Here is a 144,179-nt window from a genome sequence, read left to right as displayed (position 1 = left end):
TCAGAGTTGCACTAAACAACATGACGTCTGATGTAAAGTGCACACAGCATGCTCTTTACCAAGCTGGCTGCTCTGTGATTGCTTTATACCAAAGGATACAGAGTAGAGCTTGCAATCTTGGCCATGGTGGAGCAGAACCCTGGGATAACAGAGTTACAAGTATACATGTTTTTTTTCCCCCCCCTTTAATAAATGTACATGATTTCCTCTTTGAAATGTAAGTGTCACTGCCTTGGCTGGCAATGGAAAGTTGAGGATTGAACCTTTGCCATTTGCTGCACATTTTGGACCATTAAGAAACATTAATTGGGTGTTTGCTTTAGTTGGTAGTGAGTTAGCTGCATTAACTTTGACTCAGGAGCACTAAAGAGGGCTCCCTGCTGTCTCTTTACTACAGAGTCTGAGGGTAACACTATTTCATTTGAGCTAGCCTAGGCTGATACCATAGGTTGTGATTGTATTTGAATATTAATTTATTCAAGTGTTTCATTTACATATATTAATCAAACAGTTATACTACATGCTTGTAAGTTGTGCTAATTTTGGGTTGCCTGTCAGCATTTAGGACAGTTAAAGCATCACAGCACCAGACATGACAAAAAAAAAAAAAAAAAAGGGTTCTAATCTAATTGGGTTGTGTTTGTGTGACAAGTTGAGATAATGATATTAATAAGCTGATAAGTTTAAAAAGATTGCAAGTTCATAGTCTGTAATACGATTGAAATGCTGTGATGATGTTTAAAATGATCATATGGTCATGAGAAACAAATTCATAAGATGTGTTTTAAAATGGGTTAAAAACATAAAAATAACTCATGGTAAGTTTACAAAGGGTTAAAAAGGTAAAACGCTAAAAAATCTAACTAATTCATTGTTTATTTCATTGTTAAAAATTCAGATGTAACAGTGTTATCAGTGATTGACAATGTTGTCTTGATCCACTCGTCTAAGATTGATTACTCAGGCGTTCACCTGCTTACCAAGGGGAATCGCGGTATTTTCCTCATTGCAGTAAACCTTGTTACTGAGGAAACACCACTCTGATCACTCTCGTGATTATTTCTCCCCTTATTCAGGGGCGTAACATTTTGGAGGCACCGCTGGGATGGCTTTTCAGATGTCTGGTGTCCACAGCCTGGCGGCCAAAGTCTGGAGCAGCTAAATCCCCCCCACAAATAACCCAGGCAGGTGACAGCGAGGAAGGTGCTGTGCAAGGAGATCTGGAGGCTGGAGGTTGAGTACGTTACCTGAGGCCAGTCAGAGATCATCAGGTACATTAAAAACTGTCCAGTCCAGAGTCAGCCTGTGTACAGAAAGATTTCTCCTGTCCTGTCGACACGATGACGGCCTTGGAAGAGCTACAGGAAGAGGTAGCAGCTGATTTACATAAACTGACTAGAGACAATTTGCTTGAAGTTTGTGATTTTCTTGAAATATCAGGAGGACAAAGAGCAAATGTAAAAGGGAAGTCCCGCATATCACTAGTGACCCATGTACTGAAATATCTGGAAAGAGAAGAAGTGACAGAGTTAGAAGATGGCGGCATGTCTGAATTGTTGCTACTAAAAGACAAAGTTAAAAGTTTGATCAATGACACAGATAACAGAGCGGCACAAACTGAGGAAAATGTGGAAAGCACAGAAACACAGGGAGAAATGGAGGAACAAATATCTGTAAAGCAACATAAAAATGTGGAAATTCAGCAGCTTTCCCCTGTTAATGCTACTGCTAATGACTCTCAGTCGTGGTTTTTACCTACCATAAGCCCAAAAGCCAACATGCAGCCCTCAGTTAGTGCCCCACCACAGCAGCCAAGCCCATGCTGGCGCAAAGACTTTAAAATTTCAGGTCAAATAGGCGAACCAGGCCAGAAAGATAAATTGACGTTTTCCAGCCTTGCTCACCAAATAGAGAATGGATTGAACAGAGGTTATCCTGAAATGGAAATTGTAGATGCTGTCATTAGAGCTATTTCCCCAGGCTCCCAGTTACGCAGCTACTTGGAAGGGAAACCTCACCTGGCTCTCCCCACCCTCAGAAGCATCCTGCGCTCCCACTTCCAAGAGAGGAGTGCCACAGAGCTCTACAAGCAGCTAGCTTCTGAAGCACAGAACAGCAAAGAGACCCCCCAGAGTTTCCTCATGCGAGTTTTGGATTTGAGGCAAAAAGTACTGTTCGCGTCCCAAGAGTCAGAGTCAGGGCTTCAGTATGATCCTGCTTTAGTCCAGCGCATGTGTTTACACACGTTACTTACTGGTCTTCACAATGACAGCATTAGGATAGACATGCAGCCTCTCCTCCTGGATACTGAGACTTCAGATGAGCTTCTGCTGGAGAGAATGAACGTTGCCTGCGCTCATGAGGCTGAGAGAAGGAATAAAAAGAAGCTCAGTACCTCACAATCAACCACAAGTGTGAGTGTAGTGCAGTCAGAAGAGAATTTACCTGCAAAGTGCCCCATAAAGGAAGTCAAAACAAAGGCTTCCACTGAACTGTTAACAGAGATACAAGAACTGAAGGTAGGTGTAGCTTCTTTAAAAGGTCTCAGTGCAGAGGTGGCTCAAATTAAAGAGACTCTACAGCAGGGTAAGTTTCAGTCACAGCCCTACACTCCACCTTCAGGTAGGCTAGATAGAGACTCCCAGCTACCTGTTTTGCCACAGCCGTATTACAGAAGCTACAGTCAGCCCCAAATACCTGCCCCAATGCAGCCTCAGTATGGACCTGATCAGCACCTTAACCGCTCTATCCATGTCCCACGGAGATGTTTTGTCTGTCAGCAGACAGGAACAAATGAACGCTGCATGCACTGCTACCGATGTGGAAGTGGAGAACATTTTCAAGCTGGATGTAAAATCAGAGGAATCAGACCATCGAGAGAAGCTCCTTTAAACAGGGAACGGTTACCACCACGGGACGGGTGTTAGCCGTAAATGGTCAAGAGTCCCAAAAATGTGCGAACTGTGGCAGTGCTGGTCCACCTGACAAATTGAAACAGTGCTCATCCTGTAAAGAGACACTTTATTGCTCTAAAACATGCCAAAAACAGAACTGGACTGAACATAAGAGGAAATGCACTCACCAGTCAAACGCCAGTACAAAGTCTCCCTGTAAAGAGAAAAATGCTGACACTTTACCCCCCCTAGCTCAGGTTAACAGCCCCCACAGAGTTACCTCGCTAGTTGGCCGGCAGTGCCTTGTTGAATGTTACCTTAATGGCCACCAAGTGCAAGCCCTATGGGACACGGGTTCTCAGGTGTCCATAATTGATGAAGGATGGAAAGAGGAATACTTACCAACCACAGAGCTCAGAGATGTCGCAGAGATCCTTGACTCATCTGCTGATCTGACATTGACTGCTGCGAACGGTACTGAAATGCCATATTTGGGATGGATTGAAACCACTTTCCGCCTAGCCTCTGGAACTGACCAATCAACAGAACTGATTATTCCTGTGCTTGTAATGAAAGGTTGGCACCTATCTTGCCCCATCATAGGCTTTAATGTTATTGAGCACATTTTGACACATACTGAAAAGACTAAACAGTATCACACAGTGAGGAAAGCTTTCCCAAGCCTCAAAAGAAACAAGGTGAGAGCTTTTATACAGGCTGTTAGCGCAGAACAAGAAGATGAGTATGCAGTCAAAACAAAAAAAGAGGAGGTTGCAGTTTTAAAACACAGTAGTATTCAGGTTAACTGTCGTGTAGCTGCACAGCCCTTTAAAGAAGACATGACTATGCTATTTCAGCCAGACCTGAACCCACAGTGGCCAGATGGTCTTGAGTTTTATGACACACTAGTCAGAGTCAGGAAAGGTGTATTTCCAGTTATCACTATTGATGTTTCTAACCCAACTGACCATGACATTGTTTTACCAGGGCGCACCTTAATTGGCACAGTACAAACCATTATGTCAGTTCTTCCTGCCCAGGTCTTTGAGAAGGTTGGAACACCAGCTACAGTGAGTCACATTAGCACAAAATCTACAAGTAGTGTCAGTGAACAGTGGGATCCCCCTGTAAATTTAAGTAATCTCAGTGAAGATCAGAGACAAGTAGTGAAGCAGATGCTTCGGGAAGAATGTCATTCTTTCTCAAGGTCAGATAATGATATTGGCTGTATTGAAGAATTGCAGATGACCATTTCTCTTAAAGACACTGAGCCAGTCAAACGTACATACATTTCAGTACCAAGCCCCCTGTACCAGGAAATGAAAAGTTATCTCCATGACCTGATAGCACAGGGATGGGTTAGGAGGTCAAACTCCTCGTATTCCTCGCCTGTTGTGTGTGTTCGAAAAAAAGATGGCACCCTTCGGCTGTGCATAGATTATAGAGACTTGAACAGAAAAACTCATCCTGACCGTCAGCCTATCCCTCGGGTCCAAGACATTATGGATGGCCTGGGTGGTAAGTCCTGGTTTTCTCTTTTAGATCAAGGGAAAGCTTACCACCAGGGATTCATGTCAGAGGAAAGCAGACCACTAACAGCGTTTGTGACACCGTGGGGACTTTATGAGTGGATTCGCATCCCTTTTGGCCTCATGAACGCCCCTGCGGCCTTTCAACGTTGCATGGAGAAATGTTTGGAAGGGCTTCGGGATGACATCTGTGTCCCTTATCTGGATGACACACTGGTTTTCAGTAAAACCTTTGACGACCATGTAAATGATGTACGTAAAGTGCTGCAACGCCTGAAAGAGTACGGCATCAAACTCAAGCCGAGTAAGTGCGATCTCTTCAAACGTGAGGTCCGCTATCTGGGCAGAATAGTCTCTGAAGAGGGCAGTAGAGTAGATCCTGCTGATTTTGAAGCTGTAAGAGCACTAAAGGACATTAGACCTCAGACTGTGGGCCAACTCAGAAAAATGCTTGGTCTACTCACCTACTACAGACAATATGTAAAAGACTTTTCACGGAAAGCCAGCTGCCTGTATGAGCTCCTAAAAACAGACTCGGGTGAATCCCCTGACAACAACAGAAAAACAAAGACAGGTTTAAGGAAAATAAGCCATGTTGTACCCTCAAACAAGCCGATTCTGTGGACAGACCAGCACCAGCAGGCACTTGAGCAACTGATTGACTGTCTGCTACATCCACCAATATTAGGCTTCCCTGATTTCAGTCAGCCATTTATCGTACACACTGATGCATCACACCAAGGACTGGGAGCGGTACTGTATCAAAATCAAGATGGAAAACTCAGGGTTATTGCTTATGGCTCTCGCACGTTAACAACGGCTGAAAGGAACTATCACCTCCATGCAGGCAAGCTAGAATTTCTGGCTCTAAAATGGGCAATCACTGACAAGTTCCGTGACTATTTGTATTATGCTCCAACCTTCACTGTTTATAGTGATAACAACCCACTCACATACATCCTGTCCACAGCAAAACTGAATGCAACCACTTCCAGGTGGGTTGCAGAGTTGGCTGATTTCCACTTTACAATTAAGTACAGGCCTGGAAAAGAGAACAGTGATGCAGACGCTTTGTCAAGGATGCCATTGGATGCAGAGTCACTAATGGGAGAGTGTTCTGAGGAACTGTCGTCAAACACCATCAGTGCTGCTATTCAAGCTGTGGAGGCACAGAAAGAATCCCCTGCAACATGGTCATTAACAGCTGTAGCTATGTCCGTCTCAGCTAACGGTGAATCGGCCACCGCATCAATCAGCCCCATACCCAAGGAACAGTTAAGAGAAGCACAGCGAGCCGACCCAGTTATCCGTCCTGTGATAGAATGTAAACTGTCTGGTTGTAAGCCACCGGTCAAGGAGTTGAGAGCATTCAGTCAAAAAACAAAATGTCTGTTCAGAGAGTGGGACAAATTGATGACAGACCATGATGGCATTCTGTACAGAAATACCACTGCCCGCAAGCAGCTAGTCTTGCCAGAAAGATACAGAGGGAAGGTGCTAGAGGAGTTGCACAATAACATGGGACACCAAGGCGCTGATCGCACAGTCTCCCTAATACGGCACCGCTTCTTCTGGCCATACATGCAATCAGACATAGAGCACTATGTGAACAAATCCTGCACTTGTCTGAAACAGAAAAAGCCCTGCCATGACACAAGAGCCCCCTTGACCAATATTGTGACAACGCAGCCATTTGAACTGATAAGCATTGATTTTCTCCATCTTGACCGATGCAAGGGAGGATACGAGTACATTCTTGTCATTGTTGATAATTTCACACGTTTTGCCCAAGCATATGCCACCACGTCAAAGTCAGGCAAGACTGCCGCAAACCTCATCTTCAATGATTTTTCTCTAAAGTTTGGTTTCCCCTCTCGCATCCATCACGACCAAGGAGGAGAGTTCGAAAATCAGTTGTTCAGACAGTTAAAAAAACTCAGTGGAGTGGCTGGGTCCAGGACAACGCCCTATCACCCGATGGGGAATGGTCAGGTGGAACGGATGAACAGAACCTTGTTGCAAATGCTTAAGACATTAACTGAGACACAGAAATCGAATTGGAAAGAGTCCCTGAACAAACTGGTGCATGCCTATAACTGTACACGCTGTGAAGTGACAGGCTATTCGCCATTCTATCTTCTGTATGGGAGATCACCCAGGCTTCCAGTTGATATGCTCTTTGGGCTCCATACAGAGTCAGATCCCAGTAATCAGCGAGACTATGTGGAAAAATGGAAACAAGGTATGGAGGAAGCATACGCCATCGCCAACCAAAATGCTCAAAAATCTGCTGAAAGGAGTAAAAGATATTATGACACAAAAGTGAGGAGTTCAATATTACAACCCGGTGAGCGTGTCTTAATTAAGAACCTGACACCCAGAGGAGGACCAGGTAAACTCAGGAACTATTGGGAGGACACAATTCACACTGTAGTGAGACAAATGGGCTCCGACCTGCCAGTTTATGAAGTGAGGCCAGAACAGGGTAAGGGACGCTCGAGAGTTTTACATAGAAACTTGCTTTTGCCCTGTGATTCATTACCTTTTGAGACAAAATCAGACTTGGCTAAAAATGACAAAAGGAAACAGACAGAAAGACCTCAGCTTGTGCCTCAAACACAGGAATCCGATGAGGATAGTGGGGACGAATATGAATTGCATTATGAGCCACTGCAGGCCCCCACAGTGCCAGCAGAGAGACATGAGACAGTTGATAACCTGGAGATGCAGCTTGAACACAGTCACCTACCAGCGGAGAGAACTGGAACACCAGCTCCTGTTGCACCACCAGCACAGCTTCCTGGAAAAAATCAGTTGGAGGAGTCCAATGCACCTGCTGAGATTCTACCAAGTGAAGGTATAAACGTACCTGAGGGAAATTTGCCTAATGAACACTTACCTCCAGCCTCTCCCCCATCAAACGCTGCCGCTGAACCTGAGGAGTTGTCCTACCAGCTGCCAAAAAGGGAGAGACACCCACCAAAGCGTATGACCTATGATCAGCTTGGCATTCCTTCCTGCTATAATGTCCAGCCAACACCCCAAATGCTACCCATCTACCCCACACCAGGACTGGTCCCATGGCTGCCACCCTTACAGCCATATTACTTTCAGCTCCCCTTCATGTATGGACCCCAACATGCATGAGCCTACTGCTCATATAGACTGTTTTCATGGACAACTCATAGGCTGTTTACACAGAACACTCCCATTAAAGACTAAAAGACTGTTGAAAAATTGCTCATGGACTGAATGCAGTCACCAGACATGGACTTTAGCCTTGTGCTTATGGACTGTTGACAGTCATTGAACTGTGACCTTTGACCTCTGTTCGAGCATAACTCAGAAGATCTATGTGTCAAGTTCATGAGAGACTAAAAGAGGAAATTGTATAATTTGATTAATGTCGGGACGACATTTATTTTGTAGGGGAGTGTGTGACAAGTTGAGATAATGATATTAATAAGCTGATAAGTTTAAAAAGATTGCAAGTTCATAGTCTGTAATACGATTGAAATGCTGTGATGATGTTTAAAATGATCATATGGTCATGAGAAACAAATTCATAAGATGTGTTTTAAAATGGGTTAAAAACATAAAAATAACTCATGGTAAGTTTACAAAGGGTTAAAAAGGTAAAACGCTAAAAAATCTAACTAATTCATTGTTTATTTCATTGTTAAAAATTCAGATGTAACAGTGTTATCAGTGATTGACAATGTTGTCTTGATCCACTCGTCTAAGATTGATTACTCAGGCGTTCACCTGCTTACCAAGGGGAATCGCGGTATTTTCCTCATTGCAGTAAACCTTGTTACTGAGGAAACACCACTCTGATCACTCTCGTGATTATTTCTCCCCTTATTCAGGGGCGTAACATTTGTTTTCAAATTGTTGCCAACTTAAAGGCTTTGACCGGACTTGGACTGAGAAAATGCAAGCTCAGGATGAGTGGGCTGGGATTTTGGGATTCAAGAAAAAAAAGGGACAAGAAAAATAAAATAAAAAAATGAAAAAGAAAATCTACCACTGGGGAGTCCAGCTTTCTCTAGACAGATCACTCATTTACTGCTATTTACCAGAGGGTTTTTATATTTTGTGCTTATGTTTTTTAATTTGGCCCTTCCTGTGTACAGAAAAGGTGGCCCAACAGTGTCATTACTGCAAAAAGGAAGATCTCTATGGTCCACACCTGACACCAGAATAGGGTAAACAAAACAGTCTGTCTCAAAGGCTATGAGATCCTCTCCTCTGTTGCAGTTCAACTTCATAGTTGAGGCTGAGAGCATGGTTGTATTCTTACATAAAAATCTTCCCTAATGTAGCTTTTATACCATCTACCCAAGAAAAGCTGTTCTTGAGGCATGCAGTGGCCCGTGTGAGGATCTGTTGATTGTTTATGTCTTAGCCTCTCTGTATCCCATATATATAAGGACTCAGCATCTCTCTTCGTTGCCTTGGGCTTGTGTGTGCATAGGACGGTACAAACTGCTGGCAAGATTTCAACAAAACTTTAGACTACTGAGCTGGGAAGGGCTCAAGTCTTGGAAGTAAAACAGCATATTGTAAGGTAAGAAGAACCACTGACAACACTGATGGTCTGGCAAGTATAGCCAGCTTGGGCAGTTTAGGGGTCAGATTTGAATGATGGCTAAGTCTGAAATTATTTTTGGAGAACAGCTTGGCTTGTAGTTAGAAAATGGGTTTGTTACAAAGGAAAATTTGCCCAATGAGCTCAGTTGCCATAGTGCTGAAGGCAACACAATCTGTCCAGGCTCCAGCCTCCCACCTTGTGTCAACAACAGTTGCTTTCTCAGTGGTATCTCACAAGGAGCATTTGCCTTTTTTATCATTCTCAATCACTTCATTGGGTTGCCAGTTGATTGAGAGACTGAGATTTTGTTATCAAACAGGCCAGTGTACTGCACTGTGAAGAAGAGAGATTTGGCAGTATTAGTTTAGATATAGATTATATTCCTGATGGGGAGACACTGGCTACAACTGAATATTTTATTTTTTCTATAATTCTTCTGCCTTGTCTTGAGGGGTGATGGGATGTTACAACCTCAAAAATAATCCATAAACCAAGAAGTCAGTTGGAATTGCAAGAGGCAAAAACTATTTATTCAGTGACCAAAAACAACATTTTCAGGAAAAAAAATTTACCTAAAAGTAGAAAAGAAGAGAAGAATTGGAGATGCACATTGGCCAGACTTTGCATGAGGAAACCTAATCCCCAGGGCAAGCACACAGCCATCACTGAACAGTGAGTGCCTTCCCAAAAAGAAAGTTAAAATTACCAGGAAAAAAAGGCACAAAAGCGATCCTACTGCTTCCAACTTCCCAAACTAAAATAATAAAAGTATCAGCTCAAGAAAAGTTCACAACTCAACTCATCGGGGCCACGTCAAAGCTGCTGTGGGGAACGAGCAGAAAGAGCCTAGTGATCCAGACTTCCTTATAGGCTTGGATCAATCAGGCTAGACCAGGTACACCTGGGACAGAGAGAGCAGGGGGAAGTATAGTGACAGATCTGCAGAGGCACAGTACATAACACAGGACATTTTGTTATCACATAGATGTACTTTTTAAATATGCAAAATTGCAGGAAAGGAAAGAAGAATTACATAAACAAGAAAAAAATAATAGGCGTCCTGTGAAATCCAAGTAGACTGTTGGCCTTTTTACATAGGAGGCTGGTTCTGGATGTCATTTAGTGTGCATGTGAGCTTTTTCAAGATGCTCCTTCTTTGGAAATAAAATCAACAAGTGCAAAGTCTTATTTGTCTGTCATCACTGTAAAAACAACAAAATGAAAAGCCATAATTTGTTCTTTGTTTTGATCTGTACAAAAGGAGAAATGTATCTCATGCAAACTGTTTTAAGGTTTGATTTTATTTACTCAGAAGCTGTATTATTTCTGCAGAAGTGACAAAAGAAACCAATATAAAAGATACCCACTGGGTATCTTTAGAGGTTAAAACATCACAACGCGGCTGCATGTGCACAGCAGGTCAAGGGTCCAAACTGACATCGGTCACTTGACATAAAAGTCTGATGAAAGGGTAACACTTTCTATGAAGGTCTATTGTATAATGCATTATGAGCGCATTCATAAGGCATTATAATGCATTTATAATGCGTTATACAACATGTTATAAATGTTCATAATCATGTATGACAACTTATAACAAGGTTTATAAATGATTATAAGTGGTGGATATAATGTGTTATAAGCTCATCATTCATAATGTTTTATACCTTCATGGCAAAGTGACAACAGTGTTTTATGGAAGAATCTGAAGTCCTGGGTGGTATACCATGTTATAACTACCAATTATAAAAATAATATGAACTGCTGTAACACATCATAAGAAATAATAAATGCTCAAATTCTGAAATGGAATAATACCTTATAAACATCAATAATGTGTTAGAGGATGACTTTGTGAGCTTAAAGTAAAGTGTCAGCACTTCTGGAATAATGTCTAATAAACATCAATAATGTGCTATAGGATGACTTTTTGAGCTCTAAGTAAAGTGACAGCATTGTGTAAGGTTATTAGCAATTATATGATACTATAATACTATAATACAATTAATTAATTTATTTTTAGAACTGGTAGTTATAACATGGTATACCACCCAGGACTTCAGATTCTTCCATAAAACACTGTTGTCACTTTGCCATGAAGGTATAAAACATTATGAATGATGAGCTTATAACACATTATATCCACCACTTATAATCATTTATAAACCTTGTTATAAGTTGTCATACACGATTATGAACATTTATAACATGTTTTATAACGCATTATAAATGCATTATAATGCCTTATGAATGCGCTCATAATGCATTATACAATAGACCTTCATAGAAAGTGTTACCGATGAAAGTTATTTATTCTGAAGAAGGAAAAAAAATTAGTCATCTAAGTTAATGGAAAACATTAAAGAAGAACACAATAGATCACATTAAAACCATTTCTTAATGAAGCAATAATTGTCTCCACATGTGTGTGTGTGTGTGTGTGTGTGTGTGTGTGTGTGTGTGGCAGTGAGAGGTAGTGGGCGGGGCTTCCATGGAGAGCAAAAACTGAGATGGTGGCATTACTGCACCAAAATCCCGCCTTTTCCACTGACATGGAGAACTACTGCAATAGAAAACTGCAATGCTCGGTATCAGCAAAACATACACATCCAATTTAAGTGACCTAACTTCCCCCTCCTTTTCTTCTTTAGCTTTATTCTCCTTTCTTTTGTCTCCTCTCCTTACTTTCTCTTCTCTCATGTCCATCCTTTCATTCCCAGTTGCTTTGTTTACATCCTTTCTTCTTATGGCCCTTGAAAGAAATAGGTTTTAAACTTATGATCAGCCTAAACCAGTGAAGCTCTTTATCCTCAACATCTAAAGGTAGCAAACAAATATTTTCAAGGTCATATTGTATCCCTGATTATTATTATTATTTTTCTTTTTCTTTAGAAGTCATTAGTGTCAAAGTGAGCATAGCTTCATTTGATAAATTGGGGACATAGTAAGTTATTTCCCTTTTATTTTTATGTCAATGGCCACATTCACACACACACACACACACACACACACACACACACACACACACACACACACACACACACACACACACACACACACACACACACAAAATGTGATTAGAATGCAATTAAGGCAATAATGCAAGTGAGGTGGAACCCATGTACACACAATACACTCATTATATGAAGGTAATTATGCCATTACTTGGAAGTAAGCATAATTGCAGTAATGTGGAGAACTTTTATTTTATTCACATTAATCAACCCTAGTTAGAACATGTATAGAAATTAGTTTCATTTATTTCCGAATGAGGTTACAATGTTTGAGATGGAAGGACGGCCACCTCAGAGGGAAATCAGAATCTGTAGATTTAAAAACATGAGGTGAACCACTGTGACTTTTCCTCGGTCGAGTTGTTAATAGATAGATGTCAGTGATTTAGTGGATTTTTTGTGTGTTGTCGCTTGGTGGACTGGACAAGGCGATGTCAGTCAAGCATAAGCTGACCATACTGCAAGGAGAAAAAAACTTATGATCAGTGAAATGAGAACCTCTATATATTTTTACTGTTTGAAGCCAATGTTCCAAAGTTGAGAAAATGCAATTGTGAGAAAGTGGCATAACCATGTGTGGGTGATTTTTTTTTCTGCATCTACACTGCGTAGAGATAGATAATAGAAAATATATATTGTGTCTGCATTAGCAGCATTGCTTTTGGTATCCAAGGAACAGTATAGCAAGCATCTGCAAAGGGAGATTTCTATGCTGCTTAAATCTGCTTGAACGTTTTTTTATTTTTTTATTTTTTTATATTTTTTTTGACTGGGAACATCAGAGCATGTGTCTTTAAAAGGGCATCTGGGAACTCTGATGCTGGTTTTCAACTTGTTTTTTCAACTTGGTCTTCAGCTTAGTTGATGAATGTCTTTTGAGATGGTCAGTGATGACATTCACCTTTAGTCAGCTTTACTGACGGTCCTATGCATAATTAATGTCTGATGTCCTTGCAAATAATGTCATCTAGGAGTCAAGTAAGACTGCGTTCAAACTTTCTAAAGCTCAAGGTGATAGTTTTTAAGGTTTAAATAATTCCCTCCTGTTGAAAATTGAAAATATTAGAAATCTTCAAATAGGAAATGCAATGCGCAATCTAATCATTTCAGTTTGAAAGCAGAAATGTGTGAAATGGCTGACATTCAAATTATTATTATTATTATTATTTTTTTTTTTACAGTTAGCATGGCTGTTTGTTGTTATGATTTATTTTCACTTTTAGTTTTCAGAACAAAACTTGATTTTAATAAAAATTATTGACCAGTATACAGAGTGTGCTTGAATTAATACTTTGCACTTGTGATCAAACTTGTGGGCTCTTGTGTTGTAGCGTGGGTGGTTTTTGGGCTTCTTGTGTTTTTGGGCTCCATGTGTTTGCTCTGCTTCTCTTTAATTCTGTTTCTGTCATTTTGTACCTCTTGTGTTCCCTCTGGTTGGCTCAGTCCTGCCCAGTCTGTTTTTCCCCTGTGCAGGTGTTCTGTTTCTCCCCGCCACACCCTCATTGTCTTCCTTGTTAACCAATCCCTGTGTTTCCCTCCATACTCCCGTGCCCTCCCACTCCAGCTGTGTCCTGTTCTGGTGATTCGTCCTCTGTGTATTTATACTTGTGTGTTTCCCCTTGTTCCTTGTCATCGTTCCTTGTTGTTGCAGCTGTTTATGTTCCTTGTGTTTAGCTCATCATGTTTCAAGCCTACCAGTAACCTGAGTCTGGGAATAAATAAGTTATTTTCTTCACTTTTTGTTCCTGTTTTTGGGTCCACTTACTTGCATCATCCGTGGCATATCTAGATTTATAAACCCGTGTTTATGCACACCTGCACACAATTCCCTTTTATAAATCACAAATGTACCTGAAATGTTACGCACGTGCAGGAGCCCCAACTTCAACCCCCTTAATACCCACAACTGGCCATATTTGGTCAAGAAATGGCCATGTTGATGCATGTTGAAGAGTTTCAGGGAAAGAACTGCACAATTCTATACATACATATATATATATATATATATATATATATATATATATATATATATATATATATATATATATACATATATGCATATAAGAGGCAGGAGAAAGAGGCAGGAGAAAGTGAGAATTTTCCGGAGTTTTCACCAGCAGTTTGACAGTCAAAGTCATAAGGTAGAAATTTCTAATATTTACAGAACACATTCACTCTTTCTAAAATAACTTTTTTAACCTAGGTAAAATTTTTGAAAACTTTGGCTAAATCTGTTTTAGTTATGTGCAGCGGCGACCTGCTGCTGAAATCTCAGATGTAAGAAATAAATAAGAAGTGGTCTGACAGACATAAACAAAGACAGTGCTGATGCCAGTGTGGGGCCAGGGATGGGGCTCACTCTAGACGAGCATCCTGCATCAATAATTACACAAGTCACCATTACTGGAGCGGTACCAGATAAAGCAGGAGATGCAGATTTGCCTGATATACTGCTGCGGGTGAACCAGGCACGCTCCACGCCACTATTTCACCCTGTTTATGGAAATACTGCACCAAACAGCACTCACATTTTCCATTCAAGTAGTCCTCTAGCAGTGCCTGTGTATCAGTCATGCAGCATTGATCATGAGTATCACCACAATATTTATATATTTACAGCAAACAGACTGCTGCTTCACACCTTGAAAATGATGCTATCAGTGGTATCCCCCTCCCTGGGATATCATTTGAAAACAGAAGTTCGGCAGGTGAACACAAATTATTTGATTTATGTCAGTTTTATTATGGCGAACTTTACTTGTGTTATGATCAGAATTAATAATGGCTTTATTTCCAGTGTTGCTAATTTACACAATCCATATATGCAGGTGGTGAAGATGTGCTGTGTGAGGTGACTGGAAAAGGCAGTGTGTGTGTGTGTGTGTGTGTGTGTGTGGAGGTGTCTCCACTGTGCTCTGTGTGCTTGACAGCAGTTCTTTTCACTACCGTGATCTGACACACACAAACTATATGAAAACTAAAATCATACTTGGTGAAATATGCACAGTTTTAGAGTATATTACTTGAAAACTAATGAAACTCTGCTCTGCAATTTTTTTCTGCTATTTGCTATAATCTTGATGATAGCTCTTCAGGTAGTTACCATACAATACAGCCCTCTCCTGAGCTCTGTGGGTGGGCAATGAGACGGTGATGGTGAGTGATCATTATACGTATAATGATCCTCTAACACATTTAATTTTAACAATCTGGCTTTAATTCACCCCCTCATTACCTGCGTCACCAATTTCCTGTGTCTCCAAAATGTTCCTAGGTATGGGTCAGAGTCTCTGTACCGCTGCGCACATTCTCCCATCAAGTTTTGTTTTTACAGATCACAACTTTTGCGTGGGAAGTGGCGTACAACTCTTTCAGGTCCTGTTTTGTGCGTGTGCAATGGTTATAAATGAGGCTGCAGTTCTTTTTGAACAAATAATTTAGTGAACAATATGACCTGAATCACCTCAATGTAATGACTTGTTCCTGTGCTTCATTTGCGACTTTGTTTTTGTGATCACCTGTCTGGATCACTGTTGTTCACGTGAGCCACTGAACTGAGCGACGTGTAGCCTAGAGCACAGGACGCCGCCATGATGCGTTGTTTACATTAATCAGGTGTATGTCACATGGCTTTTGGCCACCCACGGTGTTTGAGTGTATAAGTGCTGAATGAATGAAACCCTGCAAGATGAGAGAGCCAATGAACGAATCAGTGAACAATCCATTTTAGTGAATTTAGGCATTATTTTAAAATAATTTCTGCAGTATAGCCTATTTGATATTCCAGCCATTATTTCTTCCACAGTTGCATCACCAGAGTTCCTGAATCACTGCCTCACATCCCCGAAATTAAGTTACATAATGTGGAAGATTGCACCTTGCTCTTGGTGTCGGGACTTGATTGATATTCATCAGGAAAGCCCATCATTTCCTCCTTCTGCCATCACCTGCTGCCACTTCCACTCCCTCTGTATGACAGACATCTGTCGTCTATTATCGTAGCCGCCGGTAAGGGGCATGAATGCACAAAGCAAGGGTGACTTTGGCTGCAACTGCCCATCCATCCATTCTTCTCCAATGGAGAAACTCTCATCGCAAATCCAAACCATGCACTAGAACCAATCTCTTTTCTCTCAGTGATTATGTGTGCTGTAGAATCTAACCTTTCATCCTGAAGAGAATACATGCTGATCTAATTGAATCTGCTGCAAATAGGAGGCATCCCCTCAGGGCGCTCTCTGCCTGACACCTTTCTAAATGTGTATTGCTGCAAGACTGCACAGGTATTGCATATAAAACATTGGTTTAACAGTGTAGCTAGAGCATATATTCTTGGTTGACTGGAAAAAGAGAGGCAGATCTGAGGTAGAGAATGTAAGCTGTCAGGCTTGTCAGATGCAGAGCATTCTATAGTAATCCCCTGCCATTTCAGTGGCCAATGAGATACAGTGTGGCTGAAGATGAGTGCTACCCAAACAGCATGCAGACAGAGCTACACATGCTTGCCATATGAAATTACTATATAGTGTTCAGACTCTGATGCAAACATTAAGTCCCACTGGTCTTTACTGTAGCAAATGTGTTTACATGGCCACTGAAGCTTTTTTTTTTTTTTTTTAGAGTATATTTTTGGTAGGGACTGGAGAGAAGTCCAATGCTCATGACTCAACAGATGATGTTGCACATGCACACTCATTTTCAACTTTTGAACACATGCAGATGTGCAGCACTTGCGAATTGGAGCATCGACACACAGCCCTGAAATGGTTGGATGTTTAACTCATGGATTAGTGCTTAAGTCCAGAAAAAGACCTGTCAGCGTGAAATTGCCTTTGACATGATAAGAAATGGTATGCAAGATTGTAGGTTTTGTGTAGGAGGGGCTTTTCAGCACTTCAAACATGTGACAGAATCCAGGTTACGCACTTTTCCCCGTAATGCATCTGCAGATGAAATGCACTAATCAGTGGAATGCCACACAGTCTGTTTTAATTTGTCAGAGTGTATGTTAATTCAGCAGTATTGTTACTGACTCATTATACCATGAAATGGAACTGCATTCCTGAGTAAACAATTCACACATTAAGTGATAATGAGAAATTAAAGGGGCATCCATGACATTAGGTCAAACCAATCATTCCCTCCCTCCCTCTCCTATTGTCTTGCTCTCTCTTTCGCTCAGTCACTTCCACTGTATAGTTGTATTTCCTTTTGACAAGTGGGTCTTATTTTTGAGCATGACTGCCTGCCAGCACTCAGTACTTCAGTGTATTGAAAAAAAGGTCCCCAAGACCAACCTTTTATGATCAAAACCTATATGCTATAGGCAATCCTTTAACAAGCTTACGGAACTCCTTAGTAGGGAAGAAGATATTGCTGAGAAGATTTCCCTGAAACCCCAACCAATCTTCCACAAAAGTGTCTCTGTTGTGCTTGGTTTTTGATTCGTGCATATATTAAAAGCAGTATGAATGTCAATCCAAAATTTTAACCCAAGATTTTTACCTTGAAGTGCACCGCTGCACCATACATGCATTTGAAGTTGCCACAGTGTTAGGTGTATGATTGGAGAACATTTTCCCTGTCAGCCCCCCGTCTTCATTTTTTGCTGTTTTGTAATCAGCAACTTTTGTGTTACTTTTGTGTTTGCATTTGTTGTTGAGCTATTGAGGCCATTAAGCTCCATTTACACCAGCAGCTAGTAGAGGTACAATATTGAGAACAGAGAGAACAAACAAATCAAAGAACCGAGGAACAAGCAAATCAAATGAGAAGGGACTTAATTTGAAGCTGCAATTAAAATAGTCTGCACTGAGAAAATAATTACAAAGCCATGTTAACTAAAGGCTTCACCAGAAAGATTTGTAGTTACAGAGATAAAGGAGGAAGAAAACAGGCAAGAGGACTGAGTGTTGCCATGGTGATGCTTGGCAGTCAACAGAGAGCTTGTGTGTGCCGGTTTCCCCGTTTGAAAGCTGATTGAGTTGACCGGCTAGCTGAGCAAAATGCTGTGGACAGCCTATCCATTCTCTTGATTAGTCCTCTACTTTACTCCATTTATCATTTATCATAGTTTGTTTTTAATCAGTAATGCCACCATATTTATCCGTGTGTGTGTGTGTGTGTGTGTGTGTGTGTGTGTGTGTGTGTGTGTGTGTGCGTGCGTGCGTGCGTGCGTGTGTGTGTGTGTGTGTGTGTGTGTGTGCTGCAGAGAGAGCTGTCAAAGCATTGACAGTTCTTTTAAAGGCCTTTCAGAATGTCCCTGTGATGAAACATCAATACAACATTTCATATTTCCATGCAGGTCTCAGTTTTGGCACCCATTTTATTTTGCGAGGCTGAACTGGCAGAGCCAGCGATCACGCAGGGGACGCCTGGAAGAGAAATTTCTTTAACTGCAAGCACCCGTCTCTTTAAAGCTCTCCTATCACCTGTAAACCCAAAGCCACGAGATGCTGGCCCTTTTTCCTCTAACAGAATCAAGCAGTTTTTTTTTTTTTTTTTTCTGAAAATCAGCACTGTACCGGCTGCGTCTTCATCACAATGAGCTAAAACTATTGGCAACTGACAAAACCCGAACCAGTTCAACAAGGATGTGTTTACCATCAACCTAATTAACATCTGACATGGTTGATGGCAGAAGCTAATCCAAAGTTAAGGTATTAGTTTCAGTCTTCATAGAGTATGTAAATGAAAACCTAATGGCATGCCATGGTGCACTTAATGGAATTTGAAATGGTAAATGGAGTCAAATTTAATACCATGTGTAATGTAGTGGTTGTGGCTCAGTGTAGGCCCGTCATGATCACTGGACATGCACAGGCAGGAAATACCTTGATTCACTTCTGTATGTTTTTTACGTGTTAAAATGACACACAAAAACCTAGAATTCACTAAATTACAAACAAAAGTGCCCCCTTCATGAACGGTAATTCCTCATTACTTTGTATCTTGATGTTTTGTTTTTTTCTCAGTGTTGTTTAATTCCTTTCTTCTTTGATCTATAATAAATCTCGGTCCCCTCTTCACAGGCCTCTTATCTCATACATGAAAAGAAGTTAATAATATTTATACTTATTTGTTCTTTTAATCTCTTGAGATGGACACTTTGCCAGCAACAGAATTTTTCCTTGATGGATTCACTTCAAAAGACACCATCTTATTCTGAAAATGCAAAAAAAAAAAAAAAAAAAAAAAAAAAAAAAATCCTTAATTAATACCTTATTTTTATTAGCAGATACTTTTTTTACTTACTTTATTTTATATATTTATTATTATATTATTAGAATTGTGCTGATGTGGCAAAGTTATTGAATGAAGTGCCTCATGCTCGGTGTGTGTGTGTGTGTGTGTGTGTGTGTGTGTGTAAAACAAACTACTGCAAGGACAGAGTCAAGAAAGAGTGAGACTGACAGCACTATTCATTGACATCCATATCTCAGAGTATAAAAACTGTTGTTTCTCAGGTAGAGTTATGTTGTATGACAGAAAAATACCTGGGTTCATCACTTGACATGTGAAGGATAAATTGTTTTTGAGACACAGTAATGCATTATTAAAATTTAGAAGTCATGGAAACATTCTGTATTAGAAATATGTTCCAGTAAGTGGTAGCAGAAGTATTTTCATTATCCCTTCTGTTAACTGAAATCAATAACATATTCACATTTCTCTTTCCGTTTTTTCTGGTTTCCGTTTTTTCTGGCTTCATCAAAAAGGGAAAAGCAACAGCTTCTCAGTTAAAATTTAAGAACAAGTTCAAATGTGTCATTCAGCTAAACACGCTTTAGAGCTGAAAGAGGTGCAGCTGTTCCTCTGGGAGCAAAGTGCACGGCACAGTGTGTACACTTCAGCGACAGAAAAATAAGGATGTCATGACACTGACAACACAACAACTTGCTGTGTGACATGGCATAAAAAGTGCATGTGTCCATTTGCATGAAAACAACATAAATAAATAAAAACATAATAAATAAAAGAGGCAGTTTCCTCAGAAGGTGAAGGAGGTGAAGCCCTCATGATGAAACTTGCAGCGCTGAAGCACCAGGGGACTCATTTATAAAGCTGTGTGTGGATTCCACACTAAAAGGTTAGCACAAAACAAGAAAAGTACATACACCCAAAACATATTCAGATTTATTAAACCATGCATACCCACACCTGCACATAATTCCCTTTTAATAAATCATAAATCCTCCTGAAATGTTGCACATATGCAAGAGCCTCGACTTCCCCACCGTGGATGTGCACAGGGAGCCATATTTGGTCAAGAAACACTCTTCATGGATGCTGATATGCATACTGAGGACTCTGGTTGGTCGTCTTGTTATTGAGAGGAAAATGGCACAATGGGGAATGCAGGACAAAGTGGGAATTTTCTCAGCGGGAAGACTCATTTGTGCATGCTCTGTGTGTTATATTTTGTAACTTTCCTAAAAGGTGACTTCATTCAGCGACTTCATTCAGCAGTAAACGATGTGACGACCCTCACAGAAACAAATAAGAAGTGGTCTGACGGAAACAAAGATGCCGACCAATAGAGCCTTACTGGACAACATGTCAGTGTGGGTGCCAGTGTGGGGCCGAGGGTAGTAGAGCTCAGCCCAGACAAGACATTATTGAAGCAACGCCAGACAAGGAGGGGAACTGGGCTTTGGCTGATAATACTGCTGTGGGTGAACCAAACAAGCCACAGGCTAATATTTCAAACTGTTTATGTAAATACTGCAGCAAACACCACTGTATTTCTCGCACTGTTTTGCTGTTTATTTGCTGTGTTGTGTTTATTATGGCTCTAAACACAGCTGGCAAATGCATCTTATATGTCTGACCTATGCAATAACAGCCATGGCACATCATTACACTAACATAATAAAATGTAGGCTTAATTGCAAACTAATAGATGGCTGGTGCATGACCTTGATGTTTAGGCTTTCAGAATAAAGCGAATCAGTGGGCATTTGTGCACAATGGCGGTTAACTGAGTGAAAGTGTGATTTGAACACTTTTTAATGTAATTTGCTAATTTGCCATTGGAGTCGCTGTTTCTCATACTCTCCAAAATGCGCTCATGGATGGGTTTCCATGCAGGTGCACACATTCTCCCTTAAAGTTTGTCTTGATAGATCACAACTTCTGCCCCGTTTCAGGCCCCGTTTTGTTCATGAGGCCCCAGGTCTGTCCATGATGAAGCTCACTTCTGTTGTGTCATCAGAACATTCATAATGTCAAATTGGCAAAAATGAATAAAAAGAGCAGTTTTTCCTGAGCTGACACTGTGAATGTAATGTTATCATAAGTTACAAAATGGAAATTCCATCCTCAGCACTGAGGTGAATGCAGCATTAGCATTATCTTTAGCAGCAGAACAGATGTACTGTACATAGATGTACTGTATAATAACCAATGCTAAATTAAATGTGATAGACAGCACCATTTCTAATCATTTTTTGGGTGTACAGTTTCAAGAGACATTTGTACCTTTAGTCTCCTATTACAAAAAAAGTGCTTTCGAAGTGGTTTTGATGCTGTATACATGCTCTGTTGGGTTGTGTTGAAGACTGGCAAGTAGCTGTTTCTTGTCACTAAAGCTAGTGGTGAGGCTGTCCTGTGTGTGGCTAAAAATTACTGTAGGTATTAACATTGTAATACAGCCTGGGCTGAAAAATTCTGATCCTATACTGTAAAGAAAATTTGTAAAAAAATGTTGGATGCTTTCCAGCCAGGTGATGTGTTTACAACAATGGGAAAATGCTTGGATTCATATCTCTGTGGGCACATGGTCTTTCAAGGACTGACGTATAAATACGAGGAGATTCCATTTAGCCATTCTTTGGCCTCGTATCCCTTCTTTAAGGATGTGAGTCCCTATGCCAGTGGGAAATCTTGAGCATCTTTTAATTTTGACAACCTGTTTCTCATGATACTGTCTAGAGAGCAGGATATAACCAAGTAAGGAATTTGCAATCATTTGGAAGAGGAGCGATCCTCAGCCAAGCAAACAGGCTCTGTATCTAGGATCTGCTGCGCCCTGGGCCTTTGATCTGCTGGAACCCACACAGATGGCTGTCACAGAGATGCTTCAGTGGGTGCAGCTGGGCAGGACAATTACACCATTCACTGTAATGCGCTTCCTTGGCCTTATGTTGGTAACATACCGTGTGGCTCCATTAGGGCTCCTTCACATGAGATGCCTATAGGTGGTTGGTATAGCCGCATTTGGACCCAGCCCAGCACAAACAACACCTGGTCGCCCTGCTCCCATTAGTGAGGGAGCAGCAGGATGATTGAGGGACCCCCGGACACTGGTGAAAGGAGAGTAGCCTCCTATTGTTGCTGTTCATAGACGCCTATTGCACTGGGTGTGGGTCAGTAGGTGGTGTGTGGCTTTCAGGGGAAAACTGACACAGTAACCCACTGAAACTAGCAGTGGTCCTGTTAGTCCTTCAGCAGGGTGTGTCGCTGAGGACAGAGCAGGAAATATTCTGCAACTGCAGGGTGGGTGACATCCCACACCTCAGTTGACTCAGTTGAAGGTAACAAAGAACCTGTCTTTCTCAAATCCCTGTGTTTTCCAAGTCTGGACGAAAACAGGAGCCGACGGCAAGTGGATGGCACAAAATTTCCGGCAGCCAACAGCTGATAAGACACAGATATTGATCATGGGTCAAGATAGTGCAAATACCCAAATATCAAACGGTCATGGTTCACAGTCCCAGTCAATAACTCAGCATTGCAGAACATTTGGTGTCATTTTTTTTTTATCAAAACCTCAGGTTAGAAAAATGTGTTAAACCAATGGTTCAACCAATGGTTTCATCATCTCAGAAACAAGGATTAGACCATTTCTACTAATTCTTTGCTTTATCTAAAATCCGTGTCCTGCTTCCAGCTCATCCAAAACTCTGTTGGCGGGATTTTAACTCAGACTGGGAGATGTGATCACATTTCAGTGATCATTCCCTACACTGGCTACCTGTTGCTTTTAGAATAGATCACCAGTTTACCAGTTTACTAGTTCTCTCTCTCTCTCTCTCTCTCTCTCTCTCTCTCTCTCTTTTTCTCATTATCATCATCATCATCATCATCGTCATCATCGTGGTCCTATGGTGCTCCTTTTAAATTAAAGAATGACATCACTCAACAAGTAATATTGTTAATCTTTGCATCTGCATTGTGTGTATGTCTGCGTAATTTCACATGTATTTTAAATACTATACCATTCATTAAAACAAACCAATGAAACTCAGAGTTCTTACTAGAGAAAATGCTGCACTTCGCTTTACAAATTTTCAGTGTTTGCGTCTGTAACTGCCAGGAACAATTTACCCCTGTGTCAGTAACACCCACTCCTTGTCCAGAGAAATCATCCAATTTCCACTGCCTCCTAATACTGTGGGACAGATGAACCAGTCAAACAGCTAGGGACTCTTGGATTTTTTTGAGAAGAACAGAAAAAGAATTCACGGCATCTTGCTGTAACATTGTTTTGTTCATCATTCATATTTCAAAAATACTGCTCTAGTAACCCTGATTGTCGCTGGGTTTGGAAATCGTAATTACTTAACCACATCCTACACATTTTGTCTTGAGGTCAAAGGAGAACACAGAGAGGACATTTGCTCATCTCATCACAGCATGGGAGCATGCTGACCTGTCTGCTGGTATTTCTTTCAAGTTTTCTGTTGCAAGCATAAAGCATGTTTTTGAGCAGAGTTATTTGTCAAACAACAGGCTGAATGGAAAAGTGACCCGATACAATCATGCCACCAACTGATGAGCATATTTAGCAACTGTTGCCAAATCTCCCATGTTGTAAAGGGACCATTTGGTGTAAATTCAAACACTGCTACAGTGCTAAAAAAAAAGTGGAAACAATTTACTTCTCAAAAAACTAGAAGAGTGCACTCAGTCGAGGGAAGATCCTCCCCAGGCATATCTGAGCAAAACTCATCAGCCAATTGTATTGTCAAACACAAATTACAAATTATATTACTGTATGGTTTAACTATAATTTAATAACCTACAGTATAGAAAATATACCATAAAACTCCAAAAGCCTCTCGAGTTTAGCTGTTTCCTATTCTCTCTGCATCTGTTTCACTTATCAAACACATTATACCAGTGCTCTCTCTCTCTCTCTCTCTCTCTCTCTCTCTCTCACCCAACAAATGCAACAAACATCCTGGATTTCTTTTTCACCCACGATCGGCATGAACACGGCCGCACTAGGATAAAAAAGTGAGATGAAGTGAAGGAGCGGCCTAGCAACTAAGTAGTGTGAGGAGAGAAAGAGAAGGAGACAACAGCAGTAGTCGAGCGAGCTACACAGCGAATAAAGAGGGAGAGTGGAAGCAGTAAAAACGGATTTTAACTGCACGCAAAAAATTAGGCTGATAGGCCCAGTAGTTTGCGAGGTTAGCTGTGGATAGACAAACACACACACACACACACACACACACACACACACACACACACACACACACACACACACACACAAGACTATACACATAATCTCCTATAGAGTGTCACCTAGCATAGATAATAGCTAAACAGACTTACCTTGGGGCAGCTGTTTGGTTCAGGGTATGTACAGCATTACCATTACTTTTCAAGGCCATAGTAGTATATATCCTTCTATCAGCCCATTTCCCACTGACACACGTATTTATAAAGGGGCATTATAGCATCGCCACTGCCATGGCATTATGATTTCTCAACCATTACAGCACTGGATTCCTGATTCTGTATGAGTGCAATTTTCTCTTTCCGCTGGGAAATAGGTGCATTTAATTCACACAAAATCTGAAAGACCTTTTTGCTTAATACAGACAATCTTTCTACTGCTGCCACTTTAATACAAATTAGAAGTTTCACACCTGCTGCCACAATTAGTTTGCTCATTTACAGCTTGTGTTAATCTTTTAATTCCTTCAAAAATGCTGTTTTATGTCTGTCGAGCTTATGAAAAATAACAGAGATTGATCACCGGCTATTGAAGCAGCTACACTTCAAAAAAAAAAAAAAAAAAAAAAAAAAAAAAGGGTCCAGATTCCACACTGTTGCGTGGCACATTTTTGGCAGGGTTGTAATGCAGACAGAATTAATTTGGAGTTGACTTGAATCTGAAGGCACATCTTGTTAGTCAGCTGCTTGAATCTCTTCCTTTGAGAATACAGTAACGTTAAGATACATCTGCTTGCTAGTTAATGTCAACGCACAGCACAGTGGAGTTTTGACTGGAGGCAGTTCTCAGCCTCTCTCCCAGGCACCATCACTTCCTCTCCATCCATCAGACATGGGCCTCCCATTTAAGCTTATATGAAATCTGACTGTTGAGAAGAAAATGCCAATCCTAAAAATAAATGAATACATAAAAATAAAATAAAATGTGGGGGAGGGGCTCACCCACTTGTCAATGCTCTATTTGACCCCATTCCTTTTCAAATTGTTGTGTTTTATTATTGTCCCCTAGCAAACACTTTCCTATTTTTTTTTTTAATAAACCGTATATGATTTCCATTCCTGGAGACTGATGTTTCATTCATTTCAAGTTTTTTTTATAAGCTTTTTATTAACCAAAGATGAAAAACAGTATGATCCATCCTGACTTACTCTGACTGTATATTCTGTTCTAGTATCTTGCATAAATTCATACTGAAGATTACACTACATTAACCATAGCCTTTATTTTATTCTGATTATTATTTTGTTTTCTCCTTTGTTAACTGCCATTTTTCTTTATTCATGTTTCTTTTTAGGTCCAACTGCCATTTCCTTTTAATCTAAACCAACAGTTTTTCATTCATTTCATTCAGGTTTTATCTTTAGTCAGGTCATATCTTATAATTAGGCAATTAAAGGTTAATATTTTATTATTGTGCTCTTTGTCATTTATGAAGCACTGCATAGTCCAAGAGGTGGGTAATTATAAAATGCTAAGGTATGTGTAGTCTTATGATCCAAAAAGCAATGGACGAATGGCACTGAGTAACCTTGGGGTAAGGTCTTATTTTGTGTGACGCCATGGATCGATATCACATCACACAATGTCAGACTGAGCAGAACAAACTTGCCAAGTGCCAAGAAATCTCCTTACAATTTGAGATTGGCTGTGAGCTTGATGTTAATTAAAACACACAGCTGTTTCCATCTGTTTCTACAGGCTCTGTACTGTAGACTGTCGTTGTGTTTGGACATGATGCATTATCCTCACTATTAATCCTCCCGTTCGTTCTCGTCAGGCAAGTCACAGTGAATCTAATGAATCCTCGGCTGGAAATCAAACTTCCTGGGATCAATCCTCCATTCTCACATTGTGCTGTTCTGGAAATATACTCTGACTGTTAGTTAATTCCATCAAATGTGTCGAACAGCACCCCATGTGAACAGTGGCAATTCTGGCATGGAAATTCTTGTTGGGCGCCAATTACACACTACCCAGCAGCTGACATTTGACGTTTTAGAATCCATACACACAGCCACACACGATGTCGACAACACCGGTACAGTATTTTACCAAGACACCAACACCAATGTGATCCCATAAACGCCACATTTAAAACCACACAAACAACACAGACCGACCCATATAACCAATAAACAGATTTCACATCACCGAGCGAGCACGCTACAAGACCACCACCCAGCTTCCATGTCTTTAACAATAAGGCAACCCAAGCAATACGAGGCAGAGAGTGAATTTTAATTTCAGGAAAGATAATCTTTGGTGTCAGTCAGAAAGCAGATGGAGCTCAACAAACAAACAAAAGAGAGAATAAACAGAGGAAAAGGGGAGACGGAAAAAGCTTGGAGTAAAGGCCAGAGGAAGGAAGATGTAAAGGCCAGAAAAAGGAAGATGCAGCCAAGTGTTGCTAACTTACTAAGTTCAAATGAACTCTCAGCTACTGGCAAGAGGCCCAGAGAATAAGGATGATGATGATGATGAAACAATGGCAGCAGTACAGTGGCCCCTATTAGAACATCCTCAGATGCTTTTATCATTTGTAGATGTACTTTGGGAGGGATAAATGGACTTGGGTAATGTTTTTCTGTATTGTGTCTGTTCTAGCAGCTCCTGTGTTAACTGTAGATGGAGATCATCAGCTTTAGATGGACTTGGGTCAGGCTTCGCCGTGGTTTGTCAGGCTGATATGGACTTTGTCTGCAATGGAGGGCCATACTGGTGTCACAAAAGCTTTCAGTCCTTGGAGCTCTGTTACATGGTCTCTTTTATGCGTGCTTAAAAGGATAAGAAGCCACAAGTGACCCGAAAGGAACCAGTTGCAGGTAAATACAAAAAAAAGTATTTTATGATTGTAATAAATCTGATTCACATTTGGATAGTCTAGCTCTCTGCCACAAGCATCCACCTTATTCTGATATGTGATTTGATTGGGTTTAAAAAAAATAAATAAATAAAAAAAAAAAAATTCCCCTTTCATTTTTTCTGTGATCATAGATCTTAAACTCCCCACCTACTGTTCATTACCCACTGATATTACTTTATATTGTTTAAAGGATTTACGTCTTCATTTTTTTTTGTCCCTTTACTCTTTTCTATGATCTTTTCTATGATCCTTTGTCATTATTTTTTGATCCCGTGATCATAGATCGTCTACTTATTTCCCCTTTTGATATTGTTATTTATTGCCTGGGAGTCCTGACCTTTTACCTTCACCCTTCTTCTCTATTCCCCACACATCTCATAGATCTTAAATCCCTTATATATTTTTCTGTGATCATAGATCTTAACACTATATTGTCCAGGTACTGAAGTCTGGCCATGCAGGATGAACTTCACAGATGGTCTTCCTTTTAAAGTATGCTTTATTGTTCGTTCTCCTGCTAGTCTTGAAAATCGTGCCTTTCTATGCTTGTATTTGAAGTGACGATACTAATTTGGTTGCCTTTTATCTATATTAGCTTTACTGTCTTACTGTCCCTCTATTTTACCTGTTGAAGGTCTGATGAATGAAATGTCATTTATCCAATAAAGTATTTTTGCAAGTGTTGTTGTTGTTTTTATTGTTTTTTTTTTTGTTTTTGTTTTTTTGTCATGTATCATTTCTCCAACACACCTGTCATTTTGTAGGCGTGCATAAGCATTTTTTGCTTGTAATCAAGTCCCTTTGAAACCATATATTGCATGTTATCTATTTATTTATTTCTCCAAAGAAAAATGCTGCATTATTGCCCAACTGATTGACCCTTTTTCTCTCCTTTGATACATACATGGGGTGTATTATGCGTCTGTTTACTAAGAAAATAAATAATGATTCTGCCACAATTTAAAGCAAAGTGAGGCTAGACAACCCAGGTGTCCAGATGTATTCCTTTGGAAGCACCGGGGTATGAGAGGATATGAGAGTTTATATATCTGCAACACTTTTTGGCAATAGAATTTTCTTCAAAATATGTTCAGCATTTTGAAAAAGAAATGAATGCTCTATTGTGTCAAAGAAGACTTTACTCAAATCTAAGCTGAACCTGATTATAGTACAATGATCAACCAAATGTGTATGGTCTAATATGTCAGGAATTACATCTCTTCTTAAGTTGCTGCACCCACACTGGTGTTTTCAGTTGCAGCTGATCAGAGCTCTGCTCCCTCCTGCTGGGTTTAATTGACGTTTTATTGTCTTTCCCATGAAACTGCAGCCTGTTAGGGCAGAACAGCTTCGACAGGATATCGAGCTGACCTCACCTTGGATCCAGCATCAACAACTGAAAACACCTGTGGGAGTCCTCAGGGATTTTCTTTTTTCTTTTCTCTTTTTTTTTTTTTAAACTTATGCCCATTCATGTGGTGTTGTGACGTTTCAAAATGGCTGCCGCTTAGCATGGGGTTTTCTGTGAATGACAAGTAAATTGATCTGCCGATAACTCAGCCGATAAGTCAGTGATCCACAGCTAAAATTTGAAAGTCATTTTTGATACATGTACTCACTTGCTGTGCTTTCTGCTGGTTGTTTTTGTTTACCATTGAAAACCCCATGCTCGTTGGCTAAAGCGGGCAACATTTGTGCTCCGAATTTGTGAGGCACATGGATGCAACTGAATTTTTTTTTTTACATCTGACTTTGCAAACCTGGTAGTGGGAGCTTTCCAACCGCCTTGTTCCTGAGGGCAGGAACAAAGCAAGTTGTGACACCCTGAGATTGAATCATTTGGTATAGAGATGGAAGTTTATTTATTTGAAAACTTGCAGGTTATTGCTTCAACCAGTAGGCCAAGATTCTCTTCTAGCTCCTATGCCACGGCAGAATTTTTTCAACTGTATTAGGATTGCTACAAGGGAATTTGTTAAATAAATCAGAGTTGACAAAATATATAAGCAATGATATATGGACACAGACCAGGCCTGCTTGTTATTAGCCGTGTGTGTTATTAGTGTTTCATTTTCAGTATTTTCTATTTGAGGCATTAGATAAATCTGAGACCAATGAATTCACATTAGTAGGATGCTCAGTGTGCCTAATACACACAGAGTTGATTCAATTGCATTTAGCTAATTAAACAAATTTTTCATAACTGTGGAGCACTTTGAACTCACAACTTTTTGTAATATAGACAAAATGCAATATTTCAGGAGAACGCTGTATCGTTCTGGATGTATCAAAAAGCAATTAAGTTTTAATCACATTTTCCTTAATGTGAAAACAGTTGGTGTCATGTGGCTGGCAATTTTAATCCTAAATCATGTTTGGAATGTATTCTGATGCAACAAGGCCAAGTTAGTGTTACAAATAGCGTTTTAACATCAGACAGCTTGGAGTTTGTAATATCAGCGAGAGAAAAGAGATGCTGCACCCAAGGCAATGTACTTAAACAACCACTTTCGCTGTAGATGGAGAATAAATTCACAATGCCACATCAATGTAGTTTAAGCGGTTTAAAGAATGCAGACCCTTTTTTTTTTTTTTTTTTAAATGAACAGAACTCTTTGGGCTATATTACAAAATGATAAAAGCTGCTGCTGATGTATGTCTTCATCTCAGAGGAGGGGTGTTTTTCTCTTGGGGAAAACTGTGACAGGAGGAGACAGGTTGGGTTTTCCTGGTAGATTGGTAAAGGCAGGGCCGATTGGAGCTGCCACGACTACACTGATAGGGAGAGGGAATCGATGGAGAGATGTTATTGGACACTAAAGATAAACAGCTCACATGGATCAGAGTCACTCAAGTATCTGTACGGAGTGAATGTTGTTAGGCATTCTGTGCTCTTTTCCTCTGTGTGAATTGTGTTAATCAATCCAGAGAAATGGCTTAACCACAATGCATTTTTAATCTAATAATGGGAAAATAACCATTTGCCATTTACATTTGGATATTATCCAGTGTGTACTGGAGCTTGGATTTTTTCTTTTCTGCGTGAAATGAGCTGGGTTATTTTTGAGACTATATTGTTCATGTATTGATTATGTTGTTGTTCCATGTATTTAGTTTGTCTTCACTGTTCACCCAGACAAATACAAATGACAAGTTATGTTATGCACAGAGGCAAGTGCACCACGGCCTTGGGGAGCATTGCTAGGGAATACATCAGGCTTCACAGTCGACTTACACATTACACATGTAAGAGGCAAGGTGAACTTGTGATATTGTTGCAAGGTGGTGTGAAGGGCTGCACAGCATCATTTGTGAATTTTGCAAAGAGACAGAGAGGCGCAGACGTAGTGAAAAAGCAAAGACATCTATCACAATGCTCCAAGTGAGGAATATATCACTACACTTTGCCCATATACATGCAGAAAGGTCCTGTCACTTTGATTCAGATTTATGTTCACTTTTTTTTCTCCAAGAAACATGTGGACAAAGGTTCCTGAATGAGGATGAAAGCTGTTGATGTGGAGTGGGAGGAAAAGCCTGAGGCTGCTTCGTGGTGTGGATGCTGATGTAGTAATGTGCTAATGAGATCTAAGCTGTCTCCTTTCCCTGGCTGGGACCATATGAGTGGACATCTGCCCTGCCGTGGGGACCGTGGCAGCTAGACTTCTGTCACAACACAGCGTTTAGAAACTGGTTGTTAGGTGTGTGTGATGTGTGTGTGGTTATGAAAGGTATGAGACATTTAAGACAAGTAATAAGTGAAAAGAATAAATAGAAGACACTTATAGCCCATAATATACCATGTCTTGCCAATGCTACACTGTTCTTGTAGCCTCTTGGGGCTCATAGTCATAAACTGGAGTCTTTTATGTTCTTTGTCTCTATCAACAAGAAACAGGATTCACTCTTATTATCGGCTATATCGCTATGCATCAGCTACTGGTTGTCCCCTTCTCCTCCATACACACAACCAAGATAATTCAGTTAATTACTGGAGGTAACTAAGTTATTGCTACCTGTTTGGACTCAGAACTTGTTGGCGCCCTACATCAAGAGCGAACTTGACTGGATTAAGCAGTAAAATGAGGAGTGATAACCATATTTAGCTCTAATGTGAACGGGGTCATTGAATCATAAAGCTGGTTGTGAATTTTAATTATGGAGCATAATGGTGTAGGTTGCAGCTGGAAATGTCCAAATAATCCAAAATAAAATTGAGATTGAAATCGTAGTTTGATGCTCATAATTCACCTTCAATTCATGTTGAAGCTGAACAGACGTAACAGCACAGTTTACAGGCTGGTTATGAAACTGATGCCATGTGGAAGTGAGGCATAGTGTACTCCCACCCAGCCTCCCACACACACACACACACACACACACACACACACACACACATATGTCCTCCTTTGTGGAGGACATGCTGATTCCCCGAACAGTGTCAAGACACTCTTAAATTGTGGAGAACTTGCACGGTTGAATTGGAAGACTTCATATGAAGGTGATGGCATGCATTATATAAGTGTAGACCTGTTAATGTGTAGACCTGTTTCCATACATCATGTTGTGTGTTTGTGTGATTGTATTTGCATGTTGTGTGTCTCCATAATTACATTTGTCTTCTTTTGCAGGGGGATTCTCTATGAATCACTGTCCTTGTATAATTTTAGCCAGAAACAAATCAAAACTTGTGCAGTGTGCTGCCCCTCTAGCAGAATGACCACCAGCACTGCCATACCTTTGACATAAATATTCAAGCTATGCAGCTCTCTGCTGAGGACCGTCACTCATCGGGCAACTACAAGGCCTAATAGCACTACCCAAAGCGTGTCAATTATTTTCTGAGCGTCTATTTCCAAAATTAAAAAAAAAAAAAAATGTATATTGCCTCTTACTTCATACAATAAGTATCGGACCTGGCCCTGTCAAGTTCTACTTGACCCTGAAGTATGATTCTGGCTCATAAGCACTTAAAGGATAATTCTGACAAAAGGGAAAAAATGCTGTTTTCGTCCCTTTCAGTCATTTGGATGCCAAAAGGTAGAAAAAAAGTCCAGGCTAAAAAATATCAGAATTATCCTTTCCCGGAAATATCCACCCAAGTATTAAGTATTACAAGAAAATATGTTTGAAACATTCCTAAATTTTCACGGGGCGGAGTTTATTTGATGTTTGGACAGTGAAAGAGGCATACAGGCAAACATTGTGATGAATATCCATCAGTATCAACCAGTATCAGTGAACAGGTTGCACTGTTTAAGTTGAGCAAGTGAGTAAGTGTACCAGGTTCATGCATCATGAATATCAAATATGTTTGACAGGAACATTTGTCTTAAAGTAGCACACTGGTGGTTTTGCAGGATTTAGCCCATTAACTACTCTCCACGCATACTGTACCTCACATTACTATCGATCATTTCTCAAACCATACAATTCTTTTCCTTATTTTTTTTTTTAAGTGAAGAATTAAGATGGTAATTTTACCTTTAAATTCGCTCTTTGCACAGCTAATATTATATATTAATATAAATCATGGACATTTGCATTTAGTTTGTAAAACAATCTTTTCTCCAAGAAGTATTGTATAGATGTGTGGGTTTTCCAGTGCAACACAAAGAAATCATATTTGTCTGTCACCAGCATCATCATGTCTGTCACCAGTATATTCTGTACAAGTTTGTACAGAATATACTCTGGTAGCTTTGACTGTACTGGGAACCTAATTCAATCTGATGATTCATGTTAAAAATGTGAACCTTGAAAGTTGCTTAACTGGTGTATACATTGACTACAATTACTATTTTTTCTATAATATAACTTAAAATTTGCACTTTAATACCAAATGTGTTCTGGGTTCAGAGGCTTTTGGGTTGACCTGTTGTTAACCTAAGTGCTCTGTAATGGCCCTTTGACTACTAGGTTAACCTGGAGCTTTCAATAAACTGTCCTGCCAGAACCCATTAAGTACAGGTTCTGCCTTTTGTTTCTTCTTCCAAAGCATGGAGAACCACCTGCAAGGGGTAGGAAGTGCCTCATGAAAAATCTTTTAAGCTTTAATCTTTTTGTAGTCTTGCATCATTTTTTCCTCACATTGTTTGTCCATGCTCACACTATGAAAAATTTAAATACACTTTTTCAGTTCTACCAGTCAAGTCAAGCTCCAAGAGAATTCAGTAAAACTTCAATTAAAATCTCAGTCAAACAGTCAGGCAAATCAAAACAATTGTGATGTGATGTGATAGGCTATGTATCCTTTTTTGATCCTACTCTTTTTGGCAGATCACAATATATAAGATAAGGTAAGATAAGCCTTTATTAGTCCCACCACGGGGAAATCCACAAACCTCTCAGCAACCTCCTGATGCTTTTTACATGGTTTTCTCCCATTGAGTAGGGGGCTGCTTTTCCTCCTCCAGGTGAAGAGCAGCTTCCTCTTGCCACGGTTACTGCAGTAGACACTTTGAGGAGACCATTTTCCCGTCACTTCCTGCTCACGTCCCTGGGAAAGCAGTCAAGGTAGCTACTTTTGTATATTTAGAATTTTTTGCTTTATTAGACAGTGATAGTAGTGTGAGACAGGAGAGGGCAGAGAAAGATGGGATCACATGCAGCAAAAAGGCCCAGGCCGGAGGACCAAACCTTAACAATACATGGCACATGCTCTACCTTGCAGTTTGCATTGTTTTGCAGTCTGTTGTTTGGTGCTGGCTGCTTTTTGTGAAGTCAACTCTTGACCTGTCAAAATTGACAGCCCTGCTAGCTGCTAGATTTTAGTCTCACCATCTGAGCAGGGCCAAAATCAGTGGCGGTCCCCTGAACTTTACCTGGAACGGTGCCATTGTCCATGGAAACAATGCCAGAACCTGTGAAATAGCTCTCAAGGCATGCTACGTCTTGGTGAGCTTTTATAGTTGAACAGGGTTATTTTAGGCTTATACCAAGCTGAATAGCTGGTGGCCCCTCTGTTTCTACTTACGTGTTATGGTTGGCTCTGACACAGGCTGTTGCTTTGTGACAAAGGCAGCAGCTGTCGCTTTAGTCACTGGCATTGCGATGTTGAAAAATTCCATTGGATTATCAAGCTTTCGTTTTAAACTATAAACAAACATTATTAAATGACCAATTTTAAATCTATATCCTGATAAATGAACAAACTGGCATCATAAAGCTCTTGAAACCCAGAGACTGCCACAATAAGTTTCTGTTCCATTGTTTGTTTTGAACTGCTGCAGGAAAAAAAAAGAAAACAGGAATAATCTCAAATCCTGATCTGCAATTGGCTGCTGCTTCAGTGGCACTGCCGCAAGTTTGCCTAAAGTTGAATTCAGCTCAACCTCATGGCGTCACTCTGGTTGCTGGCATCACCATTCTTGCTACTGCCTCTTGTTGCCAGCTCTCATTGGAAATGAATTGCTGCTGGCCGCTTTTGCTGCTTTTCTTTCTTTTTTCTTTCTTTCTTGTTCTCGTTTCCTTGTTCTGTTTTGTACCTCTCAGCCAGTTGCTGAACTCCACCATACTTGGGTTCAGCCCTCTGAGCTGTCACTCATAACATTCACAACAAAGCTGAAGAGATCGCTCTTTGAAGAAACGGTTCCTTTAAAGCATTTTTTTTTTTTTTTTTTTAAATGGATTCAAGGTCACACTAGCACAAGAACATGCCAGCACAAAATGGAACTACCTATGCATAGCAACTCAAAGTTCATCAATCTTGAGTTTTATGTTTTTTGTGCATGAATATGAATTGGATAAGTCTAAGCAGGCCAGCCATTAAGAATTATGGACAGGGGGACAAAATTTGCCAAACTGAAGGGCACCATCCACACCCACTTTACACCAACCACCATCACCACCACCCACCCGGCGTTAGCACTGATACCAACATGGGGCACTCCAAATACGCTCTTGGCCATTAGGCTTGCAGTGACACAGATGGAGTCTCTAACAGCTATTTCCAAATCCAGTGTTATGGACCCAACCCCAAAACGTCAGTCCAAATATATGCACAGGTCTCCATAGATACTTTGGAGCTGCTATCTGTGTCTTTCTCTGAGTAGCTCCAATGGGATCAGATCCTTGAGGAAAGTTTTGGTCAGTATTAATTTTCACAGGTATTTGACTTTTAGTTTTAGTCTTAAGGCCTAAACATACTCTCTGCATACTAGTCTGGTGTGATGGTGTCCCATGCATGCACATTTTCCAATCCAGTGTGTGTGTGAGTATGTATGTGTTTATTTATGTGAGTGAGAGAGAGTGAGAGGGAGATTGCAGGGAATGCCACAATCTAGATTACATCTCTTGCTGCTGAGTGTATTTTCCCACAAATAGCAATCTACAGCTCATAAAAATTCATTCTGCTTTGGCATAAACAATCACCTTGTCCTCTGGCCCCTGCATGCTGTGTTTGTGGGTGATTGTGTAACATTCCCCTTCTCCTGTCAGGAACATGGAGATCCATCTGGAGCACGCACACATGCGCATCAATAATTAGATATGCCATCATGATAATAAGGCGATACCATTTAAAAGCTCATTTTCATTGAAGGTTTGAGGATGTTGTGATGATTACAAGCCCTGCTATCTGCAGAAACCAAGGCTGTGATTTGGTCTTTGTGATTTAGGAGTCTGCATCACTGCTTCTAACTTTTTACACATTTAGAAGCTGTTTCATAGCTAAATTGCTTTGTGAAATAGTTTTATCTCAAAAAAATATGTAGCAGTCAGGAAGTTAGGAATCACATGGAGGCGCTCCTAAATCAGAGAATTAGAAGCTACATTTAAGATGATACGCAAGGATTACCACCACATTTTCCATCCATTTTCACAGAAACAGCGGGGGCAAGATTAAAAGTTGAAATGTGTTTTAATGATAACTATAAATTTATTTATCACGTAGATACATATTGTATTGTCAGTGAAATAAGGCAGTGAATAAATTGTTACACTTAATCCCATTTAAAGGCCAACCCTAAACCGTGCTGCCTCTAAGATACAAAGCACATTCTGTATATACTTATGCAACCGATATTTGTGACGGACAAATGCAATTATGACTGGCAAGATTCAAAATGAGACTGGTATGGCTCTTGAAACACTGAGACAAATTGCAGGTCATGACCATGCAGCCAAATGCGATTTGAGCGCTGTTGTTATTTGATGCCTGTGTCAAGGCAAAGTGTATAATGAATAAAGTGAAGACAGCAAAGTAATGAATCTCTGTGGTCTGCTACTTTCATTTTAACCAGATGGTCACACAAGCTGTCACTCCAAAAATCCCCACATAAGCAACAGTCTGTCCATCACTCATGCAGTATCTCTCATTAGAGGTCCTTCAAAACCCTGTACTGTATTTATAGCTTGGGCAGATCACCCTAACAACACTCAACGGTGGATAAACTGATGCTTTAGAAAGACAATGCCTTTATTAAATGATCAGCTGTGGTGAGACTGATATGTAGTGAGATCAACCTGTTGATGCAGAGATAGAAAGCATATTTTTCAAAAACGTACAATGTGTACACGCACCACAGATGCGGTGTACAAAGCTAACCACAGAGAAAGAGACATTTTAAATATATTTGGAGATACAGCGAGAAAAACGAGATAGAAAGAAAAAGAGACATTGGAATTCTGCTGGCTCCTTGAGTCATGTCTGGTATTCAGAAAGAGAGAGAGAGGGAGAGAGAGAGCCTCTGTAGCACAGGCCATAAAACTTTCATAGTGCTGTCGGGATGCTGTGTTTCTCCTGGATTATTTATCAAATAGTGAGAAGTTGTTTATCACACCGCTAATACAGTTCTGCTCAGGTAGGAGCCCAACGACTCCACATATATTAAGCTTCATAATAAATATTAATTTGTTTTCCAGCACCATGAAGGAGGAGAAATAGATGTGTCACATTCATTTGACCTAAGTGTGAAATAAGGTGAGTGCTATGCAAGTCAGCGCGGTGCTCTTCCTCTGGTGTTGCCTGGGAAAAAAAAACAACATATGTGCCATAAATGATTTAATGAGGTTATTATGAGGGATGGTTACAGGGCAGTGTTTCGATTCATTCATGTTGAAAGACAACAGAATTACTTATATTTGCAAAAACCCCAAAGAAAAAAAAATACCAAGCAAAATAGCCCAATGCTGTCAAAATGATAGGGAAACAAGATCAGTGGTCGAGGTGGACGGTTATCAAACAGAACATCTAGTGTGTTAATGATAGGCCTTTGCTAATTGACCTCATTAAGCTTTGGGGGCATTATTTTGGCATCAGACCAAGTCATTACCACATCCTAATTAACCCTATTATAAGCCATGCGCAGGTCACTGATGTAGCTGTATGATTAAGAGAGAGCAAGGTGTCAGCAAGCCAGAACCTGCAGTGCTGCGACGCCAATGGCCAGTCGGGGTTGTTTGTGGAAGACTCCATATGCCATGAGAGTAAATCATCAATAATTGGAATTATGCAAATGTGACTGGTGCTAAAGCTAATGAAATACATGCTCTGATGACGGCTTCATATTGTAGTGATAGCTGAAATGCATCACCATATGTACGGCCAAGATCTTTCATATACGCTTGTCATGAACTGGCTCAGAGTCCAGACAAAAACAGGGGAGACCACAGAGATACTTACGGGTTTAAACAAGATAAATTTAATTTATTACAGTTAACCCTGTACAAAAAACAAAACCAAACAAACAAACAAACAAAAAAACAATCTAAGGTATCAGTGTTTCAGTGGTGAAAGTTGTGTATGCATGTGTGGACAAATGCTATAGTCAGTGTCTATCACAACCAACAACAAAACCATCCTGTCAGGAAGGAGAGAGAAAGAGAACTGTGCCAGTCAGCCCTCTTATATATCAGTGAGCAGCAATCAGTGGAAGTAGGTGCAGGTGTGGCTCATCCACCTGGCCCACCTCTGCCACTCCCAACTGGAGCCCTGTGTTCCAATACCCATTTAGTAGGCAAAAAAAAAAAAAAAAAAAGAATTAGTATTATCCACTGTATCTACTTCATACAGACGACAGCGCAGTATGAAACAGCACCGGCATTTTGACAACAAAATTCAAATTTGGCGCTACAGACGGCGGCGGAAGTGAACAAGAGGGTCGGACTTCAGGGATGATCTATATAGAGTGTCCCAATAGTATGCATTCGCATGCATATTTCATACTAAACTACATACTTTGTAAGGGCAGCTGCAGTACATACTAAAAGTAAAAAGTATAAGTATGGGATTTGGAATGCAGGGCCACCCTGCGTTCCAAATCGCAAGGCAAAATGCTGGTGCTGTTTCATACTGCGCTGTCGTCTGTCATATTTCTGATCTTCTGTCTTTCTGTTGCTTCTGCTGTACCTGAGCGAGTTTTGTGCGACATGTGTGTTTTGTTGTTGTCCGTATGTGGGTGTGGCCTGTACACACAACTCAGTCAGTGCAACATAACGTCCTCTGCGCAAAGGATTGTGGGTCAGAATGGCCAGAGCAGCATGCTGAAATGCATACTGCGAAATCTGACCGGATGTAGTAGAACATCCAGGTACTCTTGGCATACTGCATCTGACATACTGTGTATTGGGACATAATAGTACATTTTTTTTTTTTTGCCTACTAAATAGTATGGTAGTATGAGTACTGGAACGCAGGGCCAGAATCCAACAGAGGGAGAGGGATCATCACAACACTAGGCCAGAAAAATGCCCGAGGTATTATTTGTTTTTGGAGTTGTGCCTTTCTTTACCCATGAAGACTGTTTTACTGCTTGCAGAGTACCATTTTTGAAAACACTGAGAAGCTCATTTGCCCTCCTAAATTAAAAAAAAAAAAAAGAAAAAAAAAATGCCCTCATAAACTAAATATATTATTTTTTAGTTGTGGATGAAACAGAGATTCAGTGGTGTGCTATGGAGTTATGAGAGGATAATTATATTAACACCAATTACATGCAATGTACATTATTGGAACTTCAATCATTGCAGAGGTGTCACTAACTAAAATTGTCACTAAAATTTACAAGCTGATAGCACAGGCTTAAACTAACACTAGCCTGCTGAATTAACTGAGTAAATGTTTAGACAAATGTAGAGAATCTTATCCAGCCTGTCTCGGGACCTATAGCAGATATTATTACTGACAGCGCTTCTGTGATCAACTCAGTGCTTGTCAAAGTCTTCCATGTTGATGACATTTTCCACACAGGAAGCTTGTAGTTATGGTTATAATAAAATGACGTGTCTGCAACAATCCATCCCAAGAAATGTTTAGGCTTCACCAGGGACGGATCTAGAGAAATATTCATGGAGGATGAAAGCAAGAGAAACCACAAACTGTTTGACTACAGACCCACTAACTTGACATAGTTGTAATTATTCTAATTTTCTCATCACTGGTGAAATTGCTCTGGAAGCCTGCCACCATGTCATTTTATGCCACATTCACTTGCACTCGGACAGCGGATTTTCAGTCCTGTGCATTTCCCACCAGCAACAACATTAAACACATTTTTTTCTGTTAGATTGCCCAAACTGGGGTGGCAGCTGTGGTGGAAAGGTGTATTTCTAGGGTTGCAGCCGCCAACCCATGCCACCATGGTAGATCAGTAAGTCAGTGAGTGACTTCAGTTTGTAGGCATCGGCCCCATTCAGAAATTTGAGAAAAGACAGTCCTCAGACTCTTTCCAGATTTATACATAGAGGAGAAACAAACTATTTTAAAGATTTGATCAGTTTTTTTGTGCAGGAAGTCAGATGGAGAAACATCTAGGTGAACCACCAAGAGTTTAATACGTAGGGAAAACCCTGTGAAGCATGCATTATTTAACAGCAATGTACTTATGCAGTTTTACCAGTATGAAATAACATTGTGCAACACCTGTACTTCCTCAGTAAAGGTTTTTGCCTCATAAAAAATTCAAAAGTTTTTTTTTCCCTCTCTGTTTCTTTATATAGTGCTGGGGAGAAGTAAAGTTTTCCTTCGATAGTGCCTTTTGGTTACACTCATTAACATTTTCTAGAGCTTCTTTTAGCTTCAGGTATCGTGCATAGCAGTTTCTACTTTTATATTCATTTTGTGTGTTTTTTTTCCCTTCTTTGTTTATTTCATTCTTTCTTGACTAATCCACCAAATCCATCCATAATGCGAGGAGAGTTGAGTTCAGGGGCATTTTAGCTGCTGACCCAAATCCAAACTGTTTGGTACTGGTCTAGTCAGCGTTTCATTGGAGTTGTTAAAAGTGTGGAACAGAAAACAGGTTATTACCAGGGCAGCATATAAACAATGTAGATGAAAATGTCCCAGGTATTAGGTTCCAGAGTCATCAGTTTTATACATATAATCTCCTATTTTTTTTTTTTTTCTTTTTTGAGCCTTATACTGCTACTCTTGAAAATTATTGATTTTACAGTCTTTTTTAATCAAATTATGTGCCAGGAGAGAGAAAACAACAACATCATCCAACTAAACTAAATCTTGCTTTGCTTGTGAATAGGTAATAACTAAGTCAAGTGCTGGTAGTCATGCACCAAATACTTTTTTTTACTGGCCTATCAAAGGTGTTATAGTAACTGTAATGGTTTATTAACTGGTCATGAAAGGAAAAGCCCACCCTAAACACTTTAACAAAAACAGCCATTGGTCATGTACCTTGCATTTCATGACCCATTTTATTGTTTGTTGGTGTTTTTCTCATTCCCATCGGCAGCTGCCGGAACACATAACAATTTCAATTTCACGTCAAGATAATCCCAGTGCAGATGCAATGGAGTTTGAAACTTGAGGATAATTTTTCAGTGATATAAAACACTGTTCAATAGCTCATAGTTGGGAGAGGCAGTAAAGACTGGGCTAACATTGTGACAAAGGTCCTGGGCAGGACTGGAACCCAGGATTTTGCATTTACATGGTGGTGCCATAGACCACTGAGCTGCCAGGACAACACTTGAAATATTTATATTTCAATATGCCCACTTTTGATGGAAATGTTTTTTCCTTTTATTGTAAAATCTGGGAGCTGCCAAAAGTTAGTCCTGAGATTTCTAAGCAGAGTATAAATCTATGCTGGGGAGATGTGGGTTCACCAGAAAGATACAAAATGACTTGGCCTACTGGAGTGCACTGAACATCGCAATTTTATGATGTTCCCCACTGTAAGAGTAATTCTGGGAGTGATTTTGTATTCAAGGTGTTAATGGACTGAGTTTGAGGGAGGCACTGAGATCAACCATGCTGCATAATTATCTGATATTACTGTATTTTGTAATTATAGCTTGAGGGAGAGGTTGGCCTTCTGCAAAGTCCATGAAACCTTGAACCAGTGCCAGCCTATTGTAACTAATGAATAGAGCTGAGAGAGTATTCCTATACCAAGTACTCCACCAAACCAGGGAAATGAGAGATTTCTGCAATTATACTGTCTCACTCCTAGGGACAAAAAAGACAAATTTCCAAGGGCTAGAAGGTGATAGCCCTGCGTGCCACTAAGGTATGGTGGGCAAAGGAATGGATAATAAGCACAGAGGGTTGTGAAGACAGGCTGGACAGACGGTCAGTGATCTGTCCCTTAGGGAGAATGAGCGTTATTGTACACCAGATTGCTGCGCACTGCCCACATGAGCTAATTATACAGACTATCCATGCGAGTCATGTATGGCACAATTGTATAATTACAAAGCCCCTGTTCCTGTGATAATGTGCTATGTGAGAACCTGATGGGAGATTGTAGTTTTACAAGCAAAATGGGTCCATTATGTGATTCTCTTCAGTGTACAATACATTATCTATGTTTGACTTTACGTATTCATTCCACTCTGCACTGGGCAATTTGTGAAAATTGCAGTGTCTTTTAAAAAAAAGCACTTGAATGGCCTCTGTAGACAAAAGTAATCTCAGTAAGTCCATTGGGGATTTTTTTTTCTGTGTGTGTGTGTGTGTGTGCACAGCGAGACACATCTTCTGTATGTGCTGTGTCCTATGTGGAGGTGAAAAAGGGCGTGTCATAAGATGAGTCCTGACATAAAGTGGTGGCAGTGAACTGTTTGTGTTAGTGGAAAACAGGAAGTATGTCCCTGACAGGATTCAGCTCAGCCCTCAGAACAAGGTCAGTGGTTCCTTAGGGCTCAGCCATGGAAACTTAACAGCTCTGCTCAGCACCACTTCTGAGACTGACAGGCAGAGCCACAGGACAGGAAAGGTGAAGAGGGCAAAATAACAATCTCAGCACACACATATTAACGCAGACAGATTCGCTAACTCAAGCACACCCCTGTGCGTGCACACGCTCAAACTTGAGAAGAGCAATTTTAAAGTTCATCCTTCCTCTCTGAAGCTTGAGGCTTTAGGGTCACACTGTAGAGACAAGTGGAATCACCTGAGAGAGCAGGGATGTTTTTTTTTTTTTTTTTTTTTTTAGGTTTTTCTTTTTTCTATCTTTCTTTTTTCTTTAAAATAATAATAATAAGAATAATAAACAGTCCAAATGAACACACACATTACTGCAAAAGGAATCTCTCAAAGGGTAAGGACAAGTCCTCTGCTATTCTCTCAAAATATTTGTAAAAGTAGAATCAGGTTGGTACTTAGGTTTAAAAAACAGAGTGGAGAGGCTGACCACCCCGACAAAAATAAAGGTTGCAGATCTGGTAGCACACAGAGGAGCATGTGTTGTCAGGGTTCAGTTCAAGACCAACATGTGGCTCCAAAGGTAGGCATCTTAAGAGAAAACAGAGTAAATATTATTTGTCTTAGTGTCCTGTTTTGCCCTGCTGGGAAGCAGAAGCCTATTTGTCAGCCATGTCGGGCAGTCGTTCAGTCAGCAGTTTGTTCCAGATCCGCATAACAGCAGGCCAAATGGTTCATATTGCACATTAATATCTCAAAAAGGTTTTTTTTTTTTTTTTTTTGCATTTCCATGAAATTTTGTGAAGGAATCTTTACACACCTGGAATGTATAAACACTTCTCTCATGGGGCATCTGCGTTCAAAATAATGTGCTTGTTTTCTCTGCATCTTGTCATTGTTCAGTGTGTACAATTTCATTCATTTTGAGACTTTTGAGACAAAAGCCTTTTAAAGCTTCATCAAAGATCAATCACAGGTACAGTGATGTAGCCAGTGAGGTGTTACTGATTTTTCAATCAGTTTATATTTTAATCAAAGCTTGCAACAGGGATACAGTAGTCTGGATCGGAATTGATCCCTTCAAACAGTGGCCTGGTATCTAATGTCCACTGAACGTAGCCCAATTCAGTGAGTGTTTTTGTAAGCTTCTGTGACCGGAAATCTCATAACTTTCCAGTAAATGAACATTGCCCCAAATTCAACAAATGAAAGTCCTAAATGGGAAATGGCATGAATAGTGCATTGTAATTTCGTGGAGCAGTGGGGATAATGAGCCGTACAGTGAAAAAACATCACACCATGACACAGTCTTTGGATGCGGGTTTCTTTGGTCTTGAACATTTGCATCATGCCAATTATGTTCTACCTAATGAAAGTAAATTAAAGTTTATTGCATATTAGTGTCTTTTCTTATAACCTGTAAGTTATTTTATTGAGCTGCATCCTCTCTCTGGTTGAGGCTCTTCTTGTTTTCCTATCTTGGATGACGACAACGCTGTGAGTGCTTCTAATGGATTGTTAAATTACAATTTATTGCTCCTGCTTTCCTTAAGTTATAGTTAAAAGAGGCATTAACCCCCGAGGACATCCTCCTACATCTGCTAGTTTTAATCTACAACAGTACTTGCAGATCTGAACAAATAATAAATTATTTTTTGTCTCGAGGGTCCATTGATTCTATAAACATGCATGCATCTCTTGTAAGAGCTGAAACATTGAAACTGAACATCTAGAGCATTAAATATTAATCAGCAGAGTATCTTAGTCTCTAGATCACTATTTCACCATCTGAGTCAGTAAATCTTTTAAATGCAGGGCTTGGTTGCATGAGGGGAATATTGGGTTTGAGGTTAAAGAGACCTTCTTGGCCAGAGGATTACTCCAATAATCTTGACTGCTAGTAGTGACTGATTCTGTAAATACTTGATGGGGAGAGCTGGCTGACACTGAAAGGCAACAGGTTTGGGAGATTGGCAGGAGGGTGTGGAGTGATTCTCTGTTCATTAAGCATTGTATTGTGCAAGAGGCTTCAGCCGTAGATAACTTAAAATCCTAATAGCTTAAACGTTAGGGTCAGTGTTTTTCAACCCAAAATGGAATAAAATACTGAAACCCATCATTCATAACCATACATAGCACAATTTCACCACTAGTTTACCGCTCTGCTGCAGCATCTTTCAAGCCTTCAACACAATCCAGCATGGCACTCATTTTGGCCTCAAAAACATTTTTGAAAAGGGGAAACTCACAGCACAGTCAAACACATTTGGAAATGGTCCACCCAATTTAACATTTCAGACCTTGGAAACTCTGAAAAATTCAGTTTGTTCTCCTTGAGAGAAATCATTTTTAATCTCAAGCTGACATCATGAATGCCGTGTTGTCCCAGGTCGTAAATCCACAAGAGGTTCCAGTTCACAGCAGGACAGTATGGATGCATACAAAACAGTGTAGTACCATCAATACATGTATAATGGTTTTTAAGGCCAGAAACGGGTGTCCTGTTGGATTATGTTGAAGACCAATAAGAAGCTGCAGCAGAATAGTTTTTTGTCACTAAAGCTACTCATGACGTTATGTATGCACATTTATAAATGATTGCTATGAACATTTTAATATGGTGTGGATTTAAAAATACCAATCCTATTATTTAAGCTTGTAGCGTTGATCCCAAGTGCCTTAATTAACTCTAAACCTCTGTATAAATGCATGTGTTCAGAGGGTTATTGTATTGGATTCTCATATCAAGGCAGTATGTTGGAAATAGTTTTCTTGTTACATATAAGAACCAAAAAAAAAAAAAAAGTATTATTTCTCAAAACATACTTTCTTATCATTTCTTTTAAATGTGTTTTATGTGTTCAAACATGGAGACTGACCAGCCCAGAAACACAAGAATACACACACAACATAACAGTTAACAACTTGAATATGTCTTCAAGCACACGTCTCAGTTTTTCTGACATCTTTTTTTATTTTTCATATGAAACAGATCAATTCTTCCAGTGTCTTTGAAGTGTGAAATGTCTATTTTTATCATGAATTCTCATAGTACATTCAGTTAAATGTTTGAAAGAAAACATCTTTGAACTTGGCACTTAGAAAACAACCACAAAGAATTGTCACCTTTATTCATTTAGAACAAAATTTACAAAGCCATTCAGTCATTTTTTTAATGCTTTTGTATCAGTTTTTTAAACTCAACTTTTGAGAATATTCAAAATACACTTTTTTTTTTTAATGTTGCCTCTCTCTCTCTTTGTACTTACAAATATGTACATTAAAGTTTTTTTTTTATTTTTTTTTTATTGTCCTATCATATTTTGTCTCACTGGTTCTTCTTCACAGGTAATAAAAATCTGTTTTTGTCCATGTTTTATTTATATCCTCCACACCATTCGAACATCATGTAGCTCCCCACTGTCCCTTTTGAGCGTCAGTGTCTGTGATTGTTCAGCGTGCTCAGATGGACGTCCCATGACTGGGCTCAATGGCTTCTGGGATGGGTCCTCCTGGCACTGACTGGAAGGACATTGGCATGGGAGTCTTGACTGGGCTCTGTCGGAAGAGCCCCCCGTTGGGTGCCCTGTGTTTGCAGCGGATAGAGGGCATGGTGGCACTGCTGAGGGGCAGGGGCAGGGTCCTGCCAGCGGCTGCGCCCAGTGTCCTTCCTGCTCCATGACCCTCCTGGAGGAATGTGGTCACAGATAGCGGTGGCCCCCCTCGATGGGCTGGGTAGTCCCGTGCAGACAGGGCCTCCAGGGACTGGCTGGGCTGCATGCTGCCAATGTCCAGGGCAGAGATCTCGATAGACTGGCCGGGTAGCTGCTTGTGGGCCAAATCCTCGTCCAGGAGACTGTTCAAACGCTGGTGGACCTGTTCCAGGTTCACTTCTTTGTCCTGGAGATATATAAATAGAGAAGGAGAGAGAGAGAGGGAGAACGGCAAAAGGCAGAGCCACAGAGAGTGGGTGGAACAAAAGAAACCAACAATAGTGGATAGAGGAAGGAAGGAGGAATATAAAAGTAATTATCCAGGTGGAATATAAAATAAGAATGAAGAATAAAAGTAGAGAATGAATGCACAGCAAGAAAATTAAGAAGATAAAATAATGAATTTGAACAGACAGAAGATAGAGGAGGAAGAGAAGACAGAGAAATATGAGTTACAAACAGTTGTTTTACTGTCATTAGCAGTTAGCTACATGAAAGGCATTCAACTCAATCACTATGCAGTTAGGGAAAGCTTAACATACCTCTACATCTGTTTATTACATTGTCAGCTTGAAGGAAGCTGAAATAATTATAAATCGGCTTATTTCAGCTTCATTCAAGACATCAAACATTCAGTCAACAATAAGGTAGCATTACAAGCAGCCCACATCAAGACATGGTGTTGAGACATTACCTTCAAACTCTCTGAATCTCAAATATGGGATTGTAAAAGGTAATGTCTGCAACTTTTCAAATGAACTTTAAGAAAGATGTCTCTTCATGCAAGAGTGTTTGAGTTTTCTTTACAGTAAGGTGTCCATGCACCGCAGCGACTCAATTGCATAAAGAGCATCTGTTGTTCACAAGACAGGCTCTAATGGACGCAAAAACCAGATGAATCAGTCTTCATGAGACAAGGCGATACAAAGAAAGTCAAAAGAGTTCAATTATATTATATTATATTATTTTATAAAAACAATAATTCCAATTCTTTGCCTTTGTCTTTGGAGAAACAGGTATCAGTTTGGCAACATAAAAATGAAAGAGGAGAGGGAGAAGCCAAATAAAGACCATGTGATTCAAAATCAGATTGAATTTCCCCAAGAAAAGTCTTTTGGCTGCACCCTGCCCTCCATAACTGCAATACCATTCCATTCTATCCCCATGCACCCATCAACTGGAGCCATACTGAAGACGCACGAGACAAAAAAGCCAAGTAACAGGAGGGACCATGAGGTGAGATGTGCAGTGAGGAGTGAGGTGAGATGAACAGTGGAAGTGGAATCTACAACTGCCCAGCCCCATGCCCCGCCCCCTCCGTCTGACACAGCCAATGACCATCCAGTATGACAGGCCTCTCCTGACCTGTGTCAAGAGCCTCTGCCTCCTCCCAGTCTCTCTCTCTGTCTGTCCATATGTCCCGCCTCCCTTCGGGTGAAGCACTTGTTATGTCATTATATGTCAATGGACCAGAAACCCTTTCCAGACTGAAATCCTTAGTCACCTGCTGGAGATCATAGACAACCAGACATAACCAACAGGGTCCCTTATTTATCTGGACATTGACATATAATTGCAATAAGTTGTCACTCAGGTGAAATGACTTGTAAGTATATAGGGATGCAGTTAGTTTTCATTTGAAATGGCTGTCATAATACCTCCATATGCTTGTGCTGTCATGGGGGGGACCACTAATATTTCCAGCAATTAAATACATGTCTAGAAACACAGTAATGATGGAGTACATTACCATGATAGTGTTCAAAAACACCTCGTAGTCTAATACTCCATTAATAATCAGACAGTGCATGTTTGGTACGCTACTGTGTGTCTCACATGACAGCAATATGTGGTCATTATGAGAGCAGCTGCACACAAAAGACTGACTCTTAACCTGACATCAACACCAGTAACTCAAACTCTCATGTGCATCAAAAACTGGCATGAGTGATGTTTGATTTACTGTCTGCTGACAGTTTTCAGGATAGGACTGGAACTTGAATCAGAGTCCTCATCCAGTGGCTCTTATTGCATTATTGGGCTGTCAAGTCAAACAGGCAGGTCAAGGCTTAGATTATGCAGCATCCGCTTTTGCTCACACTTTAGTTTAGGGATCCATCTCAAGCCTTAGTTGCCTGGACACCTCATGCAGAGGGGGCTGCTCAGTCGATTGCAGCTACATTAAGTCAGAGCTCTAGAGCGTTAAGACTTGAATGGATTAGCTAAAGAGAGCTATTGTACAACTGAAGCACTCACTGACCCAGAAGTACAATTTCAGTATATGGTGTTGAATTTACCACACTACCACACTATATTTACTGTTATCATTCCAACTGTGGTTCTCTCCCATTGTCAACAATGATAATGATACTGAATCCCTGTTTTAGCAAAATGTGTAAGCAATTAATTATATTTATATATTTTTTGTTAAAAATCATTGAGAGAGAATCACAGTAATTATTTATGAGAGAGAAGCCTCAGAGAAGTCCCTAACGAAGCACCCCAACCTCTCTCCCAACATGAGAAGGAATGAATAGATCACATGATGTTTGGACTATCATTGTCAGGGCACAGGGGCACACCTATTATAACTGGGTGTACTGCAGCTCTACTAAATCGGGGCTGGCGTCAGCGCCTGCTGGATCCATAAAGTAGAGTGTGGCAGTGGCATCTCTGGGCAGGACCGGGGGGCCCGGGGGTCTGGGTCTTGACCGGGGCCTTGGTGGGGCTGGGAGGCCCGTGGTGGCCACCACGGCCCGGTTCTGGGCTAGCAGGCTTGGGCCTGGGCCCTGGCCCGACGAGTTGTCAGTGGTCACCTCTTTGGGCTGCTCTCTCCGGCAGTGGTTGCTGTTCCACCAGGTCTCCAGGGCTGCCACCAGGAGGGCCAGCAGGAGCCCTGCTGCCAGGATGCAGAAGACACCGGCAAAGCTGTGAAGCCTCAACGCTCGTCCCTCTGGCTGGGCATCTGCATGGCTGTCCAGGTCACAGCGACCTTTCCTTGGCCACCACTTCTGCTTCAGGATGTCCAGGTCTCCCTTCTCCTGAAGCTCCAAGATCCTGGGAAGGAAAAAGAGAATCTATGTGACTCTAGCATAAAGGTTTACACTAGGTTGTAATGAAACAATTACACTGGAAGCTAGGTAAATGCTTGTAAAGCACCAAAGCAGATAGCATAAAAAACCTGAGGAATCAAACTGCAAAATATGGGAAGTGGAACAGATTGGAGAAAACTGAATACCAATTGCATGGGCAAATAATGGATGAAAATTACAGACCCAATAATATAGTAATAGATACATAGAGAAACATTTGATGACTCTGCCATGACTAGAATTACTTGATAATACGCACTCTAATTATGTCACTAATCTGACTGAGGCCATAACATTAGTCAAAGAAAGAGGGGAAAATGAGTTTCTGACAGGACAAACAGCATCTAAAATGCACACAGTTCATTTCTTTGCATTGAATCACAGCTCATGGCCTCTTAGCTGGTAGAATGCTATTGAATGCTGGAGTTTGTTTAGCAGCAGATGGGAAAGATGTGTTATTGACTCATAGCTGCAAGAATCACTAAATGTTAACAAAAGCTGTGAGAGCAGTTCTGCGCAAACAAAGAAAAATACGGAAAGGAAAACAGTAACAGTTTCAGAATAAATGAGTTTTGTGCTAAGCTGTACAAGCGTTGCCACAGAGATGAGCAAATGCTACAGTCCAACCATTAGTTAGCGTACAGAGAGCAGGGAGAGGGAAGGGAAGAATGGATGGATGGATGTTGAGGAGAATGATGATGGCTGACTGGAAACTGAAGCGAGACAGTGAATCTCTCCCACTGAAGTGGCTGGGATTTCCACACAGTCATTATTCAAGCTCTTCAACAGTGACTGGCACAGACATGTTTGCACACAAACATTCATTCCGAGAAAAAAGGAAAAAAGCACACATGCGCACACACACACATACACACACACACACACACATACACACACACACACACACACACACACACATGCACGCACACACACAAATCCACACAAACACACAAACACACAGTGCCACTACTTTTCACATACATCCATTTAGACACTGTGAAACATCACAACCACATATCCCTTCACATATTTCCACTTTGTTTTCTGCCATAAAGCTAGTGTATTAAAGATCTTTTACCAAGGCCCTGTTTACGGTTTGCAGGTTTATCAATCCGTGAACCCACAAAGTCTTGAATTTATATTTCACTTGGCAGAGAAATGTATGTGTCCCTGATCTGAAATACAGGGGCTGGTGTATCAATCTTTTCAGAGTGCACTGCAAATGTTTTGAGCAACATATGTCTGGTGTTGTTTGGGCAAAACAATTGGCAATTTATCAGCAAATATAGACTGTGAAACAGTACAGTAGCACTGCTCACACCACTTTTTCTGTCCAAGATAAATTGTGATGAGAAAACATCCTGGTTGCTAGTATCTTTTACTTTTTTAATTCACATTACATTATACTGCATTATGACAACATTAATTAACATCAACATTACACCTCATGCAGTGGAATAAAATAAGAAAAATATGTAGGCTGTTACAAAATAGGTAAATATTAGGTGATGATTTCACTAGCTGCAACAGTATTCTGTACAGTAGCCTATATGTGTGCACACGTACTTCTGAGAGAAGAGGTCTCGGTAGGGACTGCCATGCTGCAGGGCCATGCCGTAGCCTCTGGTGCTCATGCTGTTTCCTGTTACTGTCAGCGTGCAGTCGTCGTCTGTCAGAGCAGCATACTCCACCACCGCCATGTCCCACAGAAAGGCAAAGGACTCCCTCTTTGCCTGGATAGTGCAACACAAATGCACACACAAACATACACACACATGACAGTTACATGAAGGCAAGTGTAAGAAGCAGAATGACCCTCTCTGAGACGCTTGGTTGAACCTCCCTGGAATGAGAGGATGTTCCTGTTTGGTTGTTCAGACAGCTGTTTAACAGTTTGGATTCACTTATGGGAGAGCGAGGATCATTTTCTGCTACATATGGACAAGCAAAAACATGTACATCAACATTTGCATAGACATCCAAACATATCATGTTTGTAATCAGAATGAAATCAAAAAATTACTTTTTCACCTTGTTTGGCAACTCTCCATATGATAGTACACTGCCAGTGAATGGAAAAAAGACAACAACCCTGTAACCTACGGTATGGAAAATTACTGTAATTTTAGCAGCTACTGTATGGACTACATAGGAATTCTGCACCATCACAGATGTTAGAACAAGCCCTCCACTGCTCTGATCATATAAGCTGTGTTAGGTTGAGTAGTAGCTAAGGCTGCACGATGTAACGATATTATATCAATATCGTCACATGAGACTATTTATTGTCTAGGGTTGTTGGATATCGTGATCTCACATAAGCCTTGTCCATTTTGGTGTTGAAGGCTGCAACACAGTAAAGAGATGGCATTTTCTGATCTCGACTGGTGAAGCTGTTATGTTATTTGTCTCTACCTGCTTGGTCATTTTTCATTACTGATGATTATTTATCAAAAATCTCTTGTGTTTAAACATCTTATCAAAGCACCAGTATTCCTATATTATCATTACAATACTGATATTGAGGTTTTTGGTCAAACATATCGTGATATTTGATTTTGTCCATATTGCTCAGCCCTAGAAGTAGGCACATAACTTTCCCAAACCACTATTTTAATTTTCTCTCTATTTGTCTGGTTAATTATTGTTGGCAGGGATTAACAATTTACACTTGGGAAACCAGGCATGCATTGTAAGAATTTGTGCATAGCGGATTGCCCAGAATTGTTTTTTCTCTGTGCTATCAATTGTTGTTTGTACTGAGCCTGTAAGTGTGGACAAATTATGTTTTTTTTTTCTACCTACTTTAAGTCCTGCTTACCCCTGAAGTTTTATGGACTCAATCAAAGTTTGGGTAAGTGTCTCACAAACTGTTACAGTGATCAAAGCCTTAGACAATGTCCATGAGTAGCTTGTCTCTTGAAAAAAACCTGCAGCTTCACAACTTCACAAAAAAAAACAAAAAAAACACGAGTGACAGCATGGTATGGTAGTATATGGGAGTTCACCTCTGAAAATCCTGTTTCCTTTTTACTGAGACCCAGTGGTGGTGTCCCGGTGCTGAAATTTATTCATTTTATGGAATTCGTGACTGTGCATGCTGCATTTTGTGAAGAGGTTTTCATAGTCAATTGCTTCACCAACCACACTGGGTACGAGATGGGCTTCACTGCCTGGGTTATTGCCCAATCTGCCTACTTTGAACAGTCCCTCCCCATGAAATGTTCAGTCTCAGCATGCTGTTTCATATTGAACTGCTGAGGAGGGACATGCTACAGTATCAGTTCTATGTGACTTTATTCACAAGGCTCACTGCCACTTAGGCTAAAAACCACTAGCCTATGTCAAACACTTACGCACAGCATGAAGAATGACAAAAATCCATGCAGACTGACAGAAACTTTTCACAGCAGTGGCTGAGGTTTTCAGTACAACTGAAACTAAGCAACATTTTCTTAATTGGGGTTGGGGAATAATGAGCTGTTGGGCCAATGGCATGGCACCTTCGTCCCTGGGGTGTTCCTACTTGCTATTTCTTCCAAAATAATTCTGCGCTGTCAGTGAATAAAACGGTGAATGGCCTTTTTGTGTCATATATAATTTGGACTGCAGGTCCTGAAGTTCACCACCCCTTAATAAACGAATGAATGAATGAATACTAAAACTGAGAGAAAAAAAAAGTTTAACAAGCATGCACAAACGAATATTCAGGATAAAGTCAGAGTAACATGCAGTAGTATATTTTGGTGGTTCACTGGATATGAGCACCACTGTATTTAAGTGATTAACTATTTTCGTTTGTGAATTAAATGGCCTCTCACTACAGTTGGGAGTGAAATCTGAGAAGAGCTGTTTTCCTTTGATGCACATATCTGTACATGTGGCCTGATGGCGTGCAACAACATGCAATTAGCTGCTCAGATAATAAGACAGTTTCATGGCAAGTGTGTATGTTTATAGACAGCTCAGTGCCAAATTGCTTTAATTATAAGTGATGCCTCTGTCTGCATTGTGAACATGACGGTGTGTATATCTGTATAGGTGTGTGTGTGTGTGTGTGTGTGTGTGTGTGAGAGAGAGAGAGAGAGAGAGAGAGAGAGAGAGAGAGAGAGAGAGAGAGAGAGAGAGAATACATAAAATATTCATTCCAGTAGCACCCTGAATTTGTGTTAATCAAGAGCAATTAAATAAACCCCACAATTCAATAGATTAAAACTCCCACACCTCAATAAATCAGGGCCAGTTATTATTTCTCTGTGAACATGAGTTTGTTCCTAACTGGTCCTGACTCTGTTAAAGTGACACTTAATTAAAATCAAGGATAGACTTCTCAGCATTTGTTCCCACTTTTGTCTGGAAAGGTATTTACTTACAAGCACTGACAATTTGTGGAAATCAAAGTAATGTATCCCTGTTGTTGACTGCTGCTAAATCAAAACAGCTTAACCAATACCTTGCAATACCTTTTTCTTCAATGTGTCAAATGAAACACTTTGTGAAACACTTCACACGACTTAAACCACAACTAATTTGATAAATTTGAAATTTATCATTGTATAGCTTCAATTAATTTCTCTCACAAAAGTACCAAATGATGTTTAAGCGCATAGATATTTTTTAATGTTTGATTTAATTTAATTTAATTTAATTTAATTTAATTTAATTTAATTTAATTTAATTTCAGCTTGTGGAGCCTTCACCAAACCAAAAACATAACAATGACCAAGTCCAGTATTTGCACTGCATTTAATGGATTACTTTGGAAGATGTTATGACCCCTCATGTGCCTGATCCTAAGACAAAATCAACGTTATACTGGACTACTAGGTAAAAGCACACATGACTAATTGTAAGTTCAACTGCATTCAAGTTCAACATTCTGCGTGTTAACACACAGGCCAATGAAGCAGTCACCTTCTTGATGCCCTCTGATGGGCTGGAGACGGAGTTCTCATGGCCGTTGTTCTTGTTGATGGTCCTCCAGAGCTCAGCAAAGGTGCTGTCCTGCTCCAGCGGGTTGGTGCCTTTGGCTCGGAAATATTCGTACACAGCCGAGTCCCGTACTGTTCCGTACACCAGGTCCACCTGCTTGGACAGGTCCTGGAAAGACCTGGAGTCAGAGATGCATAGGCAATAAGTTAGTTTATGAGCTTGAAAAACATGGGGATTGGAAAAGACACACAACTGTGAGAATCATTTTCCTTTCATTTTGTCTCAGCTGGAGAGCTGCCATGACTAAGAGCAGGAAGTTTATGTATTGTGGAAATTAAAGCTAGAAGACATTAATGAGAAAAACACACTATGGAATACCTTGTGCATTAATTTCTACATGATTTCAATTTAAGAGCATAGCATGTTACAAATATTCTGTTATATATCAGCAATGATATTACACCGTGGGCTTATTTTCAGCATGCATACGTAATTGATTGTCAGTGTTGTCTGCGTGCAAAGTTGCTACTGCTTGCAATATGTTAACCTGTAAAATTGTTAACATGTAAAATTCCTAAATAGCTGTTGTATAAAGTGAGAACTGTGAGAATGGCATAGAGTGAGAGTTCACACCTTAACAAGTAAACATGTATGATACAGACGCTCCTTCAACTCCAAGATACAATACAATACAATACAATACAACTTTATTTGTATAGCACATTTAAAAAGAACCACGGGGGTAGCCAAAGTGCTGCACAGTAAAAACATATAGATAAAACATCATTCCCTCTATGTTTCATCACATTCAGAGGTGGTGCAGCAGTTAGGCTGGTTCGGAGCTTTAAAATGTGATTTTAATTAAAACGCCTCCATCAAGCAAAAAAATGTGATGTTTTTGAACACAGTACGAAGTATGCATCTTCCCTCCAGGTTTTGTCAAGTTCAGCAAGTGGAGAAGTTACATCTAATGGACAGATATAGTGCAATCTATTGCCATGTCCCCATTTTTGTAGCCCACTAGAAAAACTACAGATACGTCATGATTCAAGTAATTTCAAATACAAGACAAGTAGCAAACCAATCAATGCCCTGTCAGCAAAATCACATAAATATGCACCAAGGGGTCATGGCATGAGGGATGAGGGATCTTGGCCTGTTAACTGCTGGATTATATGAGATTAACCTTGAGTGCTGGTAGCTGCCATAATTAACAACAGACACACAAACTGTTCTGATTATGTTGGTGAACCCAGATAAACTTTCCCAAATTGCCGCCTTTTCTACCAGAGGCAGATTATGAGTGTAACACAGTTTTTGCTAAGTTCCTGCAGGACGTAGATTTAACATATGCTGATGTTATGCACTGCATGTGGGTGGCAAACAATGTGGGCTCCTTGAGGCTGTATGTTGTATGCCTTCATTGCTGTAGAGATAATTGCCAGTTTTGTACAACAATGTTTTTGCTAAATGGCAATATGCCTCTAATTAGAGTTTGCTTCCAATGTAATTTGAACCGCAATCTGCCAAGAAAATTATCTAATTCCTTGACTGGAGTTAGGCTGGTATATCTGACATGTTGGTCCTTGCATTTGCTACATTTCATCAGTAAATCAACATGCTGGAGTGACACTGGAATGTGTACATAGCTAAGATTGTCTTCTATCCAATTACCTAAATGGTGAGAAAATCGAATAGCTCATCTAAAGGTAACAACACCAGGCTAATTCAGCCATTTAATTAGCAGTGTATCTGGTATGGTTGTAAGAAAAAAAAAACATTAAAAGGCAAGTGAGTGAGAGAAACAATTGATTAGGTATTTCATGGCTTCCGGCTCATTCGATGGGATGGAACTACGAGCCAGTAACTCCGCTGGATTCCAGTGTGAAATATTCTGATTTAATTTATGTAACAGCCTACAAACAAATCACAGTATAATGTGCATCACCAAGATTATCTTCCAAATGTAACCATGAGGCTCACACACATAAAGGACAAACAAAAGTGGACAACATGTTTAACACGCGTTTCCTAACGAGCACAAAACCCACACGGGACACAGATGTTTCAGTCCATGTTTTGTTGAAAGCCATGGGCTGAAAGGTCAATGACCAAGTCTGCTGTCTGATCCACAGAAAGTACATTTTGGTGGGTTTTATGGTTTGATTTGGTTATAGATTTAGTTTTACTGCATATGAGCCAAGTTTAGAAAAGGTATCGCTTTATTTGGACAGTCCAGTGCCAAATGTGCAATTTAGTATCAACTCCGTATATAAGTAAAGTCAGCTGATAGTCAGGTGATATCAAGTTGAATATTTACATTGGACAGGTTGATATGACGTTAAAGGCAGAATGAGTATGATGTTCCCTAAAAAAAAGCAATATATGGACTCTTACAAAAATAATCCCTCTCAGTCATCAGTTATGACCCAGTGGAAGTGTGTGTTGGTGTGTGTGTCTGCAGAGACCTTGCCCTCTGCCTGGATTGTTTTGCTGAGCTCAGGACTGTTCTGGGCGTCTGCCTTTGGGCAGTGGGTGTGTAGCTTCCAGCCAATTACAGTGAGCAGTGCCAGATTGATTGCATGACGTCCAATAGGAAGCTACAAAAATCGCGGACGCAGAAAAGGGAAATATAGCGAGGCGATACACCAAGTGGACAAAGCCTGTTGGCTTTCACCTGCTGGCGAGCACTGAAGGAGAGGATGAGGATGAAGAGCAGTGCGGTGTTGGCCTGTTTTCTGTTGGACAGGTAGGTGCTGGAGGGCCAAATGCTTTTTTCCCAGAATGGTGACTGAATGTTTTACATTTTGGGCTGTCTTTTCATTTTGTTGTCATCCTAAGAAACGAACTTTGAATGTTGTGTTTACAAACTGCAGACGACAAATCCTACCCATTCTGCCTCTCAGTATCTACACTGATGTACCTGTGAAACTTGATGAGTAAAGCTGAAACTAAGCTGAATATTAAAGATTCAATCAGTAATATGAACTGTTTAATAACATTTACTGGCAACCAGGAGAACTAAAACAACAACTGGGCAACTGTGATATCTATTGCAAGCCTCAGCTCAGCGACAGGCTCCACTTCAACCTCTATCTTGGAAATACAAATATTACTGATTAAACCTTTGACATTGGACACTTCCAAATATAATATAGTTGCGATGTCCCATTTTACCAATTACCAGTAAGACAGGACCAACCATATTTAAAGTAGGAATTCATACAAGGGATAATCATCATCATCTCCTTCACATCTCTCTCTCTCTCTCTCTGTGTGTCACTCGCCCTCCTTTTCTTTTCTTTAGCACTGCAACCTACCCTTTGAGGACTCCAGATCAATACAGAGAGGTCAAACCCTTAGCCCTCTGTTCATTAGCCATAATGGACGAAGACTGAAAGAAGGGCTGCATGCACGTCCACGACCACTCACACATATACTACACTTCCCTCTTCCTTTCTCTTTCTCAAAGACAAACACGCCTAGGCCACGCTTATTCCCCAAACACTACACACACATACACACATTCACACACTTAGACCAATCAACCTTCCAGTCTCAAGTAATCTTTTATTTGTAGTGTTCGCTAAGGTCTTGTATGAATCAAAGGAACTCGTAATGAGGCGCTACGGTTCTTTATGGTTGCTTGGCAATGGCCGTGTCCAGCTTGGTAAATATTATGTCCTGATATGGATAAGATGATTTAGCACTAACCCACCACAGCAACTGCAGAGTGCATTTCTGGATATTCAAGTGTAACAGTTATAGCCACTGCAGCCGGTTTGTTTAAATTAATATTGATTCATGTGATATCTGAGAGGCTCAAAGTCATACAGACGTGTTAATGAAATCAATTGATTGTTCTTGCAGAACCAGATTTAAAAAGCCTTTTGTGTGTCTTTCCAGGTACATTCTGCCCTGTTGCAACAGGTGCAACAGTCTGGAAACCCAGTTTGCCCATCATCTGAAATGCATGTTTCATGCCGACGCAATGTTTCCCTCCTGTATGCGTATGCATTTAAAGGAGATAATAATACTAGGGGATATGATAAATGTGGTTGATCAGACACTCTCAATGACAGCTTTGATGAAGCTCTCCTATTTCTTTGGACTTCTGGCTTTACTGGATGGAAAAAAATCTGAGGTTTCTGTTTCTGCTTTGCTTCCACTTGCCCTGCAGAATATATTTCCTCATGAGAAAACGTGAAGATAAAAAATGAGTGGTTGGCGAAATATGGAGCTCTTGGAGGCAATATGCAATCATCCTCTGGAAGAGGCTTGTATAAGTCCTGTGCAGTTGATGATCGATGATTAACAAGTTGTGCAATCTTGTTCAAATTCTGATGCACAACAAAATGACAGCATGGTGGGTGGCTCCCGCACATTTTCCCCCAATAATAGGAGACCTTCCTCCAGGCTTTTCTACTCTCTATGCAAGAGAAACTTTGGGAACAAGGTTACTAGGTCCTATTCAATATCTTTTGTTTTTTTCACTATTGAAAAAAGAACCATACATTACTGACAGCTGTCTGGAGAGGCTTCAGGTTTGATTCAAGTCCCCGTTATGTTTGCTGATTGAACTTTTACTCAGATTGATGTTGGGTGGAGAAATGTTTGGTCTAAGATGAGGTCAGCTTTGACCAAGGTCAACACAATTGGCCTCTTCTCAAAGCCTAGGCTGCAGCTGAAGAAGGATGCGTCCTTGGTAGCACTGCACTACGAAGGATATGAAGGTTTCTCTTTTTAAATGGTCGATCAAAAGACCGGATGTTTGTGTCACCAAAGTACGTCATCGGAAATATTCCAGGGTGCCTGTACTTAGTATGTTACATGTATTTCAATGACGTTCAGCCAGCACTTACTGTTTTATCAACGATGTCCTTCAGGTTATCAAGTTATCTGTAATGTATTTATTGAAAGTGATAGATTTAGCTAGCTAGAAAAACATTTTCTTAACATATTCATACTTGCCTGTAGTAGGGTATGAACGTCTCTGGCATTATGCATATAGAAATACATATCAGAGGTGCGATTTTACATAGTATTTTAATGATTAATTCCACCAGAACTACCACATTTGTGCTAGCTGCAATTCTTGTGCTTTTTTTTTTTTTTTTTTTTAAGGGGGACTAAATTGGATTAACCCTATTCGGTGCAACAAATCTATCATAGGAGAGTCAGTGAAATGTCAATCAAGCATGGTCTGTTTACACCCTGACAGTCACTTCTGTTGTCTGATGCTGGCTAATCAGCCAACTTAACTGAAAACATCTGTGTGGGTGCCTGGGGAATTTAACAGCGGAGTCTATTACCTTGAAAAGTGTCCTCAACTTCTAAACATTTTCTTTTTTATATTAGGTGGGACCTTTAAGACTTGTATTTTTCAAGCTCCATTCATCCATTCCACCTAATGAACGCCAGTTACCAACAAATGAATCCCAGACATACTACTTAAGTTACAATTGATTAAGTCGACATAGAAGGATAAGTACAGTATGTGTCCTTAATGTTTTTTTTCTCACGATCTGACTTCAGTGTCTTTAACCCCCACCTCAATCAGTGTGATTGCAGTCATTTGCCCCTGAGATTTGAAGAGGCGTTAAACTGCACTAAAATGATCTAAAAAAGATATCCGTCCTTATAATTGCAAATTCAAACACACTTACTCATGCTGACTTAGGTCCAATGTACACCACATACAGTATAAAGTACACACTTGTCCATTTAGGCAGGTACACCCACAAACACCCACATACATAACATCCCTCCCAGGCACACACACACACACACACACACACACACAGTCCCTTAACAGGTGACTTGGGTACTGCTTAGCATTCCCTCCCTCTCCTCACATGTCCACATGTGGCTATTTGTTCAACAGTAGACAGACCCAATGCAATCAAATACCTTTCTGCTGGTTCTTTGGGGACAGAGAGTGTACCAAATTGGATTTACTGACAAATAACATTTGGACTGAGGACAGCCTTCTTGTTAGGCAGTGGGTTAGAAATTACAGAAAAGCAGTCCAAAGTGCAAAACTGAGGAGAGATGCACATAGATGAGCCTTCAGCCTGTACTACTGCACTTGCCTCTGTAGATAAAATAACACAGCTACCTACACATGTCAACCTTGGCTGTACAGAATACTTACTACCGTTTTGAACAGGCTCAGTACTATGTAGCACAAAGGCAGTGGCGGTTCTGCCCATGTTGCCGCCCTGGGCGAAATTACTGCCTTGCGCCCTTCCACTCTAGCCGTGCGCGCGCGCGCGTGGAGCAAGAACTTCCAAGCGATAACGGCCGCTACCGGTGCCCCTCTGGCGGCTACACGCGCCCCTCCCAGAGCAGGGGCGCCAACACCTGCACAAATACCTTTTTTTGGAAAAATACTTTTTATATGGACAAAATCTTGTTTGCATAAAAAAAAGCCACCGGTCAGCATCAGGCGGGCCGGTCGCGGCACCGGCTTGATGCTTACAGGTGCTGCGCCCACCCGGTCAGGTCTGCCGGATCTGACAGGTGAGCGGCGCACACATACTGCCATCCTCTCATTATAAATCAACTTTTGTTCATACGCGGCTGCAGCAGCACAACGGACAGTGACACAGACAACATGGTTGATTATTGACTGCGCAATGCGGCCATTCGCCGGTAATTGCGGCATCAGGCGAGCCTACCTACTGGTTTATATGCAAGCACAATACATGTGTATTTGCTTAGACCCCAATATTAGACGAGGGCGTTTTTTCAGGGCATTTTCAGTGGAAAAAATATGGTCTTCTATTCAGATGAATACGGTAATAGAAAACTGCTTTGCAGCGAGGATGATTTTTTTTTTTTTTTTTTTTTTTTTGCGCTCATGCCGCCCCCCACGTGACATGAAAATATGCCGCCCCGGGCGGCTGCCCGCTTCGCCCGTGCCTAAAACCGCTACTGCACAAAGGAAGCCTATGAGTTTGTCCATGAGGTAAAGGTAAATTAAAAAATAAGCAAGTCTAAAAAAACATGATGCTTCAACGTTGGCAGACAAAGCTTGCATTAACTGATATCACTGCTTACTGTATGTTGCTCAAGGTTTGTAATGTTTACAGGGTTTAGGCCAACATTGTCCATGAGCTAGAATGAAAAGTACAATTAAGTAGGGGGTTGCCTTTGTTGCTTTAGTGAATGAGAATCCATTTACTGTTTTTTATGAATTTAAATATGCTATACAACATTTGGTGAAGAATACCCTTTCTCATGTATAAGAGCCCGATAAATTATTGAAAATGTTGATTGAGGGTGACGTGTCTTACCGCACGGCATTGTCCATCCGCGACACGGTGAGGTAAGCGGCCAGGTTGGCTGTGTAGGAGGAGCAGACGATGAGGGTGAAGAGCCACCAGCTGCCCATGACGATTCGCAGGGCCACTGATCCTAGGACTGAGTCACTTCCTGTGGAGCGGTGCAGGTGAAAACAAACAGACAGACATAAATATCGATTTAGCTGTGCATTCACACAGTCAGACAGAAATCACCATCACCATTATATACCGTATAGCCTTATGTTAATTCTCACTCAAAACTATGGCCTATCATTAATCTAGAATAATATGCCAATGTAATCCTATTAAAGGAATACAGTTTTTGGGCTACTGGCCAGCTTAACCATTAAGTGATGAGAAAATAGACACCCAAATCATCCATGTCTGCGTGGTAAATCATTTCATCTGGTGCTCCATATGCACAGTTTCCCATATACTACAATGAATGTGCGACGTGTTAAGGATATCTAAGTGATGTGTTATCTCAGAGCTTGAAAATCCCTCTCGGTTTCATCTCCTTATCTTTGTTTTACATCTCCCCATTAGTGATTGGTATATTTGCGTGTATTATTTAATCATAATATACCTAAATAAGAAGTGTGACTTTTCAGTAATAAAAGTTTGTGGTTTTTACGAATTCAAATTAAACTCAAATTGTAGACATGCAATATTAAGTCAGTATATCCAGTGCAGCTCTATTGTGGTTTATTTTGGAGCTTGTAGGTGTTAACTCTCTTGCCATTACATCTTTTATCCCTTGCCTTCCCTGTTCCCTCTGAGGGCAAAAGATCAGTTCGTGACATTAGCTTCTCCATCTTCACTGCTCCTCTGTCACACTGACTCCTGCTTCTCCCTGACTTTTCTCTCCAAATGTCCAAAATCAGCGTGTGGATGGGGAAAATGTCAGCATACATTTTAATTTTAAAGACTACAGCCAAAGAAATGTCATCTGAAAGATTCAGGAGTGTGAAAAATAATGAAAACATATTTGTCTAAAAGTGTCACAATCAACACAGCTGAACCCTTAGGACAGCTTGGGGAAAAAATGAAAGCCTTGTCGGTTGTATAGCACCTCAACTTCAGTCACTTTTTATAACATATGACTCTGACTGATTTGCTAAGGTTATTGGATGTGAATTGTGCATCATGAAACTTTGCTGAATGTTGACCTTACACCCTCCTGCAAAAGTCTGGACCACTGTCACGGTCACTGTCGTCTTTGTTAGTGAATGAAAATATTTATTTCGCCCAGTTTCACGGACAAGTTCAAATTAAGTCATAAAATAGAAGAAGGCGAATTAAAATTCGCGTTACTTTTCTCCAGCTACCGCATGGAACCAAGGAGGGGCAATCCCCATTCAAAATAACCAGTGTGTGAAGAAAGTGTATCTGTGGGCAGTCAGTTTCATCTGCACTGACCTCACAGCTAAGGCAGCCAACAGTCGGAATATCATTACGAAATCATTGGGGGAATACGTCTGCCAAGTTTACGCCCTCTGACAATGCCGCACTAAACATCAGCAGTCAGATCCATATCAAAGTGACTTACGTCATCCCATGAAAAAAAAAATGCCATGCCCTTGAGTCAAACAAGAGGTGCCAATGGTGGAAGTTGAGCCAGAAAACAGATGAAAAAAAAAAAAGGAAGAGACAGAGAATTCAGCTTTTCCTGAAATATAGTGGGCGCTGGGTTTAAAAAGGCTCATGGGCAGTGGGCCAGACTTTGATAAATGCAGAGCAGTCTTTAACATCAGTTGCTGAAGTAGTCATTTATCCAAATTGGAGAGGCCTGGATCTCCACCAGACCCAAAGGTGGGACAATCCCCTTGACAAGGGCACCTTTAGAAAATGCTGGCGTGGGCATTGTGCCTCAAACTGTATCCTTGAGCTGTATCTGTGTAGCATTTATATTGACAACCATAAAGGTGTTTCCACTGCTTGGACGTGTTTTAATTTTATCCTCCATTAGCATGTCTGTATGTCAGCTTAATGGGCTACTCATAAATTGCACTTTCACAACATGGCGTTATTTTTATAGCCACAGATTACTGTACATCTGTGGTCTAATGCTCTACAAGAAACTGCAGATGCACATTTCTGTCTTATTAAAAAACAATTTTGTAAAAAACATATAAAACTACTTTGACAGTTTTGTGGCAAACTGAAAATATAGTTTTTACAAATGTCTTGATCCACCTTCTGAAATTTAAATACGCTTTTTCACCAACACTCTCTGTGAAGGTCATGTCTATAATGCACTATAAGCATGTTCATTACTGTATTTACTATGCTGCATCTGTAGGGCATAATAGATTATAAATGTTGTGCCATTATGAATGGTTATGATTATGCATGACACTGTATAATAGTCTTTACTATGTGTTACAAGTGGCTGCCATATTGTATTGTAGAGCTCAGGGTTCATGATGCTTTACAATACTACTGATAAGATGGAAGAAGAAACTTGGGCTGCATTGTATATGACAGCTGCCAGACTCAGCAAGTCAGCAAGACAACCATTCACCAAGAGAACGATTGTGATGTTCATTATGTGTATGAACATGCTTATTGTACCTTGTAGACATGGACTTCAGATACAGTGTAACATTTTTTTTTCAGTCTTTACCAATAAATAGTTAATCCTTGCATCAAAGCTTCCATCTATAGGAGACTGTAATAATTCTATATAAAATGTTGCAATGGAATTCCTAGTAGTCTTTTGTTGTGCTTTGATTGAGGGTTTTATCATTTACAAAGCAGTCTGCACTCCATTATGTACTCCAGGTTCTTAGAGTATAAGTGCATCATTGAATCATACAAAATGACTGGTATTATTGCTATTTCACTTTGTGACAAAATCATTTCCAAGCATATCAGTGTGCTTGAATAGTGTTTATGATTTATTAATTCTGTTGTTTTTGCAATTAAAACCTAGACTGCTACTTTGCCTGAGCCTTTATACTAGTGGTGTTCAATTACATGCCATCGAAGGCCAAGTGGAAATGTTCTCATAGAAGCCAAACAGTGATTCTGGACTTCTTCAACTAGAAAAGTGCTTAAGTGAAATAATTTGGTTTAGTTTCATTCAAATGAAATCCTATGTAATCCTGGCTGTCAGTGGCACATGAATGGTAGCCACTGTCCTCCACCCACCTTGCTGCACAAAGGCACCATAGACGATCCAGATGGCACTCTGGAGCGAAGTGGAGACCGAGGCTGGCGGGTGGCCTCCTGTGTTGTTCTGGGAACGCACTGCCTGGATGCGCCTGAGCAGGAAGATCATGATGCCCACCACAGGGATGGCAGCAGCAATGCACGCCCATACTGCCAAGTCAAATGGTGCTAGCAAGGAGAAAATGTTGATCTTCTCCTCTGACTTGCGCATCAGGATTCCAACTGAGTAGTCCAGATAGCGCTTGCTGAAATCCACCACGCTCTCTCGCTCTGGGGTGATGGTGATGGCTGATATGGCCAGGTCGGCTCGCTGTGGGCAGAGAGTCATATGTTCTTATTTCATCCCCATGTGTGATCCTCTTTCATTTCCTCTGGAAATAACATTCACTGTATCTGAGTCTTATGTATGTGGATTTATATTGAAGATGAATCCAATGCATTTGACTGATATGATATAATTGGTTTTTAATCTTAAAATTAAGTCTTTACTATATCCTCATTGCACTGTGATTAAGAAAATATGTAACTCAGAAATATCATGGACCATTTACATTATTGTGTCATATGGGCAATATCATAGATTTGTTAGATGTGTATGTGTCAAAATGAACTATGAATTATACATGTGTGTCATTTGTAATTTTAACACTCTTGTCAGGTCTGCTACTCGCCCATCCAGCTTCTCCCTTACATCTCTCTAACAATCTATTCAACAGGTAAGCATAAGGCAGCTTTAAGATACCTATATGTCTAAACATAAATCAACACTCTCTCACAGGCATATCTGTGGGCATGTGTGAAGTCTGATGAAAGTAATCAAGCCAGTATTGTTAAGTTAAAAATAACAATATTCACTCCAGACCACAATCAGAGACAATGTTGTGGTGTGAGCAATTGGGTTCCCTCTGACAAACAAAGGTGCAAGATTGCTGGGCTGACAGGTGTGATAGCTCACACTAGGTTTCACAATAAAAGTTCTCATATTCTCCACAGAGCAATTTACAGGACTTCAGAAGCATGAATTAAGAGAATAAAGAAGCCTTCTAATAAAGAGTAATATTTTTATGCCATTCATTTCAGCATCAATTTCAAGGAGCACAGCCTTTGCCGACGATTAAAATGTGTTAACTTCACTTTATTATTATGACCCACAACAGCCTAATCAGTTTTCTCTCTGTCAAATTTTCCCAAAAGCTGGAAATAAGAAAACCATTCATGTCTGATGTCATACATAGACTGGAGTTAGAAGTAAGCTCATACTTTACTTTTGAGGCATGCTTGTGATGCACGGCTGTAGAAATAAATGAATTTGAACTTGGAGCTCACAGACAGTTGGTGATTGATTCTTTGGATGCATACAAAGTTTTTTTTTTTTTTTAAATTATTTATTTATTTATTTATTTATAGCTGAGTTTTACAATTAAGCTTAGAGTTATAACTGGAAAAAGTGGCCTGAGTCCCAGAAATTTATTTGGACTGAAGTCTGAACATCACTTGACCGGAATCAAAAGACTAACCTTGCCAATGAGCTCTCCGATCATGCCATTCCAGGATCCATTAGGGAGGGCTGAGCCATACTTGCCGTCTCCGACTTGGTAGATGTCATACTTGAAACCAAGGATCTTGGCCAGGGCATCCAGGACGTCAATGGAGAAACCCTTGTACCTCTTAGGTTGACCCAAAATGTTCTCTGCCACCATAACAAAAGGCTCCTCCTGTTCACATGAATATAGAATAACGGGCTGAGGGAGTTTTGGGGAAATTCATTACTCACGATGATAATGCTGAGCAATGAGAATATGCATGCATTTGGGCTTAAAGCCTAACATTTATCCTCAAACCCTCGAAGAGACTAGATTGTACAGTATGTGTACTTAATCACAGACATGTGATTTGTCAAGATGCTCCATAATCTCTTTGGGAACCAGATCGGCAGCCATGGCGAGGATGCATTCAGTCATCTTTAATGCTTTGGGGTGACACCTTTATGAAGAGTGTCTGAGGTGGTCTAAGTTAAACTTCATCATAATAAAAAGAGTTTCCTGGGCGACTGTTGACCTGTAACACATGGCACTATGGCGACTGGTGATGCTTCAACAGCCAGCAATTGCCATTCTAAATTTATTGCACCTAACCATGGTTCTTCTTTATGGGTTGGAAGTGTCAGGGTGGAATTAAATGGGTGGAGGAGGGGGAGAAGGTGGAGGTGGAGGAAGTGGAAGAGTGAGCGAAAGAGCGCTAAAGAAGATGGGAGAGAGAGAGGGGGCGAGAAAGAGAGGGGGGAAGAGTGTTGAAGTGGGCTCAGGAAAATGACTTGATTAAACGACACTGCTGAGAGAGAGCTGAGGAGAACTTATGTGAATAAATACGGTGCTGGTAAATCATGTGTGAAGAGGAGGAGGCATGGAGAAAGAGAGAGGGGGGCAGGGGGAGAAAGACCGATGGAGGAGGAAAGAGACTGTAGCATCTAGAAGTAGTGAGGTTGAGGATAAGCTGCTGCATAGAGGGGTTGAATTAAATGGCTCTCTGATGCTGTAGATTCACAGTGTAAGTTGGAGAAGAGGACCTTGCAAATCCCTTTTCCCACAGAGAAAAAGGCCAGCGACTGACCGAGCAGTGTAAAGTGGATTAGGATAGGTCCAGTGCTTCAGGATCGTGTATTGCCCTTTATCAGCTCTCCATTCACCTGTGATAAGCTTGGCCTGCAGATTTTCTAAGAGCTCATCGAACCTAGCAGCAGAAGGATTGCATCTTAAGCCTGGATGTTCAGCAGACACACATTAAAAATATTTCTTTTTTTTTTCTTTTTTTTTTTTTTAAACTAAAATTCACAAACTTTTATTGGAGGGGCTTTTGTGTATTTACATGTTTGGTTTAGCTCTTCAAACCAAAACAGAAACTCTGAAATGTTTGGCGCATGGAGCAATCTCACAAATATTAGTGATTTAACAATAATTGCCTCAAGTATACTCAGTTGTTCCTTACTCAGATATTTGCCCACTCAAGTCAGATGTCAATAGATGCAGCACACTTTCACAACTTACCAGTAATGTTACAATCTTGAGAGTCACTCCTTGCATACCACTCTCGATCCGGCTTTCCTTTAGACTACCATTCAAACCACGAGTTGAATCCCAGGTCGCCAGCTAAGAGGGCAAGAAAAAAAGCAGAGAGGAAAGAGAAAGAAACAGACAGACAGAAAGACAGACAGATAGATGGATAGATAGATAGAGACAAAGAGAAGCAGAGAGAGAAGAGAGAACATGGGTGAGGAAAAAACTGCAGCAGAGGCTTGTTGCTGAGAAAAAAAAAATCAAAAATAATAGTGTGTGTGTGTGTGTGTGTGTGTGTGTGTGTGTGTGTGTGGGTGTGTGTGTGTGTGTGTGTGTGTGTGTGCGTGTGTGTGTGTGTACACCAAATTTCTCATCAACAAACCTAGCACTCAAATAATTGGACAATCAATTATCGAGCAATGGAGTCACACAGGAGGTAAACTGTGACTAAACTCATCATCCTATCAGACACATTGTGGCTCAGTTTGCGGCTTGACACTGACAGGCCAAAGTCCATGCAAACATCTGAGCTGGTCACCAAGGCAACAAGTGTAGGCCATTAGCATGCTATCAGGACTCTCTATTCAATCTCCACCCCTCAAAATGCTGCAGAGAGCTGCTTTTAGCCTCACTGTGTCTGAGCAATGTATACTTTACCAGTAATGGAGGTGGCCGGAGAACATGATGATGGTGGTGATGGTGATGATGTCATGACAGTCACAATGATGAAGATGATGGTAATTATACAGATTACTACTCTTTTGAATAGTGATCATGATGCCAGCAGTGATGGTGAGATGATGATGATGATGATGATGATGATGATGATGATGACAATGAGCTAGATGAGAAAGAAAATCAGGGATATGATGTGAAATTTAAGTAAAAATAGACATTCATTCCCACCTAATGTAAAACCAACAGGGAAACAGTGACACTGAGGATGGGACAAATTGTAAAATTATACGCATAATAATTTTGCCAGACCCATCACAGGTAATTTTGAGTGTGTCACTAGCTCCTAACCCATCTCTGAACTTAATGACCCTTATTCCACACCGTCAACCTTTTGAGTTATGTCTCAAGTTGGGAAGACTTCAGTTTTTCTTTTTTTCTTTTTTTTAATTCTTAATCAGTGCTGCTAGCTGGACAAAGATTTCCAAGGATATGACACATCACTGGGAGTGGTCTCAGAAACTTGAGCTGACAGGACATGAAAGGTGGCCTGAGGCCAAACAGCAGGCCTCTGTAGTTACAGCTCAGCCTGATCTCATCACTGCACAGGCCTCCCTCTGCAGGAGCCACGTTTAGGCATTGCCCACAGAAACACACTGTGGACTCTACCGCAATGAGAGAGACACGAGTGGAGAATGCAGCGAGAAGTTATGCAAGGGACCTTTTATCCTTTAGTTGTTGGAATCAAAATGTCAGTATTTTAATTTCACTGGAGCTATTTATTTTGGACCATTGGGGTTTTCTGACTGAAAACAAGTATTTCTACAATGGAGATTGCTTGCAACCTGACAGTGAGTTCAACTCAGTTAATTCAAATTCACTTTATTCAATATGACAGCTTATACAGTATCTCTACAGCTGCTCAACCTCTTCTCAAACTTGTATATGTATAGATGTTACTCACATTGCACTTGCACATACTCATTCTGTATGAAATTCAGTCCACACTACCACAGATTCAATGGAAGTCAGCTTGTCGGTAGCTTCTAACAAGGAGAAACTGTGCCCTTGTGCCTCACTGTGGCATGGCATATCCTTCAGAACATTAACACAGGCAGTCGTAACACCTCACTATTTTCCGACAAAGACAGTTTATTCAAAGAGCTGATGGCTGATGGTTAGAAAATGGCTTTGGGCATTCCATTCAATTTGAAGGAAAAAAAAGGTACCAGAGATCAAAACCGTGAACACCAGTACCAAGAGATATTTTTAAGTTGGAATATTTCATCATTTCATGAGCCCTGCTCTGAACTTTGAAGGCTGATAGCTTCATGAAATATTGAGGCTCTTGCACTCTTTCTCTTGTCTTGATTTTGACATAGGCTCCTGGGTTTGGAAATAACAGGACCAGAAATTGGAGACGGAGGGTAAAAGTTATAATATCTACTTGTATTTGTGGTTGCGGAAGCATGAATTGTGTATTCTTGTGTTTTGGGCCATGACTGCTGGCAGAGATTGATAACAGAAAAAAAAAAAAAAACAAAACAAAAAAAAAACAAAATCACAACAATCACCATGTGAGTACACAATGCAGTGAATGCTATAAAGGCACTCAACAGTGAATGAAATAAAGGTGTACAAAGTAGTGAACGGGTCAGACTTGCAAATAACCCCAGAAGGAGAAGAACATCTCACAATCAGCAGAGTCTCTTTGTCCTTCGTAATCCAAATGCAAAACTTCTGATCCTATGCAAATACTCTTGCCCAGTGTCAGAATTAAGCTGCAAGAGTCTGTACAGCTACCCTGCAGACAGCAAAACAGTCATGTCTATCACTCCTGAGCCTGTGTGAGTGTATATATAATCTAAATATGATGTGTCCTCTATGGGGCTTTATTAGTGTGGAGGGTAATGCATCACTATAATCACGTTAGTTGTCCTGTTCAGAATGACATAAGGCATCAGTGTTCAACTCTCTGTAATCAGATCAGTTACTGGTCTAAGAAATTGGCCATTATTTGTGTTACTGTACATTCTTTAGCTTTTGTCACCCCGTCACTGGTGCAACAGCTTACAAAAGATTACCCTTGTCCGGTCTTCAGGTCATGTTGAAAATGTCTGGATTACCAGTAGAGCACACATAAAGTTGTACTTTAATGCTCTAGGCTTTATTTTTGTTTAATAATAATAATAAAAAAAAACCCTTAAAGATTTAGTGTCTGTCATTATTTAGTGTACCAGTGGTTATTACATGGGCTTAACTCTACAATATGTTTTATCCCAGTGAATGCAAGTAAGCCTAGCATTTCTGCCTTTGACATCAAAGTAATTTAATAGACTTAGTTTTAATTTAAGTAGAGAAACTACTTACTTTTCTTGGGAGGGAGTACAAAAGTTAATTCATTACTTTGAAGAACAACAGTGAGCAATGTGTAATTTAATAGTTTTCTCCAGTAACAACCACAACACTGGTCTTTAAGCACTATCTGAACAGTATGTCACTGTTAAGAAGAGTATTAACTTAGTTGGAGGAGAAGGTTGCGCTTCAACAGAGTGACTTTTAGTGGAGTGCTAAACCCAATATCCAGTGTTCAGAAAGTGTAAAAAGGCAGCACATCCCAGTTCATCAAGTCAAGGAGGACAAGATACTCACATTTCACCAGTTTATTGACTCGCATCACAGTGCACGTTCTGGCGCTTCATCAGAGCATTTGAAACGCTCTGATGAAAGCTCTGTGCCGAAATGCCCTAGCATTTTCCATTGTGATGTGAGCCAGTAAACTGGTGAAGGATTATTAACCTATTCATAGAGAATGCTCACTGTCAAATGATACAAGGTTATGCCCTATACATTTGCATGCCTCTGTGTATCTGATATACAACTCTAGTTATACTGTACTTTGCTGAAAGCAATGTGACATGTCATTTTTGGATGATGGGGCAGCAGATGTGGCATTATGTGGAAAATGACTACACTTTGGTTGGTAAATTCCAACCAAAAGCGTGTGTGTGTTGACTTGTTTATCTGCGCACGTGGATGTATGAGGGATGGTACCTGCCTGAACCGTGTGTGAGAGCAGAGTGTGCATGCTTGTGTACGTGTGGGGGAGACAAAATGTCACCTTGTGTTGTCTGCTTCACAGAGGGCTATTTTCCCCATGAGCAGCTTCGCCCTCAGTGAAACACAGTGAGTCCTCTCTGTGCCATGAGCTAAAGAACAACACTAAAGACGAAACACTTCTACTTCACAGAGCTTTACACACCAAGGCGCCACTGGGAAGGTCACACACTCAGTGCCTACAGTAAAGTGACACTCGGCGCATACCAACATATGACAGAAACATAAACACATAAAAACAGGCTCAACCCACACATAAATGCCATGAATATTTGGTGCTGAATCCTCAAACTATGAAATAGAAATAAAGTTCAGGACAGCCCTCCTGTAGTAAGTGTCGGGCAAGACGCCCTTCCTCAGAGTGCTGTGGCAATAAAGTGAAGCATCTGATTGGTTTAATTGTCACAGCACACGGAGGAAGGGGCGTTGTGCCCGAAAACGTCTATGTGACAAAAACAGCCATAATGGCAGCATTGAGATGTTTGATCACGAGCTTTGAAAATGTAACTATCAAATGTTAACAGAAATAACATTTTGTCAAATCCAATCTTCCTTTTAACAAAAAAGGACAAATAATTTTCATGTAAATGAAGGACTTGACAGAAAACATCTCCAGTGAAGAGATGTACTTTGTAGAAAAAAAACCCTGTAATGCCAAAAAAGAAAAAAAAAATCTATCAATTTATTATTTCTTTCATTCATTCATTTATTTATTCTTTTATTCTTTCATTTATTCTGTGCTCCTTTCTTAAATATTGATGACTGAGGTTTTGCAAATTATGCCAATAATTATGCATAGGCTTCAGTCATGAAGAGAGTACAAGCATTGTACTCTCTCCATTCTATAGCACTGCTATAGAATGTCTCAGTCTAGATATATAATGCCCAAATCAATAAAAACAACACACTTTTTGAACTATCCCACAGCACAATGGACAATATCGAGCTAATGAGGCTTTGCGGTATCTCTTTTGGAAAGCCACACAACAACAGGACAGCTATTTACAACTAATGGTTATGATGCCTATCACCTTAAAATAACTGTCTGTAATGGGACTCAGCAAATGCCAATGACCTTTTGAACACGCAAAAGGGATACAATCAAACAGTCCTACATTCATACCGCCACAATGGTCTCAATTATTTCCTAAAAATCTTATACAAAGCACATTGTTCCCTTTCATGGGACCCATCTAAACTGCCTCATTAAGAACGTGGAGCCATGAGCTACTTTGAGCTAGTTGCAGCTATTTTACGTCTCCATTTCCTCAGCCAGCTCAGCCTGCCAGGTGCTTACATATTGACAAGTCCATCATGCAACCGAGCTTCTTATTGAACCAGACCCCTTTGTCTGCCTCGCCAACTGCATTGACATGCCTGTGTGTGTGTGTGTGTGTGTGTGTGATGAATACATACATGTTAGATTGCTGCTGCTTGCCTTATTTCTGCTTAATATCGTTGACTCTCTGTGTGTGTGCGTGTTATGGGCTTGCATGCATGTGTTCATGTGTGTTTGGGTGCTTAGAAGTGCATGCAAGTGTATCATAGTAAAGTGTCTCTCGCCACTTTTTTTGTACAGCCCCTTTGCATTCTTTCACCAGGAGGAAGGGTTGGGATGGTGCCAGTGGCTTTATCTCAGCCCACCTGGAAGACAGCGATAAACAAGCTGGCCATTTGAATGAGTCAAAACAAGAGACGTCTTATCTATCCTGATGTACCAGAGATGAGCTGGGCAGACATGGCGCCTGTCTGTCATTCTAACTTCCCACAGCAACAACTTTCACTTTATACCCGTGTGTCAAATGAAGGAGAGAATAAGACTAAAAATGTGAGAGAGGAGAGGAGAGAAGAGAACAACATGGAGTAAAAGAGTTTATTCCACTGCCAAGATGAAATCACTCGGAGAAAACATAATAAGAGAACTGTACCGTGAAAATGAAAGCTCCAAATTATCACATTTTTCCCCTTTTTCCCACATTTATTGATGTCTTCCCTACACAGCCTTTAGACAAAATGAGTTCAGTTAGTCAACTCACGTACTCAATGTGAACGTTTTAATCAAAAATAAATGTAGATCTAAATTTTATTAGGCCGTCATGGCTTTGCTTTGTTAGCCTAATAGAACTATCTATTTTTGGTGCTCTGTTTTGACACACAAATATGCCTTGCCCCATAACGTAAATAAATGATTTTAGCTATGGGCATGACCAAAAGTGAATGAGCAAAAGACAAATTTCACCAAGTCAAGTTAACAAAGTGTGTGTTACAATCAGTGTGTGTCTACACATCCACACATCTGTTGACATCTACACATTTGTTGGCGGGTACAAAGAATAACAACTATCAGCTATGTTGTTTATTTTCAATTTATGCCATTTAATGTGAAGCATTTCGTCATTGGATAAAGTCACAGCAATTTCATGTTCGCTAAGGCTGTGAATTACATTTGAGTCAGGTGAAGGGTAGAAACACACACACACACATATATATATGCACTATATTCCCAGAACACTACTGTATACTACTACAGAATACTACTTATACTTCTTTTCTTTTGGAAGCTAAACAAATAGACAACATCGATGACAGACCTCTGAATTGCTCTGGACACCGACTGCATCTGATCCTCCATGAGAGCAAGCAGCGCAAAACAAAAATACAAACTGCTTTCTTGACCAGGGAAACAAGCAGAACTACCTGATAAACCAAGTTCCTGTGAAATCAAGCTGTAAGAAAGGCTAAAACACCATCTCTTTGAAGAAAACCCTTCAAAGCTGACTTTACTTGTAAGTATTTTATTTTATGTCATCTATTTCAGACGAAACTGGTTCCAAAGCTGCAATGATTACACTATCCTTGAAAGAAACCATTATTGTTTTGAAAATTCAGCTGCACTCTCCTTTCTTTGTTATCAATATACCTGCCCTGAAACACTGATTGGCTGTTCCTCTTCAAAGCAGAGCTGAAAACCAGTCCAGTGGCCTCGGACTTCGGGTTGGATAGTGTTCACTTCTAAAACAATAACAAGTACCGGTAAACAGTATCGCCTGCGATTCTCAGAAAATTATTTCAGCATTGAATGGAATAATCATACAGAAAAATATGGCTGTATTTTATCTAGGTTTGAATAAGTTGTGTTGATATAAAAATGAAAAATTTACCCTTACACTTTTTCAACACTGCTCAATTAGAAATAATTACAGGAGCATTAAGTAATTTTTTAGTTTTATCAGCCTCTATTGGTAACCAAATTTCAGCATCAACAAGTTTTTTTTGGACAGCTTACAGTAACCTGCAAGGAACGGGGATATGGAAGTTTTCACAACAGAGCAAATAAGCCAGCTTATTAGAGCAGCATCAGAAATTGAAATATAATGCTCATATTCTGCTAGTGGACAACAGTAATTGAGCTTAATGCACCTTTAATCAATGTAATGATAATTACAATTATAAAGGCCATGTTGTTGCGTTTACATAAAGTCTATATGATGATGAGTCTGCATGAGGCACACATACGTGGCTAGGAGGAACAATTACACTCAAATGAATAGACTTTTTGCTACGAGGATCTTTGTGTAATCTGGAAGTCATTAGCAATATCTGCTTAGAGAAGAGCTGACACATCAATAAGAGCAAACTAGGAAACCAAAACAACAACAGCATCGATCACTCTGCAGCAGCACTGGATGGTGGAGAAAATTCACAGTAGCCATCCAGGAAATAGTATTTCAGTCTTCATTACAGTTTCTAACCAAAAAGACGCCTCATCTAAGAGCCATCAGGCTGGGGAGAAAATGGACTGAATGCAGATAAACGATGATGGAGAGGGAGGAAACTAGGTCTGAAAAATGGGGAGGAATGGATGGAAAGGAGAGAAGAGAGCAAGAGGGGAGGGGGAGGGGGAGGACGGGTGATGAGGTGAAGATAAAAGAGAGGAGGATAAAATGAGCATGGCTTAGAGGGGCGGATGTGGGTTGGTGGGGCTTGAGCGGGCACACTAACATTGTTACACTCCACTCGAAAGACTCATGACAACATGACATCGTATTACAGAGGGAGCCTCGTGATGGTGTGACCTTTTTAGATGGCTGACAACTAAATAAGTAAAACCTGTGCACAATGCGAGACCAGGGACGTATATGAACATCCTTTTCTAGGGGTCCAGAGCAGAGGGGTGCATGAGACTGTGTATTTTCTCCCAGTAAATGGCTGTGCCAAGTAGTGGGCAGGCAGACTGATAGGCATGCCAGGTAATGAACAACAGCAGTGAATGCATTTGGCATCCCGCTGACCGGCCTTGCTGTCCCCTTCTGCCTCTAATGATTTTGAGATACAAGCGCCCACATGCTAGCATGCTCCCTGGCCTCTGCACCCTGTTTGCCTGGCTGCGTGCTCTCACTATCCGCAATCCAAAGCAAACAGTGTGTACTACATATGTTTGTGTATTAATGCAGTCTAGTGGTCAAATGTTTGTGCTGTGTATAAATGTGTGGCTGTGCTTGTGCATCGTAATGTGTATGCATGTTTCCATGCCTCATGCAGCTTTTCTCAGCTAATGCTAATGACCACATTATGATGAATTGGCTCCATGATTCCAGTTAGGCTGAGTGGTGATTAAATCTTCATTACCGCTTCTGGTCAGTCCTGCTCTACATAGATTGCCAGGAAACTCAATTCTTCTTCATTCTGCAAGAAGTCCCTGACTGAATCAGGACATCCACAACAACAAACAAATTACACCCAGCAGTGCACAAACAAGGCGCTCAATCTCTCACTTAAATTCTACAACACTTGAGGATCACGCAGGCTTCCTGGGAACATGCTCTTCTCTGAAATGGTCAGGGCACATTGCCTTCTGTCTCCCAGTAAAAACATATGTGCTGCCTTATGATCACATAACCCCTATCCAAACATAATAAAGTCAACAGGGGGAAATAAATGTGCAAAACAACCCCTGATAAACCCCAGATAAACATTTGTCAGCCTCGTGGGCTATAAATGACTCAACATCAAAAGAGACTGATTATAATTCACTATCAAAATACTCGGGCTTTCAATTGCATGATATGCTGTTTAGACTAATATGAACTCTGCCTTGCACCCTGGGCACTGGCTGTTGTGTCTTAACAGACACCTGTTGTTTGCTGGCCGAGATGGCCGGAGTGATGAAATGGAAGACAAAACCACACTGATCTGCCTGGTCCAAGAGCTCCAGTAGAGGGCACCCTCAAACCTGACACACAGCTAACAAAGGTTCAGGTAGTTCATGAAACCCAACTGAACTCAAAAACCATATAGGATAGTAAACACAATCGACAGCTGGAAGCTCTCATTATATAGCCCTGAAATAGCTACCGTGTAGATAGTGTGGTCCCCCCAGGGATCCTTAAGAGGGTTGCAGGGAAATTTTGAGGAATAGATTAATTTAACTCTTATTTTCTGTCTTCATAAGGTGTCACTCTGTGATAATATATTGCTATTTTAATCATCAATTTCATTGTACCTCCATGCCTACAGCAGAGACAGTTATGTAACCCTAGTTTTATTTACTAACAAAAAGCTTTTCAGAAGGAGTTCCTCAGGACAAACTCTTACCAAATGGTCTGCATGTCTAATGCATCTCTGTCTGGGACATGAAAGGGTTCCCAACCTTTTTGGACATTAAAAATGTGGGGCACCCACAAGGCAGATAAACCATCCTTGCTTAAGCTTATTTTTCAAATAATATAGCATTTGTATCAACCTACTTGGCATACCAGAAGAGTTCAGTCCACCACATGTGGACATTTCAGTGTCTCAAGAGGTGTCAATTACCGACAAGTATACCTAATTATCTGGACTGACCCGTTTGGCGTCTTTCCCGAAGGTTTCACTGTAGCTCGTTCCAAGAATCTCAAATTGTACATGGGAATTAGAGCCCTCGGCGCGGAAGTCCATCATCCCAGTCAGACCACTGATCCGTCCCTATAGCAATAGCAAGCAGTATAATTAGTATGGGTGAGGTCATGACATGACAGTCTTAATAATGCTGTTAGTGTACTTGTTTGTTTGTGGGTGTGCAGTGGTTGTTTGTGTATGTGTGCGCATGTATGTGTGAAGAGGGGAAAAGGAAAATAAACTCCAGACTTCTTTTGGGTACAGTGGGTGAACTCATTTACACCTAATTATTTACAACACATTTTTTTTTTTTTTTTAATTAAATGGATTCAGGTAAGCCACTTTCCTGGAATATCATGTATATGGCATATCTTCCTTCTTTGAGACAGTACAGTGCAGGGGAAGATACACGCTAACAAATGGCTTATGCCATATGTACTGTATGGAGTAAATGTAAGCAGCATTTTAAGTCTCAGGACAATATGTTCTTTTGTGATTGTTCACCTCTCCCAGAAAACAATTTTGTTTATCATTCATACTGTACTGCATTAGTCACTGTTTGAATCACAGCATATGATTCATACAAATGACCCCTTTAGTTGGCACACTCAAAAACCTTTTCTCTGATGGTGATCCAGTTTTATTTTAAAAAATAAATAAATAATATATATTTTTCAGATGGTGGTTTGCTTGTGTTGTAAAAAAAAAAAAAAAAAAAAAAAAAAAAAGAAACACCTCTCATGACAAATTCTAATACATCTCTGGAATCAGAGCATGGTTTCCTGAATTGAAGGAAACCAAGTGATGGCAGCTTACAATTTCTTTTGAATGTCACCGCGAGTCAGATGTGACAAGAAAAATCTTTTTTACTGTTTCCTTGCTTTATGATTGGTGTGGTCAGCTCTTGTCACACATGAGATTAAATCAGCATGGCCCTATAACCAAGGGAAATTCCAATTGTCAGTTGGAAAAGGATGAAATTAAACCAATGCACTGCATATGTGGATGCATTTCAATGAGAGAACTAAGAGTATCACAGAAGCTTAAAGAGATCAGAGTCAGGAATCTGCCATAGCCCTGAAATCCATCTCTTAGCCAAACATGGAGATCAAAACTGATAATCAGCTTCTTTACACTTATTTCACGAAATGCTAAACTAAATTTACATCTTCTGAGAGACGAGCATAAGTCATAGTGGTTCTGTGAACTTGCAGTGAACTTCCTGAGTACCTCTTAGTACATAGTGTTATAGCTACTCTTATAAAATCATTCATTATAGAATAATATTGGGAATTATTTTATGACTATGGCTGCCCTTGTTTATAGTAAATTAAAAGCAATTCTGTGATATGAAAAATGATTAAAAAGTAATTTAAAAAAGCAAGACAAAAATCATATCAAGTTAAACAGAGAAATACCTTTTGTATGGTGTCCAGCATGGACCATCCTCCATTCCATGGCTTGGTAGACTTCCTCATGCAGTTGAGGCTGGCCATGCTGTGCCACTTCCTGTCCTCCAGTTTCCTGTAGAAGGCGTTGGCCAGCATCAAGACGCTGTCATACAGGTAGAGGTTGGACACCTGGTGTAGAGATGAAAAAAAAAAAAAAAAAAAAAAAAAAAACATTTTAATCAAGGAATTCTTGAGTTTTGTTCTTGTTGCTGCCGTTAGTGTTGTTAGTCCTATATAACACAAATCAATGTCTCTAATTATGTCTAATTATCAAATTATGCCTCCAAATACGCACGCACACACACAAACACACACACACACACACACACACACACACACACACACACACACACATAAATGTGTGTGTGTGTGTGTGTTATTAATCAATAAGCAAGAAGTTTCCTTTGTAGTTGTGAGTGTCCTCACTTCCCAAAAATGCCCCCACTGTTTAAATATGCATGCTGGTCCTCACTATATAGTATATGCAAGTACACACACACACACATGCACACAAGATACACTATAAGATAACCCATAACCTCATACATTTTGCTGAACAATGTGAGGGCCACAGACAGAAACATGCAAGCAGCTGTCTGCCATTCTGTTCCTTGTGAGGTTATATGGGAAATGAAATTCTCAGTGGGGGATAAATGCTCGTCTCCCCGGCTTGGAGAGAGCATGAAAAGCATGGTGACCCTGGTGAACTGTCCCTCTCCAGTTTGACAATGTCACAGCAGCTCTTGGTGAGGAGACAAAAGAGTTTCCTCGTGGATTACAGTTATACTGAAGAGTGAAAAGGCCAGACCTGCTGAACTCAGCAGCGGCCCAGTTCTGACATTAGTGGACAATCTTTACCATTTTCACTCTCACAGGAACTTTGCAGTTTGCAGTGAAGTCTGATGAAGGTGAAGGTTGCTTTGCTGAATAGTCTTGGGATTTGCCTTTCTCACAGGTGGTAACAGTGAATTCTTTTTAAGGTAGATGTGAGGTCTCCATCACAAGGAAAAGGCTAAATTCACAATAAATACATTGAAATACATTGTAGACGTGGACAGCTGATTACAAGCTGCTTTCTTCAGTGCACTTCAGAGTAGAACGTGTGTTGAATGTGTGCATCCCCCCCCGTCTTGATGTGCTGCTGTGGATTTGATGGCTCCTCTAGGTCAGGTTAAGTCAAATCTCATGAAAACATGAGACTCATGGAGGCAATCAATACAAGTTGCCACACCAGACACTGAGTTCAAGATGAGTGCAGACCTAGGTCATGAAACACTTGCTGAACATACAAGTGAAGTTCTCTCTCCCTTGATCTCAGCAGTTGATGGCCAAGGCCAGGTGAATTCTAAGTCAGTAGCTGTGGGTTTCTGAGATCACACCACAGTCAATGATTAGGGGAGAAATTAATATAGGAAAGCTCTCCAGCCTCCTCCGTGCTTCACTATTCTGACGAACGCTTTAACTGCCATTACCCGATATTTAACCCTCTTTCATGTGAATTATTGAGAACCGTGGGTGCACACACCACATGGTTTTGCCATCTGTCCGGAGTATGGATGAAAAGGAATTTGAACATTTCAATAGAGCTACAGGGAACACAGTCATTCCACTCCAGATGGATAGAGAACATTCTAAGATGTGTAAAGGGGCACTCATAACTTTATATCCAATGAAATAAGAACGAGCAAGGTTACTGAGGTGCACCAAGGAAGGAAATGTGAGAGTGATAATGAAGTTGTAGTAATACTGAGGAGCATATCTTCCCTCCCCTGACCTTCAGTATCAAGGTGACCTCACCTTGTGATCAGTTCCTGGTTGAAAAACCTTTAATACAAACCTTGGGTAGTGTAATCTGTGTAAGAGCACGCTTTCAAGCATGGAAGCCCTTAGTAGTAGTACATCTGTGTTAGCTGAGTAATTTGAAACAAATAATATGCATTTTTTATATTCATGGCCATATGAGACACTAGAAATTAACTGTTCTATTGAGTTAAGTCCATATTCAGTTGCATTCATATTAAGTAAACCACTTGGCAGACTATATCGTGGCTATATCAGTCCATGGGTGCATATACTGTGCTTTTAGTATAGTGTGGGCAATCAAGCTGGAACTGCACCCATAAGCCCTTATGGCAAAAGCACCATGCACAGAACAAATGAGATCCACACCATATTTGTTTTATGTTTCTGCCACTGTGGCTGCCAGGGATAACAAGTGTCCCACCTGTTTCCTCTGGAACATAGATGAAACATGGTGGTTATTATAAATACACCGAAATAACGCTTGGACAGCAATACCACCGCATGGAACAGTACTCAATAAATGTACATCCATCATACCTTGAACGTGATAGCAACACTTTATTAATACATTTTACATATTTTAGTGTCTAAAAGACTGTGCATTTGTAGAGGTGCAGTTACTGTATTTCAGCCAAGATCAATATGCTGTTTTCTGTGATGATACGCTCTTTTTGTACTTGCAATAAGCATTATTAATTCTTTTTAAAAATTCAGTGTACCTGAGTATAATGACAACAAGCATCATCTATATATTCTATGAATGTATGGCATTATGTCAATATATGTCACAATGTAAACTGATACATTAACCCCTTAAACTTTAATTTTTCCCGTAAGTAGCTTCAAAGTAAGACAAAACGTCTATATTATGCAACAATATAACAATATAGTGTACTCTGTATTCTATCTGCTGGTTGTTGAGTGCATGCAGTCATCAAATGCAAGATGCCACTGTTTTACTTCTGCACCACTGCATCAAATAGAAAAGTCTACATGACTTGTACACCATTTTACACACATTTCCCTGTAGCTCAGCAGGACATATTTGCGTTTTGGGATATCCACTACATTTTAAAATAAAGTTATGTGGGTTTGAACACAGCTCAGATGAGCCACAAGCATTTATAATGGAAAACACACCAGTGGGAATGGCGGCCAAGCACTATCATATCTAATGCTTCCACACTAAAATGTCTTTGTACCTCCAGGGACTGCAGGTAGCCCTCCTGTGGGTCACAAAGCAGGGAAGAGATGCGATGATTGTTCCTCATGCAGCGAATGTTGGTGTCTCTCCACATCGGGAAGATCTGACGAATGATGGTCATGCGGCCCAGAGAGCTGTGGACAAGCTCCATCATCTCTGCATCGCTTACCTCCTGAGGACGGAGACAGCACAGGAGGAAATTTAGCTGGAATGGCCTTGGTCATTAATGCAAACAAAGTCGAGCTGCACTTTTCATCTCATTTGAATTTTTGCATGGTGCTGTGCCATGACACAAAGCACGAGTGTGCAGTTTCTGACACAGGCAGTTTGCTGAGTGGAACTTTGGTTGAGAAACAAATCTTCTGAGGCGCCGCTTTGCCTTCTTCCTGAGCAATTACCATAGCCACTGGCACTTCAACTGCAGGTCATGGACTTTCAACAGAACTCGGAGTAATTAGATGTGAGGCGAGGTGAGGTAAAGTTTGTGATGAAAAAGTAAAGGGGTGGACAAGTGATATGCCCTGAATTTTGAAATGCAAACCATTCTGCTCACCGGGTTTGGTGTTTTTGACATAAACCCAGACTTCTTCACTCATCAACAGAAGCTTCGTTTTCATGTTTTTAATGCCTTGAATCCATTAGGCTATTATACTTTGAAATTTTTATAAAGGAATTTTAATTAAATATCCAATAGCTTTATATAAATTATTACATAACAATACTGCATATTTTATGATTGTTGTGTTTCAGTCAAATTAACAAAGCAATATCCCAACAACAATATCACAAGTATCTCCTCTGCAATATTAGTGGATGTGACCCTTGGCCTTTTTGTGCATGCAAACAAAGTCAGTGAGGAGTGTATGAGTGCAGGGTCACTGGACACCCACCCTTAGCAGAATCAGATCAATAGTGATGAGACCCTGAACTGCCAGCAACTCTCCAGAGCTGGACAATGGTCACTGCTGAAACTGACAGAGAGCCCTTTGGGAAACGTTGGGGTCATACAATGTCTGACAATACAGCTGCAGGGTTACAACAAAACTTGCTTGGGTTGTTAAATCCCCTCACCATGTGTGCCTGAATCCCTGCTCTCTTCTATGTTTCCCATCAGACATTTTGAACTCTCCTTCTTGAACTGGCCCCTGTGTTCTTATTCCTGGACTTTGTGCTCCCTATACCTCTCCACCGGTGTTCATTTCTGTGTACTACAGTGCCTCTCTCCCTCCGTTCTTTATGTGCCTTTTCAATCTCTTTTTATCTTGCCATCTCTCTCTCTCTCCCTCTCTTTCTCTACCTTTCTTCACCCAGCAGTCTATCTTGCTCGATCTTATTTCACACCCTTTGTGTCTCAGTGCGCTTTCTTTCTGTCTTCCATTTCCACTGCTTCCCTTCCACTGCCCAGCCTCACTGTCCACACCCCACGGCATATACATGTTGATAGACCAAGTTAATATTAATCAAAGCAATTATATCAATCATAATCAAAAGCAATAGAGACAAACACATCTGAGCATTTCAAGCCTATAAGATTCATTAAGACAGCTACATAAAGGTTTTAATTACCAGCCAATTCGAAACCCCCTGCGGCTTTGCCAGAATAATGGGATGGAATAATGAGGTAGTGCACAGGTATGTCTGGTTAAATGAAGTTCTAATTTATTATTCAAACATTTCAGACTGTACATAATTAAATAACTAAGTAAATTAAACACTTTAGGCCTAAATTGGCTGAAATTTAGAGTCCTTTCAGTGATTCTGTAGATTTTTTTTTTTTTTCTTGCAGTGGTGTATTTTCAGCAGCAGCAACGCAGGAGCAGGAGCACCATAGGAGAACTACCGGCAGCAGCGTGACTGTGTGCCCCTGTGATCTGACTGTGATCACACATTGCCGTTTGTCACCTTGATCATGAAGGTGCACCTGGGTAGAAACATACATTTGATCTGATTTATTGTGGCGCTGCAATGCACGTTGACTGTCTTAAAAATAAATAAATAAAAAAGTGAATGTTCCACTTCTCAGCCAACAGCAGGACGTCTATGATAGATGATTTGAATCATCAGCTTTCAGGGGGCAGCCCTAGAAGAGAATTATGTGACAATGTGGTGCACTCTTTCTCCCAAATATAGTATTCCCAAATCTCTAAACTGTGTACAGGATGAGTAATGCAGGTGATTCTGGCTCATCTAGTTTTATCCTCATATTTCTGACTCTTGACAGTCAGTCAGCTGTAAAATATGAATATTCATGAGTTGCCATGTCACATTAATCAGATAAATTATGCTGCATGGTTCAGGGAACTGTAACCTCACGTCCAAGCTAATAACTTCCTGTGCCACCCAGTCTGTTCTTCCACCATCAGAGGTGACCTTTGTGTCACAACCTGACCTGGCAGTGACACTGACCAATGGGATATGGCTGACCAATTGCAGGCCTCTTTATCTCCCTTTGAGGGGACAGTACAGACCATTAAGCCACAATTAGCAAACCAGTATTACTTATTCCACTTGTATAATAGACACTCACAAAAAGACCAATTATGTAAAGGATATAATAGACAGACGCATAACGGCTTCTTGATGTGGTATCATTGCTCAACCCCCATTGCAACGGCACTTCCAATATGCCATTGGGTTGTCACTATGCGATTGGCCGGGAGGACAACATGACACAAATCAAGCAGGCAACTATATTTTGCAGCTTGTCAATTATGTATTGACACATTCTGAAATATAGTGAGCATCTACAGAGAAACACAGAGACATTGATGTGAGCAGTCTTCGTATCATTGCATTAAACTGCATGATAAAACATGCACATGGATTTTTGATAAAAGTACAGCAGCGCAGCGAATCCCACTGGTGTACATATTCATTGCAGTAAGACAGATGAAAATATGTCTGAAATGTCTGAGAGTAATACATCACCAGTCAAACAAAAAATGGAAATTTTCAGGGTTTTGAAATCTGCTGTTAGCTACAAAATCAACTCAGGGGGTAAACTCCTTGGAGGTCTCGAGGAAACCCTCTCACCACGAGAAACGGCAAACACAGCACAGCCATGTTTCAATGACAGACGACCACCAAAATACATTAATCAAATCAAGTTAAGCTGACAGATAGGCTAAATTATCCTCTTTGTGCTGCTCAGTCAACGTTATTAATCTTTTACAAGAAATAAATAAAAAATTTACCGGTAATCACTGTGGAGATTTAATTAGAAGTTAAGGTGCTTTTTGAAACTGCAGGCAACTAAAGTGAGAGGTGATGAGAGTCAGAGAGGAAGAGGAAAATACTGTAGCTAGATTAATATGACAAGGATTGTTCTTGCCTGCAAAGTAGGCTATATGTATACCGCTATTTCTGTGTCCTCTCAATGTATTGCTGAGAAAGAGAACATTGTTTTTGGTAGAAAATATGTCATATATATTGCATTGTTTTGTTGATTTGTGAGCCTCTGACCCCTAACATCTGAGATGTAGTTGTCTAAATCACTTATATGCAGGAAGTCCGTTGAGGAAGAAAAAACCTGACAGTACTTTCACAAATAAATAAATGTAATAACACTGAAAAATGGGTACTGGGACATGTTTTTTTTTTTTTTATATTGGCATAAACCACTTTGCTTGCACTTGGTTATATGTGCTAAAATTGTTATTTTTACCTGTTATAGCCCAGGGGAGCACCAGTTAAGTAGTGAGGATATTTTACCAGCATGTGCACTCACATCATGTCCTTTAGGTAACTACACAGCCCAACACTCGACCAAAGTTCAATTTTAAGTTTTTGAATCTTATGAAATTTTGTCTTTTTTTCTTGCATTCCTATACAAATAGCACTTAGCTATACTAATTACAAGGAAAAGATTAATGTTTAAGAGTTGGTAAAAATGAATAAGTACAGTACACTTTTCCTCTTTGAGTTTGCCATTAGTCTAGATGTGATTACTACCAGCTGCTATTGCTATATATGGCATTAAGTGAAACCTTTAGCCTTCCTAGTGCTTTTTGTTACTGTGAGATTGAGGAGATTTACATGAGTTCAGGCCTCGAGTCACTTTCTTGAGGATCGTTCGAACCTAATTAGCCTGTTACGCTAATGATGATAAAGCGTGCTCTTTATTAATAATTCTCTCCAGCATTGCCAGCAGAAAACAGGTTAGTTAAGTAATTATTGTGCTTTTTGTAATTATACTTTTCATTATGGCATTCTGTTTCAGTCATATTGTTTTTCTTGCACTGATGCAGCAAAATTAACTCACAGATACTGCTTTTGTGACTCTGCAGCTACTTTCAGGAGTCAAAGGTACTTACTGCATATAATATTTCCTTTACTGGGCAAATTATCATATGGACTGCAAACCACAAGTCACTGGTTTGCCCAACCTAATGCTGTTTACTTACTGATATACAACACAGTTCAAATCATTACAGATTTTAGCACTGGTGTGTTCAATGTAACACATGCACATGCATTTCCATTTGGACATTGTATATGGTTCAAACAGCAATGAGAATTTACTATTTGTGCTCTGACTAGGCTAATTTCAACTTAAATTATACCCTGGTCAATGTATTTTGGCTATTTTATCCTTTTAGTCTTTTTATGATTTTATCCTTGCACTATCCCTTCTATATACTTATAGATAATATAGGCTACCTTATGCTCCTTGAGGTTATCATGTATTTGTCTTGTCTTGTAAATGCCTCAGTCTGCAGTAATTTCCCTTGTGGATAAATAAAATCCCTAACTACCTACCTCCTGTACGTACATGTTTCTCTTCAAATTGTAATTTTCTCAAATGGCTCTTATATGTACAGACATAGTCGAGTAAAACAGCCACATAAGATATATCGTACAATGGGAGTGTCACACATAAGCAATTTGCCAAATGGTTTTTATATGAGTTTCTATACTGTCTTGAGATATCTTAAAACATGATGTTGTGAAAATGGAGTGATGCCTGTGAGCTAGTTCAGGCAACTTGAGCTGAACTGCTACATGTGACATGCCATGTGACATGCTTCACTCTTCATATCATCTGGCAAACACACTTTCCCAATTTGCAGGCTATTTAAGCCGCAGAAATTTCTTATCTCTCTCTCTGACGTGCCAGTGCCTCTGGTGCCCTGCATCAGCATTGCTGCCTGGTTTTTCTGCCCCACCACCACCCCGGCATCCACCTGTATGTGGGCACCGGCTAGGAGGGAGTATTTACTCATCACTCCCCAATATCTCTACGTAAACATATCTGCGGGGAGTGATGCAGTCAGGTTAGTTGCCTGACTGAACTGCATAAATGTTCAGCAAACACCTTCAGTGTAAGATAACCAGGACAACATCAAAAAATTCCATAATGTCAGTGCACGTGAATCCAGTTATGACTTGGTCTGCGAAATTCATCTCTGTAGCGATAGTGTTGCTTTATTTGTTCCACTCGTTTTACCCAGAACATCTTTCTGCGAAATTCAGTTCCTGTGCCTAATTGAGAAATATAATGTTTATTTTTTCACATGTAGTCTCTTAAAAGTCCACCTCCCTATCCTAAAGTCTGGTGTGGCAGAGATAGTGTCAACAGAATGGGGTTTCCATCTGACTTGGTTGACGGGCAGTTACCCAAGACATCAGTCATATCATGGCTGTCCTCCCTGACTCTGTCACGCCAGCCAGCGCCTCCTAATCCATCAAACATTCTGAGGTGTCACCGTCCCATCTTGGAGGGAAAAAAACAACAACAAATCCTCCCAGGATGCGCCATCTATCTAGGCCCACTAGACAGTGTCAGACGTAGACACCCTTCCATGCGTAGGCAGCAGCAACAGCAGCACCCTGGTTTAGTGGGTGATTTAGGGAGAGGGATGCCTGCCTGTCATCCCTGTGCCCTCCACCATGTTCACATCAAGTCCTGCTGCAATGTTACACTCCAATTCCTAAGAATACGGTGTGCTTTTTTCTTTTGTTTCATGTCCCAAGGGATCTCAAGCTCAAAATGTTTCTTCACAACCCAGAAGAGTTGAGATAAGTGGTCTGTCTTTGGCAGCAGCCACAAACAGGTCGGAGTTAACTAAAGCAACAACCATGTAGAACAGCCATGTGGAGTAGTTTTTATTGAGTAAGAAAGCTTTACTGGTCTACATGGTGAGCAGTGTGTTTCTCTATGTGTGCATGTACTTGTATCTGTGTTTTTATGAACGCATGTACATGTTTATGACTTTGAAGCCTTTGTGTGCATAACCCATTGGCATACTTGTGCAATTTTGTGCAATTTTGTGCAATGTGCAATTTTGTGCACCTATGTTTTAGCCTGTGAATGTTCCATGTATCTCTTAATCTTATCACAAGTGGAACATACACAATTTTAATTTTAACACAATATTGATCTATACTTGAGTGTTTTATCATGACTTTATCTTATTTTTATCAATATTTTGATCTGCTCTTTTATCTCCTTTAAAAGCACATTGAGTTGCTTTCTGCATGAAATGTGCTCTATAAATAAAATTGCCATTGCCATTGCTTTGAGCCGTCGCAAACCCTCTTTTGGTGAAAAAAAAAAAAAGGACTATTGTTGGTTTTTGTGACTCTGCCTCATTGCATACACATTTATGGGAGTTCCCTCTCAAAGCTAAAACGCTGGAAGAGGATTATGGAAATGAATCATCTATTCTGATTCAAGGCTGACAATAAACGCCAACTCAGTGACTGCGTGGGCTATTTAAGGACTGTGAAAAGCTTGTCTTATCTTTGGCACAAACATGTACTAATGCATGGAACAATCTTAATTATTGTGAAGAACCAGGCGAAGGCAAGACATTTTACATTTGAAACTCAAAAATTCCAAACACTCCCAACTTTCTCCGGTCTGATACTGCTGTTGGCAGCAGTGTTGTCGCCACAAATGCACCGACCGTCGGCCACTTGTTGTGGGGATTTCCCTAAGCTTTTCGTCTCTGCTCGAGGGTCTCAGCAGGCAGTGGCAGATGTTTTGTTTTTTTATTTCCTTATATTTTCATCAGAGGTAACTCTGACCTAAAAATATTAAGCCTTCTTAAGCAACCATGTAGAACAGACATGTAGAGTAGTTAAGTTTTTACTTTCCTGAGTTTTTCTCCAGATTCATTTACAGCATAGCAGGCTTCCAAATGTACATGGTGCCATAGATGGAAAACAGATTAAACTGATCCCACCAGCCAAAAATGGATATATGCTTCTAAACAGAAAGATGTGCAAAACAGGTGTTTATGTTGCACCGGTGACTGATCACGTTGTTGGGGAATCTACAGCTGTGTTCATTTTCATACTGATTCTTAGTAGATAGGGCGTTAAATTGGCAACAACCACAGGCACAATGTGGCGCAAAATTCAGGGCAAATAGCGCCTCCATTAGTAAATCTGGCCCCTAGTGTGTGAGCGATAACTTCACTGAAAAGCGGATTTCTCATGAAGTTATGTCATGCTGTCGTGCACTATTTCACATGCTGTCATCAGTAATGTCATTGTAAGGCTTGCACCAACTGTGAGTAAAATTACAGAACTACCGGGGTATTAGCTGGATATTCTTATTCTTTTCTAGCTGTTCCCAAAAGCCCTAATGCCTTATGCTTTCTCAGCCTGCAACCCCATCCATCTGACTCTGTCCCATTATCACATGTCTGACATGACAACTACATTCATTGTGCCACATGTTGCCGCTGGTGGCAGATTAACATAACCGCTTGTCATGAGCGCTGAATGAGACATGAGACCTCCCTCTGACTACGTGGGGTCTCAGGGTTGGCAGGAGCCTGGGGAACTGATGGGGTGGTCAGGCGGCATTGGGGCTGAAGATTACCTGGTTAAATGACTGTCACAACTCATATCAGTCACTCCACCATGTCCGAGCAGCTGTATTAGGTTGTCTACCCACGGGGACTGTTGGTACATACAGGGGGCAAAAAGTAATACCGACAGATGCTAGTATTTTGCTGGTATATTCCAGCAGGATTTTGTCATGCAGTCATTGAAATTACCTTCTTCTTTAAGAGAAACACACACCGTACATTAGCCTGGTGTATTTGTGTGCTCTCACTTGTGGTATTGGATTAAAAAGTCAGACAAGAATATGCATACTCAATCATGTTAGCCACTTCTCAGAAATCCAACCACCACCTAATGAAAAGCAATTGGCTTTACACATCCCTTTTAAAATCAGAAAGAATTTGTGATAAATCATATGCAGCCAGATGCATTACAGGATACAATTTCCATTGTGGCTTTCAGTGGCAAAAATTGGGTTTGAGCAAAAAGGTGGATTTGGTGCTCAAATTCTGTTTTTCTGTAAAGTTTTTCCTGTACAGGAAAAGCACTCCGAAGGCCAGTGTCTGTGTGTGAAATGCTTTGGCATGAGTGGTAATCAATTTTTTTGTGTTATTTTTTTCAACATGTCTGTGCTATTTTCAATTCAAGGTGAGCCTCAGCATCATGGGAAGTTCATCTTTGGTGATAAATAAAAGGGAAAGAGAGAGGGGCAGAAAAGAAAAAAGCATGTGAGAGAAAGCAGAGAAAAAATACAGAGAGAAAGAGAAAGAGAGAGAGAGAGAGATGGAGTTTACATCTTGCAGCTCACAGATACAAAAAGGCACACTGTTCTCCATTAGCAGCGTATCACAGGGAGATAAGTCTACAATATGCCACACCACATCAACCATTAAGGGAATGTCTTAGAAATTAACATGCCATTAGCTAATACTGTGCCACTCTGATGTTATTAAACTTAATGCCTTGTTAGATGTCTGTGCTAATTGATTGGGAAAGCATGAATGTGTTTGTATGTATGCACTATATCCTTCAGTCTCATGGAAGTATGTGAAATGTTTTTAAAGATTTACATGAAATGATGTTTATTTAAGATGGCATGTTATGAAAGCTTTGGGTCTCATTTGATGCTGTAAATCAATATTTCTATATGTGTATATTTAAGCTGCAAGACAAAATAACAAAATAAAATAAACTAAAACAATAAAAAATATATCTAATATAACATATTAGGTTGTTGCACATCAATATTTCTGTGTATTATATAAAGATAATGAAACATGCTGGACCACAACTAACTTAATGAGGCATACAAGTAAGCACGTAATATGAAGGTCCGTTATTATCTAATTTCTGGTTATGTAAACTTGTAAGCTAAAATAGTTCATCTGCCAAGCATGTTGGATTACATTTTTCCAACACTGAATCATATGCATGTTCAGTATAATTCTTCCCTCATATTTCCCAATAAATGCTTTGAATCCTGCCTAATTATCTGGGGTTACATACATGGATCATGCTCCTTGGAGTAGTGGGGGATCAGTGCAATTTATGCTCTGGATCTTGAGCAGAGGTTGAGATGAAAGGCTGCTATCAGCCACATGTTGATATTTCATGAGGACTTATGGATAAAATATGGTGTGTGTGTGTGTGTGTGTGTGTGTGTGTGTGTGTGAGTGAGAGAGAGAGAGAGAGAGAGAGAGAGAGAGAGAGAGAGAGAGAGAGAGAGAGAGAGAGAGAGAGAGAAAATGGTTGGGGGTTAGATGGTGCATGCATATCATTTGTTTCAAAGTGCTCCTATAAAGCACAGCAAAGCCAATATTCCAGGTAGAGCAATTGGGAGCATGCTTTTATCTAAGGCCTTTCATCCAATGTTTTTAGCATTGGGCCAATCAAATTACTTCCACTTCTTATCTCCAAATCGCCGTGAATCAATGCAAATGCAGCATTGAAGCACTAAGGCTCCAGAGAGAGAGACCGCTGCTCTGTATTCACAAAGTGCCCCTGCATTTTGTGCTGTTACAGCCACTTTAAAAGACCATTTAGGTCTGATACACAGAGAACAGGTACAGACGAGAAGACACGCTAACATCAACAGTCAAAGGCAATGCAATTATATGATATGAAACAAAGGCCCAACCCCCCAGGCAGCAGAGATTAAAAAAAGTAAAAAAAAAAAAAAAAAGTTGTGATGTCCTGCTAATCTGAATGGATATGAAAGTGCAGATTGACAGCATTATTGGTTTTCTACGTGCCTTGGCTACATATGAGACTCTGGGTAGAAGAGAAAGGACAGGAATCATGACTCTGAGGTTGAATTTCACTCTGCTGCGTAATGTGTGTTTGTGTTTGGCCTCACCTCATTGGCATACACCCAGTGGCTGTCCTTGGATGCCAGGTTAGTTTCCACAGCCTGCAGCAATTGAGAGAGAAAGAGAGCGAGAGAAAGAGAGAGAGGGAGAGAGAGAAGAAAAATTAGGTAAACCATATGTTGAATTCATTCAGAGCTTTCTCTTGTCCAGCTGAGTTACCACCGAGGTATCCTCCAGTCACAGTGCCCTAACACTGCTCAGTGCAGATAAAAATAACCTACCTTGGTGTTAAACGGACCATTTAATTTACAGAGCTCTTCCACCTGTCACAGGACTTCACACATTTGACATCTGTCATGCTTACCGTCTCAGTGCATGCCCTCGCCTGCAAATTGCTATCATTAGGGACCAAATGAATCCCTCTCACACAAAGGAATGAAGACGAATAACTCTGCGCTGTCCTAACATACTGGCAGAGTACTGCTGTATTTTTTTTTTTTTAAAGTACTCAACAACACCATGCTCATCAATAATAGCTGGTGTGTAGCGCAGCATAGAAAGCTGCTGATCGATCTTCTAACCTTGGAAGTGTCATAATTTGATTTTAATACCTCCCATCATTTCCGGATTGATCTCATCAAATTGCAAGGGGTCCCCAGCGGGCGCAAGAGCAATATTTACCGTCACGACTGAAAGACTCCATCTCTTACTTGGAATTAAAGAGCGGGACCATATGCTTTGAAAACCATGCTTAAATTCAAATGTATAGCCGGCCGTTATTAATGGAGACACCATGATATGCCTCACAGCTGCTAGACTTAGTGACCTGCCTCACATGTATTTAGAGGAGCAAAAACAAGATGTGCATCCCAGCCATCTACCTCTCAAAATCAGAACTGGAGTCAAAAAGTCCTTCTTCCAAATGTAGAGACCAGGACTTGGATGAGGAAAGCTGATTAGTGTGCTCTAATCAATATATGTGATGACATACAACTAACCTATTCAAATGTACGGCATCACATTCAAAGGGCAAAGCATATTTTTACATCATAGAAAAACACACACACACACACACACACACACACACACACACACACATGTTTCTCATTTATGCCAATAGGTTGTAAAATTTTCATTGGACCCTTTATGCATCATTGAAGTTTTTTAGTCCAGATACATTTCAGGTCTTCTATTTTGTTCTCATGTTTGAGAAACTATTATGCTAAAGGCCATGTTATGTTTCAGCTTCTGTGCTAATCTATGGGAAGTTTTACCAATATAATATTTATTGCAGTGATCTAATCAAGGATTTATTACTGGAGCTACTTGTAATAAGATATGCTCTGCAGCATGGTGCTCAACACACTTAATGGCTGTCAACATGTTACAGAAGTGCATAACCCGCATAGGTATTTCTTCCATTGTTAAATGTATTTGTTCTGGCTGAGTGAGCAGCTTTTATCAAAAGATCCATTATTATGTGTCTTGCTGTTTTATATGTAAATAGTGGAGGATGTTGAGAAGCATTATTCAGAAGGAGCCATTATGTCATGGTGGTAGATTTAATGATAGGCCTAAGTGAATTGTATGTTAAAAGGCAGCTCACTGAGTGGCTTCTTTGTGTTCCTACATCTCTTAGTAAAAAGCCCCTTGTGTTTGCTCACATTCTGCTTTTCTCAAAGCTGACTGGACATGTGCCTCTGCTGAGGCTTTTCTTTTATTAAACATTTGTGGCATCATTTTACTCTGCAATGAGAATTACATATCTGTACTTCAGATACCTTTCTGTCTATAATATCTGTGGTTTTTCTATAAATCAGCAATTTTATCTTATCTTTTTTTTTTTATCTAACGCCAACTACACTCTTTTCATAATCTAAGGTTGTTTTATTGTGAATGAAATGGATTTGAGCATATCTTCAGATAGAATGGGAAACGGTCAAATCATTTATCAAAAATGATGTTTGGGTTTGGGATTAGAGACAGATTTATGTAAACCGAGAGAGAACCCTTATCAGAGTCTTGTTGCTGCTGCTGAAAATGCTCAAACAAGACGTAAGGTTTTCCAAGTATGAACTTCATAAATTGGAAGATTAACTCATGGGGTGGCATGAGTTCGTTGCACATTTGTATACAGAGAATATAAAGTCAGGATTGAATAGCCAATCACTATCCCTGATAGTTTTCATGGAGTTCACCTTGATTAAAAATCCATTACGTTCTAACTGCATGATGGTAAACTCAAAACTGAAGGTTACATTTGAGCGACCAAGAGATTTATTTAAGTGATCTATCACAGACATTATCAAAAACCTAGCCTATTCTCTTTTGTCTTTTTTTCTATCTTTTCCACATATCCTTATGAATGCATTATCAGTATACTGCCCTTGTGGTAATAATTATGTCCATTAATTCTTCTTAAGCTTTTTGTTATGCATTGAATTCATTATTGGATTATGTCTTTCAATGTCTATTTCTAAAATAACTAACTAACTAACTAACTACATAAAAACTTTCTGTACAGTGACACTACAATTTTATATTGTAGCTAATAAAGTTCTTGATTTCGTGCAGAACAAATTGCAGCCACTGGTACTTCGTTATACCAAGCACTTTTTGCTGCTGGAGTCTCAAATGATCTGGTGTGAACAGTTTCATGCAGTCTTAGACATTCATCACAAAACTAAATGCCACATAGCAGCGATGCCAAAGCATGAATTTGATGCAGCCATCTCCTCCCAGCCTGGAGGAATTTGTTCTGCATAAAGTCTGCGGGCAAAAATGGAGAGCAATAAACATCAGAGCAAAACAAGAGCAATCAGGACTGCAGTGAATTGAATGAAGAGGCAAATAATGAAGCAGTAGGGAATCAGTGCTGACCAGAAAATAAAACCTTTTTGCTGATTGGGTAAGACGGTGTTTCCCATACGTGCTATAGGCTCATCTGTGGTGCACCAGCACGATATTAGCACAGCCGCCACAAAATAAACTGTTGCTCCATAAAGGCATTTGTACTGATCGGATCTCCCAGCACACAAGCACACATACTTTATTTGCTGAAAACACAGGGGACACGATTATTTTTATTTTATTAAGGTGCCTGACACCTATTCTCACTGAAGCAAATAAAATAAGTAATATTATAAATATCACAAATTACGGCTTTAAATATATAGGCTTTATTTTTAGGCTTTTTATTAGGATATACTTATTGGATTGTTATATAGCCTACGCGTTTGACTGCACACGCACACATACACTCTCTCTCTCTCTCTCTCTCTCTCTCTCTCTCTCTCCCTCGTTTTCTTTCTTTTGAATGTAATTTTGAAAATTGTGAGAACTAGATCATACGTTTTACCTCATACTTCTACAACCTTTTCTGTAAATAGTTCTCTTACTCTTGTGATCAAAAAATATTGATTTGAAGCTCAATCCTGACGCTTTTCTGTAAATAGATTTCTAATAAACAATAAATACAGCAGCTTCTGAACACATATTCATTTTAAAATACATACTTCCGTTTAGGCCCCGCCCACACCTTCCCAGTTTAAGCCCTGCTTGGGGCCCACTACAACATTTTTACCACCGCTCTAGTGGGATTTCAACATTTTATGGAATGTTGTGATAATCTGTCGTGGCACAGAGACAAGCTGTCTGCTGCGCTGTCTCTCTCTCCAGTTTGAGCAACTGGAACAAGTCACAGCACATCAATCATTTGTGCTGTCATGATAACCAAGTTACAAAGAGTGAGGCATTTTCTCTTCGGTGAACAGGTGTATGTACATTGATCTAAATCGATCTATGTTGCACTCTATCAGCAATGAAAACAGAAGTAAAACTTAAAATTCTACAATTTGCAGTATTACAATTAATTTCCTCGGTCACATTACCTGCTCCACTCACAGGTTACTCCAAACATCTAGTAAAAACTAAATATCTGTAGTCATATCACCCCAAAATATTTTTGTTATAGAGGTATCTGAGCTTGGTCCGGGTGTATTTTCAGCAGCACAGACGCTACTGAAGGATCATGAAAATATTAAAGGAATAGAAATACTACAAGCAATAGTGTGTCTCTTTGATCCACCTGTATGTTGATACTTGTCACTTTCATTGTGAAGGTGACACTATTCTGTAGAGTATATGGGCTTCATTATAGTATAGAATTGAGTATTTATGGTGTATGATTTAAAGGTCATGACAGATCCAAGACAAAACTCACTCAAGCACTGGACTAAAAGAAAAAGGCACAAATCCATCTGCTGCTTCAGCACCATGGACAGCACCATGAATTTGTCAAGGCACAGCACAGTTAAGGCCCATTTCTGCTCAACATTAAATACAGATATGGATATAGACAGAGCCTTCTCTCTATACTGTGTTCATTTTGTCTGCATTTCTGCATGTTTTCAGGAAGCTTACAGATATGGACTAAATGAAGCTATGAACAAGCCACAAAGACGTCAATCTCTCATTGGTAATGTCAAAAAAAAAAAAAAAAAAAAAATCTCCATCCTCCTGTTGTGATGCATTCACTGACCTGACAGACAACCGCCGTCTACAGTGGCGCCTTGACCTCTTTGTAGCAGGGCCATTATTATGACCTCCTCCGCCATTGCGATGTTTTTTCTTGTCAGAAACTTTGAACTCTATGGTGCCCTCTAGCGGAATTATTGTTTAACATCCATGCCAACGTAAAGGACGTATGGAAGCATGTGGGCAGAGACGTTTACAATCATCGTATCAGTTGTTGCATGTAAAGGGAGTATAAATGAGCCTTTAGGCTATAGTACTGATATTTCAGAGCCATGGTCAGGGCCATAGATGCACAATCCTCAGTCAGATAAAGGATCAACGAGTCCGGCAGACTAGATTAACATACTCAGCTAAACAACCCCAATAATTGCACTTTCTCTGCCAGTATCCTGACGCTTAACTTGCTGATGCTTTTCCATCCATGCATGTTCATTATGTTCCATTGGACCCTCTATGTTCTCAGGGTGCACTCTAAGTGGATAGGCACAACTAAAAAACATCCTGTTGTGTACAGAGATGGCTACACCTCAAAAACAAACCATTATCTAAAGTAGGGTGGTAAAGGTTTAGATTGTAATGGTCACAGCCACACCTTGAAATCATGGCCCCCACAGGATGGATTAAAGGCAGAGGAAGGCATGAGCAGAATTTTCCCAAAAGACAATGTAAAGATGATGATCATCATCACTTATGAGCCACTAGAAGTCACTGTGTCTGCAGAGACCCGGCCCTCTGCCTGGATTTTCTTGTTTTGCTGAACTTGGGACTCTTCTGGGTGTTGGCCTTTGGGCAGTGGGTATGTTGCTCCCATCCAGTCACAGCACACAGTGCCAGCTTCTTTTTTGGGGGTAGTTAATACACTTCACAACCAGACCAAACAAAAACAATATGGCCAAGGGGAAAAAATTCTAATAATTCATCAGTTGTGTTCAGTCTTCACAAAACTTACTACAAAACATATCATTTACAGAAAGAAAACAATCCAATTCATGGGCTTTGTTTACATAATTATGCTACAATCGGTCAGTTGGGTACAGTAGCTGAGAATGGCCATGCTTGAAATATTTTTTTCTACACCAGTAACTCAAGATCACAAGTTAATTATTTCATTTTCTCTAATTATTATTAGTGGTTGTGTCTGTGTTGTCTGCATGGATGTGACAACCATCTTTAGGCCTGTGCCCTGGCTCTGTCCCCAACCCCTGTTGTACCTGGTCCTGCTCTACCTGGTTCTGCTCCCCCTGCTGGCCCTGCTTACTCTTGTGCCTTCCACGGCCATTATCTTGGCTCCATTCATAAATTTACCCACCTGGTTCTCTGTGTTGGCCCCACTAATGTTCTCTACCTTCCTGTTCTGTGTGTGTGTGTGTGTGTGTGTGTGTGTGTGTGTGTGTGTTTCATCTGTGCAAGTATGAAAGCCCTGTGTAAGTGTGGCTATCTCCCTCTCAGGTCCCCCCCACCTCTTTTCTTCCCCTGTGTTGTCCTCCTCATCATCATCCCCCCCGTCCTGGTTGCTGTGGGTGGACTGTGACTGGTCCTTGTCCTATGTGTGTGTGTCTGCTGCCTCAGCCGAGGCCTCCTGCTCTCCTATTGTGTTTTTTGCACTTTCTTTATGACTGTAATGTTTGTAATTTTCCCACTGGATTGATGCCTATTGCACACCTGTGTGGCTAGGAGTCTCCTCTCTCGGTGGTCCTTCTCAAGATTTCTTCCATTTCCCTGTTCAGCTGGGGATTTTTTTTTTCTTGCCCACTATGAGGATTAAGTCAGGGGGTGTCATCCTGTTTGTTGTAAACATGTGGGCATGTAGAGCTCTTTGCAACTGCTAACAGTAATATTGGGCTCTAAATAAACTTGAAGTTGAACTTAAGGAGAAATGTAAGCGAAACTTGGAGTTCAAGGGGTTAATTTATCTCGGGAAAACAAGCCTTGTTTGCTCGTGATAATGGGTTAATTTATCTTGTTATCTTGAGAAAACGAGCTTTGCTATCAAGAGATAACAAAATAATTAACTCATGATCTCGAGATAACGGCTTTAAAAAATAATTGCAAGCATGGCCGTTGTAAGCTGCCATAATAAAGGGCACCACATTTTTATTGTGACAATTCCCATGAGCTTGTTGACACTAGTGTTTTGTTTTGTTTTTTCAACTGGTGTGACACAAACACTAAATACTTAACATTGTACCACTGAATGTAACTGTGATTGGTCAAAAGGCCCTATCACACTGAAAAACTTAATACACTCTTACCTACCACCAGTTCTGAAGGCACCTCCCTCTTCTATATCACTGTTCTCCCACTGTATATCATAAGTCACCCCCTTCATATAATTGGTAAAAAGCTCATACCTTAATTGCTAAAGATACAAAAAAAAAAAAAAAAAAAAAAAAAAAAAAAAAAAAAAAATGTAATATCTCACCAGAGTACTTCAAAACATCCAGATCTTGAATGAATCTTCACTCATTCAGTCTTCAAGTACTGAATAATACTGTGAACAGTCTAAAGATGATGCTTGTAATGATGAAAGTGATTAATGCGGAGCTCTATTACAGTTCTGTTATTATTTCTGAAGCTTTTAATCACAGGCTGCAATATTCATGTAATAATCCCCTCTACATTAGGTTGAGGTATGAGTGGCTTTTGTTTTGAAAAGAAAAAGCTGTGTTGGATTGTGCATCTCAAACCACCGGTTGCCGATGCCGCGGTTTAATTGATATACTTGAATTTGATTCAGAATTAGCAAAACAAAACATTTGGAAAAAAAAAAAAGTTTTGGTAATGTCTCAAACAAAACAAAACAAAACAAAACAAAAATCTATTGGAGTGTAGGCAGCAGCCAGTTTTCTGAGGGCAGCCTGAACACCTGTGTCCTGTGTTAGGAAGCAGAGTGACGATTTGGTGTGACCAAATATCCTCCCAGCTCCTGCATGAGATACTCTCATTTGCCCAGTTTGTTTCTAAGTTCTGGTACTAACATAACGGGTCTTCTACTTGTGTGTTTCCCCAAATAAACTCTGCTGCTTGTTAAACTTTGCTTGTCCAGCATGTAAATGTGGCCAGGGATAAAGCTAATCATATTTATAAATCATCATGTCTCTTTCGAATTTCTGCAACATAATTTCCTACATTTCCTGCTTGAATGTATTAATTTGTTATTAATCTGGCTGAGTGGTATTAATGAGACTCTTGGAATCTGCTGCATTACAGAGGCATCTGCCTTCATCTGTATGGCTTTCAGTGAACTCTTGACAACTGGCAGTTCATTTCTAGGATGAAAGACGATGAGCAGCATTCAGTTTTTTGAACACTGGATGATGGAGTTTCACATCATCTATTGCAGAACTCTGAATAGTTCCTTCTTCAATTATAATTATAACACAATGGCAGTTTAACAAGCTTAGAAATTGGAAGCAGCTCACTTAATTAGCAATCAATGCCAATACATTTGTTTATTGTTATTCATGTAATGTGGACATTTGTCATGATGAAGGACAAGTCCAATGAAAAAAGGTACAGAGGAACAGGGATTTGACTACCTCACTGAACCCTTAGGCACATGGTGGTATGTGTGTGCTTGCATGTGTGTGTGTGTGTGTGTGTGTGTGTGTGTGCGTGCGTTTGTTTTCAGGTGTGAAACAAAAAAGATGCTCAAGGAACAGCTGTAGGCATCACCTAAGGAAAAAGGTAAATAAAAGGGCGAAGGAAGCACATAGGTTAAAGACAAACTGTAGATTCACATGTGTGTGTGTGTGTGTGTGTGTGTGTGTGCCTGTGTGTCTGTGAGACTATATCAGTAAAGAACACTGAACAGTTTTAATGTCCGGATATTTAAAATGTGTTTTTTTGTTTTGTTTTGTTTTGAGTCTTTAAACAAAGATCTATAGATCTTAGATCTTTATCTTTTAAAATCCTGCAAGACTGGTGTGTTCATGTGGATAACCACAACAAGCCTTAAATATTTATATTCATTGTGAAGGAAGGCAAATGATAACAGTATAATTTGAATAACAGATAAACATATTGTTTCATCAATCAGATATAGTTTGTGAAGCTACAAAGTTACAGGCACAACAGTTCACCACAACTCGATATGTTAAAAACCCAGAAAGCGATGAAAGATCCTGTAATCTCTATGGTGGGAAAATATCAGCAAAATCCTTTCAGACGTGAGTAATCCACTTATTCAAATATGATAATGTTTGTTTTGTCCTTAGGAAAATCTGAGTGTGGAAACCATTGTCTGCCTTGAAGAATAACCTTGATGTTCAAAAGAGAAGACAGTCCCTTGAACTGCATTCATTTTTTCCCAGACAAATTTGTCAGATGGCATAATGGAAATGACAATGTCAAGTGGTGTGGGTTAGTTAATGCCTACCAGCTGAAATGAGTGTTTTGTTGAAGCCTTGGGCACAACAGAACACCCTATTCGAGAGGTGCACAATCACTTCAAGTCTAGAAATAGCTCAAATAAACACAGACAACTTCAGTTGTTCGAGGAATACCATTAAACTAAATGTCAGATGTGGAAAATTAGGTTTGTAAGTTGCTCTTGGACCTCAGTGTTGGACAGATGTGACAGCCCCTGAGTGCTGATGTATTAAAGTGTCCTCATGACAAATTGGACGCTGCGCTTAAGATAGAGGTCACCGTCCTAAACACTTGAAGTCAAACATATCCCCCTTTCCTCCATCAAACTGAGAGAGCAAGAAATGAGATCAAACATTCTTTTGAACTTCCAGTAAGCTGAAAAAGACAAACTAAGAGACCAGACAAGAAAATGGAGACCAAATGTTCATGACTTGTGTGGTCTCTCCCCTAAGCATGACTGGCATGTGCTTTATTCTACATTGTTGCATTCTTAATGTGAATTAAAGTTTTAATTGGAAAGGGCCTGGCTGAACGCTGAGATCCCTGAAATGGCACCTTACCTACGCTTACAGTACTCAGGGAGTTGCTAATTAGGATTCAGGACCAGCAGCTCTTAAATACAAAAGCCCCTTGTGTGCCAGTACAATTCCTACATTATTTTGCCTGCTAAGGCTTTTCTAATTGCACATAGGCCTATTTCACTTTAACTTAGCAAGGGTTTTCCCTCTTGCCTAAAATTTGTTATCACACCAAAGCCTCAAAAACCATTTGAGACCTTAAATGTTATCGACATCCTGGCAGTGTAATTTCAGCATTATGTGCTTTATTTTCCATTCTCTTCAGCAGATGATGTAACAGCGAAACACTGGAGAGAAATAGAGTTTCAGAGAGGGAGGCACAGACAAGAGGCTGGAGTGACATCTGAGGAATATTCTGTAATGTTGATAGAGCCGAGGCCTGGCTACAGTAAGATCTATAATCAGAGAGGCAAAGTATCCCCAGGCATGTTCTTATACAGTAGCAATGCCACAAAGACAGCCAGAGAATGCCAACTTCAATTTAGAGCCATGACAGCCAAAAAGGGATTGAGAGGAACTGCGGTTAGGAGGATTTGAAGAATATGTGAGAGAGGGCGGTGGGGGGGTTGGGCGACCATCAAACGACGAAGAACGAGTCTGCTAAATGCAAAAACTGTGAAAAGACGGGAACACTCACCCTTAGCGTATTGTTGTTCATTTCGCTGATGTTGTGAACATTTGAGCTGAACAGCCCAATTTGGAATTGAATATTGCCACCTGTTATGCCACTTTCTTCCTGCTCCTTACTCGGCAACGATTGCACTCCGGGTGCCTGACGTCTGGAAGGGGCATCCCTCAGTCTGTGGTCCCTCTCAAAATTTCTTCTATTTTTTTTTCTCCCTAATGGCTTCTGGGGTTTTGTGGGAGTTTTTTCTTGCCTCTTATGAGGGTTCAGGGCAGAGGATGTAATTTTGTTTCCTATAAACTGTGGGCTTGAGTCACTGTTAAAGCCCTTTGAGACTATAACAGTGATTAAGGGCTCTAAATAAGCTTGAATTTGTGCGCACTGACTCATATATGTATGTTTGTATGCATCTATTTCCACATCCAGCTATTTATCAAAAGTAATTATTTAGAATGAGTCAAAATAGAGCTGTTATGAATGAAAACATAAATTATACGGTGAGCACAATCCATACATTGGTGTCATTCTGCACGGTTTATGCCTGAAGTGGATACGCATGGATTGATGGCATGGATTGACAGCCTCTGATTTTGACAGTGCATGAGAAACAGCGTACAAGGCCACAAACTGTTTCATCTCATATCTATTTTAAAAGCGTTATAACTGTCTCACAGAGAGTGGTGGACACACTGAACTTATGATTTGTTGCTCTCATTATATCCAAAATAATGAGAACAATTTTGATAATTACATTCACCGTGCCTGTAGTAATTAGAAAGTAATCAGGAACTTTAATTCCATCACAACTGCCATCCATTACCTACTATCTTGCAGCTTTTTTCTTATTAATAAAACACCATTGTTAAATTATCTAAAGGGTTGCCTAATCAATGAGTGAATAAATTTATTGTAAGACTGCTACTTAAACCGTGTTGTACTTGGACTGATACTGGGATCGGTACTTGGGATGATAAGCTGTTTGCCTGCAGCATCAGCATCTGCCATGAATATTTCTTCAACTTATTGCATTTCCCCTTGTGCTGGAATATAGCTTGTCCTTGCAAATTTAGGAGGAATCTAGCACCAAGGATAAAAAATTATGCTCTGCTTATGGACACACACACACACACACATACAGACACACACACACAACCGAGCACACACTATCTTATGATCACGACTTGCTCATTTGCTCACATTACAGTGTTAGATCTTGCAAGCAAAGCAAATCACCACTCCTCCCAAGCAGTACACAGTGAGTTGAGATAATGATCTAGACACAATGCGTCCGTAATCAACAAACTACAACCTTGTGACACAATATATATACTCTGCTAGTGCTACCCAGCTGCAGAAAATTTTCACGAAATTTATTTGTGCTCAGACTGGGTTCGCTGCTATTTGTATAATAGCATAATAACTAGCGTGGCAGGGTTTGGCCCTTAATGACAACGTGAGATGAAATTAAAGTTATTGATTACCTTCTAATTAAGCAAGCATGTAAGATTGATCAAAAATGTTCTCGTTAGTTTGCCTCTATCAGAGCGACAATCTTTATTCCAATGATATCTACAACAGCTGAGATCATTTCTTCATTGTGGATATAGCCATTAGTGGAGGAGAGTTTGATGCAGTTCAATGACAACGTATGAAAAGGATGACATCGGAGAGGGTAATAGATCATTGTAAGTTCTGCAAGTTCTGTTAATGGACACACACACACATACACACACAAGGATCATTCTGTGTCTTAAATCGTGCTAAATTCTCTGAATAAGATTGAGTATCATACCTGAACATGAAGCTACAGGCTTGTATTCCAACAAGAAGCAGTAAAGTATCATCTCAAGAGACTTTATTATAGTGCATTCAGACTGGTATTTTTGGAATGGGGCTGCTTCGTAACCTGAATGAAACTGATTTTACAACCACACTTGCTACAGACTTAAAATGAGAATGCGTGGAACAATTCTTGGAGAATGCACAGCATTTTAATGCATTTGGTGGCAGGTTCATGGGAATTAAAAATATGAAAGGAATAAAAAGAAGTAAAAGCCTCTCTAAATGAAGCTCTTTGTGGAACAGCAAACTATATGTGTGTCTGTCATCATCTATACAGAGAGACAGGGACACAGTGGCATGCTTGGTGTCTGCTGCCACTCTCCTCAGGAGGAGTAGAGCACGACGTTAGCCGAAATAAAGCTTGTATATGGTGAAGTGAGAACGTCGAACGCAGATTGCAGGTGTTTTGTTGCCTAGCAAACCCCACCCACCCCCCCACCCCTCTCTCTCTGTCTTTCTCTCTTTCTGTCTCCCTCTCCTGCAGTGTGTGTGAGCTCAATAACAGTGGATTCATCAGTACTGGTAAATGCACTATGGTTTTAAGGTCACGTCTGGGTGCATAGCAACCAGAAGGTTCTGGCTGTTTGAAGTGGGAGTCTTTTCATAGAAAGGCTTAGTATTTGGCAGTTATTTGAAGAGGGCAGACAGTGTAAAGATTTTTTGAACTGTCACACCTTCCATGTTCTTTCAGTGCTGGGCTCTCACAAAGAAGCCAGGGTGGAATAATGAGGTCTGTCATAAAATATTCACAGTAGTCCCTTGGAACCCCAGCCTTGCCACAGACGGCACACTGTTGCTGTGGAAACACACCTTCAGACCACTTCATCTGTTCCATCGACATGGAGATGAACACAAAGGTACCAACTCTGCCCTCGGAAGAGTACTACTTTTGGCTGGCATGCAAACATGCAAAACACTGCTACAGTCCACCCCGGCATCTACTGACGACTTACTTTGTGTGGAAACATGTCAGATATTCTGGATTCAGCCACCCGGCAACTGATGAAATCAAGGAGAATACCTCTGTCGCTCAGGTTAGTTATCTGTATCCGTTCGTGAAATCCCACATGTGATAACAAATCTCTCCTGACCTTCCCCTGTCAGTATTCCAGACCAGGCAGCCCCTCTCAAGAAGACGGCACACGTGTGTGACATTAAAAAGAATCACTGCTCCCATCTGTCATGGCACTGAGGCTGCTAGCTCCTCTCAGCTTGTGGTTAGTTTCCCACAGGCGAACACTAGCCATGAGTGGAATAGCTAATGCCCCTGCTAGGAGACTCACCAGTTGGCACATTAGCCGCAACATATGAACTAAAATTAGAGGTAGCCTGCGGGAATTCTTGGCTGCGATACTTTGTGTGCAATGTGTCTAAATGGACAGAGGGTGCAGTTCGTGAGATCCCTTGAGATAATGTATAGAAACTCCTGAATGAATTTACAAATATTGTCAATGCAGAAACACTACTGAGGTGATTTACTTTAGCTCACTCTATCAACAATTTAGATAACAAAGATATGGGGTCTCTACTTATCATTTCTTGGCTAGCATAGCATGCAGCAATGAAAGCAATTTATCAGTGAGTTGATGACTAATTTGAAGTGAGATATCATAATATGTGATTTAATATCATAACAAAGAGTCATCAAGTAATGAAAAATGATTATCTCACTGCCTTAAGCTTGACTTGTGCCAACTTTACAGGAAAAGAAACGGGAAAAAAACCCCAAGAAATATCCATGTTCACTTTCTCCTCTCCATCAGCTAAGACAAAAATGTGAAAATTTAAATGAAATCAAAAGACTTGTTAAAGTGCCGTCTATCTTGAGAGATCAACAATTCAAATACGCTGACATATTTTGACATGAGAGTGCCTGCAGAAACATCAGTATTCACAAAGCTTGGTAGAAGCTGGGTGTGGAAAATCAAACGCACTGTTTTTGTTTTGGGTGACCACCCTTCTTCCTCCCGCTCTGTGTTGCTGACATGTGAAACAAGGAGCTGGTCGAGCTGTGAGCTGGTGAGCTGTAAAGTTGTCACTGAGCTTTCTAAAACAACAAATGAAACTTGTGGAAAACCATAGCACAGGTTGAAGGGTTCAGAAACGCGAGCAGTGGCCTCCTCAAGGCAGCCATTCAATCAGCTGATAAGGACCTTGAGGGTGAGAGTGGCCAGCATTTATTTATTTTTTTTATTCTATTTTTTTTATTATTATTTTTCTATGTTTTCCCCAGATCATGCAGTTTGCTTGGCATGGATTTCACCACATTGCTGACAATATTCCTCCGCACTCTGTACTTTTCGAATCAGCCAAACCCCACTGCTTGGATTAGGCCATTTAACATGAACAGATGTGCACAGAGGTGGCTCTGCCATTCACATTCTATGGTGAATGGACAGCGTTTATAATTATGCCAAAAAAAAAAAACAAAAAAAAAAACCCAAAAACAAAAAAAACAACAAAAAAACAACAGCCTTAGTTGTTTTGGCGACATTTTGTTTGCCTAATTACAGATTATCAAAGGCAAAGCTTATCAAAGGCTAATTAAATACTTTTTCTCTTTTGCATAATGCTGCTAACACCTTGTCCCCCTCTTTTCTCAATTATTGTCAAAACAAATCCGCTCGTTTACCACCTTGTCAGCTACCCACTCACCAGAGCTTGCACATGCTAATTCCCTTCTTTCAACCGTTCAAGCTATGCCGTGCTCACAGCAAATAGAGGATGAACCGCTGCTCCAGATATGTCTACATTTTTATAATTGCCTCCAAGATAACTATTAATAATTAGCACGCAGGTTTTTTTTGGCAGCCAAGTAGCTATCTCGCTTGTAGCATGCTATCGATCAGAAGTGTAGATGTCTTCTCACCCTGGGCACCGCAGGCACTGGCTGGCAGATGATCCACTTATTTAACAAGAGACAGAGCAGATTTTTGGGCAGGTCGTCACACAGGACTGCTACATCTGCTGGCCCAGCCAAAAACACACACCTTATATAGTTTAAGAGCATGTAATTCAATAAGTGTGTATCATTGTGGGTGAGAACTGGTTTGAGCAGGGATGGGTGCGAGGAGTCAGGCTGAACATTTCAACACGGCTCCAAGCTGCACATCTTGAACAATATATCTTGGCAAAAGAGGAAGCTATACTCTTTGCATTTCTACAAGGTGCCCTTAGGTAAGTCAAGTCTACAACATAAACTAAACTACTGCGCCTTGTGGAAATTTATGTTGTGCATCTTTGACGACGATTTCAATTGATTTTTATTGCTCGATGACTGGATGTAATAACGCGCAGTAATTAACAGAGACGAAACTGATTACCTCACCAAAAATTATTGTGTTCATCTGTGACTGGAGTTACAGCACAAGGACAAGCAGCTCTTTAGTCAGTGGACTGAAAAATGTATACTGCACTGCAATACATTGATGTGGATTTTATATGTAAATAACAACAAATATAAAATAAATGCAGTGTTATATTACGGAACATTTTACGACAGGACGTAAAAGGAGCGCACATTACAATTTGTGCACATTATGAAATTACAGGCTTTATGTTGTGGAAAACGAGGCTGAGGATTTTGTTTTGACACCATATAATTACATGTGTGCCTACAACTGGGATCCTTGCACCTGATACACAATGTGCATGAAGACATAATCAGCTTTTCACTTTTTTTTATGAATAATGTAAGAGCAACATTGTTTGAATCCAAACCACTCAATAATTTGTTTTTGTTCCTTTTTCCCCTTCTTTTTTCATTGGATTCCCATTGCTGTTAATGGTCAGGAACAATTAAGGCTGAGGTCTGAGACATCACTGTGCAGCATGGAAGCAGGCCTACAGCAGCCTCGGCCAGAGCTATAAAGTGCAAAGTTCAACCGAATCCATGTGCAAATGAACACCAGAAATTCAAAGCCAACATATGCCAGACAAAGAAAAAGATTCAGATTTTTATAATGGAATGCAACTGGATAATGTGTTCCCTAATTGCCTAACATTTCTTGAGTGATTTCAGGTGAATGGAATACAATAAATGTTTTCCATAAAGGCACTCAGCACGATTCCAAAGCCATTAGCTTAGAATAATGGATCACAGAAGTCTCCTTTCACACTAAGCCTCTAACCTTAAAAAAAAAAAAAAAAAAAAAAAACATCTTAGCAGAGATGTAAGTGATTTTTTATTTGGCAACATATGAATAATTAAGCTTGTCCTTTTAGTCATTGCTGCATTCAGGGCAGGATGGATAGCTCCTTATAAAGGCGGGGTAAACAGAAATCTATAAACTCTTTTTATACAAACTTAATATTGTGTGTTGTGCAGAATGGTGGGACAGGCGGCTATAAGTCAGACATTTTGCTTAACAAAAGGACTGGCAAAGTGAAAAGTTCAGAGACAACTGATTGTTCTATTTTTCGCTGTACAACAGGAGCTGGAGCTCTTTTCTTGTTACGTGTTGAGACGGATGTCCTCACCTGACATCACAGTATGGAGGAGTAGTTACAGTGTCTTCTCCCTACAGCCCACTACAATGCCACGTCCTCACACAACACTCACGGCTGTCAAAGTTTATCAATCCCTGCGCACTTGTTTCTCACATTGCCTCCAAGGAGACACTACTGCCCACCAGGTAACACCACACACACACACGCATGTGCACACACAAACTTACACAGACACACACTCCTGTAATCCCTGCTTTAGGCTACACAATCACACACTCATACTGCTGAAACTGCCTGAAAGTCAATACTAGACAAAGGGCTGTCAAGTGAGGAGGGCAAAAACAAAAGTGAGCTGTGAAACCTGAAAAAAAAAATTAAGGTGCTATTAAGATATGACAGCTTAGTCAGGATGTGTTGAGCAGAGCGGTGTCAGGCATGACTCCACGGCACAGCATCATCTCCTATCATCGTTTCTTTGATCCAAACTTTTTTGAACTGCTAGATCGTCTGTCCACTGAAGCACGCTGACCTGCCTCAAGGAAACGCTCTGTACGCAGGAGACATTATACTGCCGTTTTTATAAAGTTTAAAAGATCAACTGCTCCCAGCAGGAGCGCATAAATGGACCTGTTTCTATGTGAATTTTTAACATACATGAATAAAAGAAGGATTAATACAAGTTCTGTTGATGCTAAATCACTATCCCTGCCCTAGCACACCCTCCTGCGTTGCTGCTGACCACAGTAGTTAACCTAACATTAATTCTCCCTCCTTGGAGGCTTAATTTAAGCCTTCAAATGGTCCTGGTGAATAGCCATAATTGGATTATTCACAGTATGCAACAAATACAATTATATCCAGATTGGGCTTGAGAACTAATTTAAGTTAATTTGAGTCTTTTGCTCGATTTAAGCCATGACTGCATAGAGAGAAAAAATAGAATAGGCCTTTATTTACTTTCGCCAGAGCCTGAATCAACTTCACAGAATGTGGCGTCTGTTTGAAAAGTGCACTGTCAGGAGTGGTAAAAGAACCAGTTCTTAGGAAAAGTACTGAAAAAAACATGCTTTTTTCCCCATTTTCCTTTTTAATAAAATGCATTCTTCTCACTACAACACATTATGCATTTATCGAAAATTGTAAATACACTGGGACTAGACGGCATCTAAAACAATGTGATAAACCTCTTATCTTACCCATAATACACTGGGACTAGACGGTATCTAAAACAATGTGATAAACCTCTTATCCTGCCCTTGTGGTCTCCAAACGATTGGCAAACCCAACAGACATCTTGCATATGCACTTCACTGTATGCCACGATGCAATTCATGCTATAAAAACATTTTTCCATGGCAGGTCACACAGTCACAGACTTCAGTCTTATTAAAATTAAATGGATTGTGTGTCATTACAGCCAAACATGAGGAAGGATATTTGTTACTATGTGACACCCACAGGACTGAATGAGATGAACCCATGTGACTCTTTGCCTCTTGTTGTTGGCTGTAATGTGTTAAATACTGTAAAATCTATGAATGTAGGTATGTTTATGTGAGCATTGTCTTTACACATATTTCTCTGTTTTATTATTTTTTTTTCTCCTTTGGCTTATTATTTTGTCTTTTCTTACAAATGTTGATTATGTCTTTTGTGGTCTACTTGACTCATCTGAATTATTCACACATCCATGCATAGGCACTTCATTATTCCTGTCTTCCAATTCATGCAGTTCTGTGATGATTGTCTACAGCTCTTGTGATGTTTTTGCACTATATGTGCACAGATTTTCAATTGATATTCTGCACTGATATATGAGCAATATAGTAGGATATGATATTCATAAATACCGACCCGAAGTACAGTTTACAAATACATTTTTCTCTTGCAAATGGCCTGATGGAAGAGATTGGCACTTACATGCTGGTTGTTAGGAAATTGCTGGAACTGCTACCAAAAGAAGAAGAGCAGTTGGTTTTTCTTCTGGTATGAAATGAAAACACAATGAAGCAAAAACAGAACTGGACATGGCACAAAACAAGAATGAATATCAGCACGGCCTTTATTTGACGGAAATCTCATAAGATGGCCAATCGTTTTCAGAGCGACACAGAAATTGTATGTTTTCTCCTAGACAGGTAAAGAGCCTTTACCTGTGGGACACAAAATATTACACTGATTGCATTTTATCTCTGAGTGCCAATGATACCCTGGGGACCTTATTGAGATGAAAAGTTGTTGAAAAGTTTTTGTTTCTTTGATGTAAAATTCTTACTGGGAATCCCCACTGGGAGTGAGACGTAAGCGAGATGTGAGCGGCGTGTAAACGTTCTGTCATCTACTCTACATTGACTCCATCTTCTGTGAAGCGTTTAGTGAAGCATAATCTGCACAGACAGCTGTTTAAATTAAACAAATATCCAACGGTATAAGTGTGTTGTACTTATTACCCATATCTACAGTGACTGATCAAAGCTCCCAATCTGTGTCAGTACAGGAAGATTCCCCTCATTTGCTACGGTGGGCGTGGGAATAAAATCAATGAATCGGTACATACAAACACTGTTCCCATGGAGCCACCATGAAAACCATTTTGGCTCAGTAAATTTGTGCTGTCAGTCAGCCTGGTGTGGGCAGGTTTGCTGACTCCAGCTGACACATTATAAAGGATCGAAATTTAACTGGTACAGGGAAAGTTTACATAAAAATTGAAATGACATTAATTATACGGTGGGAAAAGCCAGAGAGCCTGTGATGAAACAGAGGGACGTCTCAGTCCGTCTCTACTGTTTGTCCACAGCAGCTCCTGGGCAGCTGAGAGGACAATGGTCGGCTAACCTGCCTGCACCAGGCTGACTGACAGCACAAATTTACCAAACCAAAATAGTTTTCATGTCGGCTCCAAGGGAAGACGTCAACAGTGTTTGGATGTATTGAGTCATTGATTTTATTTCCATGCCCACCGTAGCGGGTGAGGGGAATCTTCCTGTGGAGAAACAGGCAAACTCGCAGACAGACTGGGAGCCTTGTCCAATTCAGATACAGTTAATAAGTTCAAAACACACGCGGCAGGATATTTGCTTCATTTAAATAGCTTTCTGTCCAGATTACACTTCACGACAATGCAAAAAAAATAAACTCAAACCCTAAAAAAAAAAAAAAAAAAAAATGCAGGGCAGGAGTCTATGGATTGATACATTTAATAAAATGGAGGGGTATCTATTGTGTGAGATGCATGAGTGAAGGATGTCAAAAACGCTTCTGAAAACGCTTTCAGTATGGATTGGTTGTTAGATGTTTTGAGTGTGTGAGCTACTGCAAAAAACTTGTTCCATATTGATGTTAAAAAGATGAGTTGCTCCAAAGAGCAGGTGCTTAAACAACAATTTGCTAGCAATGTATCAATGTGGGGATACATGGGTGTATCATGCCACCACAACTAAGACTAATGTTCTCATCCTTGATGTAAGTTATAATATAACATTTTGCAGTCTAAATAACTTAATAACCTGCCATAAAATGACCTTGTCACTTGTCCATGTCATCTCAGATTACGATGCCATGATTGACTACACCTCAGAAAGGTGGAGTCTGCAAGCCTCCATACCGTTAGGGGCCATGTTTGGAAAGGGGTGGGGGGGCATTGCTGTTTAGCTGCATTCTGTCTTGAAACCATTAGATGCCGCTAAATCATGCACACTGTCCCTTTAAATATCTTGGTTTGAGCAGTTTTTCCCTTTATTTGTGAGAGTGAGCTCGCCTTGCCTCCGGTCTTCAGGGGAGTAAACAGTAATGTTTTAAAGTGAAAAGAGTGAGAAAAGATACTGAAACTAAACAAACAAACAAACAAACAAACAAACAAAAAAGAGAGTCCATGACAAATGACAAACAGGAACATCGTGAACATGGTGTAATGCTTTGTTTAAAGAGTACAACCCTGGATCCAGTTTTAAAAAGGAGCTGTATCATAAATTAGTTCAGTGTACCTCGTAGGTATACATTAATGCTGTTTCTCTCCTCATCTGAGAAATCATGACGTTCTCAGTGCTGCTGAGTATTATAGGTCAGGGTAAGTAGGCTCTGTGCGCTAAACTCCTCCTGACCGGGCCCAAGTAAGCAAGATAAGTGGGCAGGCAAATAACAACCAAAGAAATAACAAAGAAATGAGGGAACAAGTGAGGTAACTGTGGGAGGCTGGCTGGGCCAAAGATGAACATGAATCTCATCCTAATTACACCAGCACAGGGCAAGACACGTCTTCTCTGAACACCATGGGAAAGAGGAGGTGTTTGCCGAGAGTGGGAGTGTGAAAGTTTAAGTTTTCATATGATGCTAATTCCAAACTGTGCTGACAGCTGTGGAGGCTACAGAGAAAGGGAGGGAGGAGGAGGTAATGGCGCTTGGCCAGCTCATAGCTGCTGACGATTCTAAGAGATCTGGCCTTAAGCCAGCAACACAGTGTGTGTTTTACACCATGCTTTTTAATCGCGGTTTAAATGAAATGTTTTTTGAACTGTTTTCTGAATCAGCACTGTGTATTCAACGACAAGCTGAGGAGAGAGCACCATCCTGGCATGTAGCATGCTTGTTCAAGGACATGAGTGCTGTTACAACAGTGTTATGGGCATTAACTCCCAGTAAACAATGCTCAGAGGCAATTAGAGCAAAGTCTGAATGGGTTACAACAGTACAGACAATAAATTAGTGAAATGTAAATAAACTCTTTGTGCATGCCGTTTTTGTATTCCCCAAAGACCATTGTGGTTGCATCACAGATGCAGAGCAAAGAGTTTTTCCTTGAGCAGGGGTTTGCTACTTACTTGGAAGAAATCTAATTTGCCAGTGTGCTTCGGTAGAGGCTCCAAGTAATGGCTACACTGCTTTATAGCTGGCACAAAGCTTTTCAATACACCTGAGGAGCACTTTAATTTAATCTCACTCATCAAGATCAATAAATGTGTCCGAACTGTGACTCTCCGGGACGCACCATTCGTTAATGGGCCGCGGTGATTTTAGACTGACCATTTTCTGCAAACTCATATAGGCACTACGGCGCTCTCTTATGCTGGAAATCAGCTCTAATCAAGCCAGAGAGCCACAGCACAAGCCACAATGTACCAAAGTAAAGCCCTCACATCAACAGCAAGCGGAGAGAACATAATGCGAAAACACACTTCACACTTACACGGCCGTTCCTCTATGCGGTGGAGAGCAGGAGAGCTGTGCGAGACAGAGGGTGGTGGGAGGAGAGGGTTTGCTAAAGCCGAGGAAAAGGAGGAGTTGAAGGGGAGGATAGAAGGGTGCATGATCAAAGCCTATATTTTGAAATCACTTACTTCTCCATTAGTTTGATTAATGGGGCCAGCCTCACAGTCAGACAGAGGCAAGGGCCTTGAAAAATGATGCAATTACTGCTTTTTGAATAGGGGGCTGAAAAGGCCTGTTTGAGAGAAGGATCTGGAGGAGATTCTACAGGGCATCCTGGACAGCAGACTCCCTCCTCTTCATCCATCTCTCCCCTCTGCCACCCAGCCTGAAGCCCCGCTGCACAACTATTACCCTTCCCCTTTGAGGCTTCTCTCATCAGGCTTACTGGCATGCTTGACTGGCCCTCGCTAAGCTGCGGGAGCATATTATAAATAGTGATTAATATGTATCTGTGGTATCTTTCAATGTTTGCGTCGCTTTCTGTTTAACATTCACATACCACTCCACTCCATTCCCTCAACACATTCTTTATTCATTCAGTGTCTTTCAATGCAAAATGTACCTTAATGTCTTTATTTTAATGGCATTCATATGTCTGTGTAATATCACACGATGCTCGGCAGTGCAACTGAGCCATGTGAAAAGCATGCTATGTAAATCTCTTGTGTGCCGGTATTAGCAGAGTCTCAAGTGGCACTTGTGGACAAAGATGTTTTAATAAACTATTTTGACAATTATTTCCAAAGGATTTGAAATTCTGTCCATCTTAATTAAGTGGAACTAATTACACACACTACATACCACAAATAAAGCAGTCACATATTGCTTGATCTACTTTTATGATGCATCTACTGTAAAATGGTTGAATCTCAGTCAAATGTCAGACACCATGTTGCCAGGTGGCTGAGTGAAAGCATGGGTAAGTAAATGAGGGGATGGATGAAGTATTTGTGCCAGTGCAGGATGTGTATTAAATGACAGAAAGAAACTTCATATATACTTTCTCAATGAAATGATGTGTAAATTCTTAAAAAAAAAAAAAAAAAAATACACATGGTCCGTGGAGTGTCTTTTCAAATTTGCCAGAGATCACTCAGAAACACAATGTTTGAATGCCAGACTAAAAAAGACGGGTAACAACTGTCAGTCACACTAAAGATTAGTGATGAGGCTCTATCGTCTCATCATCACTGCTGTTCACACTGGAAGCAACACTGGAGGACACATAGACAGAGAGACAGAGAGAGACGGGGCATCAAAGGGCAGTAATAAGAAGTAGTAAGAAAGAAAAAGAAAGAAAGAAAGAAAGAAAGAAAAAAGAAAGAAAGAAAGAAAGAAAGAAAGAAAGAAAGAAAGAAAGAAAGTTAATATGTTGTGGATGATAAGGCTCAGAACCACAAGGCAACTTTATCATCCCCACATTATCAACATTTACGTGTTCCGCTGATTGCAGTTTGTGACAACTGTGCTGGAGAGTATGAAGGGTAGGGAAACCTTCACTTTTGTTCAGTGGGGTTTAAATGCCATCCAATCTGTGTGTTTTCAAACAATAATTACCTGACTCTTATCCACACTCCTCCTCTGTCGGAACTGTGATTAGATTTTAGGCTCTGTGGGGTCTCCCAATTATGTCTGTGAGGAGACAGCAAATGTGTCTTCTCCAAGTGGCCTGTGACACTTTTGAACTCCCCTTGTCTTTTCGCCTTCGGGTAAAAACCCAGCCACAGCCGAAAGTTCAATGGTCAACACTTCGCCACATGCGAAGCCTGTACAATCTGTGTGTGTGTCTGTGCCTGTGTGTGTGTGTGTGTGTGTGTGTGTGTACTCAAGCAGATTTGTCTGCAGGTGTGGAACAAAAAGAATGGGAGAGAAAGGAAGTAAAGGAGCTCAAGGAAGTGCTGCAGGGCGAAAGGTGAAGAGAAGGGTAGGAGGCCCAAACAAGCGGAAGCAAGAGCTAAAATGTAGATTCATTAGGGGATTCTGTGTTATGTTTTAACTCCTCTAACAGCGGCCTAAATTAAAAGTTAATTACACACTTGTCTGGGTGATAATGTTCCAAATATTACAGGACTAACACTCAAATTAACTTCTAGATTGCTAACTGCTGGTACACTGAATCAAGAGGGTGAACTCTTAAGTCCAAAATTGCTCACTTACACATTAACATTTACAGTAATTCTCTTTACAGAGCTTTTCTGAGCATTTCCCCAAATCAGCTAAGAATGCTATGCAAATCTCCTCATGCATTTGCAAAAGCACCCACAACCCTGTGAAAACCCCTCTCAGAGCAGCCAGAGCACCGACACTGAGGAATTAATGACCTGTTGTAGAAATAATAGCTTTTTTAAGTGATTGTAAAGGAATCCATAATAACCATGAATATGAATATCTGGTGATCCATATTTGTTGGGAAGTAGTCACAGCTGTATGAGTTCATCAAGCTGAGCTGTTTACTGTATATTGCACTATAAATGTTGATAAGGAAACCTCCCGTTTGCTGATATAAAACCAAATGGGAGGTGACTACATACTGCACCATTGTTCAGTATGTAGGCACCTCCCATTTGCAGACAGAATTCAAGCTGTTGGTATCATCAGCTGCCATCTCTCTTTAATAAATAAATAAATAAAAAAGGATGAAGAAAGGAAACGAGAAAAGAAAACATATTGCTTGCACTATACTGCATCTTTTGGTTATGGAATACATCAACTATTTATATGTAATCTACCATTAGCATATCTCAATATCTTATATGAGTATGCAAATTTTGAGATGTGCATGTGGTGCTAACACAGACTTAAACAAGGACACATCAAAGGAACATTTGAATATGCATGTGCACATGTTGCCTACTGACAAATACTGCATTTGTATAGGAGCAAAGAGAAAGCAAGAAAAACAAGTAAGAAAAGGGTGAAAGTACACCTGAACTTGAGTTTGTATTTGCATTCTTTCCACTGGGCCTGTAATTTAATTGAATATTTTCTCCAGGGCCTTTAGAGTGTGATAGACTGTGTGTTGGGTACGACTACAGTACTTGTTTTCCAAGTGGTTGGCTTTGCAATTACCCCTAAAACTCCTACTGTATTTTCAGCCTGCCACTTGGGAATTGGGCAATAATCTAGAGCCCATAGCAACAATTTCAGACAGAACTTTCTAAGAACCATATTTAAAAAGTTTTCAAATAATCACATCTCATATTAGGCTGCAAAAAGATGAAGAGAGTGATGGAGTTATCAGAATGTAGAGAGGCAGCAAATGTATTTTGAGAATATTTTACCGCTAATTCCACAAGAACAAGAGCATGTATCATTTTTTAACCTTCAAAGCAAAAAAGATTAAAAATATATACAAAACCTCATAAAAGATGTCTCAAGAGGCACTAAAACACAAAAAATGAATAATTTTTTGTTTGTTCTGATCTTGCATTCTGATTGTCTGAGAGACATTTGGAGACGACCCGACTGCTTCTCTGTGTGTGTATTACTCCGTCTAGTTTACCTTCAATGCCTGTAACTTCTTTGGAGAAGTTTTCTTTGCGGAATCATTTTCTAAGCTACTTATAAAAAAAAAAAAAAAAAAAAAAAAAAAACAAACAAACAAAAAAAAAACAATAAATTATTAATGAAACTAAGGTAAAATTGTAATAATACATTCAAGCTATGCTGTATGATATTGGCACCGGTGTGTAGACACAAGGCCGACGTATTATTACGTATTCAGAGATACAGAAGTAAACTCAACATGTTCAAACCAGCTGGCCAGTTTACTGAGGTCCTTCTGCCTGACTTTCTTTAAATGAGTAGGCTACTCCAGTGTTTTGGGCAAAATACCCTTTTTCTAACTTATCCAGACTGAGACTAGATGTTCATTTTCACCTCTGTACGTTCAGTAATTTAGTTCTCATGGGTGGCATTTCTTTTTAGCTTAGCATAAAGACTTGAAGTCTATGGGAGTCATTAGGCCTCTGGTGCATAGCGGTCACTATAGTGGACAGCTGTTTAAAATAATTTTCTCCTAAATGCAATGGTTTCTATGGTGGAATTGCATATCAGCTGTTAGAATGCTCTCTGCTGCTCCCCTCCATTGAGGTTTATGCAGAGACTGTCAATTCTTATTGCTGAACACATATTAATATTAGTATAATGACATGATAATACCAGTCTTGCATCCATAAAGAAGAATGGAGACTCGCAAAAGTGTTCATGCCCTAAAAACAGTAAAAACAGATAAGAAAAAAATCTTGTCTCAGGCTTTCATAATTCATGCATCAGAGGGTTAGCCTAGCTCTCTCAAAATGAAAAAAAAAAAAAAAAAAAAAATCTTACAGCAAATCTTACAGCAACTCTGCTGTAAGCTGTCTTTTTACACAATGTATCATATGTGCTTGCAATGCAAATCTTTGGATTAAAAAATATATATATACATAAACAAGACTTGTGTTAGGAGAAGTTAGATAGTGAACTATAATCGCTGAACACATTTATCCTGCCGTTCATCGCTGCGACTGCTGCACCGCTGAACGTATCAGACGCTCCGGCACAATTGGAAACAAACCGCTGTATGTACAGATGTAAAAACAATATTGAATATCTTGCCTGAGTCTGGGTAATGCGATTAAACTACATTTTCCCCAAAACGCTGGAGCGTCCCTTTAACAACCAGAGGTTACCAGATAAATAAATTAGAAGCGACTTCGCTGGCTGGCTATTAAGGAGTTAACCATTATTTTCCATCCAGAAGAAATAAAAGGTGCCCACGAGGTTTACTGTTTCAATAATGCTAAGCTCGTCTCACAATCACAAATCAGTTAAACTTTATCACCTCCTGTCAAGAGAGGAATATGCTTTGGGTGTCACCACTGAAATACACAAATAGATTCATGGCCATTGGTTTTTGTTCCGTGCACCTGACTGAATGAAACATTTCCTTTACCTACGAGGCAGGACCATAAATGACAGGGTGACATTTATCTCCATCTTTGTCAGTGAGTGTTTGCTTGTGGATTTAAGGTGCCTGCGTGTTTTATAGTGGATGATGCAGGTGTTGTACTTTTAGCTTGGCAATGATAATTAGCTGACTAGGGAGATTTTTGCACACCACAAAAGCAAGGCTGTTACACTATTACTATACTCTGTGAAGCTGTGCCATCAATGCAGTTGATTGTCACTCTTGTCATTGTGATCATCATTTTTAGAATCACTCTCGCAACTGGCACAACCATCATTGGCACCACTCAACACCACCATCATCATCATCAGTGACACAACACTGAAGTGTTTGGCCCGATGAAAACCAATTGCCATCTCTCAGAATGTCCCTTGACAACAATTACTGTAAAAAGATAAGCCACCATCTCAAACACACCATAGTTTTAATCCCCCATTCTTACTTATGAGAAGAAAACATTATTTATGAAAAGCTCTTTAACTTCAGCAGATGATTCATTCCTCTGCAAGTCCTAACAATCCATCAAGAACTTGCCACCTGCCTGGTTTCAATTTTAATACCAGAGTTTGGATATACAACCATTTCTCTTGATTATTCCACCTTCCTGTGAAATATACACCTGAGGAGGTGGTTTCATTTAGAATTTTCTAGAGTAAACTACTTTGTTGCAAAGTGCAACGCTGTCTGAGCTTCCCTACTGTATGCATAAGCAAACTCTCCCTGAATATTTCAAATATTCAAATATTTCACTGCCACAAAATGCTGAGTTTCCCAAAAGGCCCCTGTAGATACAATTAATTGATTATGGACAACCTCTACTTATGCATAAATAAGGGAGCTATCTATTATTTACTTGCAAAACGGTAGGATTTAGTCATCAAAGAAGGAGAATAATGTTTTCTCACTGTGCCCTCTCTATGCTCTGTGGTAATAACATTTGGTTTACTATAGAGAAAACTGTCATGAGGTCGCTAAATTCAGCCACAGCCAAGTAAATTGTTTTGCTTCAAGCCAGTGCAGGGATTGGGAATTATTTGAAATGGGTATACAAGGGCTACAAAACAAGACTAACACTATTATACGACTACTCCTAATCTTTGTGTCCATTACTGTGTGTACGCATTTATGTTGACCTTTCTCGTGGAACAACATGTACTGCAGGACGGCAAAGATAACTGATGGTGTCATAATATGTAGGAATATATAGAATAATGTATCCATCTGTAAGGTAAATGGAAAAATGACAGAACAAATCTAGAGATAATACAGAGAAACCATGAGAGAATTCACGGAGGGACAGAGAGAGAGGGAGAAGGAGAGAGAGACAAAGAGAAAAGTATACAGCCCAATAAGAGAAGAGACACAAGGAGATGAGGTTATGGAGGGGGGGGAAAGGGAAGGGCAGAAAGATGAAGTACCTGCATGGAGGGAGACATGAAACCATTAAGATGAGAAAAATACACAGAGAAAAGGGAGAAGAGGGAATGTCCTGTAACAGGGAGAGAGGGAAAGAGAGGGGAAGGGAGAACAGAGGACAGAGGAAGATGAGACGTAGGACAATGACAGATCGTTTTCTGGCAGGCTCAATTTGTCATGCTGTTATTGTGAGGAAAATGAAATAGAAGAGCAGCGGTGAGGGTCAGAGGGAGAGGACAGGGGGGCAGAGGTGGAAGCGTTAAGCCAGCAGGGAGCAATACCGGGGGACGGGGAGCGAGATAAACTCCCTTCACCTCTGGCCTTAGGCTGGTGATCACTAAGGTTACAGTCCCATGATAACTCCATCCCACCAGCCTGTGTCCTGTCATACACATGTAACGTAGCTACGCTGAATGCAAAACACCTTTGGAATACCACCAAGGATATCGCTCTCATCAGCTGGTTGCAAATGATCTATAACTCTGTCAGCAAAATAGGTTTAATGCCCATACAGTAATCCCTTTCTGTTTCTAAGCGGCAGGGAAAGTCATGAAAGACATGTGCCTGTGCTGTTGCTGCGTTCCTAATTTAAAAGTTTACCTGCAAAGTACCGGTCAGTCCCAATGTGATGTTTTGTTTGTCACGTCCAAAAAAAAAAAAAAAAAAAAAAAAAAACATGTCCTCCTCCAAATGATACCACTAAAGCCATATAACACCTTGGGCCTTTGTTAGCATTCTGGGCTTGTCTAATTGAATCTTCTGGGTGGCTGCAAGTGTGTTTTTCCATCGCAGTAAGAAAAAAAAAAAAAAAAAAAAGATTCAGGCTGAGAAGTACTTTTGGAGCTGTTTAATTGTACCTGGCCTCCCTCATTAGCACTAAGGGAGGGGGTGTCGACAGGACTGGCAGTGATGGATCTGGGGAAGGAAGAAGGGGTGGAGCGGTGGAGGTGTGCATGTGTGTGGGCATCCTTGCATATACCCGAGTGTGTGTGTGTGTGTGTGTGTGTGTGTGTGAGTGTACTGCGTGCGCACAGAGGATGCTGTGTGTGCCAGCACTATGTTCCCCTGCATCAACACCATGCTCTCTGTGTCAGGGTAATGAGTCATGCTGGGATAAACACTTCCAGGTCGTGGCCGGCCCTTTCCTTCTCAGAGAGGAAGGAAGTCCGAGTGCCAAGAAATAAGTGCATGCTGGAATGTGAGGGAATCAGAGCAGGGCAACTCAGCACTTGAACGCTGTGCTGGAGATATATATCACCAGCCTGTTGTCCTTGGGAGCTAAAAATGCACTGCAGCCCGAATTTCAGAATGCTTATGATTGTTTCTGATTATATTACTTCTTTACACACTAAGCTTTGCCCCGTCAATAAAGTAGAAGACACTGTCAAAAACTGGAGCAGCAATAAAGAAGGTAAAAGTGAAAACTGCAAGCAGCAGGAGAAATGTTGAGGACAGGAAATGAGGACAGTGTAGACACAAGGGATATTAGCTGCTACTACCGAGAGATACAGACACTGGGAAATGGCTTTAGACTTTCTCCTCTGCTTGATAACAACTTTAAGTACTGCAGATAATAAAGGGTAATAAAACTTGGATTGAAAATATGGTAGAGAATGACTCATTAAATTTAGTTCAAATTGTTCTCCCTTTTTTGTCTATCACATATAAGTCTGCAGAGCACAAGCCACCAGAGACGGTAAGTACTCCAGCAAATATGAGGTGACAATTTCCACAGCTTTTCTGTATCCCTGCCTTTTACCACCTGTGACTCGGTGACTTTGACAAAACAATTGCGAAGGACACAGGCATTCAATTGAGTGAGCGCTAACTGTCAAGAGGTATCTATGGCTTTGGTGTCAAGATGATGCGGGAGAAGTGCATGTGAGACTGACATGCATATGTGTATGTGTGTGGATTCTTTCATGTGCGTTTATGTGTATGTGAGTGTTGTGTTGTGGCCTCTTGGGTTGTCATGTCAATGGTACTGAATTCCCCCAGCAAGAAAAACTAACCGCACTGTCTGTCTCCAAAGCACCCCATAATAGCATGTCAGCTCGAGCCGCTTTTAAATCACAGTACACAAACCCTTGTGACACTCAGATGGAAGAGTCCTTGGAATCAAAACACAATTCCTTGCAAGGGCAAATGTGTTTATTGCATCTCACACATAAGTGTCAGGAGGGTTGGTTTTTAATCAGCCATTCATCGTCTTAAGTCTTGACAAGTAAATCTGTATCCAGCACTGGAACCTCATCTGCCATGCAGCCAAATGAGTACACAGATACGTTTTGAAGGTCCTTCTGTGCTTTTGGGCTGTAGTGTGTTTTCTCCTGGAAAGAAGAATAGCCATATTATTTGCTAAGTTCTCCTGCAGGCATAGATTTTTGGCTACAGGAGAGGACACTTCAGAAGAGAGTGGATAACATGGAAAAATGGTAGCAATAGTTTTTTTTTTTTTTTTTTAAAGTAGATTCTGAATTAAATTTTTGCAGCAAGCTACATTTGTGGAGCTCTCACTGACATTATGCTGGGAATGGATATGCATCAGAATCAAGCCATACAGGTTGGCCATTAGAACACAATAAAACATACATTTTTGATTAATTCAATCGCACTGACTTTCTCCCTCTTTCATCTGTTTTCTCTGTTTTAAGACTGTACATTGAATTGAGGTGTTGTAAAGTAGCTGGCACAATTTTGACATGGCTAATTCTTTTTTTTTTTTTTTTTTTTTTACATGTCCATAGGTATAGGAGATGTGCAGGCAGCAGGCTCTTTCAGTAGACAGTGCGGTCCTCTATGAGCGTGGGATGTTTCACCACTCTCTTTTTCAGTGTGATTTCGATTTTGATGCTCGGGGTCATGGTTCAATTTCAAATCAATTCCATAAACCTTGCTTCACAATTTACTCTTGTGTGCTAAAACAGGTCTACTGTACGTGTAGGCTGCCACGTACACAGACACATACAAAATAGAATGGAAGCCTTGAACAAATAAATAAATAAATGTATCATTCTAAAACTTGTTTTTTAACAATTTCTCAGTATTTGGCATTTCTCAAATCTGTCCAGGTTTGAGCAATAAATCTACAGTAGTTTCATACCACAGGAGCTGTTCTCCTGTGGTATACATACAGAGAAAACAGTGAAATCCACCTTTTCTTGATTTCACAAGTTTAAAAGCTGGTAATAATCATTCTTTAGGCTCTAAAATGTATGTATTAATGGTCTGGTCAGTCTGTGTACATTGTTTTTGGGGTCAGCAGTTATCTCCTTTACTTTCTCCAAACTCAACTCAAGGTACAAATGTGACAAAAAATGTACCAAACAAGCATACAGAACTGAAGCAAGGCAATTGTTTTACAATATATATTTGATGTTTGACTTGCAGCTCTTCAGGTCTTTTGAGCAGGTTAATCTGTGAATGTCTGCCAAATCTCTCAGTGGAAAGCCAGCAGGAGAGCCTTCATTATCAACATCGCTGTCGGGGTGCAGCTCTTTTGAAATTACATAAGCTATGGACAGGGTTATTTTCTAGCCACACTCTGACTGCACTGTGATGCATTGTGTACTCACAGCAGAACTGACTGTAGGCTATTCAGTTGTGAGATAACCAAAATCATAATGTGACTGAAAAAAAAAAAAAAAAAAAAAAAAAAAAAAGATCAAATCAATTTTTTGGGGATTTTATGAATTGTTTCAGAATCATAGAAGATAAGGATCACGATTCTTATGTGAAACAATTTCTTTAGCCTCTGCTGTCCTCTTAACTGAGAGTAAAAGTGGCTGAAATACTGATGTAGACAAGGTAAAGCCTCTAAATAATCTGAAAGAGGAAACAGCAAAAATGACAAAAATGAGTTTGGAGGCTTGGTACAATCGATTTGTCAAAAACTTACATGTTATTCAACAGATTTTGTTGTATAGTAACTATACCAAATTTCAGCTAGACACTATAGCCTACTGTACTGTTCCTGTTGTTTTCCTAATGACCCCCCATGGTCCTATTCTATATATGTGTGTATATAATATTCCTTTATCATTTTCTTTTTCTTTTTTTATTTTTCATCCACCCAAAGAGAAGCAAGATATTGAAAAGCACCAGCTGCAATTTATGACACGGCATTAGGAAACTACAAGGCGCAGTACAGTAATCCACCACCACCAGTCTGGCCAGTCAAGGTCATCTAGATTGGAGTCAATTTATTGCCTCCATGTCTCAAATCGTTCAGCACTTCTCAGAGAGCACCGCTGACAATCTCAGATTCCACAAAGCCTGCCTGCTTTAAAATTTGCTTTTATTCATCACAGTAAAGCCGATATAGGAAAAACAAAAACATATTTATTTATTTTTTATGATAAAGTGACAAATTCAAAACAAAATCTCAACATGAGATTTTCTGACAAGGTTGAATAATGCCAATATTTTCTCTCTAAGACAGGAAGTTAATAATACATCGCCTACATACCACAGCAGAATCACCAGACATTTTTCCATTTTCACATACAAATAAGACCAAACTAAGCAGGGGACTCTGTGCCGTGGCGGGTTGCTGAATGTCATACTCCATTTCTTAAAAGAGCTAGAGGAAAATAATATGTGGAACAGTGTGTGTTCATGAAAACGGATCATACTGCACCACTTAGTTATTATGAGCTTTGCACGACAGCATGAAATGATTTTGCATTTAGTTTTGGTGAAAAGGATGGGTTTTGATCATGCATTGGCATAGAAGATCCACCCTAGTGTTTGCTGTAGGTGTTTTCTGAGTGGTAAGAATACAAATTGTCCCCCCTTAGAGCTAAATTCATTTTGATGAGGTGAAAGAGGGAATGTGCTCATAACTAAAACGGGCAGAAATCCATGATAAATCTTTGAACAAGTTTTGATCTGGTAAGATGTCTGTCCTGAGTATGATTTGCTGTTTCAGAGGGTGTAGCTGAAAACAGAATCTCTTAATAGAGTGGTCAGGCCTTTACACTGGCTTGAAAACTCTTGCTTCTTAGGCAAGTAGGTCCCACAGGTACCATACTTTATCTCCAATTTCTGAGCACTTATCTCCTTTTTCTCCACTTCACTGGAGCCTCTCCCCTTAGATCCCATCTTATATTATTTCCTACAGAGGTGCTGCTGGTCAAAGAGGCCTGTACTTTAGAGTAGCCCCTTCTCTTTGCCATCTTTTTCTTGTGTTTCTCCTCCCCTCCTTTCTTGTCTCACTCCTGTCTTCTTTTTTCTTTTTCCTCTCTTTCCCTTACTCTCCTCCACTCTCTCCTCTGCCAACCCTCACTGTGTCTCTTTCTTCCCTCTCACATTCTCTGGCACCCAGCAGCAACACTTGTCACTCTCCTGGCTTGGCATAGCAGCCACACAGGAGGCAGACCTCACCCGGACACTCAGCTCCATCCATCAACTGGCCCGCGGAGCTGGCACGCCGACTGACATCCTCCATTCTGTTTCCCCAAACACCAAAGATTTGATGAGGCCAATGTCCCGCAAGCAAGGCGAGGCAGTGGGGACTGAGAGTAAAGAAAATGTCACTTTTGTATTAGATACACTATATGGGAAAAACTGACTTCAGAGGGCTTTTAATGTGGCTTGTGGTAAACAACAGCTAAACCACACTGAGCAAGACATTCAGTTTCCAAAAAGATGTGATCTATTACTGAGTCTGAGAAAACCTTGTGCTGGTGCACTTGTTATATGTTTGAAGTTGACTTGCTAAGGAGTACCATTCATTTTCAGAATTCACTTCTGGTACAATTATTTTTAGAGGTTAAAGCATTTTAATCAATTTTTGTGAAAATGAATGACCCTCTCCCAAAGCCAGAAACCAAAGAGCCAGAAGTTTCATTTGGGTGTCCTGAGGATATACAGCCTGGAGCTGCTCCATTGACAATTAATAGGAGAGTGACTTTGGCAACACATAAAATGTATTCAAGTTTTTGCATTATTTTATAAGTGTGAATTAGAAAATATGTACTAATACAACACATACAAAGACATAGAAATAGGATATTTTCAGGCTGCAATTTGATTGATTTGAATTTGATTGCCCTTTGAAAGGCTTGTGTGACTCATTTGAATCACCCATAAGATGGACCCAGCCACCTTCCTCCCCAGTGATGGCACTCGCCGCTTCTGAAAGGTGCCAGCACTGCCACATGCAGCTGGTGACACACCCCGAGTCATGCCCTCAGCATGGCAAGATGCCCCAGTGCCTCAGAAAGCCCCTGCACAGAAACCCATCACCCTCAGCTGCCTCATGTCTCCCCTCCTCGGCTGGCTCAGCCTCAGCTGCCTCATGTCTCGCTGCGACCAGGGCGAGACCGTGTACAAACATTCTCGCCCTGGCCACCTAAACGACTTTCTGTCAGCATTTCATGTTTGAAATCCAACCAGAGTAGGGGGAATGTTATGTCTGCACTCTGGGTCATCAGTGATGCATCAAGTTACAGCACTGTGTTCTACTGTGGATTATAGCATTGTTCCATTGTGTTGCAATCATTGTGTTTTGCCTGAGTGGCGGGTAATGGATTGTTTGGTCTTGTCTGTGAGGTTCGGAAAATAGGAAGGTAATTCAGACGTTTTGTTGACTACGACTGGTGGTGATCCTTCACAACACAATGGTGAAGTTCCCTACCGTGGAGGAAGCAAATGGTGGCTGGGTGTGAAGAATGAGGAGGCGCTGAGCTGACACGAGTTGCTACATCCTCTCATGGCCAAAGTGAGGCAGAGAAGAGATGGCAACTGTCTGGACTGGAGCGCACAACAGCCCAGAATTACAGTGTAAAACCACAGACACTGTCAATGACCTACGCATGTTGTTATGAGAAATGACTGCAGCCTGAGAGTGTTCAAGAGCGGGAAGTGTGGAGCAGAATAGAATAAAATAGAATAGAATACCCAAGGGGATCAGTGGTTATTAGTGTAAGTGTTTGTCTATCCGTGTTGATGGAATGGTGACCTGTCTAGGGTGTCTCCCTGCTTTCAACCCAGTGCATGCTGGGATGGGCTCCAACCCTCCTGACCTTGAAAAGGATTAAGTGGGTAAAGAAAATGAATGAATGAGAGGAGCAGAGCAGGGTAGAAGAGAGGAATTAGAAAATAATGGATGCAAATGAATACTCAAACACAGAGATGAAAAACAGATTGAAAGAGAGCAGTTTTTAGTGATAAAGAGCAGTGACACCCACATCCTGCTACAGCTACTGCACTTCACACAACATCACATACCACACACTTATCCACTTGCACAACTATATGTTTTGTCACGCCTTGCACAAATGGACAAGATAACTAAGACCATTAATGCCACTAATAAAACTCTCTTTATATTTCCATGACAATCATGAACAAAAAAAAAAAAAAAAAAAAAAAAAAAAAGATTTGTTGGGGGTGATGGGATTTTTGATCCAGCACAGTGTGGACTTCTAGTCACCATGGCAACTTCATCACTTTTTCTCTCCTTGACATGAAAGTGTTGACGAGCATTTTATTCTCCAGTGCATCATTATTACTGCCCGTTTTGATATTAGCATATTTACATTTTCTCTCACAGTGTCTCTGGAGGGAAGTGGGGAGGCTCTGTGACGATAGTTACCAAGGTATTAATGAAGCTTTGATGAATTTACAAAATCCACTAATTTTAATATATTAACATATTCACAGGAGCATTTGGGACCTGTGCTGCACGTGAAGCTGTTCTTATTTCTTAGTCCCCAAGATGCCTCCTGTTAATTGTATAAGGGATATTAAAGAGCATAATTGGCAAGATTAAATGCAATCTTGTGTGAAGAAAATCAGTGTGGACCATCTCCGGTAGTGTGTGTGTGTGTGTGTGTGTGTGTGTGTGTGTGTGTGTGTGTGTGTGTGTGTGCGTGTGCGTGTGCGTGTGCGTGTGCGTGTGCGTGTGTGTGCACATGCAGTAAAATGGAGTAAAGGTAAAAATTAATGCAATATGGCATTACTGAATCTTGAAACCTTGGTGTGTTCACAATCTGTGAATTAATTTATTTGCCATATTTATCTATGAGCTTCAATTTTAGAATGATAATGTGGCATTAGCAGTCAACTACTTGAAATGCAAGTTAAGTTTTTCTGTTAGTTCAGGTCTCCTTCCCCTCAATAGATCAAAGATCGAAATGAGTCAGAGCTGAACTCGGAGGATGTATAGAGATTAACTGCCAATCGTCAAGAGCAGGAGCCTTTTGAACGATCGCGACATGTCACAAATCCTGATACGGTGTCGTGTGGTTCCAACACCGCCAAGCTGCACAGCTCTGGGACAAGAATTACATTCACTATAACCGTCACTTGTCTCAAAGTAAGATGCCTTCTTATCCTCTAGTGATCTTCAGATGCAATAAAAATGGAAATATAGACACTCTTCCTGAAATTCGCTTTTGGAAAAGCATTTCAATTAATCAACATCACTTTTTAGTTCTGTGCCTCTATTCTCCATCATTAACACTCATCTCCCTTAAGTGAGTCAGTAATGAATAAGTTAACTTTTAGTGTCCTGAAGAAAGCTGATTTCTCTAACATGAAAGAAATGTAGAGAGGCTCTCACCCATGAGAAAATACTTTCTCAAAAAAAAAGAAAAAAGAAAAAAAAAAGACTCACAAATTGTTCATCAAAAGTAGACCTTTAGAAGGAGTTTTTTTTTTTTTTTTTTTTGCAGGTAACTGTAAAAGGACACAAATGACTCATGCATGGTGTAGAAATCATTAGGAAAAAACCAAACATCTGTCTCGGAAATTAATTGACATTCAAGACACTTTTTCCCCTCTAATGGACAATATTGGTCTTAGTCACATTTTTTACATTATGTCGCACATTGTTTGTGCTAGTTTATGTATCCTGCATATATATCCAAGTTTCTCCCTCTAGTGGTTCAAAAGACACTACTATATTTTAAAGTTTTTATTTCCCTCAAATACATATGAAGTGCTGTGCCTCACTTAAATCCACACACATCTTCCTCTGATCTCATTGTCTGGTTTTGACCCATTAAACAGTTTAGATTTTGATTTGGCATGAGTAGAGGAGCAAAGATCTTGTTTACTTGATGCGAAGCAAGACTGGCAACCAAGCTTCAACTTGAGATATAGCCTGAAGTAAATTAAGTTGAAAAGTAGTTGGTAGTGATACTGCAGCAGAAAAAAGACTGTTGAAATGTGTTAATGGAGTGCATTTTTACTTTATTTTTAATTTATTATTATTATTATTATTATTATTATTATTATTATTATTATTATTATTATTATTATTATTATTATTTGGCGAGACAAACCTACTACAGACTAATTCCAACAAGCCTTACAGGCTTATAACACTGCATTTGAAGTCACTAGGAAAAAAAAAAAAAAAAAACAGTGGTGCACCACAAAAAAACTTTCATTTTAACACATTTTTGTCACTGTTCAGAGTTCTGGCCAGATGAGCAGTAGACTGTGAAATGTTTGCTGAGCAGAAAAAGGCACTCAGCTCACTTTTATATCACAGTAGTCATGCTTTTCATTGTCTTCAGTCCTGCTAATGCCAGTTGAAGGACATTCTTTCCACGTTTAGTGCTCATGGACAGCTGCAGATTTTTGGCGGTCGCATGGGCACGCAGGCACTTCCATTCATACTACAACTGAAGGTCCATGGCAGTCACAAGCATGCGCATTTCCTAAACTGATGTGTTTGTGTGTGTGTTAGGGAAAGAGAGAGAGAGAGAGAGAGAGAGAGAGAGAGAGAGAGAGAGAGAGAGAGAGAGAGTATGTATGTTCCTATAAACATTAATATACAGCTCATAAAAATTCATTCTGCTTTGGCATAAACAATCAACTTGTCCTCTCACCCCTACATGCTGTGTTTGTGTGTGTGTGTGTGTGTGTGTGTGTGTGTGTGTTATCTCCTTCTCCTTCTCACAGAGTGATCCATCTGGAGCATGCCCGTTTGGTGTACTTGCTATGCCTACAGCCCGCATAGTCACAGACTTTGGACTGCGTGCAACATCCATAATGGAAATGGGCCTTTTACAGCATTTATACTGTGTAGACCAATGATCTGGCCTTAAGTGTGCGCTGCAACCACACCAAAGTGAAATAAATGTGGGTAACTCTGTGTAGGTAACTCCTGAAGTTGTTTGTTAGCTGACTCACTGGAACTTTGATGTCTGTGTGTTCTATGTGTAGTGCTAGGGAGAGGGCAGCTGATTGGAAACCATGCCAGGTGAGATGAGAGAGGACTGGATGTGAGTAAGCACTGCGAGCTGTAAAGTGGAAGTTGGATGCATTAAATCACAAGATCCCCAGCTGATATCAACTATAGTTAGCGTTTAGAAGTTGGAAACAGTAACAAAATTTGAGTAGCATGAGTTCAGACAGATTCTTAGAGTAGTTAGCTGTATTTAACTTTGTTTGGCCTTTGTCTGGGGCTGTGTGCAGAGTGCAGCTGGTCAGCGCAGTGAACAAACAGCTGATGTATAAATAAGAGCAGAATGACTGTTGCACTCTATTCTGTCTGTAAAGATGTGTGCATATCGCAATGAAAAAAAGTGAAAACCTGAAATGTAGTTGTCTTCTAGCACAGTGGTGAAGAATGCACCACAACACTCCTCCGTCCAACCTTTGCCTCCATCTAATCTCTGTGTATTGCTTTGGCATTTGGCAAAAGTTCACAAAGGCACCAACCAGCAGTTACTTCCTGTTTCATCACTTTTTAACAAGAGAGGGGTCATGCAAGTGGTCTCAGCAGATCTCAGTTAAAAAATGGCTGTTTTATCTGCTATTTAAAGTTATTTTGGTACTTTTTTCATTCATTAGTAAAAGTGGAAGTGGAATTTTTATTAATTCCTCTGATAAGGCCTCTTTGTGCGTGGCTCATCATCTTTGCTGAGTAAATCCTTGTTTACTGTACTTGATTTAGTAAGAAAAAACTTCCAAAGCGGCTCTTTGGCTGTCTCACTGCTTGTGTTACGGGTTCTTCAGTGACATTTAACTCTCATCTGACCTGGTGGATGAACACCTCCGCTCCCCGAGGACTCATGAGCAACACAGCTCGCCGCAGTGTGTCCCGGTACCGGTTGAGCTCCTCGGTGCGCATGGTGTTGAAGAGGTCGGTGAAGACACGGCTGATGTTCCGGTCCACCCGCTGCAGAGAAACATCCAGTCCCAGTCGAGACGCCTGGTCCATAAAAGTCTGCAGACCCCGGATATCTAGAGAAGGGGAAAGAAGTAAGTATAAACAGAGACAGAGAAGAGAACAAACAAGAGACAGAGGCAGAGGGAGAATAACAATTTCGGCAGGTGCTAAGTTATACAGTACCTCATCAAGCATTTCACTTTAAGTAAACAACCTGAGCTTTCAACACCTGCGCATGCACTCAATATTTTCAGGCTTCATTCCAAATGCTTTAAGACAAGCTTCATTCTCTGCTCCAGATCTAAGGAGTGACAAAACACAAGAAGCACATTTGTATCGCCGTTTCCTGGGGTTTAGAGGATATGAAACTGGAGGCAGGTGTTGCTCTCCCCGGAGACCGTCGTGTGTGAGCGGTATATGGGAAACAACTTAAAAGAAGCCCGCACCGCACAGACAAATCAAAGGTGATGTGCAGCAGAGGGCTCGCGCTAAGCACACCAATCCCAGCAGTCACAGAGCAGGCAGCAACCCAACATGTGCCAAGTCATGCTGCATTGTTAACGAGAGGTTAGGCAAAACAGCTAGGGCAGAGCCTCTTCCTGCATCTACAGTGGGAACAAATTTGCTTCTCTGTAATGTTTGGGAAATGAGGAAAGATAGTCTGTGCGTGTGAGTCTGTGGATGTGTGTGTTCACATTTTATTCTACTGCGTCTCTGGAGGTTTGATGAGTCATCTTGTGCCCCAGTGTTTTAGTGCTGAGAATAGACAGTACATAGGGGCATAGTTTCGCAGACACACTCACACACGCCCACACACACCCACACACACACACAGAAGTAGTCTGCTAGAGGGTTGTGTGGGTGTTTTCGAGGTGATTTGGCCAGGAAATTGTGCATAGTTTTTAGCTTCTCAGGGACAAAACTTGGAATTAGGATAATATGAAAACCCTTGACCTGGTCTGAGCAATGAAGCAACATATTGGTATATCTGCCCTGTTTCTCAGCGTACACCTTGGGGTAAAAGTGCAATTTGAAGCAAACCATAAAGAATGAGCTACAGTACAGCGTTCGATTTTTCCTGCCACAGTTTTGCTGCAATTTACTTTTGGGGTAACGCAAATACTCACAGTTGTTGCTGGATTCTCTTCTGAATAAAAATGTTCAAAGGGCAAAACAAAACGCAAAATTAAAACATTCATCATGCTGAAGCATCGCCAAACTCTGTTACTTCAGTCCTCTTCGAGAACTCTTTCCAACACTTGGGTTCGTTTTATGGAAAGAGTCATCCTTGACTCTAAATTGTTGCCTGACACCAAAACACCATGGTTCCTTTTGGTTATTTTTCAGCATAATAGATAAAAGACGGTCAAACAAGCTGTCCTGCCTTGTATTCAAACACACAACACTTTAATTATGCTTCCCTCCATCCTGCCCCACTGCTGGACAACTGTAATTAATTTTGTGCCTTGGCCACAACATTTTCCTGTATTGTAATGACACATGAAGCTATTTTTTGGCAGTTCTACAAAATGCATTATAATGCATGCAAATACAAGAGAAAGTTGAGTCTTAGTTTGGAAATAAAGAGAAACAATTGCAGTGGTAAACTGAATGTAGGCATCGAGCTCAGAGAATAACAATAAGAATTCAAAGGGCTGTGGAATTTTCTCAACTCATAGAAAACCACATAATTCTTTAACTTAAATTATATAATGGAAATCTTCAAAACTGGAAATGCGAGGATTTCATTCAAAAATAGCGACATTATACTGTTACCAATGCAGTTTTAAATCCCATGAAGAGGCAAGCGGAGGTTACCACAGGATAGTTACTCAAGGAACCTGATAGCAACATCTGACTTCAAAGCCAGAGTTTCCAACCCATAGCAGGCTTTTCCATGGGGCAACCATGTCAGCCATGGGCAGGGCTGCAGAAAAGAGGATTAACGTGGAATTAAAGGTCTGATTTCTGGACATGTTTACTCAAGCATCACTTCTGAACACAAATCTTGTTCTGAAAGTCCTAGATATCAACCCCTAACCTCTTTCTAACTCTCTCATCAGCATCTCACGCTCCCCCTGTAACAACTGCTTGTTCACTTACCACTCGAGTTCCCTCCTATTCTTTGCAACTGGCGTTTTTGCTTTACTGTATGTGCGGATGTGAGTGAGAAAGACAGGAGGCAGAGACAGAGCCTGAGAAACACCCCATGCAATTGCTCTGACATCGTTTTCAGCTCTATCTTACCCAAGTTATAACTAAAGCAGGACTCCCTCTTGGATTGGAGCAGTGTAGAAATGAGCATATCATGATCAAAGGGCTCAGAGGTTTTTACTGAGCTGTCAAGCTGTGCCTCAAACCAAGCGGAAAACTCTGAGAAATGGCTATGCCACCAGGCGCTGTTTACCCAATATTGTGATGAGTCTGTTAAAGCAAAGACTACAAAGCTTAGAACAATAACATCAGTTAATTATATGCAATGTGGATTTTTTTTTTTTTCCTGAAATCTGAAATGTATCAGGCAATGAGTGCATTATGCACTTCCACAAGAGCCATTAGACAGATGGAAAGCAGAGTGAGGAGGAGTGAGACAGAGAGCAAGACAGAGAGATTACTAATTTAGCTCCCATGCAACACATTGTCATTGACCATGGTTGAATGCAGACATAAACTCTGATCTCAAACTTGTATTTTTTTTTTTTTTTAAGATAATTATCACAGTAGTCATTCTCTAATATAAACATGTGGACATCACAGGCAACACAGGAAGATTGATCAACTATTTAAGAGACATTTGGGCACTAAGCCTGTATAGTGCCCATCCTAACCGTAATTGTATTTACCAAGCAGAAGTCTAATGTGTTATATTCCTAATGTTCATATCATTATTACTTAGCCCAAAACCTTCATGAGTCTCAGCTTAATATGGCTGTCATAACAAATACCATGAGATAAACAAGACTTCATTTTCAAGACAAGGGAGAACAAATTACAGTCATTTGTGATGTACAGTGGAGAGCGCGAATGCCGCATTCACTAAATAATCAGAGGACAGAAAACTATGAAAATAGGAATAATGAATGCATAATGAAACATTCTTTTTTGCTATACATGCACATACATAATCACATTTCTTTCCAAGTCCAAATAAGATCATTGTCTTCTCATCTAAGATCAGTCTCCCACACAAAAGACAGGCTGCTGCCAGGGTAGCAGTCTGCAGTGTTCCTGTTTGGGCACATTCATCTGAGCCTGTCTGTGCTCATATACGTTCTGAACTGGGCGGTGATGACAGACATACAATAGCCGTCTGAATATTACAGCACTGGCACCTGTGGCACTGTGAAAGGTCTCAAATTATACAGAGATTGCATTTTTGGCATGTAAGCACACCTCACAAGCGTAGGTTGAACCAGGACTTCAAATTAATTGCTCTGTGTGAGTTTTAGTGACATGCATTTGTGATGATGACGCACTTAAAAAGGGGGGAAACAGCTCTCCTGATAAAGGCAATGCACACAAAGACTGAGAAAAGTAGGTAAGACAATACACTTAGCGCGTAGCTTCAAAAATGGCCCCAAGAGTAGCTTATAATAGCCTCTGATGTTCTTTATTTTGTTGTATTTCTGGTTGCTTTTATCAGTTATTTTACTCATACAGTCACAGATGACTGTAAATACCTTAAGAGCACCCAGAGAGTCTTTTCCAACAGGTAATATGCATTCATTACTGAGTAGACTCAAGCATTATCTATATTTCCTACTTCAAGCAATCACCACTGCAGTGATTAACATTTCCTGAAAGATCCCTAGAGAATTGAACTTGTTGTGAGATGTAGTGCAGACAAATAGCAGGGGGAAACCTGTTCCCTGATAGGTTTGTATATCATACACGTGAAAGTGAAAATATACTCCATCTTCCTCCCTCCCCGCCTCTCTCTCTCTCTCTCTCTCTCTCTCTCTCTCTCTCTCTCTCTTTCTCTCTGTTCATATGGAAAGCCAATTAATTGAAGGTCACCTGTGCATTCAGTTCCTGTGAAATCACCGTGATAGACCTTGTGAGCTAAATGTTACAGCAGCTCAAATGAAATAAAGTTGCTCAGATCAAAACAGGAAATGACTTCTTATACATAAGTGTCTCCAGTATGCTTCAGTTTTTCAGATCAGTCATTACATTCATCGCCCTTCATAAAGCCCTTTGTCTCATTCACTCGTCTTCTCAACATATCTCGCTAACCTCTTTACCTCTCTCATTACTGACTACAGACTTATTATAGACTCTCCAGGATATATCCTCTATGTTTGTCTATGTTCAGCCCCTGCCTGTGTTATAAATGTACTTTCTACATTAGGATCCGCCTCATACTTGGGTACCAAGGCAGCTTAATCAATCTCACACCTAATCCCAGCCTAATTCTCTCCTCCTCTAACAGAGAGAAAGCCACCACAGGGAGGGCAGAGACAGATGTAGCTGCTCCACAGTCATTACTAAGCTCAGGTAATTTCAGCCGGTTTTGTCGAGGAGCCTAGTGACGTTCAACCAAATTGACCTGTCTTTAAAACTGTCCTATACGCTTGGCGGAGTTGACTTTAAAGCTTTCCTCCTTATGATGACCAAATGAAAAGCCGATTTTATGAAAGCTTTTGCTTGCAGACATTGTCCAGCCTCCCCATTTAGAATCAATAGCTGGCTTTCTTTTACACACAAACACCTGAGAGCACTGTGTAAGCAGACTTTCAATGGGTTTTACAAAAGTATTCAGATCACATATCTCATTGACCTTTAGAAAAGTCATTCTTATTAGCAGTAAAACCAATAAGTGGGTAATCTTTGTAACATTTGCTAAAAGACGGTGCTCTTGATTGTAGTGTTTTAAAGGATACAGTTTTAGTCCATTTTTATCTTAAAAGTAAAATGTAATTGAACAGTGAGAGGAATCTCTCATGTGGTACTCAAGGTCTGTAGCCTATGGTTTCATCTGGAGTAAGCCAGAGTGTTTGGCAAGTTGAGTCAGATTTGAAACAAAGTGTGGCATGACCGATGTATTCAATTTGCTGTAACTCTCCAGAACTGAGTCTGTTTGAGGACACGGTTGGTAGAGATAAGCACCCCGCAGGAGATGGAGAGCATGACCCAGGGCTGTGTCCCATCACGGTCAAAGACAAACTGTAAAAACAGATCATTTGATCCACTGCAGGACATCAGCCCACAACTCTGGATTTTGTCAATCGTACTCAAAAGCAGTGGAATTACTGTGTAGAGACAGAGCAGGCAAACTGGCTTGAGTATGAAAGATTTAGTTGATTTTCAAGCACTATGCTCAGGCTGGAGGAGAATCACCACAGCGCACGAGGGGCTGCATAGTTCTTGGAGACAAACCAGGAGAAGTTTGTTTATCGGTGGATGAGAACCTTTACGGCCTTGACATGCACTGAGTCTGTTTTGTCCATTTCAGATGAGGAGCTAAGGCGTCAGGCTACCCTTCAGCACTGTCAGAGAGCATGACTGAAAACACCAAGAGCAGCACTGTTTTTAGAAGGCAAAAGTGTTTGTGGTCAAAAAAAAAAAAAAAAAAAAAAAAAAAAAAAAGACAACTCTGACTGCCAATAAAACAAAACAAAACAAAAAACAAACAAACAAACATACAAACAAAAAAAACAGGACAAAAAATGCAATCTATTTATTTGGCAAAAAATGCAAAAGTAGTATCTCAATATTATTAAAGGGCCTATTGAATGGCAATGTGTTATGATTGGATTACCGTGTCATTTCATTCTCCCTCTTTTGCCTCAAGGCAGACAAGGCATATTGTATACAGTTGCTTTCAAATCAATCAGTGTTTTCCTGCTTCCTATAGAGCTACAGTAGCACTATAATACAGATACAATATTGCTATTGTGGAAGAAGTTACAGAATATTCTCTCTCACAGCTCAAATTCATATCAGGACTATAGGATCTAAAATAATGATGAAGATGAGGTATACTTTGTTCAACTAATGTGATTTTGATGCCACTGATGTCTTGGAGATCTCACTGACTTGGTTCTTTGAACAAATTTAATTACATTAATTATGTGCCTGAGTTCAGGAGAACCAGCTCTCTGAGCTGTGATTTAAAAAAAAAAAAAAAAAAAAAAATTAGAGGAGTGTGGGGTAGTTTTCAGGAAGGTTTCATCTTGAAAACTAGCCCACACTCTTCTATACTGACTGTTGCTCTCACCCAAAAACACACTTACAGTGTAGCAGTGGAATGCATGCATTTCAAATGAGCCTGAGCAGCCCAAGTTCCAGGGCAGCAGTGAAATGTGACAGATCTAATTATAAATGCGTAGCTAAGTGTAATATAGATAATGAACTATAGAATCTTGCTGCATGCATAAAGCTACAGTGTGATGCCCATGGCCATGTAAGTGGCTGTTCTATCTATTCTAACATCTGTATTTATATAAAGTAATGTACTATCAGCAAATTGATGACACAGCAACCCTGAACAACACAGGCTTATCACATCACATCAGCAAATCCATCACAGCAAGATTGCTCGTAAACCTTTGATAAAGTTGGCGGCAGTATAGCAGTCATGCTCTTCCATGATTGCTACTTAGAAGTGAACTGTCCTATCCAAATTTTCAGCACATCCATATTAACGTCTCTTAAGTTATCATGCAAAAATGGGAATCAGAAAATCTTGAAGAAAAAAAAAAAAAAAAAACTACACATTTCACCAGTCAGTGATCAGAAGGTCAGAATTTACATGTCTACACTTAGAATCAGGGATTATCTCACTGAGTGACACCGGATGGGGATTTGTAGACTGGATAATGACTGGCTAAAAAAGCAATCAAAGTAGTTTGTCCTCTTGACAAGTCAATAGCTTTTGTCAAGCAAGACTGACAACACGGCTAACAAGCCACGACTGTCAGGAATCCTGCTGGTTTCCTGTAGTTTTTATTTTCTCTTGTGTGTCGTTTTTGCTCAGTTCTTTTTGCCAGTTGTCTGTCTGTGCTCTGTTTGTCTTTTTGCGGGCCCCATAGTTCAGCCCTCTCTCATATCCACCAACAGTATCAGCTGCCTGTCTTCCCAGCATTCATCTGTCTGCACCTACCTGCACTCCACCTGACCTGCTCACCAGCCAACCATCTGCTTGCCAGTCTGCTCACCTATTTACCTCTTGCCTGTTGCCTGTTTAGTTGTGCAGAACATATATATAACCAAATACTTGCATAGAGTAAAGCAGGTCCTGAAGAGCCAGCTGAATGGACAGAACAAGACCTACACCCTGCTGGTGATCAGATACCCCACTGGTACAATATCCTGACCACAGGAAGAGACAGAGGCCACTGATATCAAGATAAGGAAGCTCCTCACAATGCATGGAGGGTCTCACCCCAAGTCTAGCACCCTGTGGCTGATGATGACCTGCTAAGCGAATTCCTCAGGCAGCAGAAGCCTAATGAGGAGGAGGAAGAGGAAGAGGGACTATCATGGAGGGACAGGCCCCTGCATGGCACACACCACTGACAGATATCAGAAGTGGCTGATAGAGAAAACATACCAGCGGCTGGAAAAAGACTGGACTTCAGAGTCTTTTGTGGTATCCTGATACACGACATTCATTGTTGGGGTTGGCAGAACATGTACAGTATTGCTACTTAATCAGCATCCTTTTATAGTCTTGTGTGTGCAAAAAAATAACTATTTGATATTGAGAATTGATTGATTGATTGATTTTGATTTTGACATCACATGCTCAAGATGTAAGTGAACTCTCCTGCAATTATTGGAGCATACCCTTTATACCTATATTCTAACATTGTACTGTACTGTACAAATAAGCTGTCTGTTCATGGTTGCTGACTCAGGATAATCAGCTGAACATCCTATATACAGTGTGTTTTTCACTTCAGGATAGAAGGGCTGCTCTTACCACCACATTATTAAACTCGAGGGGACAAGCTAGTGGATTGCTGTGGGTGGAACAAATATGGATTTTGATAATGTTGCTGTATTCTCACCGGGAATGGTACTACAATGCAGCGTGGTGTATCATTATTTATTGTCAAGTAGCACAATGCTTTTGCTCCTCCAGCTTCGTGTTACACTCATGTATCAGCCAGTCCCACTCAATGTTTTGATAAATTGACTAATCTAGTCACAGTACTTTTCAAACTCAGGTAAAAAAAAGGTGCTAAAGGATATGGCAGGGACCATGAAAGGTACCTTCTTAGTGAAGGAGACATCACAGTGTTTTGTTCCTGTCCTTTTCATGCTATAGATAGACCAGGAGCTGAGGAGACAAGACAGAAGGGCGGCTTTGACAAGATCACACTCCAAGAAAATCTAATCTGAGCTCCTGTGCTGTGAATAGTTGCATAATCTCATTTCCCCAGTTTGATTATCATTAATATGACAGCAAGTGTTAGTAGTGTGATTTTTTCAAAACCTGTCTTCCTTTTTGACATACTGTTGATGGGAAAGGTGATGATGAGGGAAACAGGAAAGAAGACTGAAGTGCACATTTACAACAGTGAGCAATGCTATTCACCCTCTAATTACCAACTATGGGAATCGAGTGACAGAACCCTGCAGAAATCCTCACACACTACACATCTTATTATGTGAATGATATTAGCCGGCACAGATTTGTATTCATTCGAGTATCTCATTTAGTGAGCCGCCGGAACTATTTCTCCCCACTCGCGTGTAAAGTTTTAATTCAACATCCAGAGTCTCTCAAAACACTAACTGCCAACACAGCTTTGCATGCAATACTTTTCTCTCAGTGGTGTTGTAGGTCACTGTAGTACCACTTCGAGGCAGGCATCACGGGTATTTTGACTGTTCTGTGATGGGGATCCTAATTAGCCGCTACACTCTTTAATTAAACAAGTACTGAGTTAAACAGTGTAACATGAGAACAAATGTCAGTGGTACTGACTTCATAGCCCCTAATTTAGCAGACTGAAAACAGACTATTTTGTTAGAACTGGTATCTGTATCCCTCATTCCTCACCAGTAGAACCTTGTTAAACTGAGCCTTGATATGTTGGACAGGGACTCTCATGGGATTTGTGATGTAAGGCTGTGGTGTGCTGTACTATGGTGATCTGTCGTACATAAAGAGCTCATAATATGATATGACTCACTGAACATGATTGTATTGAACCAAGGTAAAGCTGCCTGAAAGGTGTGGAAGTCAGAAGAATTCTATTAGATATCGATAGAACAATCGAATCAATCCACCGCAATGCTGAGTATGCGATTCCTACAGAAAGAAGCTAATATGTGAAAGGCCAGCCCAAGGAGAGATCACTGTAAATGGGAAAACCCATGTCGATGCATTCTGTACATCCACCCTCAAAGTCCCATCACAGGCCACATAAAGAGTAGTAGTGCATAAAATGTGAGGGTGGACATGGGAGGTTGGATGAGAGTGGTTATATTCTTTAGGGGGCTTGCTTTAATGTACCCTATATCATCTACAGTTTGTACTGTACTGTGTATCTGTCTATCAGAAAAAAAGACAAAAAAAAGAAAAGAAAAAAAAGACAAAAAAAAACAAAACAAAACAAAACAAAAAAACAGATTTACGCTCCCTTCTAGACTGCACTTTTCCAAGTGGTAAAAAGATTAGCCAGCAGTGGCAGAGTATCGTCTGAGGAATGCCAATGCAGTGATACACTCTCTTCATCTTTCTGCCCTTGTATTCCATTGCCAATCACTGCTCAATCTACAGTCTTTTGCCTCACGCCAAATGTGGGTCAAGAAAGGTCCAGCCCGGAGGGGCCTCATGGTGAGAATAATAAAATAGAAATGGAGAATATCTGAGAATACATAAAGTGCTTTTTTCTCACTCCCTCGCTCTCTAGTGCCACAAATGAGCCAATTAGGCTAAGACTAGTCTGTCTCAGAGAACACTATTAATGGTGAATGAAACGCTGAGATATTATTTTTCCCCACAATCTATGAACTTTGATGTATTTTTAACACTGTGCACGTGTGTGTGTGTGTGTGTGTGTGTGTGTGTATGGTATTTTTTTTTTTTTTTTTGCTTTCAGCATATTTCCAACTGAGTGTACACTGCTCTTCAAAGCATATGAAGTCCACATGCTTATAAGGCACACACATGATTATTACTTTTGGAGCAGCTTGATCTCCATTGCTTTTATCTATCTGACTTCGCGAGTGGTTTTGGAACATTTAGGAGATTTTTTTATTTTAAGGGCTGAGACCAGCACATATGATTTCACATCTAGAAAAAGATAAATTTGCCCATCATCTACTCTGAGGAAAAGGCTGATAGACTCAAAACAAATGCCTAGCATGTTTGGTTGTGGGTGTAGAACTAAACTGGTCTCAGCAAAATCTTGGCATAGGATATACCATACTTGTTGGTGACAGTAAATGAACAAACGAAACACATGCTAACCCCTAAATCCTTTAAACTCACCATAATCACTTTCATAAAACACGATGAACTTCTGCCAGTGCAGCTCTGAGACAAGGGTGAGCAGCACATCATTGATTCGCACAGGCGGACGGGCTGCCAGGGTGTAGCTCTCTCCGTCTGGGCTGGGGTTGAGGTGGCAGGCTGTGCGGGGTATGCCATCCCCATTCCTCTGGATGAAGAGGTGTGGGATGTGCATGGCATCTGTCAGAGACTGCAGAGCACTGGCGGCCGCACAGCCCGTGGACGTGACCAGAGCCAGGATGCCCTGGTTCATCAACTCACAGGCTGTAAAAAAGCAGAGAGGAAAGGAAACAGAGTTAAGAGAGGGCACAGGGCGAGAAGGAAGAGGAGGTTTGGAAGAAGGTCGGACAGGATGGAGTGAGAATTAAGAAGAAAGAAGGGAAGAGTGAAAAAAGTTGGAGGAGGAAACAATAGAAAGAAGGAAATAATGGAAAAGCAGACATGAGGATAAAAATTTAGGGTTAGGAAGAAGAAGACAAGTGATGGAAAAATTCAAAATACAATACAAGGCAACATGCATGAGTGTGAGAATGCTATTACAGAAAGTGTACTGAAGTAGCTGTAAGAATGGATGGTGGTTCCTTACATATCCTACTTAAGATTAAGTGCAAGTCTCTTCAGCTGAAAACAGATCACAGCAGAGAGGGGGCTGGTATTGAGGATATATCTTTTTGTGTGGATGAAAAGGCTGCGGTGGGAGGTATACTCTAATCCTTGTCCCCAGACAAAAAATGGGATAGGAGATAAAAGAGCGGATGGGTGCTAGCTAAAGGTAACAATCATCGCTTGAAAGAGGAAATGAATCAGAAAGCCATGGGCACCAGTGTGGGGCTTGTAAAGCTAACAGAATAGCAGGATTTATTAAAAGCCCAAGTCAGCAGTATTCATGAAGTGGATACAGTAAGACAGCTGCACAAATGATGAATCCCATGTAGCTAAAATAAATATTATTCTGGCCCCTCTCGCTGTCTGTCTCTCTCCATGCACACACAGTGAACTTGTGCCACCCAAAGCAGATTAAGATAAAAAAAACAGAAGACACATGCTGTTATAAGCGTCTGTGGCAGATATTTATTTATTCATGTCATTTGGGCAAACCCTACTTAGATCCTCTTAGAACAGGTCAGTGTGTCTGCTGGGACAAAATGATAAACATGATTTAAAGATTTACGTGCTGTCTTAAATATTTATGACTGTTGGGTTGAGCTGAGGCTCTGTTTCCCTCTGGCTGTGCATGAGGCATTCATTATTTGTGCTTGAAAATGTGTGACAAATTATCAAAAATGAAAAATAAACAAACAAACAAATAATCTGACTAACTAAAAAGGACACACCAAACTCTGTGTTTACCACTTTGTACTGTGCAAACAGTAGCTTTAATAAGAGATGTAAATCATTTTATCAGTCTGAGGGGTAATGTAATCTTCTTTGATACCATTGTAGTATGACATATTAAAAAAAAAAAAAAAAAAAAAAGTAGTTCATATTTCCATATTATTTCTTTGACAAATAAACAAGAGTTGGCTTTGAAGTGCTTTTGAATCATTTGTTTGCTGAAACGAAGACAGTCATCCCAATTTCACACTTTGATACAAACAGACAGATGAGAACCAGCTGTGCTTTGCATCGAAAGCCTGTGCAATTATCACCAGATGCCAATTCATTCTGAACCAATATTGCTTTTTCCACATGTTTCTCAAAACACAGACACATATTAGCAGTTTTAAGCAAAAAAAAGTGAAAACAGGTTCCTATCCTTTTCCAGGTAGCAAGATATAAAAAAGAGAAACAGACACTGAACAGGAAAGTAAAAGAGCTGAAGCCAAACGAAAAAGAGTTGAAATGAAAAATACTGAATTTACATTTAATTTCAAGCTCTATCTCTGTTATGAGCTGCATAATCATAATCCGCTACAGGGATTGTCTAATTTTTCATGTGACATGAGACGGCACACTCAAAGACCGCCTCTAAAATTCAATTCAACATTTCTTGCACTGCGGGGCTCTTATAATTTAGGCACAAACAGCCGAGCATACTGTACAAAACAGCAATTACATGTTCTTTTGCCACATTTTATAATTCCACCCACTTATGTAGTCTGTTTCAATGTCTGCAAAAGTCTAACATTAAACACTGTGCTGCAGTCTGAGACAATATTATTGTATGTTACAATGCCTTGATGTTGATCATGATTTGAAGCACAACAAAGAATGAGAAATGAGAACATGTGAAAAACATGAAAGGCAACATAACATCAATGGGGAAAAAATAACCTCGATGGGAAAAAAAATGTTTTTCTATCTATATCTATCTATGTGTTTGTACCACAGGGGTGAGAGGGAGGAAGGCGGAGGGGGGAGAGAGCAGTTATGGGAAAAAGGCATTAGGGATGAGGAGGTGAGGCAAAGTGTCTAAGAGGGAGGGGTAGAGGGATGAAAATGGGAAGAAAGGGAAGGAGAAGAGGGGGGCTTTATGTGAGCGGAGTCATACTGAGGAAGCAGTGTGTGTGTGCGTGTGCATGCTTGTGTGTGTGAGTGTGTGCGTGTGCGTGGGTGTGTGTAGCAGAGAGGGAGGACTATTAATGTGACAAATGACGAGTTCATCTGCTGACTCCCTGCACAGAACTACAT

At 40.3% G+C, this 144,179-nt stretch overlaps 1 protein-coding gene across 1 annotated transcript; it reads right to left on the bottom strand.

Annotated features, from left to right (window-relative positions):
* Positions 1-45,474: 45,474 nt before the first annotated feature.
* On the bottom strand, positions 45,475-141,806 carry grid1a (glutamate receptor, ionotropic, delta 1a). The gene is made up of 14 exons (XM_030070845.1): positions 141,528-141,806; positions 130,946-131,151; positions 92,018-92,071; positions 81,863-82,036; positions 78,825-78,986; positions 77,374-77,493; positions 67,729-67,830; positions 66,202-66,399; positions 64,664-64,994; positions 61,502-61,640; positions 54,186-54,381; positions 50,838-51,004; positions 48,996-49,236; positions 45,475-46,366 (listed from the first exon to the last, which is right to left on the bottom strand). The coding sequence occupies exons 1-14, from the start codon at positions 141,799-141,801 to the stop codon at positions 45,929-45,931; spliced, it is 2,802 nt and encodes a 933-aa protein (XP_029926705.1). The 5' UTR covers positions 141,802-141,806; the 3' UTR covers positions 45,475-45,928.
* Positions 141,807-144,179: the final 2,373 nt, after the last annotated feature.

The sequence above is a fragment of the Myripristis murdjan genome, chromosome 15, assembly GCF_902150065.1.
Source record: "Myripristis murdjan chromosome 15, fMyrMur1.1, whole genome shotgun sequence".
NCBI lineage: Eukaryota > Metazoa > Chordata > Actinopteri > Holocentriformes > Holocentridae > Myripristis > Myripristis murdjan.
The sequence above is the reverse complement of the archived record's forward strand: the minus strand, read 5'-3'. Positions and strand labels throughout refer to the sequence as shown.

What these genes read in the sequence shown, in the direction of transcription:
- grid1a (XM_030070845.1), bottom strand. Translation starts at nt 141,801, where the DNA reads ATGAACCAGGGCATCCTGGCTCTGGTCACGTCCACGGGCTGTGCGGCC. An exon ending in TCAAGATTGTAACATTACTG is followed by an intron (nt 66,400 to 67,728) that starts GTAAGTTGTGAA and finishes TCATGTGAACAG; the next exon opens with GAGGAGCCTTTTGTTATGGT. An exon ending in GGAGAGAGCAGCCCAAAGAG is followed by an intron (nt 46,367 to 48,995) that starts GTGACCACTGAC and finishes ATATATCTCCAG; the next exon opens with GACAAAGAAGTGAACCTGGA.